We start from the raw sequence: 114371 nt of genomic DNA, 5'->3' as shown, positions 1-114371 counted from the left end.
GTTTCGACTGAAGGGCACGGAATAACAGGGTACAGAGGAATGATATTTTAGCTCTACAGAATAACAGTACATTAGGGGTATCATAGATACTATGATGATATGATGTTCGTGGTGCTGTTCGTATACCATATATGGGACGATTACCACTTACCATCTGGAGAGCCGCCAGCTTGTTTGCTATTCCAACGAATAGAATAGAATAGAAAATCATTTATTCAAATAAACTTAATTTAAGCACTTATGAATAGTCAAAAAAAAAGTGCTTAAATTAAGTTTCGAAAAATTTTTTTTCTTAATGTCATTGTAACAATGCGACATTATTCGTTGTCGTCCCTTTACCGTGTCTTTATATTTAAATACATATATAGTTCATTAGAAAATACCTACATTTTGGCAGCATTTAGGTTCATTTATATCATTACTACATTTTAGTATCGACATGTTTGTGAATGAAACCCAGAAAATTGTAATATATTATAAATAGCCCAACTTCTCATGACGTCTAAAAGTATGTATGAATACAGCTTCAATAGAAATTTATTACCCAAACATTAATGATTCAATGTGTGCGGACCTTAATTATGCACATCGAACGTTCCCCCGATCGGTTTTTATTTTTCCAACTCGAGAAAACATAAAAAGAAACCACTGCTTGTGAATTGTAGCTGTACCCATGCATTTTTTAGTCTATATCTAAACCTTAGATGTGGGCAGTAGAAGAAACAGTTATCGGTCTTACCGAGCATCCCATAAATTTGGATTGCCTTTTGTGTAGAACTTTCTTCCTTCGACGACATGAATGGACCGTTGCCACCCCACTCGTTTTAATTTCTATTTGTACCTATTACTTCTTGTTTTCATTCAAATAAAAGTCGAGAGAAAGTCTCGTTATAATCGTAGCGTGATAAGAGATAATAACACAATCGTGATCTCCTGGGAGAGGCCTTTTGTATCCGATAATATTTATGCTAAACTGTATCCAAGAAAGTATTCGTACATAAATAGATAATATCGATATCTTATATATTTTTATATACATATGCCTTATACACTTAACTAACTTTTTTAGGAAAATACTGTACATCTACTGTACACGCTCTGAGTAATTTATCTTAAACGTGTGAACTGACATTGCAAAGAAAAGTCTCCGGGGATATTTTATTCAATTGCTTTTATAGTAAGTATTGAATCGTAATGCTTGGGATCGAAGTATATTGGGAATATTGGTATTTCTTAACATCAGAGGTACCTAAAATACATCTATTAACATTATTCCATAGAAGTGTTTATAGCGGCATGATTTGAAAGAAATGTCGCCACTGAGTCGCAGTTATCGTGCCGTACCAACTCATAGAGTTACTTCAAGATGCGCGCTTGTGGACATTATCTACTTCATACAGGTTATAACTAAGACGACTAATTTATTTTCTCACCATCTCTATATTGTGCGTAAACTAAATTAAAGAATTATAATATTCTCATATTTAGCTACTAAATAAAGATCGTGCCTGATCCAAACTGACCGCGAAGCAAGTTTAGTTTTCTTAGCGGCTCTTTTCAAAGGAAACTTAAAAATATTAAGGCTCGACAAGAACTAACAGAAGTTGGATGCGAGAGTATAATGATACTGTGCATATGTGTGCGTGTGTGGGCCAGCTGGTCCCCGATGGGCGCAATAGTGGTTTGGGCGGGGTGTATCGATCTCCTTGGGGCGCGTGCGTCGAAACGGCGGGCGCGGGCGGCGTCGGCAGGCCTCGCGGCCACACTCTGTAGCACCCGCGCAGTCCGCAGCCGGCCGCCTGGCGAGCGACTGCCGACGAAGTCCTTGCGTATCCAATTCGCACTGTTTGACATTGAACACACGACAACATTCGAAACCTCAAACCGCCCCCCTCACAGGAATTGCTTTAGAGTTGTTCACTTAAACTGTAAGAAAGTTATTTGATATATTTTTCCTAAAGCTTTGACATTAAATTTATATAGAGTGATAACTTTATTTGAATAGACATTGATAATAAATATAATTAAATATTTTTTGAAGATTTCAAAAATAAAAAGGTGAGGGTGTATTTATTTAAATGAAATATGTGTTGTGTTAATATTTCTAAAATACGTTTAAGTGTATGATTTTTTTCTAAAGTGATCGTGTTTGTGACTGAAAAAAGACACTCGGAGGCTCGGTCACGAGTTCACGGGTCGTTAATTCGACGAAGGAGAGAATCCGAAAAAGGTCTTCGTTTGCGTCCGCTCATTGGAGTGATAAAATTTATGACAAACGGTAAGGAATCTGTGGTGATAGGGGTGGAGCGTATACTTATTGTAGTCTGGGTATATTATAAGCTTGTCGAATGCACCGCCTGTATTATTAACACGCAATTCTCGGGACGTATTTCATCTACAAGAACTTGTTATCCCCAGCAACACATTCGGGAAGTTACTTACAGTGATTGTTTGAAATTAATGTAATTCAAAGCTTTTGTGACCATCATAAAAACTATATTTATGTCATTGTTTAATGTATTTACTATAATAAGTAGTGGTTTAATTTCAGGAAAAAGGAACTATACTGCATACGCCAGCTGTTATCCGCGATTCGTTTGCTTTTTTGTATATAAAAGATAGACTACTCAGTGATACAATTTATCATCATATTAAATTTAATTAAAAACCGTTCAGCCATTTAGCCGTGAAAGGGTACTGACACGGTACTAACTGAAGTATATGGATTATAAGAAAAACTACAAACAAACTAAGTAAACACTTTTTAATAAAAATATGCATTGCCTAAAAGTTGCCTACTTCTTAATATGTTGTATAGTTCCTTATAATAAATATAGATGAATACGGGTGTAACCACAACTTCCAGAACTGGTCTGCAAGCTGGTTCATTTTTAATGTGTAAAGGTCTGCTTTGCATTCCAAAAACATACTCGTTAGCCTAAAATATTCTAACATCGGGTTTTCTGAAACGTAAGGTCCAAACTTGCGTGAAAATTTATGAGGACGTCGTATGTCTTTGGCAAATGTCTGTGAAGGGGTCTCTTTGCGGGAGTCCCGATGGTAACGGTTACCGAGGATCTAGAGATTATGTGTGTGAGAGTGTCAACCCACGCGTGTCATGAGTCCAACCCTTTTTTTATGCATTCTGAGGCGTGATTATAATTTTATATTCCGAGATGTTGCCTTTAAGTTATATATGAGGTGTCAGGTGTTCCGCATAATATGAATCGGATTTATACATTAGTATTTTGCCCTTATCTATGACATTGTGCAATGTTGTACATTTTATAGCAATTTGTGTTACAAATATAAGAAATATTACATACCTATTTTTAAATGGGGATAATTTAATGAGTCTTTGAATTGTGAACGATGAATTTATATTTTTACACGGAAATGGGCGTCCTTAATATCAGTTTTTAATTATAAGGTTGTTACGATATACATAATTATTACACCGAACATTTAATTAAAATTGGTGTATTTCTTAGTATATGAGTCCACTTCATATACCAAGAAGCATATCAATTTTACTGTAAAAATTGTCTGCATGGGTACCTCAGTCTCACCTATTTTAGACACGAAAACCATTTCCACACTAAGATTATTAATGCGAAAATATCTCTTTACGATAGATATACGACAGAACGGTTCTTAATAAGTTTTGACTTGAAGATAAAGTGTGTAATGAAATAAGCTTATTTTTTATTTAAAAATAAAACAGACTAAGCCATTGGTTTAGGCTAGTAATCAAATGTGTTTAACAAGAACACCCCTTGTGATTTTCTATTTCTGCTAGTTTAAATAATCAGTTTTAACTGTATTGTAGGAATCGCTTTTAAAATATATTTTACAATGACAGTTAAGAATTTACCATCTTAAAATAAAAATGATTCTTAAATAGGTTATCGGATGTCACATGTGTTCATCTTTTGAACGATATGACGAATATTATATGATAATAATATTTATACAATTTTGTTTATATAGTACTATAATAATGATTTTGTTAATGAAACTTGAATGAAGTTTATGAACGTTTTGTGTTTGTGTTAGTACTGAATTCAGGATTTAATGTTTCGGCATAACTTCAAATATAATTGTTGATTTCTTCCTATCTCAGGTAATGGTAAAATGCGTGATACTATAAAAGTAATCACGACAAAGTGATAAAGGTTCCATCGGCCGACTTTGAAAAAGGGGTGTGAAGTCACAATTAGTTCTTCTTGTTTATATAATAAAATGATCAACTACATATGCTATTAAATAATATTGAATTGACTTAGGTGTAATGTATTGGGATCAGTCAAAACGAAGGTGAATGATATTATATTAATTAACATCCACTTTTCTTCCATTTATCTGACATAATAACAGTTGCAATACTGCCCGAATTTTGTGACCGTAATAATACGAATAAAACGCGATAAGGTCCGTATTTCATTAATTTTACTATTAGTAAATAATGACAAAAATATTTAGAATTAAGTGTTATAAAGATTGTGGATAAAGTATTTCTATCTTTTTTCACTCGTTATATAAAGATATTGCGAGAAATAAAATTTTGATAGATTTCTAAAGCATATGATACTTGTGTCACACTGCATTTATGCTGAATCTAAACTTAATGGCTAATCCACCATATCCATCGCTATTTTGATAAGGTAGGATTATTATTAAATTTACGAATTTCATGTTTTAGAAACAAATAAATGCATTTGACGGCATCGGTGGTCTAGTGCTTTAATGTACTGCCTTACTTCTTATAGTCTCAGGTTCCCAACAAGATTCTAACAATTGTATTCATGTGTTATTATTGTTTATACTGTTTTGAGTATCTTTGCATTGCCGTTCTAGTATATACATATTGGATACAAGTTATGAATGTATTTACAAAAAAGTATGTTTAAGTATTACTATTAGAGCCTTATAGTACAAGCTTTGTTTGGTTTGAGTTTAGATATCCCTGTGTGAATATTTGACATAACGAAAACATTATACCTTATGCCAATTACATCAAAATGCGAAGCATTTTTCCTATTACAATTTGAGTATTAACGTATTAGAATATTATTATTAAAGTTGTTAAAATGAACTTACTAGGTACAATTTTACAAGCATTATATGGAAGAAGTTGCATTTAAAACATAAAACAATATTACAGATACATTGTAATATTCGTATATGTGCAGATATTATTTTTATTCCGGACTCTTAAACACAAATTTCAATTTGAGAAGCCCGTCTTGGTTGGAAAACTTCGAACAATAGAAAGCAGTAGCTATAGACATAAAATACCTCATTACTTTTTATAACTTTGAGAAATAAAGGAGAAGACGCCCCGGGGAATATGAAGTTTTCATCAGTCGTGTTCGATATCAATATGGAAACCTTATCTCCGAAAGAAAACCCTAGCATGTCCACAAAATAAATAGGTCAGCGATGCGGGAGGTTCAATTTCCTGTAAAAATTACAAGCATGTTTCTTATAAATGTTCAGTGGGTAGATAGCAAGACGAGGGTTGCCGTGATTCGCGTCACGTCGCATCGCCGGTGACCGCAGGGCAGTTTAAAAATTCTCCTCCGGCCTTAGTTGACCAATTCTGAAAGCTACAGCGCCTAACCTTTTTCATATAGTAAGCCATGACTCGGGGATTTGTGGCGAAACTAATTACTGTAGTCTGTAGATTGAATTGCTTAAAGAAATTAATGAGTACTCCATACCTATTACTAAGATTTCTGCACATTTCATTAGTGACATGTTAAACTTTTACAAAGTAGGTATTCATATTCATCCTCTCGCATAAAGGAACGATCATGTAGTTATTCTATCATGTTTTAGAAATTAAACTATCAGCCTATTTACGTACTACTTATATTGCAAAGACATAGAGGAGAAAAATAGCATTCAATAGGGATAGATAAGTTCAAAACACGTGCGAACATTCTCTTAATGCGTTTTTGTAAATCGTTTAGTTGTAGTAAAATACCCGGGTCTAAAAGATATTTAAACAAATATATCTAGAATACTAACATTAAAAAATATCAATAATTACCAAAGTAATTAGAGTTTATTAAATAGAAGTAATGTATTATACAACACGTCTACTCTACACAAAGTTTCATACATACCAGCGAAGAAACGTAATAGTTAAAAAATAAATAACAATTTTTGTAGTCGAATGATCCATTGATGGTGCTTTATAATTTCTATAAATTTTCATTATTTACATTTAGCTGTTGTTATAATATGGTTTGATGAGATTTCAAATCTTTTTTCATAAGGTTTATCTGTTATTTTATTCAGGTCATGAAGCGAGCTGTAAGAAGGTGTTAAAGAGTGAATTGGTAAGGAGCGAATGAATGGAATATGCGAATAGGTCGGCTCGTTTGCTCCGATCGGCATTCGCAACTGAATAATGAATGGGTCAGGCAGGAGCGATAATACTCAGTGGTCCAACCACGGTTTCAGTCTTACGACACATCTTGGTAAAGCGACCAGCTACAAAATATTACGTACTTAGTGTATACGAGTATATATAAGTGTATATAAGTGTATATAAGTAACTATATATATATTATATACTTATATATAATATACTGGTGGAATTGTCGTGGTTAGGATTTACACCATAAGGCATTAATGTGTCGGTGTTAGGTTGAATGTCACACTCGAGATGCCAAAATTTTTCTTCTAATAATGCGTGCTTATATACTTTCTTAGTATTATTATACTACTAAAGGTAATATTTATTATAAAATGATGCTTGGTTAAAGTCATAAAGGAAAGGATATTTAAAGAAATTTATTAATGTTACTTAGGAGACAATTCTATTTGCAGTAAGTAACTGATTATAAAATTGAACTCATTCTACATTTTTTTCTTGCTAAGAATTGTAATTTGTAACTTGTTAAATCATATGTCAGAATATGTATATTTTCTAGTAACAATTTTTACATTATTGTGGCCCAAACAGAGGGGCCACCGTTTTGTATTGAATAAAATATAAGTAATTTTTTGAGCGTACAAAAACTTTGCGAGAGGCGAGTCTCGTACATCGTGAATATTATGTAGCTATTCATTCCAGTCACGCATTCCGCCGCTGTTTATTCACATTCGCTTTGGTGTATGCAAATAATGGGGTAACTTCTTGAATTCATCCAACCACTGTACCACCGGTACAACTCTATTTTGTTCAAATCATGTAGTTTATTTATTGTTTATTAGCTGTTACCTACGACTCGTCCGCTGTTATAAAATAAAATATATGAGAACGCACGCAGTTTTAGCAATACAATCTACTCGTATATTGACAAAATATTAAATAGACATACAGATATAATTTTGTATTTATAATATTAGCGTGCCTTGTATATATACATTTGTAGGATACAATCTATTATTTATACACGCTGTCTATGATATTATTAATAGAAGAGTACTTATAATAACAGATTGTTTCTCGAATATAACAAAATTAATATTCGTCATTTGAAATCCGGCAACAAGTATTAAGTACATTTGTTGAGAATTACCTATCTGTACATGAATATATATTATAAATAAGAAATTAACCAAAATATTTGTTAATATTATAATTCTAAAATGATTAATGAATCTCGAGCACACCACTTAGAATATTAATACAAGTTAGTGAGTGGAACTTATAATTTATGGATATTGTAATATTTCTTGTATCTATAGTAATTTTACTTGCATAGATTAATATTTTTCAACCATATGCAATAATAATTAGAGTCATAAGGATACATGTTAATATATTCTAATACCATAAACTGAAAAGTGTGTTGTTGTTTTATCTTTTCACGACTAAACCTTAATGAAATTAGACGTTTTGTTCAATATACTAATATTGTTATTTTGGTTATACGTTTTTTTTCTGTTCACAATACTGTCGTGCCTCGGATCAGTATACCTTAAAATTGGGTCCATAAAGACAAGAATTTTAGCGACTTCTCTTCGCAAGTGTTAAGGTTCTCTAGAAATTTATGATCACATTTCACGACTTCGCGAGAGTTTTTGTTGGTTTTTCCAAATAAAATTTTAATATCAAGTATCTTCCTTTCTGTAATGCTTTAAAGTTTAGAAGAAATTCAATATCCAACTTGGTTTTCCTAATAACGGGGCAAACTAAACATGCTTATTTGTTATATCTCTACCTGATTTCCAAGGAAAAGGAAAGAGCTGAAGAGTTTTCTTAGGTGCATTGATTTCTCTGGTTTTTCTATGTCCATTTTCGCGATTTATTCTTACACAAGCGATTACTTTTAAATTAATACGCCATAATGAAATTAAAGAACTTATTTGTGTATTTTGTATTTTATTAGTAATAATTTATAATATCATAGTAAATTATGCTACGAATTATTAAGAAGTATTTACAATATTTATTATCGGTATTATTATTAGTTTATTATACTTAAATGAATTGTAAACAACCCTAATTTTACTTATATCTCTCTAGTATTTCAATTTCCATGGGAGACTAAATGTTTACGCTTCTTTCTCCTGTAATTTTACTGCATTATCTCACCGGTCAACCGAATTACAGTTTATAAAGCAGGTTGCATGGTAGCTGAAACAAGTAAAACAGAGGTGGCCACGGTATTGACTTTGTACAAATCTACCTCGGAAAAAATATTTTACAAGAATTGTCGACTAGTGTGTACGAAATGAATTAAGACGAACAATTCACCAAAATTTATTATTGTTATCACCGTATCAGCCACACGTTGTTTTTAATAGCAGAGGTTAAATATTTCATACAACACAAATATTACCTTCTTTTCTTCAGCTGTTGCGTAATAAAGGTTTCATGTTATATCGTTATTTATTTAAGGCGTGAGAGTCTTGAAGTTACTTGACTACCTTGTACAGTTCACGATCTCAATATAAGAGTAAAAATCGCCTATATTCACATCATGTCGTTTGTGTTTCTCATGTATTTCTCTTCCACAACTCTCTTTTATGCATATCTTTTTGTATCCTACATTTCGGACTTAATCTTATTAATTTAATATACATACATATATTAGTTCTACATTGCAGGTTGTTTCGTCAATGAATAGCTTCCAACCAATGACTCCTAATATAATTGTTTTAAGAGCTTCATATAAAACATGAAGTAAAATATACGTCGTTTCGAATATGCAGTGAACACAGTATCTGCTACAGAAATACATTTATGCAGTGAATCTGCTACGGTTTGCTACAATGCTACGAAAAATTACAATATTCGTAGCAAAACTATTAACGATAACTACGATGACGTTTATTTAAAGCTATATGTAGTTTGAAGATCGATTATAGGTATATCTACTCATCATTGTAGATCAACTTTCATTTCGTAAAGTGTACCCACGGAATTATAATTTGCAGTTTTTCAACAAAAACATAACCGCTTGAGTTATTTCTACTATTTGTGAGTATGTATTACTTGGTTTCAACTCAACATACATCTATAGCATTCAGCGAGGCAATCTATATGTCAATGGTAATAATACTGTCCTTGTTTACTACAATGCTGGTCATCATGTTGTAGTCGATGTGGTCTTACTCGTTTTGACAATTCGTTAACAACGATCACGACTGTTAGTTCGTTGATCTGGCTGCATTCAATAAACTAGTATAATCATTTTTTAGAGTCAATATTGACCAATTTTTTTCACATATTTAAATTAGTATTTCGATGTGAACAGCATAATTATTATATTACGTAAAGTCAGCATGCGTATGATGTAGGCATTGTTTTTGACGTTGCGAATGCTAAGATACTCGTACGTAGTGAAGTTTTTGCTATAGTGTAAGAAACAGTAACTAAATGTAAGTATGGGTTATCAATGTAGGTATGGTGTTATCTAAGCAACAGGTGGGGCAGTGTAGGCGCATGAATTATGGACGTGCTTTGCTGGCTGCTAATTGATTTCTGAACTTTGCACTCGCCCTTCGTCGTTAACCTTGTTCAACGTTGGTAACTAATTCTCTTTTAATTTATATTTTATCTTGCATAGCATGTACAATGGAAAATACGGGCTCAGTAATACATATATTTAAAGTTAACTAAAATGTCTTGAAATGTATTAGAGTGTTAGACAAATAATATCACACCAATTTCAATAATTTTACTATAACAATTTGTGTTTTAAATACTAAAATCACAACGCGTCACCGTTATGATTTTAGTATTCAACCAGATCTAAGATGATTTGATGTGTATTAAATTTCACTATAGATTTTGACGAAATTTGAGACTTTTCCTATCCGTTGTTATATATATATATATATATATATATATATATAATGTGACACTCTGTCCACCGCCTCCCTTAATACGTGATGACCTCTAATGTATAAGTTACATGAAAGTTTTTATTCAATAACAAAATAATTCGTTTCTTAATTTCTTTTTTAAAATAATATATGCTTTATCTTATAACAGATTATTATTTATAGACTATTTGAACCAGTAAGTTATATGATTATGTATCGCCTTTGCGGCTTTCTAATGGAGGCGTACTGCGGTGTGGCGCGTTTTCCCTAATCCTATTAAAATATTTGCTACCCAGCATCAATACAGTTGCAAACTTCCCACTGTTCGTTATTAAATTACCAACTCAACTATGTCAATAAAAACTTTGTGTGTAAGCGTAACATTAAATTGGATCTCTTACTTCGACCTACAGAACAATACATACATACTAAGGTTATGTGTAGTATGTTGTTGAATGTTGTCTTCGTTATAGTTTCATTGAATTTAAGCGTCTGCTGACGACACAATTTAGGACACGATCTGTAGAGCCAATTTGTTGGGTAACACAAACTTTATCTCTTAACATTTAGTTCAGATTAAAGGGTAAATAATACCATTCAGTAATATTATTGGGTCACGCTCCTGCCTTGCCAATCTCAATAGATTGTTTGATAACTACATTTTTTAGCACTATAGACTTAACTCGTATTTTTTTATTAAATTCGTCAGATCCTGTTTATTGCGGATGGTCAATTGCTGACGTATAGTACGTCTGGAATTTAATAAAAAAATACGAGTTAAGTCTATAATGCTAAAAAAATGTAGTGATCAAACAAATGTCATGTACATTAGTTTGATCACTACATTTTTTTAGCACTATATGTATGAATGATTTTTAACAAAACTAGTTGGTTTTTGTACTATTAGGAGCTAGTGGTTTGATGCAACAAATTGTGTGCTAAATCATATCAAAAGTCGAGTCTTCGAAAACGAAGCATTTCGTAATTGAGTTTCATTTGTTATGACAGTCATTAGACGAAATCTTATTGAAACAAATTTTCAGTAAAGTTTGTTCGTTAGACGAGCCTATATGCGGGGTTTACCTAATTACCCAAGAAAGTTTGTAATACGCATCCTGTAACCTATGTAATTAATTCACGGACAAATTATTGTACTCATTAGGTAGAGTTGTTAAAGAAATGTTTTATTTTAATATTGAAGCAAAGGAAATAAAAAAAATTGAATAACATATGTAGTGGATTTTTTACGTTTTTATTTTAATTGTATCAACATTTTAATGAAAGTTTAGTTTATGTGCTAGTATCGAAATCTTAAAATGTTTGTAAATATTAACAAAAGGTACTTTAAAATAACACAAACAATCATCAAATCCTACCCATGAATACAAACTGTTTGTTATGTGCACGAATCAAACCCAGGACCATCGGAATATAGGCGGTGTACTAAATAGCTAGTTTACAGATTGAGTTATATCTATATTTACTATCTATACATGCAATCACTAAGATACTTAATTTTTTAACAGATGTTAGGGCGTTGTATAACTATTGACTATGTCTATCTCTTTCTTATCAAGTTCTGCTAGTCGCAAAGTAGCTTTTCTATAAGCTGTTCCATTTTAGAGTGAGTAGAGTAGTGAAATTAATTAGGATACGAAGGAAAAAAATATCTTCATCTATCTGAATGGCAATTAATTAGTCATTAATATACCTACATATCGGACGTAAAAATAATAAGGGCTAGTTGTTCAGAGTGTTATACCGTTATACATATAGTTCAGAAATAAAACATAAATTATGTACGTGTGGTTAGCGCATACTCGAAACGGTGCGCTTGTTTATGACCTCATAAAGTAAATTTTCGTTCTTGCCTTGTCCGTATACATTTTATAGGTCATTCTTGTTGATCGTGCCCATGTGATTTTTACTTTACCTGCTTTTCTACGATACGACTACAGATAAGCCAAGTATATGGCTTTATAAGCCGTGTAGGCTATGTTATGGCATTATAATTCTGTATACAGTAGGCATATTCTTAAACAGGCTTCTTTTATCGACAAGTAAAGTAAACACTTATGAGTCGACAGCGACATACGTTGGTAAGGGAAGGACCCTAATGTGGTTTACTTTTGCAGACGCACGTTCGGTTCTTGTTACCTATTTGACCCGGTTATTTCTATTTAGATATATTTTTAGATAGATGTTTTTTTTAAATGATAAAATCTATTCAGATAAATTTAAAGTGCCCAATTAAACTTAAATTTGTGACGTTAATGCATGCATTGTTTTAATATAAATATTATTATTGATCTACTAAGCTACTTAATGTATAATTAAATAACCTACTTAAAGCTATACACCCGGCTGATTTCTCATCGGCACGTTCTCTTAAACGAGTAGAGAATTTTAATAAATTATACATTAAACGATTTATCTTAATGGAATGGGTAAATATTTGTCTGTTCAGAGAATAAAACAGAATTAACTCAAAATATGAACGAGTATATTTCTGATACTATTGGGTATATATTTTATATCCAATAGCCAGTCTATAGACAGACCTTTATTAGCTATTTGGGTACAACATGAATAAATAGTATTCAGCATAGAACAGGCACGGCAGGAAATATATAAAGAAGGTTTTTGTTTGGTAGTGGGAGAGCATAGTTTAATAATAGAATACACATAGTTAGAAAATATTGTGTCACTCCAAATTATATAATTTAGGGTACAAATTATATAATTTAGGATAAGTGTCTTTCTATCTTATAAATCCTCTATCGTAAACATAGCCACAATTACAATTTTAATAAATATAAGGTTAGATCTCTGCGGTGATGAAAAAAATAAACCAACATAATTAATCTGCAAGTCTGCGGATAGCTTTTTTTTTTTAATATTAAGATTACTCTTTGAAGCGAGAGTCTATGCTTTAGCAAAGCGGCGTTGAACGGATTAACGGGTCACCGCCCACGGTTTGTGTCCGCCCGGAAGACTATAGACTGAATATAAATGGATTTACAATAACATTGAATTACAAAAGAGATATGAAACCATTTTAAGACAGTTCTTTTCTAGGTATTCTTACTTAGTTACTTCTATACTAATTTGTAAATAAATAATAAACACTGGGCGATTTCCACGAGCATTAAAATAAATCTAAAATAAATCATACTTTCCGGAGAATTGTTTAAAAAAGATTTTTGAGAAGAATTAAAAAAAGACAAAAATTGTACGTGGAAGGAAGATACGTACGTAGTATGTAATAAAATAAACATATTACTTACGCTTTACACCGGTTGACAAAACAGCTATACTTGCTTATCACGTCTTTGTTGCTTCCAGATTAACATATGGATTGATTTATTTTTCTCTTTATTTTGGCAACAAACAGTCGTTATATAAACATATAAATATACAAAAAAACTTAAAAAATAAAAACAAAACAATACAACTACAAAGAAAATGAATAAGAAAAAAGAAATAAGAATATTACAACACAAACATTATGATGACAAAAATAAAAATTAAAGGGGTTACTTTAGTATTTCGAATAGTTTCTTTCCGTATGTAACTAAGGTGCAAAAAAACGGATCCAAGTCAACTTAGTGTTATACATATTGACGGAACGAGGTACAAAGCAATTACTGGTTTAGTTGTTTTTAAATCGTGGTGGTACCAACATATTACTGGAACGTCGAGACAGGCGTCCAGGTCTGCGTATTTGTACTTTAAAATTTATGGATGACAGGAGAAGGGGAGAATCAATTTGACTATTCAACAATTTACATAAGAAAACCCTATTAAACTGTTTACTGCGATTTTCTAGACTCATAATCTTATTATCTGATAAAGAGGACTCATAGTTCTTATCAACGAGAGATATTTTATGGGATAAGCCTATAGAAATTAACAGGGCATTTGTCTCCGAAAAAAAAACACCTAGAAGCTATTTGGGTACCTAGAATTAGTTGTAAACCATTGTTTCAAGATATATTGGCTTTGCTTTGTTATATTTATGAAATATGGCAATTTATAAGACTACAACCTGAAATGTTCAAACGGAAAGTAATTAGGTATAAATACTAAACTATTTAAATAAGAAAATAAGTACTTTAAAATTGTATATGAATTATAAAACAAATAAATGAATGTAGTCATTAGAGAAAATAAAAAAGTATTGCCATGGAAAAAGTCTTCTGGTGTAAAAAGAATAATAAAATCGTCTTAAGTTTGACAAAAAAAGTCTTATAACATACAAAGGACTAAAAATAAAGCTGAAATAAGAACCTTTTGCTTTTTGAAGAGTATCAATTAATTTCATGAGGAAGTTAAAACAAAAAATATTCTCGCTTACATTAAGTTCATAAAAGCCACATGCTGCTACCATTTCTATCTAGATAATAACAATAGCTCTGCTAGTATTAAGGCGACGAAGAAGGTAATTAACTTTAATATAACTTAAAAGCATTTTCTCTGAAATTCACTCTCGTAAAACCTTTAGATGTTATTATAAGACCTTAATAAATCCTTAATTATTACATGAAACATTCTTTAACAATTTTTATGGTTCCCTACCGAAAAGGTTAATGTGAATACACTGGTGAGCCTTCAGTAATTCGTCATTCTATACATTTATTATAGCTTTATTTTAACAATTACTATGAATTTTGTAAAATTTCACCGAGGTATACTCTGTATAACGTCCTCTGCGCGGGTACTCATGTTTCATTTATTTCAGCCGTCAAGCAGCTTGCTTTGTAAATTTGGTTTCCTTTCTAGGATGAGATAAATTACAAGTTACGGAGGTATGACACTCTAGTCCTCTGGAGGGGCAATACATGAGCAACCATTTATTATTACAAACTATTTTGTTTATATAAATGATAGTTCTGTTAGCCAATAAGTATGATAAATAAAATAAGTAATGCTTAAATGACATTACGTGACATACGATACTAATAAGTACATATAATTCTGCGGATGTTTTAGAAACATCCGCACAAGTATTATGTTTAAATTTTTCATTTATATATACGACGATATAAGTAGAGAAACATCGAACAGAATTAAAATTAGCTCAATCTTATTCAGGAGATTAAGTTGACCAAATAAAATGATATGAAACTATAGAATGTAGTAATTTTATTACTGCAATAAACGTTAAGTAAATTCCAGCCAGACCCTCGTAAATTTTTATGTATAAGGGTTACGAGTGTGTGTCACCAGCTTTTGCCTATAAGCATTATCAAATATCCCATTATTTGAATATTATTAACTCTGGAAATGACGGGCGTTACCTTACAATTACAATGTTAACGTTTTAAATTATTTTCATTACTTTACTCGTCTTTGGTTGGAGTCCACAAAAGTTTTATTTTTATGTAAAAGGTCGCCGCCAAACAGACGACGGGACGGGCCTTATGATAAATAACGGTGGCTGTGAAATACTGTCAGTGTCTTCTTCCCATTCTGCTAACTTTATTTAAGTAAAATGTATGTGAAAAATGAGGCATAAGTGTCTTTTGCGTACTTAAGTAGACAAACTTGCATTTGTAATAATATAGGTATATATATAATATATGTAATAATATATATATATAATATATGTAATAATATATATAATATATATATATATATATATAATAATATATATAATAGGTATATATATATACCTATTTTTCATTATCAATGAAGTGAAATTGTTTTATTTTCAACGGACTTAAAGAAGGAGGGAAATCTCTATTCAACATAACAAATTAATATATACAAAAATGCTTACACCGATATGCATGGTCTTATGACTGATTATAAATACTCTATTTATATCTTGGTTATAGATTATTCTCATACGACGCTCTCATAGTACTGATTTTCAATTATAGTTATATGTAAAATTACTTTATTATATTCTATTGCTATATTGTGACATTTATAATAACTAATATATTTTATTGTATGATATTTATTATACGTACAGATTTCCGATAGACTGGAACTATAAAGAGAAAAGTAGGTAATCGTTATTTTGATGTATACGACATATTGGTTTTGAAATGACATCGTACAGGACAGTTTATTGTTATGTGTTTGTCAATATGCTTTATTTGATACCCATATCAAGAACAGGATTGTGACTTTAAAGAGAACTTGCTATTTGTCATGTTTTTAGATATTTTCCTACTGAATTAATCTACCTACTATCCTGAATTAATCTCCTACTAATTCATGTTTAAGATTGCATATACGTATATGATATTTGTCGCCATCAGCGTCTTCATCAGCTTGATTGAGATTAAAAAGGCATATATACCTACTGTTATGATCTAATTTGACGTCGTATTTATTTAAGATCGGTAAAGGTAATACGAGTGAACAGGCAGACTGTTTTATATGGGTTTAATAAAAATGCGTCACATTATATTTTAATTTTAATCTCTGTAGCCATTATATACAGAACAGAAAAATACAATTCTTATGTTGATAAACCTTTTATTAGTCCTTATAAATTAATTAAATTATCAGTTTTACAGTTAATGACAAAAAGTCTTTAGTCACAGTTAAACTATAACAGTTAGACAACAGTCAAAATATAATGAAACCCGGACCCTATAATGTTGAAGGTTTCTTAGAAAACCTAATCTAGTCTAACCTACGTATACTTAGTATATGTATAGGGACTGGATAAAAGACTCAGTGGCCATCAGCTTAATTCAGGCTGAAAAGGCCGTCATGATAAAAATAATGAATGGTCTTTTCATTGGAAAAAGCTTTAAAAGATAATGCACATCCAAAAATAATTTTATAGACTTTTCGCATCTTATTTCGATGAGCGGATATCAAATACGGATTATTACAATGGGCAAGTATGGGCAAGTACTAGTGATGATATTGAAATCAAATGACACAAACAAATAACACATCTATGAGATAATCTATTGTTTTTGATTTAGAGGACCTCGGTGGTTTAACTGTTTAGTACATCATTGCTTTACTTCCGATTCCTCGCACAGTGTAAACATTTATATTCAGGAGTATGATTACCCAGACCAATAGGTCTGGGTATTTTCTATGCACATTATGTATGTATTTACAAAAAAAGCTATTTAAGGATTTATCATAGTTATATAACACAATTATGGATACTAGTTCTGCCTTGCTTGGGAATAAGGACGGTGTGTGAATTGGCCGATTTTATTATTATTATTGATTCATAAACTTAAATAATAAAATGGTAGGTGTTAAAAATGGTATTCAATCTATTCACGAATTTTATTATTTTATCTTTTTGATCTTTTTCTTGGCATTTTATAGCCTATTTTAATTCTTATTTTGTGACTTGATTCGTCTATTTCAATCTATTTTTATAATTTGAAAGAAAATTAAAGGCATCGGAACTGTTTCTGAGGTAATAAGGTAAAATAAGAACACATATGGTTCGAGTATATTCCAAGGTATGTCGGTATGTCACAACTTATTTTAACTCTGTTTATGGATAATCTAACGCTAGGGATAAAAAAGGAATACATAATGAAATTTTATTATTACTTTTCAATATTTAACACACTATGTAGTTATGCGATTGCATTTTATTTCAACTTTTGGCCAATACGTGTTTTAAAACTTGTTATAAAAGTTATTGTATTTCGATAAATATTCATAAATCTCATCTTTCGATTTGCAAACGAACAATGTAATATAAAGTACTATCAATTTGCGGGATACGCGTCTGACAGCCCTTGTGTGCGCTGCTACATTTGTCACGATGATTAAACGTCCATAATCTGTAACCGGCAATATACCGGCATATTGTTATAATACAATAAATTATGCATATGTATAATGCATTTGTATGTTCAGCTTTATCTACAAATAAGAGTACGAATGTTAAATCACATAGTTTACTCAAATTCTACCTTATTGACAATAGTAATTTCTTCAGAAAGACAAGGAAGGAAGTAGTTTTAATCCAAAATATCAATACATCAAGGTTGTAATTCAAATAATAAGTGATTTGTGGTATTAAATCTTCCTTCTAATATATTCCCGAAAATAGGGATTTTATTTCTTTCGGGAACGTGTTATATTCCTAGATAATTTGTTGCATACATTATTATTTAGTTTTTATACATAGTTTTTAACTGAAAAATGTATTTGTCTTTATTTTAATTTAAAGAGTATCTTGGAATTATGTTTCAACAATGACTAAATAGCACCTGAAAGTAGTCTAATTAATTTAAATTTATTCAAAGATTTTGCAAGTCATTATTAATATTGTATTGCGCTCAATTATTTGAAACTTGCAAAAGTTATGTGGTAAAGTCGTGTGCAGCTGACCTGTTGATGGAGTGGGAGTATGGACATAGATAACAACGTAATCTCATGATAAGGACATTTGATTTATCTAGATAATTACTTGCCAAGCATTAATCTCATCAAGGAGTTATTAGTTATTGAATATGTATTTATAGTTAATCGCAGTAGTAAATAACTACTTCTTTTCTAATGTACGTAGATTAGCGTGCTGAGATTGGACGTATTATAAATTTCTGTTTGTACTGTATATCGCCTGACACCAACCTTCACTTGTTATTGAACCTTCCAAAACTAACCTACGGAATTGGTATGGGTGGGTAATTACAAACCACTCGAGGAATTTTAAGTAATTATTACTTTACATACATTTTGCTATTTAAGTGAAATCTGAAAATCGTTAGTACATCGATAAAGAGCGTATGAACTATGTTATTCTTGATAAAGGTAGAAACAAACAAACCAAAATAGTTTTCTTAAAGTGTTTTGTTTGTGTCTGTATATGTTGATACAGTGTGCCGATATTTTTAGAGACTATTCAGTATACACATTTTTATGGCGGTTGTGACACTATCAAAATATCGTGAACTCAATAATACGAATAAAAGTGGTAAAATTATTTCTTCAATATTGCTTGTAAACAAGAAGTAGTAGTTTTTTACTATTTTTATATGTCGAACTAAAAAATTGTTTACAAATTCTGAAATAGAAAACTGTCGAAGGCTACGACTTCTATTGTTATTACATTTTTTTCATTTATATTTAATATAGGATGAGGAATTCGTTTTAGGTCCTCCAATTGTAAATAGGTTATTTGATAATAATGATATCTTATAAACATGAATTTCTCAATTATGAATGTGGGAGTAGAATTATCAATAATGACCATTAGAAAGTAGTTAATTAAATTTACTATAACATAAATACTATTTCTATATATTAGATTTCGATAAAAGTGGGACCCAATCTATCAGAATAAGCAAACTAAATTAGCATGAGTTGAAAGAAAATCCGCAACTGAATGTTGATGGACACGAAGAACAATGCCGCTTAGAATTTCAATTAAGAAGTTAGTAGATCTATTAAAATTCAAGGCAACGTTGTGGGTACAGGAGCGCAGTTAAAATGCGATTTTACCGAAATAAACGTTAGCATTTCATTACGAAACTTAAACTTCTAAATCAGCCGCCAATACCAAGCATCCAAAATGAACTCACCCACGAATTGAACTAATAAATTACAGTAGAAATTTACTATTATATTAACTTTTCACACGATTAAACTTATTTGATGAAGATCGTAGTTGTAGCCTATATACACTGTTTAAATATTATATAGATAACTCGATCTGTTAGTGATCCTCGTTCGTAGGGATTTCAATACTTCTAGAACACTTTGTAAAGCAACGCACATTGCTGCAGCATTTCGTACACTATTTTTCTAAGGTACTTATATTTTGGCACGGTAGAACTATTGTTGGAAAACTGACAAAGCCTTTTAAAGACCTTTAAGCTACTAGCACTTTCCATCAGGACAAGCCGTTTGCTTGTCTCCCATAAAAAAATATCATAGACGATGTAACTATTGTCTGTACAATGGCTGGAAATAATGAAAAATTAATACATGATTCTGGATTAGTGGTGTACTTATTTTGTAATTTCATACAGAAACCTCGACATGACCATAAATTATAATATTTAATGTATATACACTATAATATATGTATAAATAGATGGCTATAACAAATACTCTATTAAGATTATATTCAAGCATTATGTAGCCATATTCAATAAAGAGATAAATGAGGCAGCATTAAGTATTATTGTGGCAAAAGAACTAAGATGTTTATTATTTATGAAGCAGAACAATATTAGTATTAAGAGTATAAACGGTGCGGGGTTCCCTTTCAAAGAAAGAAGCATGAAAAAATTCATTCATTACCAAGACAAATGGCAGAAAGTTATTTAACAAATTCCGTTTCTACTGAGGAAATTTTCATTTTCTGTTTCATTAGTAAAATTTAATCTTATTAGGCGAGAGGAAAGAGTAGCAATATCTTGAAGGAATCCTTGTAGGGAGCGCGGGAAACATATCTTTTTTATATCCCTGTAAATTTCATTAAGGGTTTCATTAATTCTGAATTTAAATTTATTAAACATATATCTTGAGTAGTATAGCTTACATACTATATTCATTGTAGTGAATGTAGATTAATTAAAAGATCATATTTGTTTATAAGTGATGAGTGGCCTTTGCCCAACTTATATATATTATATCTTCTGCCTGTCTGAAACCTAATGGGCTAAAATATTTTGAGTAAAACCTATTAAAAATTACTTATTAGTATATTAAGTATCTTAAAATATTACATGAGTTCAAAATTGTTTAATAAAACATTTTTGACAAATCTGAATTATCTCTTTAATGCACATTCGACACATTCGATATTCATATTTCAGATTATATTGTTGTTTTATTTCTGCTTACAGGTAAGACAATCACCAAAAAAGTTTGAAGTTATTTGTGATAAATATAGTAAGTATCCTATTTTATACATTGTTGAAATAGAGTAAATTATACTACAATGTTAGTAACTTCTATCATTATCTACGTCTATAATAATAATAATAATAATAATCAGCACCTTAACGGAATCTCTCCCTCATCAGTGTGTTTCAATTCTTTGTGTAGTATTCTTTCAACTTGTGCTTGATTGTTATAAATAACAAATGAGGGAAAATTAAAGTATAATTTAAAACCTTGAGTATATTTGAACCTATAATTTAAAAGCAGTTGAGGGCGTATATCTGCCCTAACTGCTATTCCATAATAACTTTTATATGTTAGATGATACGTAGATTTATAAACCGTAGCCAAGGTTTTAAATTATACTTTAATTTTCCCTCATTTGTTATTTATAACAACTAATAACGTATTCCCTACTATATGTAAGACATTAGTGTCCAACTATCAGGTACGGTAGGATGAGGTACTCATAAAAGTGGATGTAGTTAGATAGTGGATGGAGCCTGTTATTAGGGTAAATTTTTTTGTTATCGTTTTCCTATAATATAATTACGATTTCTTCTAGTTGCCTTTACCCTGAGAGAGACTACTGATCAGGTTACTGTATAAGAAGTAAGCAATCGGTCCATGGACATGAACACCACCACATGTGACGCTCGTATTACCTTTTATGCGTTGCTATTCACGATGATTAAGGTCATGGCAAAGGTTAAAGACAAACAAATACAATTTGTATTTGTTTATCTTTAATATTTTACGTAATTTTTTGCTATATTGAAAACTTAGTAGAATGCATCGACAACATTAATATTCATTACTTTATTCTTTATTTTAAGTGAGTTGCACTTAACTAATTTTATTTTCTATTGCAAGTTAGAAGATGTAAATATCAAATATGTAATTGTCATATTTTATTGGTTATTATCGCCTATAGGCATATAACAAACTATTGTTGTTAGTAACAAAAACAGTATGAATGCATGTAGGTGGTCAAGGGAAGAGGATATTGTTTATTTAGTCATGGGAAATGGGGAAGGAAATAGATTAGTCGTTATTGCTTGCCCATAGATTAATCACAGGAATGTTTGGGGCATTTGTTTAATAGCAAATTAAATGCAATAACTTTATATTTCTTTAATGACTGACATAAATCTACAGTTAAATTATATTATTCTTGCTTTTATTATATTATCTGTTATCTTTTACGGGAACTGTTTAACAAAGTCTTTGTATTAAATCTTTTAATATGTCCTCAATTATCTTTGATGCCCGGGACCCATTTTACCTTTGACCCATGCTTATTCAAACGTCCAAACCCTTGAGTAACTTCAAAGCAAACTATCTCTATGCTTTGACCTTTATTGTTTCCAGCTGTTAGTATCAGTTTAGGCGTACCCGTTTAATATTTATTTTTTAAAGTGGTTATGGAATTTAAGTGGTCTATTTAATTAATCATTTCTAGTTTTTGTTCTATATTAATTGAATTTTTTTTTGTTATTACCAACAATTACATTTATCATATTAAGACAAATCAGATCATATATTAAATAAATGAATATATAGGAATAGCAATATAAAAATACTGCAAATAATCAATTAATGCCTTCTTTGGTCGTTTACTATAATAGCGTTCTTAGGTTTAATTTGATAATACTCTACATGCTAATAATACAATATTATTCTTATTGATACTTACGTTTTTGCATAAGACTTCCTAAAAAAAAAGTATATTTTAAGCATATATATTAAAGCTTTCCCCATTTTCAAATTGAGAATTTGTCTTGTAAGAAATATGAATTTACGGCATCATGTTACTGAATCGTTTATGTTATTACGGAATACTTGGTTTCAAAAGAAGAGAACATACCTAATCTAAATAAATTTATACTTACGTGTTTATAATGTTCTTTGTATACTTTACATAATAGACGTGTAAGTATGTAAATTACTTCAATAAATACATCAAATATTTATTATATCTAACATATAAGGCATTCAAAAGATATTTTTTTTATTTATTCCAGCTTGTTAAAGTAAAGTGTTTAGGTAAATTACAATTTATAATACAAATTCGTTGAATTTTCTATTCATTCCATTCCCATTCCCATTTTAGATATAAAATTACCATTACTAATACCCTCGTTAACATATAACGAGTTTTTATGAATTTTTCCTTCATATCGATAGCTACAAATTAATGTATTAACTTTTATCTTGAGTTATTCTTAGAAAAAATATTAAGCATTTTTATTGCTAAAGCTAGTACTTCATTGCGATGAAGAAAGGAATATCCCTATTACTTTCTTCTTCATCTTCATGTTTTTGAACAAAGTATATTTTAATAAAAATAACACATAATGTTATGTTAATTAAGGCGTTCTTGCATTAGTGAAAACACTACAAATAGAGTACACACAATTTGAATACAAATGGAACAGCGCAAATGCAGTATCGCCATGTGTTCAAAATGTATTAGTGCCAACTCATTATCCTGCTTGGTCGTGCGACTGAATAAATAGCGCTCTGTGTGAGGGTCGCGCAGCGCAACCTCCAACGCCGACCGCAAAGCGTGCATCGTTGGCACCCCTATCGTAACGCATAACGACCATTCCTAATTGCTTTCCCGGATTTATATTTCACAGATAATATAAAAAACATGGCATGGGAATATCACAGTAATTTGGTTATTACAGAATAAAAGATTATGTTCACAATCCCTTCATCGGAAAAATTGCTCGTTAATTGGCGATATAACGTCTATTTTACGACTTCTCTTTCGATGTTATTATTAAAATAAGAATGTATTTTTTTTGTGTCTACTATACAAGAGTATATTGCATTGTAATACTCTATGTTGTTAAATATATAATACGAGTAGGTGAATGATACAATATATATATATATATATATATATATATACGTAAAACAAAAACTTTGTACCTATTTTGACGATAAATACGCGGACAAGGGAGTATGAAATTTCGCATAGGTAGTTTAAGGTAAGAAATGCAGAAAGCTAATATTTTTTTAAGTGTGTATAAAAATACATTAATTTATTTAAAAAAAATACACTGACATAATGTACCAATTTGATACACACACGCATGACAACACTATTTTGTTTTATTGTTAATGTCTGTGGTCAGCATTTTTATATGGCGTGGTCTTTTCAGTAAAAAATAAATTAAAAGAAATTTTTATATATATTAATAATTTTTTGTATTTTTTATTTAAATGTCATAAAATTTGAAGAAAATAGAAGTATAATCTTGGCAATAGAAGCTAAATAATGTTCAAATTTATATTTTTAATTAATTACATTTCTAATTACAGTTACCTGTTCTTTATAAATGAAAACGTGTCTCGCTGTAAGACTGTTGATATTTGTGTTGATATATGATAGTATCTTGGTTTCTAGTATTTCTCATCCGTGACCTGATACGTGATAGTATTTTCTAACTCACAGTGATTCGCGAATATCTTGTTAAATTTATATCATCTGCAATTTCAAAGAAAATTTTGAAGTGATACAAAGTACAAGAAATACAGTGGAATATGTAACCTAAAGTATAGGTGAAGAACATAACTTTAATAAACAAAGGTTTCTTTTATGAAGAGATCCGATGAGAATGTAGTATCGAAATTTTTAAGTTAATGATACCCGCGTGCTGGGTTCGGACATAACTAGTTATAATTTATATAGATATATTTTTATACTCTTTACCAATTTATATTTAGTAAGAGATTGCTTAGTTATAACTAAGCAATCTCTTCGATACTTGAAATCAAAAGCGGGGATGTTTTCAACTGATAATAGGTCTATGATATACAGATGTCTATGTGGGCAAAATGCATAATAACCATTGTTCAACCAAAAAGTTAATTTTTTTGACAAGTTTCACTATAGTAATTACAATCATATTGTATTACACTTAGTATTAAATAATTATTTATATTAATAATATTGTTATGAATTCGTATTTGGTACCCCGATTTACTTCTTTAATAATAATTTAATATTCCTTTAGTAGATCTTTATGCCATATAATATAATATTTATTAGAAATACTTGTAAGATTACGCACCTTTTTTATGAAACAAGTTATTGCACTGCGAGTATCTGCAATGCGGAATCTACATTTATATATATTGAGTTGTAGAATTAATAATAGATACTTTATGAAGTATCGTCTCCTGTAATTCCAGGATTTCCACGCTTAAGTGAGAAACAAATATAAGTATAGATGTGAACGGTATTTAAATGTTAAGATCAACATACTTTTAACTTCGTACTTACGACAAATTATCTTTGAATTTGACGATTAATTCTGAAACATGACAAACATTTGTAATATATTATTGATTACATTGTACCTACACGTATATTAATAAATTGTGTTCAATATAGTATGATATGAATTGATATCAAGGGTGGTCTGTGGTCATTCTGACAAGTTACACTGAAAAACGATAACAATAAATAATGTTGATGATATCACGGCTTAAAACCTTAGGGTAATGATGTTCACAATATTTTCATATTCATAAAGTTTTTAATAAATCAATATACAATATTTTGAATAGTTTCTAGACTGAGTTAATGTTATAGCTTGCATTCTGTATAATCATACTGTTATAGTGATTTGCATTTGTTTTAGACATGTTAGTCTCATCTGATATGTATAATTTTATATGTTTAATATGTAGCACGCCAGTCAGGCTTTTCTGTTACATATAGTAGTGGTTTGGCTTGTAACAGAAACGGATAGCATATCAGATATATATACGATTACATATATACTTACCAATTTTCTAAGCTTCACTTAAGGGTCGTCCTGATTAGGTAGATTAGCTTAGTTACAGAATATCGGCTTAACTATCAATATATATATACATATAAGTGATATAATACACACACTTCATAATACCTTTTAAATATTTTATTTAAAATATACAATAAACACAAATAAGAAACTGTAAAAAATATTAAAGATACAATACAATGTTTGAATAGTTATGGTTTAGTATATGACAAGTATAATAATATTATATTTTTACATCCATATTTACGTATTATCGAAAATAGAATTTATCACAAGGACAAACATGCGTTATAAAGATAATATACAAACATAAATGATAAAGATAAAAGTATCTCAAAAAAGTGAACGAATCACCGGTAACGGGTAGTAACAATATAAAACAATATTGAATAAAATAGATTGTAATAAATTTGATTAACCATCCTAATAATACATCAACATATTTACCATCTATTCGCTCATTTACTGTTGTAAAACGTGCCTAAGCATGTATAGATGTGATATTTATACATATAATTGTCAAGTAAGGAGCGCATTACTTGATATCTACTCGACCCTACTTCGTACAAAGGAAACGCTTCTTTACAGCCTTCCTAAATGAAATGGGTTGTACTTACTAAGTCGGTGTGCCTACTTACTTGTGACATAAATATAGCTCACGTTATGTTTACGGTGTTGAATATATTCAAAGTGTACCTTAATGAGGTGAGGGTAATTATAATAAAGAAACCTTTGTATACCATGTCTGTCTACATTTGTAATTATTTATTTATTAAAGTCAAAGTCAAAATAATTTCATCACATAATATATTTTTACCTGCTATGCACGTCATACTGTTTATGACTGTAGGTACTTACCCTCCATTTCGTTCGTTACAAAGATATCTTCAAATTCCCATAAAACTAGCATGGTATATTCCCATAATTCGTTTTATATTCTTTTGCTGTTGATTATAAAACAAAATATTGATACGATGAATATACCCGATGAGGCATGATGCATGCAGTCAGAGGCACACAAAGGCCGTGCCGTATTATAAATTATATATCTACCTAGTCTTCAAGACATTTGCATATAGCAATAAAATTACTAAGTATTGCTAAGTAAGTAGTCGTACCGTAGTACTCGCTGCTCTTTAATTCTACTAAAGGTCGAAGCAGTACAGTATCTCTCGTCTTAATAATAATTCGTCCGTTTATTCAATGAATTACAAATTCAGTCCTATTCCTTGTCTGAGTAAGAAGCAAAAATACAGCGTATCGAAGTGGTGTATTTGGAGTGAATGAAGAAGGAAGAAATGGTTGTGATGGATAATTTGCTGCTATCCGTGAAACTGCGACTACGGAGTTGTACAGTGATCAACATGGTAGAAAACCTTATTAATATTTAAAAAATAATAATCAATATCTAGGGTTTAGTTTAATATAGTCAAATTAAGATTTATTCCGTTATTGAAGTTCGTTGAAACATAAAGGTAGGTTAAGTTGGTTTAATTCTACATATTCTGTATAAATATAAAAATCCATGACAATATTTTTATTTTTTACTAAGTAGGTAATAACTTATGATTTAAAAAGATGCCTAAACTCGTTTTTCACATGATAGTTCCTTTAAAATCATTGATAAATTTATAAATCACCTATACAATTGTCATTAAGTAATTATTGTTAGCATCACTAAAAGCGATAGCTGTATATTACGCAATAAATATTAAAATTTAACATAGTTATTTCAGATATCACTCAGTTGTTCCTTATAAACAAGTTTGAGATTCTGGGGTCCGTTACTTAGTACCGTAGTATAGTGATTATATAACGTTCTGCGTCACTGAAGATTGCTATTGTAATTACCTTGGCTTCCAAAACATGTCTAGAGAGACGATAATATTCTTACCACAAATTGTTAAGTTTATACGGGCTATTAAATTTATGACAAAATTACTGCAGTTGTGTGGGCGTTGATTAATTGAAAATTTATTTTGACCGCCTTCTACAATCGCTATTTATTCATCTCACAAACGCTTTCTATAGGTACAAACTTTGCACACTGTTTAATAGTTAGATTGTAGGCAATTAACTATCCGTGTGCCAAAGGGTTTAACTAAATAACATTACATTGTATTGAGTAGACTCTGCGGCCTATTTTGATTGAGAAACATTACAAGTTCAATCTGACCTTGATAGGATTATGCCGTTTATCCGTTGTTTCATCAATGTTACATGGATTAGTTTAGACATTGTGTCTCCTTATTTCGCTACCAAAATATTCGAACTTGATTTCCACAAAGTTTAGAAATTTGGGGATTAAACACACTGTTTTGTTGGCGTGTGTTCTATCTTGAAAAGCCTACGTTTGTGTATCATTTTTTATTGAGAAAACAGTGGAATTTATCTTGCACATATTATTATATTGAGTTTAGTATTATATTTTGTACATTTAGATTTAATCGGTATGAACTGAAAAATAAAAATTATTCGTATCTATTGACAATATATTTGAAACTGTTGGAAGTAAGTAGGTAGGTTCATGATTGTCTGATATACCGTACTCGTAAAAAATTGAATCCATTCATTTTATTTTCGAATTCGACTAATTCACATCCATTAGAATTTAATTTGAAACTGTCTGAAATGATTGGTCAAGTGTAGAAGACTGTGAAGTTAAAAATAATGATTTTATTTATCAATTTGTCATCCCAGTTCGAGCTAATTTCTTTTTTCTGACATTCTTTCTTCCTAAGTAAGAAGGTGGCCGTAAACTGTAATTAATACTATTTAATTAAAATACAAATACTTGAAATAATTTATTACAATATATTATATAAAATAAGAATAAATCTATTATTTACAAGTCTTAATTTTATAAATAATTAAATTTGGTAATTTATATTATTGATTACTCAAAAAATTATGATATGTAATCAAAGTCATAAACTTAATCAATTAAATAGACGAAACTTGTATTTTTCTTAATCTCAACATTTCCTGCGCCTTAGGTACTTTATTTTTAATTTCACTTGTGTAAAGATATTAGAATATAACAATGACATAGGAAGTAGATAAATGATCAGCGTAAATGTAATAAAATAACCTCACTATTATCCATGTGTCATGGTGTTGTCCTTTTGTTTCTGGGTGTCGGGTATTGTGCAAATATTTGTATGTGCAGAGTAAGCATTTGTTTTGAGTTTGGGTGTTGTGACGTCATTATTATAGTGGGGAAGGATAATACAGCCCCTGGTAGTTTTGTACATGCTATTGTATACATAAGATGATACAAATGTGACATTATTACTATGAATTAATCCAGCTCAAGTTATTTTTGTTTGTGTAATAATCTATAAAATGTGAACATATTATTTATATATATTTTACGCAATGTATCAAAATTAACTACCATACTTAAATATATCATTTGTAGTCTGTGACTTCGTCAGTTTATTTTTGTAATAAAAATTGGCATACAATGGCCTTTGTGATACAATCTATTTTTAAATAAAATCCACAAAGAACCGTTCAGAAATGGCAAGGAAACAAACACTTTCCCATTTATAATATTATTTACTCGTGTTTGTAAATGCTCAGCACGTTTAGTTATTATAAGGGAAACATTGCTCTTAATTTACAGCTGATAAATTATCAAATTAATCGTTATTTTATTAACCGCCATAAATCACCTACTTCAAAATATAGTGACTGTTAAATGTTTGGTTATACTTGATAGAAATAAATTCTAATTAAATTTATTTAATGAGCTGTAAGTTTTATAATCGGATACCTCATTAAGTAAATGTATAGAGCCATATTGCATGTGTCACCTAAAACGTGGTATATTACATTGTGACGATGATTGTTTGCCGTCATAATGCTGAATCCTGTCATATACAGATTTACAAAGTTGGTCACATACCAATTCACAAAGTTGAGAATTACATCATTTTAGCATTAATTTTCCAGGTTGCTTTGATGTTACGGGAAGTTGATTTACCGTGAATTTGCTATCTTGAACGGTCATGCTTAGTTACTCATCTATTCAAATCCAGAAGTTTATTTCAATACAAAATTACCTACATCTTTTAAAATATATTTGTATAACATATGATTTTTTTATGCCGAAAGGTCATTTTAAATGAATTCATCAATGTATTTTGTATACACATATATTGGCGGATTTATACTAAACATGTGTTTACAGAAACGTGATGACATTACTGAAAGTACTACAAGTAATAAAGTAGAAAGTGACTTACAAGAAAAAATATGTTATTAAATTAATAGGAACTAAAGGAATTTTCTTTATCTTACTATTTTTTTAAATTTTGTTTTACCCATAGTTTTTGTTTTATAATATAGCAGTGAATAAAAATAGTAAGCAGTTGCATAAAGATGTTTGTAATTTACTGTAGGTAATAGATGTCATATGCATTTGCTCTTGGTGAAATCCTGGACATGCAAAGTACATTACCACACACAAAAATGGTCAAAATAATGTGAAATATAGCATTAAAGTCTTATTGACTTTGTCACGTTAACTTGTTACGACAATGGTACGATTTTTGTAATACTGTATGTATAAAAACTGTTGTGATAAATGTACCCCAGAATGATTAGACAGAAGCGACACTGATAAATGAGATTGTGAGGACGTTGAACATCTGTTATTCACAAGAATAAGATAAATACGAGATGTTTTTGTGACATAGAATTTGCCATACTTTGGGGACACATTCAATAAATGAAATACTCCTGCCCTTAACTTTGATTAAATTCTAGTTCTGTATATTAATATTTGTGTATATATTGTTGTTGTACGTCAATATTTACACTTTCATAATGTTTGTTTTTCATGAACACCGTATAAGTACATATACTATTCAATTATGGATAATAAAGTAAACTTACAAATTATATATGTAATATATATATATAATATATATATTAATAAGTTAGAACATCACAAACCATTCATATAATTGATTACATTAATATGATTTTATGTGACCTCAAGGAGTCAGAGATTCAATTTCTGACAGAAATAAGATAACATGCTTGGACACGCGGAAACATCAATTACCATAGAACCAATCCTCGTAGCTTATTCTTTCTTTGCTCTGAGAATGGATGAGTAACAGTTTTTTTATTATGTAAAGTCGAGTAGGTTAGTGAAAGTGCCAATGATTGTGATGTGGTTTGGCATTGTCAATTAATAGAGCAAGAACCTACGATGGCCAGACATACGTCTTATTAGTAAATGTGAAAGTTCTTGTATTTGTGTCCCCAACACAGGTAACAACGATCCCCAAACATGAAACCTGGATCGTGGATCCTTTGTCAGGTAATTTTTTCATATATTGTTAGTATGGTTCCTACCCCATCGCCGGACCTCCCTTAACTGTATTATTTTATGAATAAACTTACGTTATTTTAATAAAGCTGAAATTTATATATATAATAAAAGGTGGCAGATAAATTATAATCTTTAACTGGGAATTTTCTCAACATTTCACGACGGCTTCGGTAGTCTAGCGGTTTAGCACAACGTTTTACTTCCGATTCCTCACACGGGCTATAAGTTATTGCCATTGAGATTTATTTTATGTAAATGGAATGGGAAACAAGCTGATGGCCCACCTAATGAATGCGTAACCGTCGCCCACTTATGCGTTACCAACGTATAACTGTTCTAGAAGACTAAAATATCAATCCTTACACTTATTCTGTAATTTCACTGCCTTATCTCCCACTGTAATAGATAGATATCTTAAATAGCAAGCTACTTAGCGACTGAAATAGGTGAGAGTGAAAGACGAAGGTTACCTATTTAGTTTATATGAAATTAAGGCTTTTACATATTTATTATGTAGATATAATATATATTTCTATATAATAAATATATTTATTTTTTATTGTGACGAACCGTTTTATGGTTGTATTCTAAGATTTGATATGTATTATTATTATATATTTTTTAACAAATCTATTATATTTATTATATTACATATCATATTATATTACATACATTGATCAATATATATTAATGTCTCTTGTACACATAAGAGATATAAGGAGAGTTATAATAATTTATATTTCTATTTTATTTCCAATCATATCTGAAATTAACAAAGGGCTGTGTCATTTTTAAAATATGGGACTATATGGAAGGTACTATACAGTAGACGGTGCACCGTATATAGTCCATTTTACCTTTTTGGGTTGGTACCTTGAAATGTGTTTAATGAAATATCAACGAAGGTAAATCGTAACTATTATAATCACTGTATCGATAATAAATTATTAGAAAGTTTTGTGAAAGTTTTAAGAGGGTAGATTATGTTAATAAATCACATTCTATGTGAAGAAAATATTTAAGGAGATCGTGTCATGGTATGGTATAATAAATCAGGAAAAGGTTACTATTATTTCGTTGTATCGAGTAAAAGGAGTTGTGAAATGAATACGAATTACTCGTGGTTGCTCTGTATTTATAGACAATTATAGCCTCGTTGTTCGGGGAAAATTTATTTCATTTATAAATTTAATTTAGAATCCTAAATTCGCTGTGAACGAGATATCTATAAGTAATTCTCTATTGTGTATGTTGCATAAATACAGAGTATTTGGCATATTAATGAATATAAATTCAATCCGAATATAGTTAATATATTTGTATGAATTCAATATATGCTTAAACATTGACTATCAATAGATATTGGATTGGAGTCAGCAATGATTAACAGTTATATAAGTATAAAAATAATATTTAAATGCACTCACATTAAAATTATCTGTAAACTCTTGATATCCCCTAACTGCTGTGATGATAATAATTTCTAATGAAGACTGCTATTTTTTGTAAGACATAATATTCATTTTCCGTAATGATTTTGACAACAATAGTTATTATTATTAACAATAGTTATATTACTATCAATAAAATACCTGAATGATAACTAAGTTCTAATAACACTTGACATAAGTCTTTCTGTATTGGTTTACAGGTTGAGAACTATCAACCGTTGGGACGAAAGACTGGCAATGAAATAAATAAAATGAAGCTTAAACGATTTAAAGCTTTTAGTTCGTTTGTGAATAAACCTGTAAGGGTCAGTGCGGCTCAATGTGGCTTTACCAAATTGATTTTACGTGTATTGCGGACTTTGTGCTTGCGCTGTATTGATGTGTTGCAAAAAAACAAAAAACTTGGATTTATTCTATGGTATTCCTTGTTTTCTTATAACGATAAGAACTAAACTAATAAATAGTATGCCAACTAATCTTAAAACAGAATTATATATAAAAACATAAAATGGAAATTAAAGCAATATTATATACCAACTTATTAAATTATAATATGAATAACTAATAATATACACTTTACATCTTTTTTATGAATTGTGATATAAGTATTTGAAACATGCTATATACGAAGTGAGTAAATCCAGACGTACACGACCGGTACTAATACCTAACCTCAATTATTTTACCTCAACTGAACTCACCACATACCCACTCAATTACTAATAATTGTTCAAATATTATTCTAGATTGTATTGCTTGTTTACTAATCATAAAAGCATTTGTTGGCAGGTTTAAAAAGTAGTAAAGTAAGTTGTAATAAGATTTGTATACCTGTCATAAATCTAGCAGATAATTGTATTATATACGGCCCTGTGTGCGCACAAAGCATTCATGCTTTTTTAGTACACAGTCATAATTTTGTAAGTCATTGTTATTTTTAAATTAAATAAATAAACTGAGTCTATTCTGATTATTTAATCAGATATGAAAGTATTTTTGAATGGTCATATTTTGTTTTAATTAATGAGATTTTTCCCTATCGAAAAGAAAACTAAGAAATCTAAGAAATGCAATCGTTATCAATTCTTTTTATTACAAGTGTTAGTATCAAATAAAAAAAAATACAATTATGATAACATTAAATACATAAGGAATCATTGGAATCGGTATAAACAATCATCTAATACAGAGCATATTTCACTAATGTAGGAATATTAAATATATTATATTATAATTATTAGGGGAAAAATGAAATAATATTTATATTATTCATATATATAATTGAATTTAATCTGTCAGACAGCGGTTGGCTCGCCTTTCGTTACGGTGAATTAATATATTTTACGTGAAATGTGGCCATATCAAGTGTTTCGCTGACCACACTCGACTGTCAATGCTTGTGACTATTCCATTTCAACTGGGATGACTTAAATAGTCATCCCGGATTCTAGTCAGTAATCGGATACCAAATTATATTATTTAAAACGACAATATGGGTCATACATTGACGAGGCTGAGAGGTCAACCCGTTTGTTCCGTGAAGCAGCTATAGCGAAGTGTACTCGACTTGTAGAGACGACCCAGCACAAATAGCCTCACATTTCTTGTTATAGCTACTCAAGCCGACAGATATCGACCGACCGTATCATAGCTTTATGAAACAAGCATCTTTCCACAACTTCTTACACTGAGTTAGGCGTCTCTTCGTACTTTTTCAGTTATTTATTGTGTTTGTACAAGTTTGCAATATGCCATAACGAGCTCTTCCAGTTTTAAAATTTCTTGATATTAATGTAGACATTCTTGTTAACAGTGCTCAAGATTTGAATGAACTTCTTTGTTTTATTTGACAATAATTAATTGCTGCGTCTTCATGGCGTTCTCCTGAAAATTTAGTTTAACTCTGTCAGAGAATGTTTCAAGTTAGACAGTATTCATTGATTTGAAATAAAGGAAATAAATCATATTTCAACATTTTGGTATAGTTACAGAGAAATAATGAAATACGTTCAAGTTAAACAATATATAATGTTACTTATTTTGAAAAGGATTTCCGTTATAATATATTCAGTATCTGATATATAAACTTTTGTTCAGATGATGGTCTCCAATTTTAACAATAACACGGTTCATCTCTCAATGTCTCTATTCAATATTGTTGAACCAGCTTATCAAACGGTACAAACGAGACAAATGCTTTATTCATTTTTATTTTAAGAAATGAAAAGATCAATCAGTAGGACAATTTTATGTTCTAAATAACTTGGTATCAATTTGATATTGAAGGAAGACTGTGAACTTTTAATTAAAAGTGTTTTGAGCAAAATATATTGAAATTATTTAGTATCATTTTATTAGTAGGTATATCTATTCAAGCATTTTATATATAGAAGCCACGAAAATTGTGACGTATAATTATTAATACCCAAAATTTTAATGAGAAATATTGTGATCACGTAAAAAAATCGGATCAAATGAAGCGGCATTAACTAGCTGTGCCTACGACTTCATCCTCATAACCATTATGGACAAATAAATTACTTGGATGCTGTAAATCGTTGTAAAGATATTTAGAATTTGGACATTCCTGAATGATACTGGACGTACTGATTGAACGGTTTTATAGTATAGTAATGCACTGTTCCAGGGATAAGCGTTTATATTTGAGGAAACATAAAGTTTTTCTACATATATATATATATATATATATATCCATTAGCTATTCCGTGCATATGCTAATTCACAATAAAATGAGGATGCAGACCTCATTTTATTGTGAATTAGCATCATGCATAAATGTAGCAATATTAATATGTGCAATGTCATGCCATTGAAAATCCTAAAAGAGCATGATATTTATAAAATAATATATAATACAATAATAATAAACCATAACAAGTTTTGAACATTTATTTATTTCTGAAATATTATTATATATAGTAAAAAATACTGTCTGTCAGTTAGGTATTTGTTAAAGACAAATACACTTACATTGTAGTTTCGGTCCAAGATTAATATCGTTATAGGATTAATGTTGGTAGTAAACGGCGCATAGTTGAAGACGGCTCCTATAAACGGCACTGACATTTTGAGTTTTGATTAATGGACATTAGTTTGCTATATTTACATAACACATCAGTATCTTGAAAATATATTCTAACGTTTTTTTTCTAATCGTTTCTCAATAGAAATTTTCCTATCCACATATACTTACTTAGTAGTTTTAGGGTTATGGTGAAGATTGAGGTAATTTGGAGATTTATTCACTAATGTATACAGTAGCAACCTTTGAGTATCATAGCAAATATTAATTAGTAAGAAATTCTCCATCTTCCTAAAATAATAATGTCTAATGGTCAATATTTTTTACTATTAGTAAATAATTTGTCAATTTATGTATTTTATAGTAACGAACAGGATGGCTCAACGAACATTATCAAAAATTATTATATGATGTTAATAAAAAAAATAATGAATTATTTTGTGTAAAGAAACAATGAAAGTTAAGCTTTTAGAAGGAATGATTTATGAGTCGCTAGTAACTGATCATTTATTATATAGGATAGTCGAGGAAAACGTTCGTTACTTTTTGGTGTTCATTTTAAATGAATTTATAACACTATAACTTAATTTTTTTAGACAATCAAATCTATTATTAAGTTATTATCTCATAATAACAAAATAAGGATAAACGGTTCAATAGCCGGTATATTTCCCACGTATTTTTTTGCACTGACTTCACAACTCCTCTCTAATGAGAAAATTTAAATGCTCATTTATAAGTTTATTTTTAGCTTTGCTATAGCCACGTTTTTCGTACATCAAAGTTTCTGAGGAAATTTTCAGATTTACAAGTAGCGTAGAGGTTTTGGGAATTGCGTTTTTTTTTGTCTGTTTGAAATTACTGCTAACTACTATAATACAGTTAATAGGGTCTTAATAACAATATATATCTTATAAATAATTTCTTGATGTTTTGTGTGGTTGATTAATGTTTTGGTTGTACTAACTTATACTGTTGTACTGTTATTGTCGGTTTTTAGGTAACACCGCTAGACTATCCGTATACTTATAGACTGATGCTAACGAACTTTGTTTACAATTTTAGTATAATATAAAGTAAATTAAATGCAAAAGACGTCTGTAAATTACAAAATCACAATATTAGTCCAAAAGGTGATTTCTTATATATTTTTTTATAAATATAATTGTAGGTATTACAAAAACTATTTTTAAAAATGACTGATTTGGTTTCTAATTTTCATTACTATTGTTTTTAGGAAACTTTTATTAAAAATCATTGCAGATTGTGCAGGGGGCTGAGAGCAAAATTATACAGAAGCAACAGAACTTGATAATTGTAATAAACAAACCAGTACATACTAGTTGTTAGTTAGGTTTAATGGCGACCAAAACGAATTCAGATAACGAATATTTTCTATTAAATCAAAATTAGAATCTGGGACGTAAAATCTCGAATATGCATATATTAATAATTAACGTGTTTTGTTTCAAAACAAAAACAAAGTACTTGATTAATAAAAAAATCAAATAGACATATTCTAATAATTAGCATGTTTTTCTCTTAAAGAAAAAAAAAACATATTAATAAAGAAAATTGAAATCTAAAAGATATACAAGCTAATGAAGTATTTCTAATTGTACTTTATACAATTTAACCACACAGATAAGTTAATGATAAGGAGTAACCGATTTGGATGTTGCGGGCAAAGCTTAAACCGCCGAGATTTAGTGCGTTGGTGACCATTAAGATTGCTACATTGAAACTAAGACCAGCGAATGCCAGGGCTTTTATAACTATTTACCATGCAAATGTCTAGTGATACAATCTTAAATTTTTCCTGTTTAAATTGCACAATTTGCTTTTTTATTTTCAGCGTTTTATGAGGCAAATTAACATAATTTCAGAGTACACAATCCGAGTAAATTTTGTTATTTCACTTGGAGTTACTGATACAATATAAAGTGCCTACTTTGATACAGGTATTTTATTTAAAAAAAAAAGTGATATATTTCAAATTATATAAGAAATATAAAGGCTAGAGTAATACTTATCGCAAGAAGTAATCTTTTTATTTATTTATTAATCTTCTCGTCAGACAACCGAACTATTGTGTAATTTCTTGTTACTTTTGATTATTAATGGTACAAATGCATATATATACAAAGGGGAATATAATTGCAACGAATGTTATTTTATAATAAATATTTATTACAGCACATGTAAGGATTCCCTGTCATAATTGTTTGTGATTATTTTTAGCATTAATAAATTTATACTATCATTGAGAAAGATATTATATAAATCTTAACGTCTTGACTATCTGGCTCATTGTATATGAGTCAAATTTGCTTAAAAATATAAGTATATTTTTTTTATAAATGTTAAAAGACGAGCGGTAAGTCAGGGTTTTCGAAAATTCGTCCCTTTAAGAAGTAAAAAGGGGTGAAAGTTTGTATCAAAATTAGAACTTTGAAATTTGAAACTTCGTGTTTAAGCTCCTAGTTAGGTATGAAATTACCTTTTGACTTTGTTAACTAATAATAAATTGAGTCTCTCGAATAGTCTAGGTAACACTGACTTTAGAAAGTTTCCCTTAGTTAATTGGTCGAAACTTGGCAGTGGAAGTAATGGCAAACGACGGGAAGACGATCGTACGCCATAAAAGCTTTGCGGCGGACGGGCGGCTGGTGATTGATGGCGTCAGCTCGCCACATGCCAGCGAGCTTAGTTCTACTGCCGCACCTCACCAAAACTTGTCAGTGCTCGGTCGAAATGGCTCGTTTCTCAATCGCTGACATCCGTTTCCAAATACATTAATTTATTAGTTTCCTGGCAAATTATTCTCTATTCTAATCAATAACTATTCACCGATTTACTAGTTAAGCAGTTGTTTTCAATATTTCTACTAAAAAAGGAAATTTTAAAATATTTTTATAGGTAGTATACTGGGAAAAGGGAATACGTGATAGGAAATAGCTTGTAAAACGTACACTGAACAATTAAATGTATAAACTACTACATAATTCACAAGTCACTATTGTCAATTATGTTATTATAGCTGTCAGATTATTTTCTATTCTCAGTAATGGAGGGAAAATAATTCCTTTTTGTTCTATCGGTTATATTATTAAAAATCGGCGTTGTCATACTGCCTAAGTAAGTAACTTCTGATGACTGCTGTCGCGCTAGTACGCTACCAAACCCTACAAATTTATTTTGAGAGAGTCGATATTGTATTTACTATTTTGTATTAGATTTGTAGTAAAGGGGGGGTGTTGCGAACTATTTTTATTATCTATGTTTTTTTATAATATTATATTGTTATTATATGACATAAGTCATTATTACACAATATTTTACGACTATACCGGGGCCGACTTCTTTGGTCGTCGTCTTGGTCTCCATCCTTCAAAGGGGGACTCAACGATATTACACCAATACCTCAAATAGGAAGATGTAATCGGTTCATAATTAGACAATGTAAATAAACATTAGACAAACTTAATTATGATTAGATTAGTTATGAATATACATATATTTAGAATAATATATGCATATACAAAAACATGTTAACACTATTTTTATTTTATTGCAATTTACTGCAACTTCTATTAATTAAGTAAGTCACACAATTCATTAATATAATTAAATACTTCCTTAGTAATGAATGTCTAATGTCACTGTATCAGTTAAGGTAAAAATTTGTCAGACATTGCGACTACTTGTAGATATACCTTTGCTTGTGAAGTCATGGGATATAATGAGATTAACATTTCAATGGAGGTTTTCAATAGATGCTATGCTTTCAGACCTCGATGTTGCCACAAAATCCTTTAGATTATCCGACATCTTAGGAAGTTTCTGTGGGTTTTACCTTTATAATTTATCACTTATTATACATAACCATAGCTTTCTATCATTACTGAATTTTGTTGAATTTATGTTATATTTAATAATCTAGTACCAAGTAAAGGTTGTGTTATGAATAGTAGACCATTGATATAAATATTTGTTTTGTATGTATTATATACTATATATAGAAAACACCAAAACTAACATACTCATGAATACAATTAATTATACTGTGCGAGGATATTTAAAATGGCTAATAATGTCACTTCGGCTCTCTCAAGATAAATAGTATTTTTTAAACATATGTTATGTAGGTATCAAAAAATAATTTATGTAGGTACATAAATTATTTTTTGATCTTTTTCGTAGTTAAATTATTTGTTTAATGTACATTAGGATTAAAACTAATCAATAATATAATATAAATTTACTTTCTTGGCTCTTTCATTACAGGCTTAAGGGTTTCTCTTTTTAATTTGTTTGTATAGGAATATTTTTTATATGATGTTAAAAGAATATTTTATTAGGTAATAATAAATATTACTTAATGTATATATTAAAAACCATTTTGATTCATGTGTCTATGTTGTGTTGTGTTACATCTACATGAAAAGTCCCCTTTGATGTACTAGGCTAAGTAAATTATGCAACACCATCATCAGAATAAATGCTTTTATATCATATTTACTTAATTATCGAGTTTATATTGTAATAATGTCTGGTTGGAAGTATTGAATTACAAATGGAAATTAGGAGCTGATTCAAAAGTGATTTACGAGATTTAAACCCAATAAATACCTAACGACAAGTGAACTTAAGTAACAAACAAGCGATGAAAATTAATGAAATCTCCTTGTACAAGTAATTGCTACGGTAGCGTATTGATATTTAGTACTAAGACATTACTTTACGGCATACTGCGTGTGTAATGAAACCGATTCATCGCCACACCGTCACCGTTACTTTTGGTGTTTATCCATTATGTGTAACACGATATAAATTTCCCCTGTACATACATTAATTAACACTTGGTGAACACCTGTGCGACGAGTTACAAGAGTTAGGTAATTCAACTTCGCACATTTGGGAGAGAGACAGAAACTTTTGTAAATAAATTGGTACATCAATTACATGTGTGTTGTATGCTCGTTATCATGCACTAGATGAAACTTCCTTGATAAATTACATCTTCATTTCCATGTTAATTTTGTATTATAATGTGTAATATTTTAGTTTACCATTAACCATGTTTCCACACTAATATTATAAATGCGAAATTGTGTTTGTATGTCTGTATGTTCATTACCTGTTCTATGACTAACTAAACATCTGAATGGAAGATGTGAATATAGATTATATTATGAGGATAGACACATAATATCTCCTATAAATATATATATATCTCCTATCTTAACATTGGTTTGTGTCTATGAATTTTTTTGGTACATTCTAAAATACAATGATTAAATAAATACATCTATAATATAATATTTTAGTGTACCTATATGAAATCACCCCTAATTATTCAATGCTTGAAAATTTTTATTTATCAATATCTACTATATTTGGAAACATTACGTATAAATACATATAATAATAAAATAACAAACACTAATTATAATATATAATGTTACAAACATAATATTTTATAGTCTCTAAAATTCATTAAAAAATGTCATTACATTATGAAATAATACTGTGTTGATAGATAACCCTATTCTACCTGATAGCAAATAGTGGCTATCTAGGAATGCTTACAAGACTTATTACAGGCTACCTAATCTAATTTTTATCTTAACTAAAATTAAACAACAATTCTCCATGGGAAATCTTATTTACTGCAGAAATACGGCACTACAATATTTATTCGATCCCAGTCGATAAATTTTACCCTCTTCACAAATTTAAAACAAATGGTCTCATTATAGTAAACCGTGACTTTATTGGCATTGCTGAACTAAGTCTCCTTTAAAGACGTATTTATACAATATAAGAAGATTTTTATATTAACTAATGAACTATGATATAACTATAAACTACTAATTTTAAGTAAACGATGCCACCCGACGTCGTAAAGGTCAAATTATGTTAAATACTTTACTAATTAAAACAAAAAATAGTTAGGCCGGAATATTTTTTTAAGTCAATTAAGTATTTTTGCAATCTATCTGTTAGAATTAAAAAATAGAGTCTTAACTCTTTATAATATTAGACAAGCATTTTATTAGACCTGTTATCGAACTGCCTACCAACTTGAAAAGTACCTGAGTATCGACGGTAACACCTGTTTGAACCATCATTAGAAATTCACGTAACATTTCTACATCGTTTTGCGAGTGGAATATGGTACCATAACCTGCCACGTTAAGCACATTATCGTGTCAATGTTGTACATAAAGTTTAAGATGGTAATAACGTTTATAGGTTGCGGTAGAGCGGGCACGCGATCGATCACAACTAAAGACATAGACGAGATAAACGCTGCAAAAAGGTATTTAATGTACTTAAAAACTAAACGGGCCACTACTTAACTAATTGCAGTGATTTTAAACGGAAATAAAACTAAGTGAGTTATATTTTAGTTTATCGTTTAGACGTTTTTCGTTATAAACAGCAACAAAGTAGACATGTAAAGTAGTAATTGGTATAGAACCATATATTTAAATTCATACACGTAATCACAATTTGACCTGAACGCTATGTCTAGGTAATCTCCGCCTTATCTTCAACGATACGCGACATCCGCTGCTCGATCATGCTTAAAAAATTAACATGTTAACGTCGTCTTCATTTCAGGCCTTATTATTTTCCTAGTTGAAATTTTAACAATGTATAAAATAACTAGCTACAATTTTATCTGGCAAATTACAAAGTATAGTGGTGTTATAAATTGCTGCCAGCCAGTTCGGAAAATAGAGTGGTAACTTGCTGCACAGTGATGCAATTAGTCTTCGTTATCTGCTCAATAATAGATTGAGCTGGTTGAGTCTTTAAAATTGGCAATTATTTATGACATAAGCACGTTTCAGGCTCTATTACAAAATAAAGTTGCTATAGCATCGCTTCGATTGTAGAATAGTGCCGTATAACATACATTATTGCTATGTATTTGAAATCAAGAATTATTTAGAAATATAATCATTTTGTTTATTGTTAAAATACATATGTATTTTATATGATCTTTAATATATGAGATATGACATGACCTTTACCAATAGTTAACAATCAGTTATATATATATTATATATAAAAATATTAATAATTATTAAATATACTAGTAATTCATAATTTAGACAGTACATGAAATGATACAGTACATACATGTAACAGTACAGTACAGTACATGATGAAAATTAACTTGCACTTTGTATATAGTGGATTAACATTAGCAACTATACTTTGATATTGAAACCTAAGCAGTGAAAAATTGAGAACTGATACTTTAACGATAATATTTTGTTCTCCAGCAGCATTGTATTTTAAGCCGGTGTCTTAAAATATTGTAGATTTCATTTTTAGACTTATACTTTTTACAGCCCTCTTTCCCTCTACTGATTTTCCTGTGAATAATGGCGATAATTAAGACGGTTTGTGCAGAATTATTTCCTTCCAGTAACATTTTCTTAGATCACGCTAAAAGTAATGGTCAGCCATTTGAAAAATATTTATTAATTAAATACTGAGATTAATTTCTCTAAAGTAAATTTTTAGTACAGTAGTAGTAGTAGTAGTACTATATAAAATATTTATAGCCTTAACGCGTCTCTTGCCCAATAAATTAGTAAATTAATGTGCAGTGTTTGTTTCATTGAGAGCGTCATGGCCATGTGGTTTACTGCCTTGAATTACGATTAAGAAGTCAAATAAATTCAAATCTGGCCGACACCAAAAAGAAACATTGTATTTTATTTATATTTCTGACTGACTCGCCGGTGAAGGAAACATCGATATCAAATCAAAAATTCATCCGAAAGACGGCGGCGAGCTGGCCACCTACCACGTTCGATTCAAAATCTCAAGTGTAGCGTTTACTATAGCATAGATAGCTCTGACTAACACAGCTGAGATATCAGTCTTGGCGGTATGTGTGTGTTTATTTGATATTGTATATATTACAAAATACGTTCCACTGAAGGTATGTTATGTGACGCAATCAAAAGTGCGTGTACCATAATGGCGAAGTATTACAATGCTTCTGCTTGTCACGCGAATGATTGATGATGGCTTTCGGCTCTGCCACTTCTTTGTGGTCCGCTTGCACAACCAAATGTGCCTGTAAATACCTAAATACCGCTGTCAACAACAAAAATCCTTTTAATATATCTGACACCTGTCAAATTTTTGCCTTGCTCCAAATATCAATACAGAGGATCAGGATCAATGCCTATCACTTCCATTAAATATGTTTTATTTCTTAGTGTTTTATACTTTAACATATTTGGAACTGCTTTAACCTATATTTTTGTTTCATAATTTATAAGTGGGTATTTGACTAAACTGTTATGATAGGTATTTTACAATAAATATAAGTTTTGCACAGTAAATTTCGTACTTGTCTCTGTCGACAATTACAAATTTAGTAATTAGGATTCTCAGACTCGATTAATTAGAATGAAAATCAGTCTTGGTGTAACAGCGGTGCCTGGGTGTCTTTCTTCACAAGTACCGCAGGCGATGCTTTACTAAATGAAGCTCGCTGTGAAAACGGCAAATTTCGTTTAGAAATGCGATGTTGTTGTCGTGTTTGTGTTACATTAAATTATACAAACGTCGAGTTAGGTCTGTTAGGTAAACATTTTCCGTTACCTACCTACTCCATTGTCCGTATCCCGGCTTATTCTGTTAATATTTGATTAAAATGGAAATTTGAAGAAAAATTGCCGTTCATATATTGTAGTTGTGTGCGAGCCAACCGATCCAATTATTTTATTTTCCTTTTGTTTGTTGATAAATGTTTTTAATTTGTTTCAGGTTAACCCTACGGTTGATTTGTGTACAAAATTATTCGGCGCTCCGGAAACATGATTCGGGTAAGTATTGTTTTAGGTGATTTTATATAGTATCGACAGTAGAATAATAGGGACATTAGTTTGATTTCTTTGAGTGCATAAATGTGTAGGTATTATGACAGTGGCGGAGTGTGCGCGAGAAGGAAGTGTCGGGATGAAGTGGAGGCGTGCGGGGCGGCGAGCGTGCACGAGCGTGTGGCGGGCCGCGTGATGCGCAGGAGCGCGCGCGTGGCTGGCGGCGCGCCGCCTGCGACCGCGACCGCGCCCGCGCTCACCCCTGGCTGGTGCGCGTGATGCGCGCGGACCGCGCCGCGCTCTACGCGTGGCTCCTGTGCTGCGCCGCCGCGTTGCCTACGCACAAATACAGCACGCGAGTGGTGCGCACTAAGTACGGGCCTCTACGCGGAATTGTTGTTCACTCCCATCCGCAGGTCGAGGCGTACCTCGGTGTACCGTATGCTACGCCGCCACTTGGCAGTCTCAGGTTAGTATAATTATTTTAAATACTAAATAATGAGTAACTATACAATAATGATACAATATAAGCATAATAACAATGAGAATATAACTAAGCAGAATATTGATAAAATTAGATAATACAGTTAATCAGAAAAGTGACAGTGTCGTAGACGATATAAACGTACATTTTTAATATTCCTGAGTAAGTTGAACTGAGTGAAAAATAATGGGTAGTATAAGTTATGATATACTCTTGATTAAATAATTTTTAACATAACGCCACGACCAATAGGAGCTAAACTATAATGAAAAATATTATAGAAACGGAAAATGTTACGTAGATGAAGTTGCGCGAGTCAGTTATTATAAATATGGAAGTAAAGTTATTTTTTACCTATTCTTGTTCTATAAAACACAATACTATTACATGGACGTAAAAATAGTGTAATGAGAAAATTCCAGTATGATGATTACAGCTGAGTGCACATATTACGCATTGGCGATATCCTTGTAGGGACTGGTCCGAATTTGTAGGAACGGTGGCTTAATGGAGCGTCATAAAACAGATACATGCCGCCGGTGACACCGTCGCAGTGGCGTGAGACGCGGCTAGCGGACGCTCCCAGGCCAGCCTGTCCGCAGGCGCCTCCAGCCGCCACACCGCGCGATGATGCACTCCTGGTGCATCCACGCGCGCGTATCCGTCAACTCGAACGGCTGTTACCTGTGCTCGCCAACCAGAGTGAAGACTGTCTATACGTTAATCTCTACGTGCCAATTAACGGTAAATATATTTATTTATGCCACCTTGTTAAACTTTGTCATTTCTGATATGTTATTTAAAGTAGATATTATTGGTTTTGACATTTTGCTGTATATTATAGCAGTAATATATCATATCAGGTCTCACCTGGAAAATATGTTGGTTAATTTCTAGTGAATTCGACTATGGGCTAACTGACTTTTAAGTCATGCTATTATCCACCACTTGTGTCCCGCCATATACTGTACTATGCATATAGCGCATCCCGATGTACTATTTCATCAACATCCACTAAAAAAACATTACAATAATCTTCGCGTTACAGTATGTGGAGTACAGACTGAAACGAAAGGTGATACAATTTTCAGACCTAGGGCACTTACTGGATATTCCAAATTAAATAAACCTAAGGCAAACTTAGCCCTGTGCTTAAAAAAATTGCATATTTTGTCAAATTGAAGAGAAAATGCCACTACACATCTATACTATCACTTATGTGTGGATATAACTCATTCATGGACAAACGAATTGTCTCCTTTGGGAAGTACACATTAAATCCTGAGGAGATAAATACCATAGCTCCTAAGAATATCTTTCAATTCTTGTCCCTGACGACCTAGGTTGCGAACTGAACTAAATAAAAAAAATGACTATAGACTATTTACCGGGGTGTGTATGTAAACGATAATTATTAATATTTAGTTTGACTATGACTGTGATTTTTATTAAAATTAGTTTTTTTTTATTATATTATGATATTATGTTTTGAATTATAAATTTGCATAAATGTCCGTAATAAGTGTCATATTCAAAACGCGGATTAGCGTATCTGGTCTTAACTTTAAATTCGCGAGTTTTAGCTATAATAATGTATATATTATATTTAATAGAGAAACGAAAATTTTAGTTTCCATATAAGTATGTTATTACAATATAAAATAAGTTTGAAAGTATAATGAATGGTAGACAATTTCTTGATCCACAGATATAAAGAAATGTTTTCTTACACTCGACTTGTTTGATGTCATGAAGCTGATTGTTGTAACAGTCAAGTAACTTACAAAGAACAAAGTGTACTTTATATAAGTTACGAGTTGAAATCTATTTCTTATGTTCGTTCTCATCTGTTAGTACCTACCTGTAGTAGTTGTGCTGACCATTGTTAAGAAGCGCTACGAATTTCAGAAGACTTTGGAAGACGTGATTTTTTGGTAGACGTGTTTTAGTTTATGAACTTTTTATCTAAATTATTCTTAGGTTGTTATTTATATTTTGGGTAGGTATGAAGAGGAAATATTTTCCGGTGACTTTTAAGTCGGGAGTAATAGTTGAAAATATATGGGTATTATATATATTTGTTTCTTAATCGCTGTTACAATCGGCATGATTAAAAAAAATATGGGCTTGTTTAACGTATGCACATCAGTTAACGACTTAGTCGTTTAAAATTTCCAATGATGTAGAAATGTTTGAAACGATAGTTTAGAACTTCTTGGGAAATAGATGGAAATGACATTATCACTCCTTTTTACATTACCGTCGAAAATACTATAGATATATTATTTGTTTAGATATGACTTCTCTCATTCAATTAATTTTGTTCTGCTAAAATTGTCTCCTTAATTAAAGTATTTATTCAAACACGGTATTCCTATTAAAATAACATCTGATAGAATAGAACAATAATATCAACATAATGGAGTGCCTATTGGGGCGGTGATTCGCGGTAAGGTCTCGCGGCGCTCGTTAATCCTTGCCAGCCGGTTTATTCATAATTTATTCACGTCATTTCACCGCTAATTCACTGTCCGTTAAATAAGCCGCTGTTCAAATATGCACAGTTTCACTCTTACCAATGAAAATTATGACGTTCGTAAGGCTGAGTTTCAGAAATAAAATTGATGTCGATATAGTAATGGTGTTTTCGTTTAATGGAAATATTCGGCTGCTCTGACAGCATACTATAGTGGGATACTAGTGGTGGTTGATACTATGATCATAAAGCTATGATTAACAATGTTATTTCTTTGATATCAAGATTTAGTTAGTTAATAAAAATGTAAATTCTACATTTATGTATATAGTTTTAATTTCTTAGGTTTAGTTACTGTGTTAACAGTAGTTGAATCTGTATAATTAAATCTAAACATGTTTTCCATTAAAATTGTTAGAAGATATATATTTGAATACTAAGAACTTAATGTAAATTTATTTCAGTGAACTTATTCTTAGCACCTCGTTTGTCATCACTTGCATTTGTAGTACTTAGTTTATTACATTAATTTGTAATAATCTGCACGAGTTTTAATTAAAAAAGCAAGTATTTTTCAACAAAGTTCAGGAGGACATTAATCAAATGAAAGGGGCCGAAGTGGGTCACAGGGTGTCGAGGCCTCAATTCCGTAGTGCATTGCAGTGCATAGTGTCCCCTGCAAGCAGTGCGGAAGTGAGGTTGAGATATTCCACAACAACACCTCAACGGTCAAGAGAGATATTAACAAGATTCACAAGCATTGGTAACACGACTACGGGTTCTGTATCTACATTTTTTGTCTTTAGCTTTATTGTTTAATTGTTATTAAATTGTATTTTAATCAGTGGACGATTGAACCAGAATTTAATTATGTTGATGTTTGTATGTACATACCTGTTGTATATTATTAGTATTTTCTTAACTATGCGTAGCAATATTTCTTGGTTTGGTTATCATTTTTAATCCACTGTTAAAAATTGAATTCTGATGTTTATTATGTGTATGATATTGTATGGGATATATTTGACAAAACTGAACTCATTTTGATTTTTATAATTGAGTCAGTTTTTAGTGTAGGTTGGATTCGGTCTTACAATGTATCAGGTCTTTAAATCGTCGTAGTTTATACCACAAAATCATAAACATAAAAAAATAATCAAACAAAAAGCAAATCGATCTATTATAATTATATCTATCTATATCTCTCACAATTTATCCAACAAAAAATTATCCAATGCCGATCCTATAGATCAGATAGTTATTAATACTTTGAAATACTAAGAATGGATAAAGTTTATTTCGTCTAAGTTTTAACTCGTTTACATTTTGGCACCAAAATAGAACAATTTTCGTATAATTCTATTATGTTCCGTTGAACTTCAACTAATATTACGTTTATCGTATACCACCATTTAAACGGCAATTAAACATGTAACATTATTATAAAGAAAATTATAGAGTTAAATACATTATATACATATTTAAATTTATATGTTTCTTACCAAACTATTTCAATTATGAAATGTGAATTCATATATAAATAGATTTACACTAACAATCTTTATAGGATGTTATTGGATAATTATGAAACAGATATTAAGAGCTGTCGAGCAATTAGAAGCGATTGTGATTGTTTGTAAGCACAGTAGGCATTTACATGTTGCTATGAACAACGTGTATAGAACGTTAATGTTAACTATAATATTCCTGCTTAATATCTAATCGAATAATTTTTGATTACCAACTTAGCATAAAAGGAAAATGTTACATTCTAGAATACATACGTCATGAATTAAAGCAATTTTTTTTCTAAAGTAAGTCATATTAAAGTAATAATATTTATTAGTAATACAATACGAACGAAAATCCCGTTACTACTTAATATTCATTATGTTAATAATATCAGTTTCTAAATTTGTTTATTTTAGATGTATACTAATAAACTTGTCCTAACACATTTTAATGTTAAGGTTTCGTATTTTTATAGAATGTACTAATAGTAATATTCGTAACGGAAAATTTACCAGTTTAATCAGTTACTATAGGAATTTTATTATCAATAAAGATTAGGCATTACATTATTTAAATTATGTGAGAAAAGGCTTAAATGTGGCTAACAAATGCTTACGGAATAAATTACGATACGAATAAATCCTCGACAATGTCAACATAACGAAACTAATTGTATCCAAGGATTTAATTGGAAATATATTACATTTATAATTTAATCCTTCAATTTTGTTGAATGAAATTGGAATTGTATTTTCTTGTCATTACTCATTAATTTATCAAGTATTTCATAACTTTTTAATATTATGTACTGTCAATTGTACTCAAGTTCTTTTAGTATTGGGGTTACTAATTTTCTGATAGATTTGCTATAATGAATAATAAATTGAATAAGTCCATACATTAAATCCGTATTTCAATCGTTCTTGAAATTAGCACGCTTAAGCTAATCACGAGGGCTGCTTATAAATAAAAAAAAACGCATAGATAAAATATTTATAGCTCATAAAAATTAATTAAAATCTCCACTTAAACGTTGTTAGACAATATTATTCAATTATTATTGATTTATATGTACTTAACCACAATTGTTGTTATAATCACTACAATTTGATTACTAATTACCGAACATTAAACTTGATTATATACATAACTGTAATTGATTAGTGAGTTTTGAAACAATATGTTATGTTTAGATGTTTACTGTAAATGTATAGAAGTGTAATTAACTTGAATTGAACAGTGATAATGACAATTATTAATGAATAATATTTCAAATACTATTCTAACCCAATTATTACTAAATAAACATTAAAACTTCACGGAGTATTTCTATTTTATACGAACTTTATAAAGCTTTAGTTTATATCTTATTTACTTTTATTGAAAGAACTAAGACTTGTTTTAATTATACTGCTATTTAATAATAATTATTAATGTAAATTAGGAGGGGATGTGGAAAGCGACGCGATGGGTTTGCCATGCCTTGTCTTCGTCCATGGAGAATCTTACGAGTGGAGTTCGGGTAATGCGTATGATGGCACTACCCTGGCGGCGCATGGCAACATAATTGTAGTTACTATCAACTTTAGATTAGGTGTATTGGGTAAGTTTTTTTATATAACTTTTTTTCATGTCTTTGGTATTAACACAAGCTGACGGCCCACCTGATGGTAAGTGGTAGCCGCCGCCTGTTAGCAGTACAAAAATCACGTTATCATGTGACTCTCGTGTTAACGTTCATACGTTGCCATTTCGGAGGACTAAGACCCTATGTCTCTTATCCTGTAATGTCTCTTTTGATATCTATAGATATATAACTAAAAGGTGACTGACATAGTGATCTGTCAACGCACAGCCCAAACCACTGGACGGATCGGGCTGAAATTTGGCATGCAGGTAGACATAGGCATCCGCTAAGAAAGGATTTTGATTAATTCTACCCCCAAGGGTATAAAATAGGGGATGAAAGTTTGTATGAAACTTGTCGATTTTAAACCGATCAGGCTGAGACTTTGCAGGCATAAATCTACTATGACGTAGGCATCTCCTAAGAAAGGATTTTGGTAAATTCCAACCTTAAGGGGATAAATTAACGCGAGCGAAGCCGCGGGCAAAAGCTAAAGCGTTAAAACCCATGTAAATAACTTTTAGGTTAAATTTAATACATATCTATAGTCTTCATATTTCAGAATATGAAATGTGTTATTAAGGTGATCTTAGTGCTAAATTACTTTACGAAATCGTATCGATCGTTTTAAATTAGAAAAAGCAGTAAATATTGTTTTGAACATATAAAACTATATCCTTTTTTTATTGTTTGAAAATATTTATTACGAGTTTAAGTTTAGTAACTTAGCATAATAACATCATTGAAAATTTGGTGAAATATATATATATATATATAAATAAGGAAATATATATATATAAGGAAGTTATTATGACAAGGTCTGGAACCTTGTGACTCTGCTGTATATTCATAATATAGTCAACTTGATTTGCTATTCCAGATATTATATGTCTACAAAAATAACCTAACCTTACTGAGAACCTCTATATTATTTATGCTCTATGCCAATGTTATTTTCGTCGAAAGGTCTATGTCGGAAGTACAGTTTATTGATTTTACATCTTTTATAGACATTGTAATATAATCAAATCTTAACTTTCCTTTGAATAACATAACTCTGCCGCAAAGTTTCAAATATACCTGAGAGTTTCAGAATGGAGTTTATGAAGTCATATCGTGATAATAAGACTCATAAGTACCTGCTACTTCTGAACTTATATCATCAATGTCGGAATGATGACCTTGGTGGTGTGTCTGACATACTGCTTCATCTTTATAGCCACCGATTTGACTTCCATAGGATATAAAAATTTGTTTCATGAGTATGGGTGTAATGTATTGGTCTGGATCTTATTACATGTATTATTTGTCCGTCCTTAATGATTATTGTTTAAATATTATTCGTTTAAATCGAAAATCAGTGATGGTAATAAAGTAGCTAGTAATAAAGTGGAAATTATTTAAAAACTTTAATACTGAATTAATCAGCTCGTATGAATACTCCACTTTATTGTATTATATCTACTATGTATTTATTTTAATAAAACAATTACTTGCAAGAGACACCTTTCACAATAAGATGTTCTTGAGTAGTTACTGTGTATAACCAATCGTGGGCGATCAATCTTTACCGTAATTTTCCGATATGACACGAGTGACACAACAGACCCAGCCTGACCCGCATCACGCGTCCTCTGTTTTATTCTGTAAAATAAATATAGCATAGGTTGGTGGTTAAATGTATTGATTTGTAAAAATAAAGTACTTAGTGCTACTCACAGTGATATTCACTCAGTGCTGCACGTTTTTAAAATGTTTTGTAGGTACTGATATTTTAACTAAGTCTGTTATTAAACAAAAGTTAACGTAATTAATATATAAAAATATATTTTTTATATATTATTTCTACTAATCTTTTATGACTACACATACATAATAATTTTCCAAACTGCAGTTAGAAGTTAAGTACAATACATGGTTTAGTAAGCACTTATATTATAAAATCGGTCATTTGACAGGGTTTGTTTATGTATAAAAATTACATTGACTTTGTGGGATTAAAAATTAGAAATCAAATCCAATAAATAATTTTTATTAAGGTTATGGTCTATAACGTTTTAAGATATTAAGTAGTTATTTTTTACGGACTCATTTTAACCTGAAGATTAATGCGAAAGTACCCGGCATATAATTTAGTCCAAGTACAGGAACGACATTCTTGAATATGTATTGGCACATATCCAACAGTAGTAGTACATTATACAACATTCTCGTCCTATCTCCTAATACCTATTAAAATAATAATGTATAGCATATCATTAGGTTCGTCAGCACTGTTGAGTAAGCAATCATTAATATATACGAAAGACGATCAAAAACCTTTCCTAGAAATATGTAATTGCATATTACTAGTGTTTACTTTTGATAGCTTTTTCTGATAATATAGGAACTTATATAAAAAAATCTAAAGTAACATTGAGTTGCACCAATTATTTGAATACTATGTGACTGTATCATTTCTACGAGTAGAAAGCAAGCGGCCGTTTATTTCTTTACCATACTAATATTAGAATATGATTTTCATATTATAAGATTAATTTTCTTTATAATTAATATATTCCCACTTTTATGATTATCATCTTTGTGAGGTACTCATTTGCATTGTCTACTTTCTATTGTATTGAATATATAACGTTTGCTGAGCATAATAGAATATAATGTAGTAGGGACCGATTCTGTTGCTGTCCAAATAAGTTTGTTTACGAATACCGGACATTTCGTTATATTAAATTAACAGATTAATTTTGGAGGTACCGAGGATAATTTGATTATATATATGTATATATATGTCTCTCTTTTAGTTACTGTCGTACTTGGTACCATTAGTCAGTATTCAGATTATATGGGTCCAAACTTAAACGACAAGGTTTTTACATTAAAACTGATTTAGTAGTCTGTTATCGTGTTTAAAAATAACTAGTATTGCTATTTAGATTAAACTAACAGTCCATACGGATAAAAATTTTAGGACCATATTTCGTTGTAATGTTTAATAACATTTCTTCTGCTCTTTATGTTGGTAATATTTTCAGGGTTGAAAATTGGAAGTATTTCGTTTACATGTATTAAATTTAATTATTTTATCCAATTATTATTATGTATAATAAATTCAGATAGAATTTTTTAAATAGAATATATTATCAAAATTCTATCAATTGTGACATTAATAATCAATTAAAATGTTATAATAATTAATATAACGTTAAGTACGTTTAACTACCTGTATTATTATTTAGTGTTTTTATTAAAGTCAGTAGAACTGTAATATTTTATGATTACAGGTTTTTTAAAGACTGGTGCTAAGGGGTCGGCGCAGGGTAACTTTGGACTTATGGATTTAGTGGCGGGGTTACACTGGTTGAGAGAGAATTTACCGGCATTCGGAGGTGATCCTGAGAGGGTGACCATTATGGGGCATGGAACTGGGGCTGCTCTTGCCAACTTTTTAGCAGTATCGCCTGTAGCGAGAGGTTTGTTATTTATTTTATGAATGTGTACTTGTTTATATAAGCTAATATTATATACATATTTAAATTATTTATTTGAGTATATTGTTACTTTTCTTAAAAAATATAATTTTAAAATTAAGCAGATCGATAAAAAAGGACAATATGGTTCAGCTAAGTTAGTATAAAAGGTTTTTGCAAAATATACACGTGAATACGCGTTTTAGGTCTTTACCTTAAAAGAGATTTTAATTATGAATATTTTGTTATTTGGATTAAATAATTCCAAATAGTTCCGTGGGAAAAGTAGCTTTTCGAACTATCGACAAAATATATATAGTTTTGGATTATTATACTGAGCCTATAACTTTCTATCCGTGATACTCGCAACAATTTTAGTTTATAACTTTTTTGTTTGTATACTCATTAGAATAAAAAAATCATAATACATAACTGAAAATCGTACCCAAATTATAAAATCCGCTTTAGAGATTAGCGAATAGGCATAAATACTAATAAATTATCATTGTTATGTTTTCTATTGCACTATAAAAGCTCCCCAATTATGAAGTTCCTGTATAATATTTATAGGACACAGTTACCTAGATACTGTATTATATTAGAAAACTGTATTATAACAGTTAATTAAGACCAGTAAAACAAACTGAATATTGTTTACTAAGCACTGCACTAACCATATCACCCCTTCTAACATTTTACTATTATTATTTTGCATATAATATCAATATTATAATGTACATTAAGTCAGTTCACTTTCATCTATCAATATATGTTGAACTACAAAGTCATTACTATGCCGTCACAATATTTATTCTTATATATTTTACATGTGCAGATAGCGATTAATAAATGTTTGTTATGTGCGTACACTTAGGTTATGATTTGTTCATTTATATTATACATTACATCAAAACGTTTAGATGAAAAAATTAATTAGCACGCAGCCCGTTAAATGGGGTGTCATAGAAAAGGTCCTCGGAAATACAAAACGCATTTATTTTAATAAGAATAATTTCTGTGATGTATGAGTGAGTTTACCAACCCACATTAATGGGGTTCATAACCCTATTAATACAGGTTGACTGAGATTTTTTTTACTCTACTCGATTTTTGTGTTGGCAATTCTATTTCAATAACTCCTACAGAAATTAAAAGGTATAAAAATCTAAGGGCCACTAAAATTAGATATTGTTTATTCCTACAGGATATTTCTTGTCATTTATTAGAATTTATGCCTGTCAACATTTTGTTCATTACTGAGAAAATAGTTGCAGCCGATAAAAACAACTTATTAAATAAATATGACACTTTTTTATTATACTATAATTATCATACAATATTCGCAGAGTAAAATTTAACAGTAAAGCTCTGAAGGTGAGCAGTCTTTAATTAATAGAAAACATGTGGTTAACGTTATATGCGGATTTACTTTACAAGTATATGTTGCTATATGTTGGTAAATGAGGTTCTTTAAAAGATTATAATTATAAATGATTGCGATGGACCTGAAAATATTCAACTAGTATAGTATGCAATACTAGTAGTAGTAGTAACCATTTTTCTACTAAATTATTATATTAAAGAAACTTAAAGTTTAAAATAACTTTAAGTTATAATTTTTACGAATAACTTTTTTCGCTTTTTTTTGAGATAAAATCTAGTCTATGTCCATCCTCGTAATACAATCTAATTACATTAGGATCCACTTAGCTATTTAGTCTTAAAAAGGTTACAAACAGGCCAACACATTGATATACGTTTAAATTTATGATATTAGTATTACGGATATACATATGTGTTTATATCTATATGCTAATAAACGTAAAATGTAAATATCAGTTATACGTGTCGACATATAAAACAATAATTTAATTAAGTACCACCACAGTCATGAAACAAGACCGCCGTCCCCGCAAACAGTGCCCGTTCACAAGCATGAGGCATAGCCGCCTATTGTTCGTAATTAGACCGGTCCAGGCAGATTTCATTATTTCGTGTCAGCATCCCGTTTAGATCCTCCGTCACTTAATGCGATTAAAAGGGTCACATCAGGCATACACAAGAGGGAGAGTTTTCTCGACACGATTTTAGAATAAGGCCAAAATTCCGACGGATTTTTCTCTTTAAAAATCGTGTAATAAAAAACACCGGAAAAGAAGGATGAAATACAAATGTTTTTCTTTAGAAGAGATTTCATTATCTCCGTGATCTTTCTTCGAAATGACGAAATTAAATTAAGATATCTGTTTCAGAACTACTGAAGCGTGTCATCTTGTTAAGCGGGTCGGGGCTGAGTTCTTGGGCTCTGCAGAGGGAACCGCTTACGATAAAAAGAAAGGTGGGTAATTCCGCATTTCGAACAAGTTTCAACTGAGTGTGAGTTTTACGTAAACGGAGTGGGTGGATGTGATCTTAAAAACTGGCGATATTATTACCCAGTCAATTTGAAGGAAGGCCCAAGAAAAATCTTTTTATGTTCGCTCTCTGAATTAGCTCGGGTTACGATTGTACCTAAATATCTTTAAACGTATGAGGCAAGATAAATTGTAATTGCTCCCGTAAATGTGTTGGGATTTATTGATGCTGAAGAAAATCGTGATTTATAAACTAGGTAATTTCCAGCTTTTGAAAATGGGAGAGTCTTTTTATAAAGAGTATATCTTTGTAAATACTCTTTCTAAAAATATTCGCCCAACTATATGTTTGTAGGTGTTAGCAAATTACCTATATATACAAATAGTTGGTAACATTATTGGGGATGAGATGAACGAAGCAAATAATATCTCCATATTTTTATATTGGGACGTTTATATATTGAAATAAAAATAACTTTATAATTAACAACAACATTTTATTTCATATGTTGCCCGTTTATTATAAATACAATAGTAGTAAATTTAAATTTACCATTACTAATTGATTTTTGCTGAAATTAAAAAAAAACTTTATTTAGAAATAATTTGCAGAATTTTCAATCATGTAATACCTACTTATATACGCATAATGCAAATTTACGAAGATAGACTATAAAAATGTGAATTGTATGCATTTTGTAGGGCCAATGAAATTATTAAGCATTGCATTCAGTTGCAGAAGTTATTATCTTTACAGTTCTCTATCTTTATAGTTATTATCTGTATAGTTATTATCTTTATAAAATAATACTTATTTTTTAAATACATTTTACTAGGTAGCAGAACAAACAGGATGCCACGGAGATCTGTTGGAAGACGACTTGGCGCCTTGCTTGCGCAACAAGCCACTGGCTGAGCTGCTCGCCGTGAAACTAGATCCCCCGCGGTTTCTGCCTGGCTTTGCGCCATTTGTTGATGGCACTGTCATTGTGAATCCGTCCTCCGTAAGTTTAAACACATTTACGTTACTAAAATAGTTTTATCTGCTGAAGAAAAAAAATAATTCATGTTTCTGATTGACTCTCTGATGAAGGAAACATCAATATCAAACTAATAATCCGAGAAACCTAGAGTATTGCGTTCACCGCAGCATCGACAGTTGACCATGTGTCTAACTACTTACTACCCCACCTGTGGTTTCTCTCATATTAGTTTTTTTTTGTAAAAACAACTATTAAATTAATGAACAAACATTCTATTTACCAAACACTATACATAAATATAAAAAAAAACTTTTCGCTAATAATAAAATGGATATTTATATTAGAATTATTGATATTATGAGTGTTGTCATTGAACTATGATCTATGGCATTAAATGAACATCTAGAATACCTCGAATAAATTGTTACAATGTAAGCTATGTTTCTTAGCAGCTGTAATCCTTACTACGTGTCGACCTCCATCTACCCATAGCGACATAAATTAATCCACCTAATATATGAACCCTAGTACCTATATATTATCCCAGCACTTGAAGTGTGTAATAGCAACGTATTTGTAAAGTACAAACATTAAACAATTTTTTAACTCTGAAGAACTTAATTTCGAATATTCGGAATGTTATTTATTAACTCATCTCAAACTGATGTATAAAGTTTAATAGAATTCGATACGAGTAGTATCAAAATAATATTTTTATATAAAAGTAACCTTTAAGTAAATATCTATTTAGATCTTTACAAGTTACAATTGGAGTAAGTTATGAACATTATTCGTATAAGTTAGCTATTTTCTGTTTAAAAAAACATTCAAAAAGATGATTCGGTATATGTAAGAAGGTCAATCTACAGATCTCCACATTCCTATAGTTTCTTTATGTCACACAGGTGATCGATCTTTCTGGAATACAGAAAATTTGTTACGACAAATTTTTGTAGTGGCATTTCTCATTTCTTTACTATTATTAAGAATATGTATAATTATTTCATGTTCAGGGTTAATATTTAAGTATACAATTAAAGTGTAAGCCTTATTGTGAGACTTTAATTACTGTAAATAGGAAATTAATCTACCGTTTCTTAAGGAGTTGTCGAAATGACGTAGCATTTAATTACAGAGCATACGTACTCGTGTTATGTTTTTATTGTTATTTCAAACATTTCTAATTTCATTCCATGGATTATGTTTTAATAACATATAATTAAGAGTAATTAATAAGTTAATAAATTGTTATACCTTTTAAAGTAATTTATTTCTATTGAATATAGATTTAATAGAAATAGTTTATTAAAGCTTGTTATAATTTCCTTCATTTATTGCTCTATCGTCTAATGTAATGAACGAGTAATGTTTAAGGAATTTTATAATTATAGTGTTATGTTTATAAAGGCTCCTCCGCCGACGGATAGCTCGCGATTGGGCGCGGGAGCTGCTGCTGTAGCAAATGCGGCGGGCCATGAATTGGCAGACTTCTCCCATAGAGAACTGCTATTTGGACTTACTACTACTGGTAAGATAATCGCGGTTTAATTAGCTGTATGAAGATGACCACGCCACGGTTGTGCACATTATCTTGGTCTAACTTATATGTTGGACTTGTTTTATCATTAGGACATAATAGGTATATATGGGTATATATACTACGTTCATTTTACTAGTATACGAATGTGAGTATAACATAATAATATCTTTTATAAAGGTGTGAGTTACTCTGTAGTAGTGTGCTTTTGTGTTTACATCGTCCCCCACGAGAATTGGAAGAAAAATTGTAATACTATTTGGAGCGGAAGGCACATCCCTCTTAAATAATCAAAGGATTGTGCCATAAAGGGTAATGTTTTTCGGGTGTCTGTATGCAATATGTGTGTGGTTCTTTTACTAAGCCTGTGGTTTTAATAACGTGATAACATTTGTATATATCGGTAGATTTATATTAGTTGTGATTGTTATAATATTCACATAGGAATTAAAATATATTATGTGAATAAGAATTGGACGACAAAATTAAAATTTCTCCCTTTCTTTTAAAATTTATTTTTACTACCAATCACACAAGGTAGCCTACTTACGAAGAGATGTAACAATATGAAAATCTATCAAAATTGAGATTGTTTAGTATATTGCCTATAAATAAATATGTCTTTAAAATCTACATCCTGATTAAGGTCAAGACTCTTATAATAACGATTATGTTATTGAGTATGCATGTATCTGTGTGAATAATTATATAATATATGTGTTAAGGTAAGGTTAAGGTAAATATTACTATTAGGTTATTGAAAGTAGTATGCACGTATTTGTTTGGATATATATTACATACATATGTGTAGAAGTTAAGGTAAATATATATGTATGTTCATGACTACGAAATCCTAATCGTTTGATCATTGATCTGTTACTGGTCATAGTTTTTGATAATCTGAACAGTCATATATATATTTCATAATTGTTTTTATTGTATCCTATATATAATATAAATATGATACCAGACTAATGATTGATATACTTAAATAAAAATTATACGTTTAAAATGCTCAGTTAAACATTAACAATAAACTTACCAATATAAACTTTGTTTTATCCAGAGCTTGAAATCACGATCATCGGAAGTTTTCTTCATAACAATATCTTTAAATTAATGTTTAAAGTAACTCAAATGATTATTGTATCAAAGTAAAGTACGTAAGCTGCTGTTATCGTCGAAAGAGGAACACAAATTGAATTAGAATGCATTTAAATAGTGAATTTATGCTAATGAGGACATGTCACTGCTTGCAGAATCGTACTTGGAATTCAACGCACAAGACTTGGAGTTTGGTTTTAACGAGAGCCGCCGGGACCGCATTCTGCGTACATTCGTCCGTAATGCTTACTACTATCACTTGAATGAGATCTATTCAACCCTGAAGAACGAATACACGGATTGGGATAAACCAGTTCAAAATCCACTTAGCGTTCGGGATGCTACACTCGAGGTATTTAATTACAATATCTATCCTTGTATTGTGAACGGTTAATGTGTGAAAATGCAACTGAATTTTGTGATTATTTTTATCACGTAAGTAAAATTTAAAATGGGTAATATAAAGGATAAAAGGAGAACCCACAATTTTTCATGTTAGTTACGTCTACTATTTGTATAGTTGTTATTGGCAATCATTTGCTTACAAAACTAACGTTAGTTTTCTAAGCAAAAGCTAACAAGAACAATTATGACTTCTCTCTACTATGAAATATGAATATGAAATGATTGCCAATGATAACTATACAAATAGTAGACGTATTTATAAATAAAACCTTCTAATAATAAAGTCAATGTATAATAAATAAAGCTACTTTAGAAAACTATAGGATAACCACTTGTTTTTCTTTTGAATGAAGATCCTAATTAGATATTTATGTAGAATTTTAGGTATCACTGTACACGTGGATTGTAATGACTAATCTAATAACAGGCTAATGGTTATAATACATCCAGTAATTTGCATGATACAAAAAGTCATATAGAAATGAATAAACATACATAATGAACCCTGAAAACATTACACTCTTTTGTTTGGGCAGTCATATAAAAAATGTCGTCCTACAGTCGACGCTCAGTAGCACATGACAAAAGTCGTTAAAGCAAAAATCATAAAAAAACAATAATACCGTAACATTAAAAATGGAAATTTTAATGACGCTTTTCGTTGCGATTCCACGGTAGGTGTTAAGGCTCATATTATTTGAATTTCAACTTTAATATCATGTTATTATGGTTCTATTATAATCCGTTTCCGATTATTTATTTTGTTACGTTAGAACCTTTACGGAAGAATGCAAAAGATTCTACTATTCACTTGTAGTATATTTTGGTCACTTATTCAAGAAAATTTTTATATTCTACATTAATTTTTTTTTGCATTTATTCCATGAATTTTTATTAGTTTAATACCTCGGCTAGTTTTTGTAATAACTTGTTCAGAAGAAACTATTGAATTCTCCCTCGTACAATAACATATCTGATCGCAGGAGTTTTTTCATTCGGAACCTTCATTTATACTATTAGATTTATTAGAAATTAAATCAGTTCAAATTGTTATTACAGTATAGAAAAGTATCGGGTTTTTATGACAAAGAGTTAAGACAGACACACTACACACAGTACAGACATTTTACATATAATTAAGTTCTTCGCTATAATAAATTGCCCTTCGCAGTGATATTAAACAATAGAAGAGAAAGTACTTAAATTACAGTCACTTAACTAGTTATAATAGGCACACGACCCTCCTCGCATCGCCCACTTGCTTGATATTGAATTAGATCTCAATTTAAGCTTCAAGTGGTTTTCGCAACTCACCACTGCTTCTGCCATGTACAAAGGAAGTTAATGACGCTGGCGTACTCTCAGTACATATTGGGTGCGAAAAAGGTTTTATTGGAAAAATACTTGCATCATCAAACACTAAACAAGAACCTTATTGATATTGACTATTCACTATATATAGACATTGACTGTTCACAAAACGAAGGAAAATGCTTTAATAATGTATTTACGTACATTCTTGGAGCACACTAAATGGTATGTTAAAATAATAATGACACTGATTTATTTTCCTTTTCATAAACGGCGGAATAATGTTAATAAAATTTACCATGAAGACACTGAATGACACATACCGAATGAAATTGCAATAAAATATAGTCGTATCATGAACAATAATCTGGGTGGGGGTGAAATAGGGGATCAAAGTTTGTGCAGATTATGTTATTACATATATTATATCGAGAATATAATTTTCATATTATGTAAATTCTATGTTTTTTGATCTAAACTATTATTTTTTTGTAGGTTTTAAGCGACGGCCGCACAGCAGCGCCATTAATCAGACTTGGTTATCTACACGCCTTACGTGGCGGTACCACTTATTTTACACATTTTCACCATCTTTCACAAGATAAAGATTATCCGCAGGTAAACTTCCAATGACTATTAATATATTATTCATAGGTGTATTCTATTGGCAGTGTACACGTTGACCCTTGTTACTTAAAGGGCTGAAAGTAGGGAAAAGCACCGCAAAAGGTCACTTACATTGAAGTGGGACAAACTTTGGTTGTGTGTTGGGTCTTTATATTATTCCGGTTATTTCAATATTTACTGGTGGCCTTGTTGTTAACTATATTATTTGTTTATAATGTTATATAAAGTACTTCAATTATTTCTTTCAGTACTGGTATTAAGTTGCGTCTGTTCCGATAACAATTTGGTTCTAAAATTGTTAGTTATTTGAACAACATAAGACAGCCAGATATTTGGCTCTAAGGCACTCGCTGTTACAAGTCAAGCCAGCTTAAAGGATTTGTTGTCGTAGCCTCTTACTCTAGTAGAGGATAATTGAACTAGCGGAATAAGACTTAACCCTAACTAACATGCTTATTTTGTTCGTAAGCATATTCACCAATGTAATGTGCTTTATATTTCAAATAGAGATTATGTCAGAATTTTTTTAATTTAATTAATATCAAAATAATTCAAACACCGTAGACCATAACGTTTTCATCTTATGATACAGATCTTCTCGTCATCATTACATAGTATAAAACAAAGTCGGTGTCGCTGTCTGTCCATAGGGACAGACATAGATTTAAGATTTAAGATTTAAGATTTAAGCATACATAGGTATGCTTAAATCTTTAAAAATACGCAACGGATTTTGAAGCGGCTTTTCAATATATAGAGTGATTCTAGAGTAAGGTTTCTATGTATAATACATGTACACCCGTGCGGAGCCGGGGTGGGTAGCTAGTAATAAATATATAATAAAAAGAAATAATACAAGAAATAGTCATTGATCAGATAAGCATCTAGTCCAAAAGTGGTAATAGAGAGTACTTTAACTTTCACTTCCATTTTTGTTGTATTATTTTTAAAACCTTAAGTACAACTATAATCATTATTAATTTTTAATAATATATGATTAATACAAGTACATAGTACTGGTTATTCTCATTACAGCATTTTGAGGCTTATATGGAAAAATATGAGATATTTAAGGAAATTGATGTAAGTCGTAAGTAATATAATTGTTTTGTTGATAGCGTCCTGGCTCCGTCCATGGTGAAGAGATGCCTTACTATCTGGGGGTGCCACTGTCCCAGGCCCATCATCAGCAAAACTTTACACAGCAGGAACAGCGTGTGTCTCGACTTTGTATGCACTACGTCGCTAACTTTGTTAGATACGGGTAAGTCCAACTTCATTTTAATTCATGAATTAAAGCGTAACTAGATCGTGCTGATACATATAAACCTTGCGAATTTCAGATTGAGTAATATTATGTTGAGTGAAGTCTTAAAAGTTTATACACACATATGTAAATTAGATTTCAGCTTCATGTATCAGTCTTTATGGATTTGCATCCAGATTCTAGATACATAATTTTAAAGATAACTTCTTTCATGGCTATTTACGTACACATTATGTAAAAGGAATACTTATCGCGAATGTATTATTTATCAGCTCCATCAGTCGAGTCGTGACCAGGGCACTGATAATACCGTCGTAATATTAAGATAGGATAAATAATACAATGATGGCAAATATCACGTACATATAATTAAGTACAGTTCAATGTATATATTATAATCTTTATTTTAAAATAATTTTAACATTAATTGGATTATAAACTAAGTACCTACAGCAATATTATTATAATTTAATGTTTACATATAACAAATTCCTAATTCAAATATCCACACAATTTAATTGCGAAACAAATCTTTGATGTGCAGTACTTTCTTAGTGAATTCTTAGAAAACCAATATCCTCTTCTGGTGAAGTAATTAAGATATTCGATCTATTACAACATTAATTGGAGAAGTTAAATTAAAACATTTTGATTTGTTGCAGAAATCCTAATGATCCGTCAGCAACGCCACCGCCAAGCCCTATGTTAGGTGATACTCCACGTCTTGGGCCCGATCAAACACCGTATTGGGACACATACGATACTATCAATCAACTCTATATGGAGATCAGTGCGTAACTGTCTTATAATAAATTCATGTAATCATCCAAGAATTAATGAATTATTACAAAAATTATTTAGTGACTAGCTGAGCTCGCGACATCGTACTCATGGTATTCGCTAACCAATAGATTAAAATAAGCAAATATATATTATATTTGCTTATTTTAATTTAATTCATAAAATTCCCAATAATAGCTTTTCTTATATATCTTCTATGCACAGTCACATTTTTTATATGTAACTATATCTATAATAAATAATATATACAAGTATGACATAATATATTTCTTGAAATAATAGTATAATTAGCCATAATTAATGGTGTGATAATAAGGCAAATAATTTTAAAGTCGATTAATTATCCTGGAGACAATTACTACAAAACTAAGTTGTTCATACAAAGTTTGGGGTCACAGCGTTTCCATTGTATTCCCAGTTTCCCAAATTCATTTATTTCAATTTGTGATTATTATCTGGGGTCACAGGTAGTAAACCGGAAATGCGAAGTCACTATCGTGGCCACAAAATGTCTTTGTGGCTTTCTCTTATACCTCAACTGCATCGACCCGGCTCCGACATGCCTGACGCAGCGATGCGCCATCACCATTTTCAAGAAGACAATGCGAACTATTATGAAGGTCACATTATTTTCCTTTTATAGTTTTAGTCAAATTACTGTAGTCCTCTGAGATATCAAGAGTCAGTATTCGGAAATGTATGAAATACTACTATCTATTTATTATTCAGTCTTAGGTAAAAAAAATACAAATTTATATTCAGAGAATATTAATAATTTCATGAAGCTATATATTTCTGAGATTTTTTCCATTCTGTTGAATAATTTCAACTTTAGTAAAAAAGAGCTTAATGTAAATGGAAAAATTGTAATTATCATATAAGTTAGTATCACAAACTGACCCACTGCTTGCGAGGACTGCGGTGTTTTTCTTTATAATCTACATATGTACTTCTCATATGTCTATGAATGTTAATAATGTTTAATATAATAGGTGCGGTGAGGCCACAGTCGATGTCAAGATCGCATGTCCCACATGTCGTTAATATTGACAATGCCCGAGGTTCTGATGGTAATCGCAGTACGCCACCACCTCGGTCATCTGTACCTCGACCATCTCCTGTGCCACCGGTCCCGTCAACGGAATGTCCCCCGAATACTACTGCAACACCTGTACAAGCAGACGATGCTCTTCTGCGACGATTGGCATCGTCACATTACCAATCATATACTGCAGCGCTTACTGTTACTATTGCAGTAGGTTGCTTTCTGCTACTTCTAAATGTGTTAATATTTGCCGGTATTTACCATCAAAGAGGGACTCGTCCTCGACGGTCAAAAGATGATCTCGCTGAAGCAGGGAGTTCATCTTCATCAGACAACTACGATGGGAAATTAGATTATGAAGTGCGTGCATTCGACGGTAAAGGATTTGGTTTTGAGTGCAAATCGGCTCACGTACCGCGCGGTTCTGGTTCCAAGTTCGATTTACGGACGTTGTCGGATTGTGGGGAACCTACGTTTGGGGAATATAGTTGTTATGATGAGAAACATCGTGCGGCACGTAGCTCGTTGCCGGACGTTAGTGTGGGTAGTGCGATTGAGGCCGGTAGTGTGGTGTGTATAGATACCCAAAAGCCAGACATTCAAAAAGTAGATGGGCGGCCACAGGACCCGGTGGGACGTACCAGTACCTTTGAGCCTCGAGTTGTAGATAGTTCGACGCAAGTGAAATTTGGGCCTGCCTCAGAATGTGAAACAGCTTCTGATTGTAATGGTGATTCAGAGTCAGGCGGTGCGAGCGGATCAGGAATCCTTCGCGTTCCGCCGGCTGCCACTGCGCCTGCGCCACCAGGCATTATGAAGAAGAGAGTGCAAATACAAGAGATATCCGTATGAGGGTTCCTGGACGCCGCAGAAATAGTTGTGAATAAACGGACAAAATTGTGATCTTTAAAAAACCTAATGTATATAAATCAGTATCTTAGATTTAAGCAGAATAATATTATATGTACATATAAAATAATGCGAACAGTGCGTACAGCGAACTTTAAGGCGTATCTGACGTCTCGGTCTTATATGATATTCAATCTATGGCTGTAATAGGACTGAATGTAAACACGTCTTCACTTTTCCGCTCTATTTGCTATGAGTTCGAAGTTGTTGGAATATATTAATAAGGGATAACGCAATAGCTTGCTTATTATATATTTGGTTATGTCCTTAGGGTTGTAGTATTGTGAAGTATAGCCATATTCACTAGTTCTATAAGGACGACCATTACATATAATTGGTAATTCAGTTATGAATATTTATATATTCTCAGATAAACAAATTTTAAAGTAGTTATTAATAAATTAATTATTTATAAAAAAAATTGCTGGGATTATTTCGGATGTTTTGTTATAAATATCCTTAGATATGCAGGCAGTAAAACCCGATGTTCACATAAATTATAATTACATGTGAGTATTAATTATCTAATAATGATATGGAATCGTGGTCAAATTTAAATGAGGCATTTAGCATGGCACAATTTGCTCATGTACATTTTAGTGTAGCCGTTATGTGTCGCCGGCGGCATGTTGCTCCCGTGGGATGTTGTTGCGATTACGTCATAATCTGACACACTTCGAGGTTGGGAAGCGTGAGTCTTGCATACTTTTTTTATAATTAATTACAAATATTTTTTTTATTAAAAATACAAATGTTAATAGATACTAAGTATATAGTCTTTGAAGTTTCATAAAATAAATAAAACTTCCATGCATATTGTATAAACTAACGTGAATGCTGTAATTCACATGATAATTAGTATTATTATTAATTGGCTAAAACTCACGTCTTTGTACTGTACTCAACTATAAATTATCCGGGAACACTTAACGAACCGGATAGTCTAATTGTGTGCCAAATGTGTAGCATCCATACATCATACACATGTATTTGAATAACAAACATCCATACGTCTTCATTTACAAATTCTTATACAAATGTACAGATAATATAAGTAGTATAAACTAAATGACCACAAAATTGTACATTAGACCAACCAATATTATTATATTCCAACCTTCAACGTAGAATGAAGGAATTGTAGGTTCATGTGAACGTATTTAATAAATGTGAATATAACAATAATTTAGTGAAAAAGACTAAGTACAGATGTATGTTAGTTGTACATAATTTTATCAAAACGAACGTTTCAGGTACGTAAGTACATATTACTCATGTATGTTGTAATTATTTGTATAGTTAATTTAAGTGAGTTGTATTATTTTGAGTAGTTTTTGATAAGTAAATAATAAAGATTAATTACTAAATGGACGAGTACTTATTTGAAAGTGATTTATTATATTCTTATATCAATAAAAAAAGCAATTAATGATTAAATGTTGAGTATTTATTGCATTAAATGACTATATATTTTTAATTAAAAGGTAATCAGGGTAATAGACCAAGAATTTTGTATATATTTAACGCAATTGTTTTCATGTTATATCATAACTTGATTACAATTCCAGAATAAATCATTATTATTTTAATGTACCTAAATATCTCATGTAATAAGATAATATTACATATTTGATTTTCGAAAGGGCACAGGTCACTTTATTACTCGTTTTAGATATATGTAGGTACTTACATCTCATTTAAAAATATTATCCTGTATTACATTAAGTTTTTTCTATTACTGTGAATAACTAATAAACTTTAATTAAAAAGACAGATATTTTCATAAGTAAAATCAATAGTATACAAACATCAACTGGATTGGCACACAAGCTCATTAGCTTAGTCTAGCCTAAACCAGGACTAGCTGAGAGAAATTAGTAACCGCATATAAATAACATCGTGATAGTCTCATATATTCTTAGAGAAAATAATTGTTGATCATTTCATAAAAAATACAACTAATAATATAAAGTAGTAAATCTGTGGAAGGATTGTGAAAACTTTGTTTGAATGTATTCATATTGTAGTAATATTTTAAACGGACCTAATGTGTACCTATGTACTAAAGTGTAAAAATTAATAAATTGCTGAAACAACTATTATAATAAAATTGTTTTTATTAAATAGTTTCGCTTCGTTACGTACTCGTCCATATTTTATCTTCACAGGAATTGATGATGATTAAAATAATGGAGAGTGAATTAATATTAAATAATAATACCATTATATCCATTTTGTGACAAAATGTTATCTGTCTAACAATTTGCAGCAGATATAATCTTGAATGTATTGTGAACCCAGTAGAATTGAATATTGATTATTTTACATTGTTCTTCAGTTAATTCTATTAAATGAAATAATATAGAAGTAATTGGTAATACCATTTTAGGTATTACCAATTACTTCTATATATAAAACGCTAAATATTAATAACTGAAATTAAATGGGTTCTTTAAACCTCGAATACAATTCTTTCAGTTGCCTATACGTTATTTATATGGCTAGATGTGATTAGAGTTTACGTAATTTAGCCATCTAAATAAGTATACTATGTTTTTTTGTAATAATTACTGTTAAACTATTTCCTGTATTTGTATGCTATTAGTGTTATTTACTTGTTGATATTTATGTCCATTTATATTGTGTGTTAAACCTGAGAATCTTATGCATTGTTAATATTTTTTTTATTTTTGAATTATGGTTAGGTACTTAATTTGAAGAATATCTTGTTATATGTGAAAAAAAACTAAAAGGTATTTCATAAATTTTATTTAGAGAACCTACAACATTTATTTTTCTCAAGGATCGATATATTCATAAATAGTTAACCCTTAATATGGGCTATTCTGTGTCCTCATAATAAATATGTCTAGAGTTTTATATAAGTTATAGCCTTAAATTTATCTTCCTCAGAGGAATTGTTAACATAACATATAATTTATTGTAGTTAATTGTAACAATATTTATTACACACCGTTAAAATTGTTTTAATTATATACAGTTGCTCTTTATTGTTAATATTTGTGGTGATATTATATGTATAAATTCAGTTAATTTATGTATTAGATTATTTAAAAATAACATATCTTATTTTTTAAATTATAAATAATTTGTAGATACAAATGATATTTTTCTTTAATGAAATTGATGAATTTGGTTCATAGTTATGGATTTTATAGTACCTACAATATATAGGAAAATAATTTTCCTTTTATACAGTCTGTTACATTATCATAATTTTAATTTACATTTTATAAATACCCAGCACTTTCTAAAAATGAAAGCATATTTAGTTAATTTGTTATTAATTAATTTTATGTTTGAAAAATAATAATAAAAGAGAAATATATTAATTTAAAAAACATATACTTCTAAATGCCAGTAAAAGGATCATTGTATACTCGTTGGAATATTTAAGAACAGTAATATAATAAATGATCGAAACCAACATTTTGTTACAATTTGGTATTTAAATGGAATGCATAAAATATGGTGTCGAATAAAGAATTGAAATTAAAAGATTTTATTATTTACCAAGCCATCAAAGCCCATTTCTGATTTAGGTATGACGGGAAAAGTACCATTAAAATGTCTGAACTTCATTTATAATTAAACATATGTCAAGTACTACTTATCTTACGTAGATCTTTACCTGCCTACTGTTGAAAATGTCGTACTTTTTTATTTTTTCCTTATATTTATACAGAAACAATAAAAATACTTTACTTAGAAATGTGCTCAGTAAAATATGAAAACAATGTCTTTGTCATAAATAGATGAGTGATCAAAGTAAAATTGGAGGAATGGCATTAGTAAATTATACACATATATATATATATTATAGTAGATAATGTTGAGAACAAACATTCTTTTTATAGAATAACTTAATCTAACAATTTAAGAGTATTGTTTTCTTTTAACTTTGTATAGCTAATTGTACTCGTAGAATAATAGGGTCAAATGTCTGCCCTCTAAAGGATACACTATATCTATCTCAAATACAGTAAATGTTGATAATTACCTCACGACTGTATTTGCAATTAGAGTAGATACATGAGTTGCAATCAATCGATGTTGTGGTGAATGATAAAAGTTCTTCTCTTCTTTGAATCTGTAGACTGAACTGGGTAATAGAGTGAAAATATGAATTAACAGAAATACTTATATAGTAACGAACCTACCTTGAACTCGTTTCACTAATTGCCTTGATATATTTCGCTAACATAAAACGAGAAAGAAAGTACCTATATAAATATTAAAGTAATATATAGTTTTTTGGATATACTATATAATATATAGTTTTTTGATATGCAGAAACTCGCCTATCGAATCATATTGACCGGAAAACTGGGATTAGTTAATCACTAAGTTACGACTATTTCTACTCAATCGGCTATACTATCAAATCTTACTTATATCTTAGATATCTTATGTGTAACCATGCACCGTCATTTAGAGTTGTCACAAATAGCTATTATTTTATCCGTCACCCGAGTATCAATCGTTATTTATTTTCCTCTTACACATATCGCTTTTTATACAATCCAGCTATCTACTTTTCTATTTTCTTTTATTTTCAAAACCATCTATGTTCTTATTCTGGTTGATTTAATTTACGTATTCAAACGAAATACCTATTAAAATGGTTATGGAAATAAAAAGAGTAAACTGTAGTAAGCATAATATTTTACAACGTATATTTTTAGTTAATACTGTGTAACAAAGAGTAAATATAGGCTAAATTTATACTGAGCTTAACGGGCTGAATAGATAGTAGTGAATAGGCGGTTAATTTGCTACGAAACTAAATTCAGTCGTAACATAAAAAGACAGAGTTGAATAACTGATACTTACGTCAGAAAATATTACCCATTTACGGAGATGAATAAAGTAATACCGTAATAAAAATATAATAATAATAATGGTCACCATATAAACACTCATTTCTAGCGAGAGAAATTTGCGACCTTTCTTATTATGACCACTCTAATCGAAAGTTGCTCCGACAACAGAAATTACTGATAATAACAATTGAAAAAATGTGATAAAAGAAAAACACATTGAAATTAAATAGACAATATTTTCCAATATAATCTAATTCTATTAAATGAATGTCTATTGTTCAAAATTTCGGACAAAGTGTAAGATAATAACGGGACAAGTATTGGTTTTCAGGTGTATTCTAAGCTGCCTGATTGTATTACGAATAACGCAGATGATATCGACAGTTCCATTTTTGTTCATATAAGTACTGACCTATAAACCGTGGCTTTCATAAATCGAAAGAACTATTTTTTTCAGTTTAATTACTGATTAGACTGGTGTGTTATCTATACACAAAATTCTCATTTCATTGACGCTATATAGGTACACGTATTTAATGCTCGCATCCAAATATACAATTATATGTTAATATATATCACATCATAGTAGTTGTACAACATATTACTACATTATAGGTATTAATTAGTAATTTATTTCATAAAGAATATGTAATTTTAGGTCAGTCCCCGAATACGGGCACAGCTAAGTCTAATACATGTAGGGGCTTTAATTAAGCTTTTCTTAAAAAAATAGGGGCTCTTATAAAAATATGAATAAATTAGTTAATCTTATGAAAAGTTTGTAGTCTCTGGTGCTTCGTTGTTGTCGGATTAGGTCGCATGTAAGCTTGTTATGTTCACAATATTGGAAAAGTTTACGAAAGAATACAGGATTAGAAAACTTCCACTCAGCACTGTAAGAGGGAACATCAACTACATAGTTTAAGCTTATATCTACGGTAAAACTCTTTCTTAACTTTCCCTTCATACACCTTTTATTATGGCCAATACAAATGTAATTTTATTTACGGTATAAAGTAAAACAGCTCACGAAAATAAAATGAAAATTCTTATTTCAGTAGTAAAACTATCCAGATAATTTACATAGGTAAATAGATAGAATAATATGTTGAGGTTTATACGTGTAGTCTGTTGTAATGTAAATTAAATAATTCTGAAATTCATGGTAATACTCATCAATTTTCAGCATGAGAAAACTTAAATTTATTCGTAAAAGTTTCGTCAGCCTGAAGATGGAAAACTTTGTCCACTAGTTATTTCAACTTCAAATTCTTCCTCACGGAACAACTTCGCAATCTTTGGTTTATATTAAGCACTTACGGCGTTATTTATAATTCGCATATAAAACAGTGAAATACATAGTTTGAATTTCGCTGTTTTAGTACCTACGGCCACTATATATAATTATTATTTATAACTGTAACAAACTGTTAAATATATATGATATGATTATAAATAATAATTACTCGCAATGCTCAGGTATAGGTATAGCATATATAAAAGCATTACATTTCAAAATTCATTGTGATGCAAATAAACCAACTTCCATTACACAAACAAGTGCTGCGTTTGCCAACCATAAACATTTAAACATTTCCAAGTTACGGCAAAATAATTGCGTTTCCGTTTGGATATGTGAAAGTCCAGCTTGTAACGAACGGGTCCAGCGAATGAAGCGGACCGCGAAACCTTCAAATTGAATTTTAAGCATCCAATTTGTTTGCGCTACACCGCCGCCTGTGGCGGGTTATATCAACGGGGAATCGCGTCGTCCACGAGTTTCCGCACCCGTAAAGCGATTTTTGCTTTTTGCTTTGTAAGCTCGGTCCGGATTTAGATGAATTATTTATAGATTCTACACTCATACAAATGTGTTCCCGTTATGCGGACATATTAATTAATTTTATTTGCAAATTAGCAATTATTTATACCCATTGGTCAGATGAAAGTAGTAAACGTTTCTGGTAGACCTGAACAGTGATACAAACCTTAGCCGTTCACTATGCATATGTTACAACATTAAATAATTTCAAAAAGAAGTGAATGTGTACTTACTGTGTAAGTACTCATTCACTTCTTTCATATCCACTTTATTAATAAAAACTACAACGTTTTATAAACGCATTAGTGTTCCACATTAAGAAAAGACCACTTAGAAATTTCAATAATAAAAAATAGATTATTGGACATTTATACAGTTTTCTATACGACTATTTCAGCCTGCAAGCATCTTGCTTTGTAAACTGTGTTCCGGTAATATTTGAGAATCCGGTATTGAGAATAGAGGGAATGGTGGCATGATAGTATCTGATTAGTCCTTGGGAATGGTAACGCATAGGTAATATAACGGGCGTCACATGATAACGTGATGGTCATGTTTCTATTTATTCACATTTAGTCAGCTTTTTTATGTAACAGAAATGGCTAACAAGCTGAGAAGAACCAGTTACAAACAACAGTTTATCGTCAGCAAAACGAAGCTGGAATCTACTACAATAATAGGATGGGAACATTTGACGTGCAGTAAGGGTTTACGGTTTGTTGGGTCATGGTATGCAGCAAAGGGTATTTATTCCGCACGAATGTTTTAGTTAGAGTTACAGTCTATTTTCAGTAACTTACAACAGTGTATATATATAGTTTTGATATATTACCAAAGATATAGTTTCAATCAAAGTGTTCGGTTTCTGAATATTAAAGATTTGTAATTTTGTCTATGAGTCTGTATTGAAGATTACAGGTAAACAGTTAACTTGGAAAGCATTATTTGGATAAAATCTAAGGTAGACCCTTCCTTACTTGTAAGTACCCTTACTTTTTATCTTACCTCGACCTTAGATTTTTATCGATTGTATAAGTGTCGAGCCAAAATGTGTACTCACATTTTGGCTCGACATTTTGGAGTTATGAATGTTATTATTAATATAAGTGATTTTAGTTGTATACTCAGACGATATTACGAAACTTTTCTTATACGTTCTCATTATATTATTGCTCAAAACTTAAAATTATACTTCTCATACTTTTTATGCTATCTCTGGCTCAAAACCAATTTTTAGTAGCTGGATAAAATTTTAATTCAAGGCAATGTCAAACGTATATTTTACAGAAAATATAGATTATTTATACCATTACCATAGATTGTTTATATTACGTATATACTGTTTAAGTTTATGAAACTGTATAATATGGTTTAAATAATTTGTAAGGAAAGATGCAAACTAGGAAAGGTCGAGTTAATGAATTTGTAATGATGAAACGATGATTACAAATTAGTACTAATATAATAAAAGTCTTTGTCTGCTTGTGCAGGCATACATTACATACATCGTTTATCTCAAGAAAAGTAGACGATAGTAGTAGACGTCGTCGGTAGCAGCTAGCTTTCTCTTATTATTCGCAGAAGCAATGTTAGATTTCGGTTATAATAAAAATAGAATAAAAAAAAACGTTTAATTTCGGTTACCAAAAACGATTAAATAGATTTTAAGCTGTGATTGAATTTGAGTGATTTGTATTCACGGGAGATTTATTCATATTCTTCGCCGGATTACAATTATCAACTCCTCTTCTCCCCAATCGGTTTCTTTTTTAACTAAAAGTCAAAAGGATTGATCCACTACCTACATACTATTTTGATCTAAATTTAAAAGTTTAAACCACAGATAATATTAAATTGTTTAAATGAATAATTAATTATATATACATATTTCTGTAGTTCCTTATTTCTATATTTAATTTCCATAGAGATATTATTTATTTTATATAAATTAATATTGCATATCAGCTAAACATACGACGACTTGATCCACCAACATAGTTGGAAATGCCGTTTTAGCTCAATTTCGGTTCAAATTCTTCAATTCAAGGTTTAAACTTTAAAATACAATAAGGAGCTATTATTGAGATTATTCAATAACATAATCAAAAGATGGAAGTTAAAATTTTGATTATGTTATTGAAAAAAGATTATTCAATGATATAATGAAAAGATGGAAGTTATTTGTATCAATATGTTTTCAATTATTATACGAAGGCATGTCTACACTATACCAAATATAATAAATTTAATTAAAATTAATTACATAGGCAACATTTAAGTAAAAATATAAAATAATAGATGGCTAGAAAAACACATTGTCAGTTATTAATCCCATGCAAATTGGAATATATTAAATATTTATCATTTTTATACAATAAATGTGGCTATCAAGCATACGTCCCATTTGATGGTAAATGGTTACCGTAGCTCATCAATTGTATGAGACTTGCTTGTATGACTATAATTTTAGAACAGCCTATGAAGAAAATAACATTATTATTTTCTTTCCAGGCGTTGGCATTCGGTAAATTACGATAGGAAACTGTACTGTTAATAAGCATAACTTATCATTTTTATCAATATTCTCTCCATTATAAAGTACAGTGAATATATAGCCTATTACCAAATAGTATAACCTATTTGTATAGAGATTGCATTAGTTTTTTTATTATCATACACTCAAAATATAGTTTAGTAAATAACTTAACATATAACACAAGTGATAAATAAATCCATCGAAAGAAACTCCATTGCTGCCAATTGCTTAAGAAAGACCAATATATCGTTATTTCTTTCTTGTTAATTCTTTATACCTATTGCTCATTTTTCAAATCGGTTAAAAACTCTACTACAACTAAATGTTTCAAACAATTTTAAATTTTCGTAGTTTGATCAACTTTTGTTTAACCGTTTCAATTTGTATTGGATAAAATGCTTCGGGTAGAATGTTGTGACTATGTTTAAAAGTTTTAACTAGACGTTGGATTTGAGATTTTAATTTGTCAAAAACATCATATGTTGTACATATTCAATAGCTGTTCAAAACAGCCTAATACTTTTTAAATTTCCATAATATTAATAAATTTATTATTTTAATGGATTAGATATATTATATATATAAGTTTCATCAATATGTACATACATAGGCTCAGTATTGACCGTATTGGTTTTTGAATATGATTCAAAATAAGGTTTTCAAACATAATTTAGTAAAAGGAAAAAAAACTATGTAATAAATTTCTATTTATGTACAACAGATAATGTTTGAAAGTATATAATTAACAAAAGCAGCCAAACTAATTCACCCACACCGAGAATAAAGAGCGGAAGTATAAAGGAAGCACAAAGGGCTATTGGTGAGCGTAAATGAGCCTCTGCACAAGTAAGCCCTCCAGCGTAGACGTGTGCTCATCTCACATAATTTATACCCCCTCAAACGTTCACTTTTATATTATACGCGACGCATTCCACGTGCTCTTGTGAGAGACAAATTTTTGATTTACCAGTATAAAAATCTTATTGTGTGAATAATAATTATAAATAATGTTAGATCTTATTTTACTTGAGATTAACCATCTCATTTACAATCTTTTAATAAATTCCTCCTTATCTCTCATATTTCATTAAAATTATTAAGTCTATTTCTGTTCTATTCTATTCTAATGATATCTATAATTTTATACATTTCGTCTGCATTCGAATTCCTTGAAGTTTACACAGATACACATTTTATAGTAGGTGTTTTCTTATAATCTAGCAAAGGTACAAATAATAACCACAGAACGATATTACATTCAGTTTCCACAATGTTGTTTCAGGATATCTTTCAATACATTATTCGTTGACAAAGCCCCGAGGATATTGTAATACGCTTCGAGTTTTCCTGTTAGCATTAAAAAAATATATTCACATCAAAATAGCTCAGCTTTTTACACTCTCTAGAGAGTCGCCGATTTCAGTACTTTATAAAAAGAATAATTGGTAGCGTTACGAAGAACTATTACTTAGATATATTGCAAGTACAGACATTTCTACCAAGAATCGCAATTCTCCTTTTTTATTTTCACACCTTCATTATATTCTCATGTATGTCCATATGCATATATATGTATATATTCGTGCTTTGATATATTTGATAAATAATAATATTGTAAATAATCAGCAGATTTCTCAGTGGTGAGTCGAGGTTCTAATTACAGATACCTACCTGAATTAATATTTATTTATATAGCATTTATTTCTTCAATTTATCTTGGAGGTTAAAAATACCGATTTATATTTTACATACTATAATAGGTTTCCTTTTGGTATAACCCATCGATAAACTGTAATGGTCCGTCAAGTATAATTACTTACAACGCCGGAATTTTGTACTCGTCGGGCTATACAAATCTTGTTAATTTCTTTGTAAGTTTAACTTTTATAGATTATAGGATATAACATTCTTCAAAGGATATGAAGTTTTAATATGATTAACTTAACTGAATATATGTGACTAGTTGAAGTTTATACTGACAAGGAAACGTTTATACGAAATTCGCCGTAATGAAACAAGAAATATAATACTAAAAGTTGGCATGGCACCATATTATATTGTCAAACTTTATTGGTTATGTGTTAATTATAATATTTTAATTTAAAACAACATACTTATTACCACCAAGCATTCATTACCTACTTACATTTAGAGAAAATAAAGTCATGTGTTAGCTTAATCACGTATTATCACTATTTTCCGCCGATTAGTATGCAAGATGTGATACGGAACGTTAAACATCCTACTCTCCTGATAGTGTAACAAACAGGTAGGAATGAATAAGCTTAATAAAATACTGGTATTTATTATGAGCCAGATTATGCGTTACTAATATGTTCCAGTTTTTATGATAAACTTTTTGAAAATAAATAATTAAAATTCTCATTATAAACAAAACATAAAATCATACTTTTTCTTCCAAAAACAATTTTATATCATACAACATGGGAATTCAAGTTTCTATGTAATTAATTACATATTAAGTAGATTTCTCGAGCCGATATAACTCTGAGTGAGGGATCGTGTTTTCTGGTATTTGGTTCAATGTTTCAAAAAATAGCTCATTTCTATACATTATTATTCATTCACAGTTTTATATGATACTGGTATGTACATAATATTTGTACATACGAGCTATTAATATAGTTCCGTATTATATATTCGGGGTAATTTCATTGGTTAACATAATTGCCTAGCTAATGTACATAATTTACATGATAGAGTTTGTTCATTGAATATATTATTGGAATTTAATTGAATGCTCAATATAAATCCTTTTAGACGAGGGAGTTTTCGAGACCAATTTCTTAGAACATTACTTTTAGAAAATAATTTATTCATGTACAAGATTAAAAGTTATTGTTTTCATTAATACAAAGAAAGAAACAGAGTTAATGCCATTCTTAGCTTATACTCATCCAATTTCTAAAATATAACTATTTATGAAGTTTTATTAAAGAACTTACAAAACTTTGAATTTAGAATTTATCTGTATCTATAGGATTTTATGTTGATATTATCCTTATTTCATTAGTGTACTTAAAATGAAATGTTAAACCGTTGTTTGATAATGTGATGAAAACATTCTTTAGACAACTTCTAAAGCATTGCAGTAGACGTGAATTTTGACGACGCAGTGAATAAATAGAAAGATTACGGAATATGCGTCTAAGAATAATTTAATTAATTATACTGAAAGTTACTACCTATTACCTGCTTAAGCTTATCACCATCAACATGATTTATGTTGGGCGTGGTTATCTTCCCTTAGTGGAGGATATTAGTGTACTAGGAAAAAGGTATGGGGTTTTATTTCGAGTTTTCCTTTTATTGCACTTGTGTATTGTGCTTTGTTCCTATAGTCGCCCCATCGCCTGTTAACGACATTATATATGGAGAAAAGAAATGGCTCTTACTTTCTTTGTCATTATACGAACAAACAGGCTTAGAAAAGAGAAAAATGAAATCGTAGTAACAGTAAAGAAAAGACAGTATTTAGATTTCTGTATCTCTGAAGATATAGAAATCTTAATAAATTGCGTGTGTGTCATTAAAAGACACGCAATTGGTCATATTAATTGTAAAATGGACAATAACTGTAAAAACTACAAGGTATATTTTTTATTAAAATTAAATACATTTACTTTAAATTATCTCATATTTATAGCATTTAAGAATATAGTATGTAAGAAAATAGGCATATTAAAATAGTAACATTCACTAAAGCTATTGTCAATATTTTTTAAAACTTCTTTGTCAATATTCCTATTGATATTACTTTTGTTTTATAATTAAGCATAAGTAAATCAATCTCTATTGACCCTATTGTTTTTGCCCGTTACATTTAAATTTATGTATTTAAATATACGCTTAGCTACAGTGATGTAAACTTTTAAATAATGAAATTACCATTTATGGAGGACAGAGGACTATTGGGGCCTGCTGTTAAAATTATTGATAATATTTGTCCGAGTTACTGTTCATAGGCCGCCAACTCGTACCCCCTTACTCTAAAAAATCGCAAGTGATATGGTATGTTATTTTGGGGTTAACAAAAGCTCTACTTAGCTTGAGACTAGATGGCGATGTGATAGAATTCTCCAGGATTATTATTATATAAGTATAATAGGAAACATATATATAATCGTAACAAACTTTTTTTGTTTTGTTAATTAAATTTCCACTACGGTATGCTATAGTTTGTTTCTTCTCAAATGATTAGATATTAATATACTATAATATTCATGCTTGCCAATCTGTTTAGTATAGGATTCTATATAGAATTTGTCTTCACATATATTTATATATTATAAGTTCTTTTCCTAACGTTCTTAGGTAACTTTCATTTAACGTCCTGAGGATGAAAGTGTACCTGCTTATACTTACTTAGTTGACACATAGTAAAAAGTGATGTTTAATTAACTAATATTAAAAGTATGTCAACAAGCACAAAAAAGTAGTGTTAATATCCTTATACCTAATAACTAATATTCACAAGAGAGTAAGAACTCTATAACAAATTTTTATGTGTAATATATTCCCAATGTAATAAATGCGGTCAAACCCATTCTGTCCGGATATCTTGTTAGATGAACGTATACATTTATTTATACTAATAACAAGCTGTTAATTACAGTGTCTAACCCATGATCATTATGCTATAAATATAATGTATATACGAGTATTACGTCTATTAATATAATTTTGTAATGGGATACCATCTCGAAAAGTCGATGAATGTGTGGATTTGAAATTTCTAATTGACGGCAAAGTTCGTCTACATTTTGATAACTCCTCTCTCTGTTTTATACGCATTTAGGACTAGCAGAGTTACTCATGACGGTATCCATTTTAATTTAAAAATTTGTAGTAAGTCTTATCCTCTGTGTTGGTGCATACTTCTACATCTTTTGTGTGTAATTTTAATTAAAGATATCTTTACATGACCCGGATATATATAAGCATACGTTTTCTCTTAACATTTTGGCTTTACGATCCCGTTGTAACATTTTACGGGCATCGATTTCACTTGTCAATTACGCAATAAACTTCAGCCCGGTGCCTTATATTTGTATTTGATTTAAGCTGACTGCCGACCAAATTGTCTTCCTTTTTCTTTATTACTTAATAAAAAATACTATCCTTTGCTCAACAGGAATACACAAGGGCTTTTTTTACCCAACTCTCTTATATGACACGCCCTTATATCGTCTATATGGATACTGTAAAAGTTCAAATATGGGGATGCAATGTGTATTAACTATTTAGGGTTAAATACTCAGTAATTTAAATTGTAATTTCAGTAACACATTTTATCAATAAATGTGGTTTTGTAAATACCCCTTATTATGTACCTAACAATTAAAAATGGTTTTCTAACAGGTAAGGAGTGCCAATCATTAGTACATAAAAACTACCTTAAATTACTCAACACAGGTATAATGTATTATAGTGTAAGTGCAATTTAAAAGCCATTATGAAACTAATGACCATTAGGTAATTAATAATTAATCACGTCTGTTGGGCACGTCACGTGTATTCTCCATACATGCATACTTAAAGTCCCAGATTAATAATTCCCGGTCGGCTCATTCTACGAGACGAACTTTTTCTGCGCTACATATACATGTTTCATGACCTCTCTAAATGTGTCGTTTCTTTAATGAACATTCAAATAAAGGTGTTATTTTTTTAATCGTTCATTTGTTAACTTTAAATGAACTATTCAGTAAATTATATTACATGAAATATTTACTTCGTTTTATTATGTTCTTTAGTTATCCATTGTTTTTAACAGAGATTGGTTGTGTTTTTATTTAATCAGAAATATTGATTTTACTGAATTTGTTATTTAGCATGTTTAAATTGTTAAAACCATGTACATGTACATTATATACCTGAAAAGTGAGTTCAGCTGAGGAATTTAGTATGAATTATAAAAAAAAAAATTATATAATGTTACACTAGAACGTTATAATATGTTATTAATTCTGTGTACGTCTTCATATATTTGCACGATTTAGGACAAGTCATTGTCATAAAGCATTTTATGGGGGTTTTGTAATGTGTCCCTACTTTCTTTTAGAATCTATTACACAGGAAAGTTATATGATTCGATCCTGGAGCAACGTCATCCTCGTTTACTATCACTTAACTCATTTTTATACTGCCCGTTTTGGCTTGCTCGTCCCGACGCTATGAATACAGATAGGAATTCCATAATACGATACATGGCCTACTTTTAGAGGACTTATAAAGAGTTCGTTTTAGTTGTTTACATTGCAATTTATTTGTTACAGATTATTTATATTATATTTTATACATTTTGGATGCAGGCAGCGTATTTATAATTCTGAATGTTTTGATATATAAATTAAACATATTTTAAAATAAAAAATTAGTAATAAGAATTTTTCACTTAAATTTCCCTAGTGACCTGGGTATATTTATGAGTATTATCACTATTTCAAATAAAAATTACGCAGAAATAAAAATATATATTATAATTAACTTGACAGAAATGTAATATGGTCGATAAACATTGGTGCGGTATACTTATCTCAGTAATTCGAATACGACCCTTATCTTATCGTCGTAATCAGATATCTAGATGGAAAATCTAGGTCAATTATTATTCGAAATTGCAAGGTTCGGAAACAGTAGTTGGACCCCTCTAAATCTATATACTTTATTGAATAGTGAATATTTGAAATCCAGCTTAGGGAGCCAGTAGGCGACCACAGGCAGAGCAATAAGGCGCGTGAAGCGGTTGGGCCTTGTCTTAATTGTCAATAAACGTGAGTCCCGGCGTGCCCGAGCCTGCTCTCGTCGAATAATTAACGAACTTCCGCGATTTTGCGAGTTTGTAAATTGCCTCATGGTCTCGTCGACCCGCGTCCTGGTTTGCTGATATAAATTATGTGCGCAGAAAATTAATCTTAGTGATTTAAGTACACCCTTTCTTTGCAGCCCACTTTAGTCCTTTTCTTACGACTCCGTGGTTACAGTAAAGGATCATGTTTCAAATTAGAACACTGTGACTGCCATCGTTACCGTGACATTGAAAAATATCTAGAGACAGCGATACTTGACACGCGTGACACTTGATACGCATAATAACGTAATATCTACATAATTATTACGGAAATGAAGTGCGTATAAATTCAAGTGGATTAAATTAATTATTAAAGTAGTTTTATCCTTTCCTTGTTTTAGTAAGGTTAAGATAAGGTTCTAAATATTACTGATACATTCAATTTTTTTTCATATTGTTGTAAAAGTCGACCTAGAACTATAAAATTGAAAATTTAATTTCTTAGGATTGATGACGTTCACTCTGTCTTTTCAAGACCATCTTTTATTTCTTATCACTATCGTGTCTAATGCAAGAAAACTCGTATGAACCCGCACCGTGGCTCCGTAAATCCAAAATATGACAAACAGTCCCATAATATAAGAATTTTTACAAATGTTTGTCAGCTTGATTCAAAAGAAAAACTTATGATAATTGAACATGTTGACACTAAAAACATTCCTGAGATATTTGAGCATAAACGGGTGATGAAATACAACACAACTTTTACTGACGTTTCATATATTCTTTCCATTTTCGTTGACAATACAATAAGTCTCTGTAGCCCGCCTTTCAGCTTTTGCTTGCGTAACAATTTGTTACGGCGCGAACGCTAGCGTAAACCAAATTTTCCATTTGATTATAAGTATGTTTGTCATAAGTGAACTTATTGTGCATAATTAGTGCTTCATTTGGTCGATATAATGTTCGGTAATAAGCGGTTCAGTGAAATTGCGGGGGTGTGGACGAAAATACAGAAATACGAACGTTCATTTCATTTAAATATAAACAAGCTTTCATATTATTACTCATGGTACGTAATTATACATATAAGAATGTATTACGTTATTGGAAAGTGTAGGCAAAGGCTCGGCAGAAAATAATTCTGTTTATGGTCAACATTATCTGGAAATGAATATAACCGTTATATCGTTCTCTAAACCTTTAAACTTAACCTAAAATTTGTTTAGGTTGTGATCTACTTTCTCAGGTAAATAATTAGACACGACTCCTAAGCTCAAGATTCGATAATTCCGCTTAATGTAGGACAAGTTAGTATCATGATTTATAAAATTACCTACACATACCAATGTCTTATTCCAATCTAGGGTTAACCAGATTTTCAGTCTTGTATTTTAGTAATATTTGAATGACAACACACGTTATCTATGAATGCATAAATATAAAAAATACAAAACCACAAAACTGAAGTACCGCTCTATTCTACCTGAGGTCTTTAGTATCAACAAAGATCGATCGCAACCGCGGATGAATCAGTGGAACCTGCGGTCACGCAGTATCTGCAACAGGTGGCTTAAATACAGGGCTACTTTTACCCTCCTCTCCTTATTTTTCGAATACTTCGTAGAATACAAGAAGTTACCAGCCATTCAGTTTAAGATTATTTACTAATTTCTTATATATATATATAAAAATTATTTGTTTCTTTATTTCTGTTTCATATAGTCTGTAGTGTCTATTGTTACTTTCCTTATTATTTCATTGAATAAATGTGGTAGATATTAATAAAAAATAGCTAACGCAATCTCTCGAAGACTGCTCTACTTTATAAATATAAAAAAAAATAGCTAGCATGAACACAGTCAAAAGGCTAATAGAATTTATTATTTTTATTTAATATTCAATAATATGTCTAATGTGCAGTATGTAATGAAATAATAAAACCATGAAATCATGAATCAAGAATCAAACATGAAGTGACATGTTCTATCAAAGTTTAATAGGTATATAAAAACTTTAAAAATCTGATTGTAGGTACCAATATTATAGGCTACTTTAGGCTTATTATAGCAATTAATCCTGATAACTAATAATAAATAACTTGAATTTTCGACTAAAAAATCTAAATGTAATTAATTAATAGATGTAGGTACCTAGTCTTCAACGAAATGAATATTATTTACAAAATGAGATTTGAATAGTCTGATTACAATATTTATAATTTAGAAATTTGTATTATATTAGCATCATACCATCATAATGTAATATAATCCTCATCTCATTAAACAAGCGTGTTTATGTATAATTACTGAATATTTATTTATTTATTGTTAATCATTGAAACGTAGGTACTAAACGTAGTACTAATAAACATTACATATAATTTACAAAATATATGCAAATTTGAAATGTGTTTTACAATATGATTTTTTTAATATTTTTGGAATAAAGAATTTTGTTGTGCTCAATTATAGTATATTGTATATGAAAATCCTCTTTCTATGACTAATATAGGTAAAGTTATATAATTGTAATTGAAACAATAAAATGATAAGATAACATACAAAAATGAAATGTAATATTTTTCTATATGTGAGCACAATAAAAATTAAATTATGCTTACTATTCTTGTGCAAAATTCGCAGGTATATATTATCATAAGATTAAATGAATCAATAATGCTTCATTATATATCTGTCATGATTCCGATATTCGATTCATGAAACGACGTTGAAAAATACCTATTCCTTAATCTAGGGAAAATACACTCAGTCTTCCCTTTCTTATTATGACAATTAGATCTGTTAGAGACATTCCCAATAACAAATGGCAATAGGCGGAGTTCTAAAATAAGGAAAAGTCGTGTCCGTTTATTTATTTGTTTGTGATAAAATGCATAAATTTTCGGGCTTTTAGCGGCCTGTCTTCGTAAAATTATGTAGATTTATTTTATGAGCGGGATAAGAGAATAAATGTGATAATGGAAAAAAATACTGGTTGCACGAAAAATATTGATTCCTGAAAGGAATTTAATATTACAACTACTTAGGCATCAGAAGTAATAGTATTTTTAATTTAGACTACATTTCGAATGCTGTATACTTTGCGACACAGATAGATTTTTTCCTAATGAGATGAAACAGTATATAGTGTATCAAAGAGTGTAAAGTTCTACCAGGGAAAGATATATAGATTGTTATTAATAAGAAATAAGAATTAAAATATAGACAAATAACAATAGGAAATGCACCGACTTTTTTTTTTTTTTTTTCGTAAATACATACATATTATACATAGAAAACACCCAAACAATCATACTCATGAATACAAATGTTTGTGCCGTGCGAGGAATCGAACCCGCGACCATCGGACGTAAAGCGGTGTGCTAAACCACTAGACCACCGAGGTCGTCAATTATTTTGTTTCTTTTGTTATTTTGTTTCTACTATATAATTTATATTAATAGTATTGAAAATATTCACGTTATTTTTGTTACGGCTAATAAACTAATGCAATAAATTGTTTAAATATAAACTATTTGATAATATTCTGATATATCTATTAACTTAAATCTAGACAATAGTGATAGACTAGAAATAAAAAATTCTTTTTTCTGTTCTCTTTATTTTATAACAAAATTACAAACAGTAAAGGACAAACAGCTAAATTGTTAGAAAAGAGTAAATTTACTAACCCTTGTTCCGATCGTATCAGTATAATGTGTTTGTTTTTACAATAAAGTTTACAGGTACACATGATTATGTATAGAACGTGAACTGGGCATTATTTAATATTGTTTACCTTCTGGCCGTGCTCAGTGGGCTAGTATTATCTCGTAATGAGGGTCGTCTATGTAACACGTATGGGGCGTGTAAGAGTATGGTAAACCGAGTAATTCTTACAGCGGGTCACGTGCTAAGATAATGCTAACCTACCTCGTTGTTATGGGTGAACTACGGAGACCATTGTTGAGCATGTTATCAACTTATCACTGAGATAGCTTTTTAGGGCACGACGACGTGGTACAGTTAAATGGAGTCACTATAGCACTATAGCTAGTAGTGCAATCTGAGTACTTATAAATAGCTATGATAATATAAAAATGGTATATGGACGTATATACAGGTACAAACGTATATTATTTTTAAGGACTTTAGCCTTTTGAGCTTTGGAATGTTTGTACTATGAATTGTAATAGGGATTCGGAACCACAACTACGAGTACTAGAAGGTGAGGCAGTGTCTAGTGTACTATAAACTACGAAGATCATCCCATTTTTCATTTAGCTTATTTAAGCGGATAGAAGTTTTAGTTCTAGATTTATAATTACTAATATAATTGTACATGAATTCTCAGTTGTCTTAGATGTCTGTGGTTTTGAGTGTAGGTAAAGAGCCCGCATGATTGTTATATTTGACAGACTGATAAAGCGACATGACGGTTCATTCCAGTTTTACTTTGTCCACTTCACAAAGGCATCTATATTCAAATTATATGATAAACACACGACGTAATAGAAAAGCTCAAAGTAGACAAGATATTACCAATAAATAATAATATAATTATAAAATATTAATTTAATAGCTTCGAATGGTTGGCTCCCGTAGCGTGACATGACGGTTGCGATTACGTCTTGAATTCTAGGTTTAAGTTTTTCCTTAATGTAACAAACGAACAAGCAAATTAGGAAGTATACGTAAAAATGTGGATTCAAATCTACAGTTTCATGTAGGAAAATATTAAAGTAAGGTAGTATTCATAAAGTGTTCCTTGCCACTAACAATGGTCGAGCTCAGTTTTAAAATTTACAAAATGTGAGACAATTTATGTTATTATGTTAAAAACTGTGTCGTCCTTTAAAATGTTAAGATGCGGTTAACTTCTAAAACCTTGGAAGTTGTTGTTGGATAAGACTTTCGTAGTCGTTACAACTCGAAATTAACTCACTTGGCAAATTGTTTTACACACTTGTCGACCCTCGTCAGCAAACAATAAATTGTATCTGATATAAATTTCATTATCGCATAACAATCGGTCAGGGCTGTCAGTGAGGTGGGCATGAATGGCCTGAATTTTATACACGAACGATTATAATCATTTTATGTTGAAAAAATTGAATAAAATGTATTCAACTTTTATTAAAAATAAATAAATGGTGAAATACTATTTTATTATGCATATTTCCTAAGTAAAATAATAAATTATTACCATAAAAGAAAATTATTAAGCGAATCTATTCAGATATTTATGAGTTTTGTAAACTCGTTAATACGAAAAACATGTTTTATGTACCTATTGTTTCAAACTCATATATTATTCTTTTTGTTTATAAAATATGCTGACAGGTTACATACAATACTACTACATACAATATAGTTATATATATTTAAAGAGCAAACAGTAAATAAAATATTTATTTTCTAACGACATATTTCTAAGGAACTGTCAGCCCTGATATTGGTTAAAATTTAAGTATGATTCAATCAGAAGTATACCGTCGCATTGATTTTTAGGCATTACCATTTTACTTAACATTGATAGGTACTAAAACGGCATCATATTTCGTACTTTTATCGATCTATGGATTTATAAGGATTAACGGGTTATTGCAAACAAAAGAACAAATCACAATAATTTGATTTATGTCTGTGTTTCATTTATATCGGAGATAAAAACATGTATAATGTATTGTTTTTTTAAGAATTATTACAATGTTTCTTTATTAAATTAAATTTAGTAATTTTATCTTTAATACAGTAGTATATTATAATACATTATAAGTATATGATATATGGGCTACCATGTACTAGCATAAAATGTTGCTACTAAATAAGTTAGTGATCTATATAGAAAGTGATTTTACGGAAGTAATATAAGATAAAGATTTTATTTTATTTACTTATGTATATAAACAGCAATCATATACATAGTAATATAAACCCACTAGGTAGAAGGTGGTGATTCTCGTCCATACCTAAGAATAATTTAAAATAAAAATATATTATAACATTTAAATATTAATTATTAACATTACGTAAGCTGTTATAAAACGTTAGTAATTTATATGATTACTTGAAATACTGTTTATAACTGTTTTGTAAGTGAAATTATGAGATATTTTGTTTACATTGTTGTTAATTAATTATCTAATTATAATAATGGTATCAAAACGTAGTAACTATAATGTTAATTTAGAACATCAATAAAGCCTCTTATTTTCAATTGTTATGATACACGAATACGATTAAATGTTAGACAAAGGGGCTTTATGCTTAAATTCTCATGTGGTAAGGCCTCAGTCACTTAATCTGGGCAAGGCTTAGCGGCCGCTCTTCTACTGACTCACATTAATTTATTGTCTTTGTGCTTTGCTGTATAAGTGTAAGCTAAACTTATAAAAGCTTTTGTCTCATAAGAGCTCTCTGTAGAATAGGAGATTACGCTCATATAGGTCCGGGCCTTTTTGCTTAGCTTAGTGTGTTCGATTTCTTTATAAATAATCTAATTACGCTTCTCCAAACAAATTGTTCAGTTATTCGGTCGACAAATGAAGCAATCAATCAATTAAAAGTTTGGCTCACTCGCGCTCATACATGATAGAGTTCTGAAGAACAGAGACGATTGTATTTCCTCAAAGTTCTTGATTAGTGACACCCCGAAATATTCGCCGACTTGACATTGTATTGTTATGATATTAAGGATAAATTACACCGACACGATTGATGTGTTTGTTCTATAAAACAACACATACATAGAACATTTATTGATTAGTCGTTTAAAACGAGCAAATATTAAATATTTTGCATTTTCATGTTATAGTTATACCACTTCAAGCACAGTACACTACCGGTCTAGTTGTTTAGCACAGCACCCTAACGCGGATTCGATCCTAGCATGAGTCAAATATAGGTATTCAAACTGCTACTTTTCTGTGCTGTCTGGATTTTTTATATACATATATTTGTTAGTATATATTAAAAAAAAAAGTAATTTAGTTGTTTTGTATAAGTCTTATATTCATAGTATAGAAGTTCTGATTTGCTTGGTAGTAGATAATGGTCACTGATGTTTCTTGTGTTATTCTTACCTTCGCTATAGAAAAAATAGCCTGGTTAGCTCTTATTTCATTTATTTTCCAATCTAATATAATTTTATGCAAAATCAATGATAGTACAAATCAAAGTTTGTAATAGACAAGTTTTTATGCGTGTAACCGAATCTGTATCTGAACAATCGAGTTGAGACTTCAAATTCGCCACGAGTAAAGTACATGCCACTTAGGAAATATGAGAAGGCTATAACTTCCTTAAATGAAGGACGGTCGGATCAGAATGGCCGCCCGTGCCCCCGTCGGGGAACGTAATGGAAGTGACAAGGGTTTCTCAAAATGATGGAAGGAATGCCAAGGGTTTCACTGGAGAGTCCCATTTTATGACTCCCCACTGGAGATAGGTATCACTCACTCGTTTACTTCGACTTTGTGTATATCTCAAATGTTTATAGCTTTCGCAATCGACTACGAACGTACTAGTAACTTGGCGACACGCAGCTGATAGCTTACGAGTAATCCCAACATGTCGTCCCAAGATAGCTCAACCTTCGTGAAATTTATTTGTCCCAGTTGTAGTACATATAAAACCATGCATTCATAAGGTAAAACTTTTCCAAGAATATTGCTTCTTCAAATAATATGGAAATGTTACGTACTACCTATGCAACGTAGTAGAATAGGTGACAGGTTTGTACTTATGATGCGTCGCAATTTTCAGCTTGTATTACTTACAGTTGTCGTATATTTTCTCTTTGTAGTTAAACTTAATTATGAAACGACTTCGGGAATAAGGATGTTATAATTGTTTTCTGTAGATCACGTGATATTGTAGTTATCATCTGTGCTAATACTGAACCTATTTTCGTTTAACAAGCTTTAAGTTATTCAAAATTCTAATAAAAAAAATCAATATGATAATTTTCTCTACTGTATTTGGATGGCCGAATGTTTTTTGTATTAGTTGCTCTTACGTTACTGAAATGACTTTATAACTTTTGAAAAGGAAATTATGTATTTAAACAAAAATAATACTAATAGTATACCATGATACAAATATTTTAAGATATAAATCCTTACTAATATTATTAATGCAAAAGTAACTCTATCTGACTGTTTCGCTTCACGCCATAACTACTAGACCGATCTAAATGAAATTTGGTACAAAGATATTCTAGACCCTGAGAAAAGACATATTTTAATATTTAAATAAAGGAATCCAATTCTAATTTCGTGAAAAAAATCAGAACAGTCAGTTTTATCTAGGGAACCGCAGTCTCGACGCTTTGTGTCGGGGACTTATTTATGGATTACGACTACGATATATGGAGATAACCCACTGTGGACCTGAACACAAACTAATATATTTCCTGTATTTATGCACATAGAAATATATTTTTACACATGTTACATAGCTTATTAATACGTGTAAACACGTATAAAATTTATATCATATAATACATTATAGAAAAAATATTATATAATAGAACTATTCTTTTTTATTGTTTGTTTAATAGTTAGAGTTGTTCATATAAATAATTATTGAAGTATAGATGAAGTAGTGTATACTCGTGTAAATCAAGTTTATTAATGAGATATAACTTTTTCATACAAATTGATATAAAACGTCATTTCTCTCTCTCCATCCTTCTATGCATCTGTGACGCAAAAAAAATGTAAAAAAAATATTCATCTATTTTTTATTCTTCCACATTTTTAATAAACAGTAATTGATCGTGTCTTATAATTGTCTACCATATAAAATATGAGTTTAATATAAAATTTCTCAAACTGATACTCAACGATAGAAAGAAAAGTAATTATTTCGTTGTTTTCAACCCGTTAATCCTATGGTCGTAGTTTGCGTCTACGCCTTAGGCAAGGAGTAAATGAGCCCATTGTCCTCCGCTCGAGCCCAACCCGGTTAGACAATCCCCATTGTCGTACTCACGTAATCCTAATTTTTTTGTGATTTCTTTCCTCGTTTAATTTTATTTATATGGATGATAATGTTTCAATTTCAGTTAACAATATATGTTGATGGGCTACCAGTAGCGGACGATACGATAAGTATGAGATAGGATTAGTTAGCTCATTGTGATAAATTTAGCGAGAATTAAACACGACGTTTTCTCCAGGACCGCGTGGTGTTCTCCTGACATAAAAGGTTGCATAATACGTAACGATAGGGTTACTAGCTCCTAATACTTAATAATAGACCCCCATTCCCCATTTTGCTGGTTACATACACTTCGATCAATGAACTGTATAACTCTAATAAGTCGGTAAAAATTTATAGTATGTTATTGACAATACAAGGGTCTAAGAGGGTGTAATAGAGTGCAATGGTGCGATGACCTTTTTCGGTAGGAAGTAGGGATAAATCTATTAAAATATCCCTTTGCCTATCGCAGTGAATGACCCAACTTTTAGATATCCCTGGCATTTAATAGTTCGGTATAAGTAAATCACCCTCGAGCGACGTAATGATATTTTTTTGCTTATAGTGTATAATGGAACAAATAATAAATAGCTCCGGACATATTACACAATTCAATAAAGTAAGATAGATTTTTTAAGAACACGGAAAAATATCCTAACTAGGTGCTTATAAAAACAAATATTTGTATTTAAGGGGATTTGAAACTGACATCATTAATCGAAAAAGAAACACAGTGTAGAACCCCTACACAACTAAGGTTTTTAAGTAATTAACGTAAAAGTAATTCTAGACAATTCATATAGCACTATAGTAGTAACAAAAGTTAAACAGGGTTTATGGGTACTATATAACTGATATAAATATTTATTTTTGTAAATACATACATAAATGTTCGTAGAAAACTCCTAGACAGATATAAACAATAATACTGATAATTTTTGTACCGTGCGAGAATTCGAACCCGCGGAACTAGTGGTGTGCTAAACCTTTAAACCATCGAGGACGTTTATTAATTTGTGTTTAGATCATTATATAATACATAATCTACATATAGTATGGAAGTAAACACAGCCATAAAGATAGACGACACAAGTTAGTACCTGAATTTATATAAATTATAGAGAAACAAAATTATCGTCATATAGATAAATTAGCTTTGGTGTTATTTTATTTATTTATTTAATTCAGGCTACATGGCCCATATTATAAATACCTTATAGACTAACATACATAAGAAATAATAATAAAATATGTAAAATAAAATTGTCTCTATGGTCACGGCACTGACGACGGCAATCTGCCACGGTAGCGCCGATAGACCACCCCCTTCGGCCAGTAGTCCTCCTTCATGAAGGTGGGCAGCATATTGGTGGGGACCAGGGCCACGAACGCTTTGAAGCTCGCGTTGTGGCTCGATTCCAACTACGTCACCCTCAATGTTATGACAGTGTTTCTAATAATCTTATATGTTTCGAGACAAATATATGGATAGAACTCTAAATTGACATTTAATCAGAATCAATTGCCTCACATAGCTTAATTTCGGGTCATTGGCACGTACCGTAGATCTTAACCATATACATATAAAATAAAACTAGAACAAAATAACTGTCGATTTATTTATTTTATTATAGTTTTATTTTATATGTATATAGATAAAAGTAAGTAATAGAAGAAAAAGACTAGGAATACGAAGATTTATGTATCAACGAATGTCAAGAAGTTGGAGTATGTACAACATATACAATAACAACAACTATAAATTTAAATACAAATTTAGATTATAAATACTTTTGTGATTGGCCAGTGAAACATTTTTAAATTCATGTCTTTCAGTACTTGTAAAATATGGTTTTAAATAGTAACACATTTTATGTGATACTTCTATTTCTTTCTGTATACTATTTTATTCGAGAATTTTATCCACGCCTTTATGTGGAAAGTTTTTCAGTTTCAAGCTTAAGCTTTCCGTGTTCTGTCTTTCCGGTTCATTTGTCATCCATTTTTCAAGCACTTACTATTCTCCGATCGAACTGAAACTTTGTATATGTATGTAAGTTTATAGTGACAACCAGCTGGTCATTTAATAGAAATGAAGAATACCCATAGGAACATTGTAATAAAACCACTTCGAGTACATTGCTTTCAATACATGAAGTTACAAGACACAGTATGAAAAAACATAATACTGCCTTTGTTATAAATAAATTCTTTATATTATATCATAGATAAGAGAATATTACATGATTATAAAGAACTGATAGAGCACGCGTTACACGAATGGTGTTTGAGGCCATTTATTGGATACTTAAGCTAGTCTGCCACTATTGTAATTAAAAAAAAATCCTAGCATGCAACCTCATTGGCGTTTCAATTTTTATACAATACGGAGGAGGTACCATCAAAAAGTCACATAAAAAGTGTGAATTGCCTGAGATTGCTGTGACACTATGAACTAACACATAAAGTCGATTTTATAGCAACACGAAAACTGTACTCGTAAAGTTGAACACTTGAAGATGCGCAAACACTTGTCTAGAAAGTGAATTTTTAACCAGCAAACATGGACATATCGTTTAAAACTCAAATGAAAAGCTTTTCCCTTAATACGACACAACAAGAAGATAATAATTTGTACATAGGTAATACTACAGAAATAGACATCAATTTTACGAAATAAAATCATTATTATATATATATATATATATATATATATACTTCTATATATAATATATAAAAATACTTCTACTAAACTAGCGTAAGTTTAGTAGAAGTAATTTTATCTATTCATATAAATAAAATTGGAGTGTCTGTTTGTAATATTCAAAATCAAGTAATATCAAGTAGCTGATGTAATAAGGAGTAACTTAGGCTACTTTTATTTTAGAAAATATAGTTAAATTTCACGCGGACGAAGTCGCAGGTACAGCTACTTGATAAATATAGAGACAGATATTGTATGAAATGTTTATTAGGATTAGGTATATAAAATTGTGTACTCATGAATTATCCGCTATGATATAGATTCACTCTAAAGGTTATATACCTTATTATTTATTTATTGGGTATGGAATCCAAAAGATGTTCAAATTCCTTTGTAAAAAGGAGAAAAAATTGATTGTAACTACTATATATCATTACCGACAAGAATCTTTGAACCCGAGTTAACCGTTTTCGTCTATTTATATATACGGCATTTTTATGTTACATATTTTATAAATAAATATATTACCCATAGTAAACTGGGACACTAGGGTAATAAAAAATAATGCCCCATGAAGTGTTTATAAAAAAGAAAAATACAATATTGTTTTATAAAATGCTAAATAGATACCTATCTATAGTACCTATAGTACCTACTATATACGCGATTGAAAATGATAAGGGTGTTCATAAATTTACTGAAATACCAGATGTACAATCGACTTCCTGGATGTATTATAAACAGCATTAACAACAGAAAAATAGGTATTGATCTTTTAATCGATTTAACATTTTTATGTTGTGTAATATATATATATATTACTTATATATATTATTTATAAATAAAAGTAGATAAAACCCATCAGAATCCAAGCGCTGGTTTTTACGACTACTGTTTAAACAAGTACCAACTCGTTTAAACAGCCAGACAATATTTTTAAATAATATATAGTTTAAATATGTTTAAATATGTACCGATATTCTAAGGTATGCAATGTACAACCTGTCTCTGAAGTTTTATTAGTATTATAAGTAGGTGTTATTAGATTATTAATCTGTGCATACCTACCTATAAATACAATTGGAGTGTTTGTTCTAATATTGAAATAACCGTTTTTACTACATGCATATGAATATAAATACGGTACATACAACAAAATAACATTTTTTACAATTTTTGTCTGTCTGTCTGTCGGTCTGTTTGTTCTGGCTAATCTTTAAAATGGCTGGACCGATTTTGACGGGACTTTTTTTGGCAGTTAGTTGATATAATAAGAAGTAACTGAGACTACTTTTATTTTAGAAAAATAAAGTTAAATTTCACGCGGACGAAGTCGTGGGAACAGCTAGTTACAAATAAAATACTAATTCCTTACTTTACTATTTACTAATAAATAACTAATTCCTGTTTGATTTAATTGAATATTTACTCAGACTTTTACTGTTACTCACTCATTGCCACACATAGATCGTGTTCGTTTAACGTAGGTGGTAGATTTACTTTACTATTATTTCCATGAAAATCCTATCTTCAACATTATATTACTATAACAATGGAGATCCACTCTATTACGTAAGTATCTATAGACTCGAGGTCCAAGCAATGTTCTGCTAACAATGTTTATCTTGCATAGATATATAATATATCAAGTAAGCTTCAAGATTTTACGTATTATAGTACAATATTTTAGTTCTTAGGTACAAATTGAATAGGAAGTTCCTGTATAGAATGTAGTTAATTGCATAAATCTATATTTCATAAAAAAATAATACATTTATGTACTAAGAACGTCTCGGATATGCAGTGATTAAAAAAATCGAAAATATATTTATGTCTGTATCCGCATCACGTTACTGCTCAAAGTCTATGCTGCCAATTAAGTTATGGCTTCATTATGTAATGTTTTCCATATTTTCAATAAAGTTAACCCATAAATTAATAATATAATTGCCAATTAATTGTTTTATTATAGGGTTTCTAAGAATAAGTTAAGTAAGAATGTACAAAAGTTATGTAGTTAAGTAAGATATGTACAATGCTAAGTTGCGTATTTTGGAGTATATCTTTCAACTAAATATAAATATAGTTACAGTGAATCAGATATTAAAAATATATAAAGATAATAAGCTTCTGTCATAATCGTCCATAAGATATATCACTATTCTTGAATCAACAATGAAGAATTCGTTCCGTTTGTTCTTAAGATGTTTGTGGAAAATCGTTATATTTCAAGCAAAAGCGTAACGGGTAGCTAGACACAATTTTACGAAATTCTTTAGGCCGACGGCATTCTCATTTTAGAAAGTACACAACAGATTGGACGTCAACTTTTCCTCTTTTTCTAGTGACAAACAGTACGATACAAAGAACTCGCATCTCTCTGGATGAAGAAATTTTTTCTACCTGCAACACTTTGATATTAAAAATACTCTTGCTGTGACAAATCCATGTTATCTTGTTAATATCTTGGTTACTACCTATTACCCGAGACTCCGTCTACATTTTTGAGATAGATAATTCAATATATGCCCACCCACGTAACCTATATTAAGTGTGGATGTATGAATGTGTAAGGATAAATATTCAGATACTTCATTCTATATATAATCACATAATAACACCTATCAATTAGTCATATATATATATATATATATATATACATGTATATATAGAATACAGAATTGACTTTAAAAAAAAACAGCATCGTCACGTATCTCTTCTACTTATAATTGTTTTGTTTGTTTACAACTCAATTATATGCCCCTGAACAAAAAGAGAGATAAATTGAAATTGTTTCATTTAATGCAAATTGGATTGATTGTTACAGTCAATTTGAACAGTCGCACAAATCGTTGTCTATTAGTTAATTATTCGATGGTGAAATAAACCCCAATAAATAACATTTAAATTTTTTATCCAAATTACCGTTTGTGGACGCAAGCGAGAGGTAGGCAATAATAAGATAAAATTGTCGTTCTCCGGCGAATTGCCTATAAAATGTGGACAAAATGTACGCTTGATGATCATTTTATAACAATTTTTGATTGTTTTCGGACAATTAATGTAATAAAAGTGCGTTTATATAAATAATTTAAAAAATTACTTCATTATGTTGTTTATTATAATCTAGTAATGTCCAGTGCTGTACAGTAGAATTATAGGATGTATCACTAAACATCTTCATGTAATGTAACGGCGATCAGACCAGACCACCCAACATATAAGGCAAGAAGGTATCAGGAAATATACCTGCATCAAGTGAGCACTCCAATTCATGGCACTATGTACTCATTACCTTTACTTTAAAAATCATATACAAGAATTTATTTAACTAACATCTACAATAAAAGATATGTATGTCTTGTGCGATTACAAGACACATTAATAATTAATTCTTAAGTTAAGAATAGTTATCTTTACAAAATTGTTTTTTGGGTCTTCCGCCAGCGACTTAACAACGCCAAGATTTGACAAACAATTAAAGAATAATAACAAATAGAACATTTGTACAGTGCTAAAGCATTTATAATAAAGCAGTTAAATATATTAAGTGCATGGAGTACTCCAGCGATTTTTCTTTCATTTCCAAAAACACTTTAATTATTCAATATTTTTATATAAAACGTTAGGAGACAAATATGCAAGATTTTAATATGTACAAGAATAAAGATTATTGCCCATACCTGAATTTTAGTATTATAAAGTATACATTCAAACACATATGTGATTGTGTATATTAGATTTTATACAAGTGAAACCACATTGACATGTTTCATAGAAAAATAGTGATTTTAATTGAAACTGCGAGATTTATTTTTTATATCGGATATACCGCCATTATACACACAAGTCCGGATTTCCTTAGCGTATACAACTTAGTTGAACTAAGTTATGGAGGTACTTATTATATAAAAACAAGTCGAGTGGATGTGGATTGCAGTGAGACGCGGCGCGTGCAGTGGCATAAGGTAGGATCGTGACGCCCAGCTCCGTTTCGTGCTATCCACAACCATCTCTCGCTGACACGCGACATGTCTACGTGACTGCGCAGACAGCACCACTAATCTTGCTTCCGAGATATGAGTTGGTACATGATAATATATCAGTCTGCCAACTTAATGGATTATAGTTCATTTTTGTTCAAAGTACATGTCCCGCTTTAGGTATTATGTAGGCACTAAATTTATGAAGGGTCAAATAGTTTAGTTATTCGATCCAAGTCACGTCCACCATACTAAATCTCTAATTCAACTGTTTTCGTGTCGTCTTTATATCGATGACGAAAAGACTAGGATAAAGTGAGAAATAAATGGTGTCGAAATGTCGAACCGGGCCGTTTTTGTATTCAAACTTTGGCACTAAATCAAAAACTACTTTCACAACTGCGCATATAACTACGCCCGAGACATGTTGTGTTATGGCCATAAATATTTTTTTGTTATGTTACCAATCCATAGACCAAACACCATTAAACATTCTACCATAAACAATTTATTTCATCTTAGATCCAATCAACCTCATCCCAAAGATGGCGGCACTCTTCAATAAAAGCTAGTGAATGTAGTTTTGTATTTTGATTTGGACACAAATCCTCAGAACGGCGAGGTCGCTCCGTGAAGCCTGTGAAGGTACCAGAAACCTTCTTCACTTCTAGGAAGAAATTGGCTTGGCTCTATACGCACAACGGCCCAAACAAGAGGTTAAAAGCGGATACAACTCAACGTAAAACAAAACAAAACCATACAATATATACATGTGTAACATGTGTATATCCATACAACGTCATCAATATCTGTGTATATTCTTCTGATTTACTTAAGTTGAATCAATAAAAAAAACTAAACAGAGCTTGTAATGTAGACATTGTAATCAGCAGAGTTTTTTATATAAGATTGCATATATACTTACATATGTATTTGTAATATATACAGAAATACGACAATTAACATAAATAATCGCCTATAATCATGAATGCAACTGGTTGAATTATGTATTTGAATAAGGAACGTAGACAATCTGTTACTTTAAACGTATAAATGCAAGTGTTAGTAACATCAATCGTTCGTGATGTCGAATCTATCAATAATATTGGTAACTTAAGGATATTTCTCTCGTTAACTAAGTTTAGACAGTTAGCAGAAGGAAGTGGTGGCCTCCAAACTTCAAGTCAACCGTCCGAAATGAGTTATTTGCTTAACGGATATTGAATTACATCTTACACTTATAAATAAATTATATAGTCGTAATATTTACAAAAAAGCTATCTTTTTAAACCAATCTCTTTATATAAAATATTTGGATTTCATGTATGTATGTGACATTTAAAAGTACTTAATGCATTGACTTACACATTATACGATTAGATATAGTTAAACAAAATAGAAATAGAAGAAAATAGTTTATTGATGAGACTGCTTTCTAAAGGACCGTTAAAAAAAAGATTATATGATTATTCAAAAGTGCTCATATTTAGTTGATGTCTAATGCATTTGACATTATTCATCTCTCCGTACGGATACCGCGAATTAAAGAGCAAAGCAAGTATACCAGAGGAAGTATGCCGTGAATGCTGTGTGACGATTTTTCGTTGGACAGTCTATTGACGGTAGTTGAACAAACTGCTGACACCTATCGACATTGAAATCACTGTACTACGGTCAGCTCGTGACCACGGGCTAGTGCAACTGGCAAGACCTTACATTGCATGTACTGGATGTCGTACAACTATGTGAGTGTGTTAGACATATGCATGTACATACATACCTGACAGAAATTATATTGATATAGTTTAATAAAATCAATTTCGTGGTCTAGTGATAAGACAAAAAATATTGAAGTGGATACTTTGTCTTGTATTAACTTCAGTAAAGCTAGGAAATAAATCCAAAAAATTTAAGTGATATTTACATTGTTAAATTAATAAAATATATCAAAGATTACAACGAACAACTAGTTGGCTAAATACAAAATCAAATGCTACGAATAATTTGAAAACGTTTTTCTACGATTCCAAGACTTTGTGCAATCACCTCAAATGACTCAGAAGGAATTTTACCATTCAATGTGGGAAAAAGCGAGAATATTAATACCTATCTGTGTCAGGGAATTTAATATTTGACGGAAAACAAGAAAGAGGGAAAAATTCCGCATTTGAATTTCATGTGTGATATGAAATACATATTCTGAACATTTGGATTACGGGTTATTAAGTAGATATTCGATAAAAATATGTCCACAAATATACATGAATAAATATCTGTAGGTAAACCGAATTAAGAGCTTATGAAGAACTACGCTATATTAAGTAGAAATAATCTTTATTCAAATAAACTTAATATAATTTTCTACAAAAACATTAGTATTATTTATAAATTCTTTAAAGGTTTATTTTATAATTTATTGTAGTCTTTAGTATCACAGAACTTAAAGTTTAACCAGATGTCAAATCGGGGTTTTCATTGACTGTATGGTAGTAAATATAAACAATGTTCAATCAATTGTCTAATTTTGTCGCTTGGAAGTTTTACTCTAGGAAGACGAACAAAGTCACTTGTAACAACTATAAAAACATTTAAGTTTTGTATTTTAGGGAATAAAAATAGAACATAAATTTTGAAATAATCTTTTTTAAAAGATTATTTCAAAATCAAGAGTTACTTTTTAATATTGTTTATTTAGTAATACAATAGTATGTAGTTGACTTTTCTTTAGTATAAAAAATATTTTGTGATGTGAGTTTATAATTACTAAATTAATGTAAATATTCGAGTATGAGTTCGAGATGTGAAGAAAATCGTAAAAATTACTGTTCATATTAAACTTTAGCCTTACATATTTTTAATCTTACTCAACGTACTTAAACTACTGTTTTGCAAATATAAAGTCACTAGTCTTGGTATAAAAATATTGTAAGTACGATTTCGTAAAATTAATTAAAACTTAAAAAAAAATATTTTTGAACAAAGCGCAGTTTTTATGTAGTTTACGATCTTCAATTGTCTTACCTAATTTCTTTAGTATACTAGGTAAGTACATATATATAATGGATACGTAAAGTCATGTTTATGTCAGTTTATTGCCCAGCTTGAAATAGCTATTGTGACAGAAGCTTCATTATTTAAACAGGGCAACATTATCGTATCTCAAGGCATTAGCAGGGACATTAACACGCTAACAAGCAATACTTGTGTGTCTCCTCCAAATCGCTTACTAATTTATGTTCTAACTTTAGACACACGTGTGGTCTATTGATTTTGTTTAATATTGATGTAATAGTAATGTTTATAAAGTAGGCAGGTGTGTTCAAACTAAAAACAACTCTAAATAAGTTAAAAATGTTTAATCGAGATAATTAATTTTTTTTACTTTTACTATCTATAATTTTTGACTTAATAACAAATAATATTTATATTACTATTAACATTGAAAATAAGGGTAGATTTTAATAAGATATTTTCAATAATATCTATGATTTAATATTCTTAAGTTTAACTATAGGTTAACGTACAGTATTGTAGTTCGATACGTTTTTGTTAATTATAAATTAAAAAAAAAAGATTAGTACAATGCGGACTTTTCCTAATTGAGAGATTTCAGCCTGTCAACTTTTAGAATTCCTGAAAGGTAACAAAAGTTTGTTAATGGAAAATCGATTTAAAGATAAGATGCTACATCGATGAGTGTAGGTAACCGGTACAGAGACCCTAATATAATGTATTAAATTCTAAGAGCTACAAAATTTTGTGCAAAGAATATGTGAAATAAATTTTTGAAAATTAAAAGATAAGTCTTCAATGATAATTGTGAAATATGTCATAGAATATGAGATAAATATTTTACATAGTTCTAAAATCGCATATAGAACCATTTCGATTAATATTAATAATTGACTTCAACCTCAAAATAGATCAGACTCTTAAAAGCTCTTTCTATTAAAAGCTATTTCATCACCAAAAACAAAATTTTTGAAATCAATCGATTTTATTACGTAAAATTTAACTTCATAATTTAACTTTAAACTACGGTAATTATGTACCACCTAAATAACAATTATAGTGAGAGGTAATATAAACTTTGCGAATCTGGTCCTGCAAAAATGACAAAAGAAATATTTTTATTGGCAAGAAAATACGCAACTACTTCTACTTAAACTAACTACAATTTCCAGATTAAAAAATTATATTATTTTGTTGCCAAAATAGCCAGTACTTTTGTACATTTCTTTGCCAGCACTGACCATATTGTCAATTTTTATTATTTGTTACAATCAATTCGACTTAGTAAATGTGGCCAATACAAATAACTTATCCCTTCATTGAATCTTTCATAGTAGAATGTGTACTATTAAACCAAAACCCTGTTTCTAGTTGATATGAAATAACATGTTACGCTTCAATTTGGAATTATCGCGCCGTAGCAGCCGACTCGTTGCTTTCGCTCGCTTATTTGCATTTTATTCCTAGGAAATTAAGATTCGCCAAGCGCGCACACCACTTCCAGTAGGTACTCTGTGCAATTTCCATCCGTTTCAAATAAGCAGAGATATTTCCCATTACATATGACGTAATTTATTTCAAGAAACATCCCTGCTAAATTTAATATACGAGTTCTCAATTGTGTAGGTTTTTAAATAAAACCTAAATAATTACGAAAGCCAGATATTGTGCAAAGAAAATGTAAGTTATTTTTAAGGTATTGGCTTAATACATAGATACATAGCTCTACCTACAACTTATATTTACTTCTGTGGCCTAAATATTTACTTCTGTGGCCTAATTTTGTCTTACATCATGTTTCATTTGTTCTATTCTTACTAGTCAAAACTAAACATTAATAATATATATTTAACAAGTAGTATTAATATTATTTAAGCAAAGATATGTCAACTATATAACAGCAGAGGAAGTATATGATTATTGAGTTAATTAATGATGATTTCAGTAAGAGTGATATTATGTCCGCGTATTTAATATTCGAAATGTAAATATTGTTTTTTATCTGCTCATTATGTGCCTACATTGAGTCATTATATGTTTGTGAGAATTAATATAAAAGTAACGTAACTTTTATTCCATTCTATTTGTATCTATCTAATAGAAATTCGAATTCATGTACTATTTCGTACACGTTTAGTTATCTAAGCGTGGATCACATTGCCAAGTATTATCATATATCTTCATTAAAAATTCTCAACATAAATGTGTTCATTTATAAAATTCGATTAAATTTGTTTTTTTTAGGATCAAGGATTTTATTTTCGTTTAGTATGTGGAAGAATTTATATAACAGTTTAATATTCATTGTGAGTAAACAAATTATACTGACATAAATTATGCATCTTATAGAACAACCTATCTGCGACTGCTTTAACTCGGACTTTTATAATAGAAACGGAAGCGTTCAACTAAACGGTCAACTAAGTGAATTAATTTTCAGTTCGTTTGAAAACTTCTACGTATAAAGTGAATGTTTTAAACGTAGCTAACGCAGCAAACTGGGCATACACAACGTGGATTAATGCCGTGTCAATTACACTTCGCTCCCTGAACGAAATGTGAAAGTTATTGGGTAATGGACCAAACTAAAAAATATTACGGTAAAATTATATAATCATTTATTTTAGGCGCCACACTTTATGATAAAGTTATTTCAAATCACTATTTGATGTACTCCACTTTATATTTATTCCATACACTATCCAGATATAAATATGTTTATACGTATCTATCATGTTATTATATTTTAATAGACACAATAAAATTGAATAGCTTTATAATAATATGCTAGACTGCTAGATATTTCAAACTTATATCTAATATTTATATATTATGAAATTTACTTTATAGAACTCTCATTATGAAGTTAACTAATAGTCATAGCGATGTTTATAACATGGCTAACATTATATTTATTATTTATAACTTAACATATTTCTATAGATACACTCTTATAACTGAAGTTATACTAAAATAGCCAATATTTTCTCCCATCAAAATGCCTTCGAGTACAAGAGTTAATGGGTTTGCGTGGGCGAAACCATGGTATATAGCTACCAAATAAAGAAACAGTAACTAAATTAGAAACTAATTGTAAAGGCTTTTGTTCGGAACAACATAACACAGTGTGACACAGATTTTATTTTAGTATCTATTTGCGGTAATTTATTGATCGCTCAGAAGCACTAGAACTGTCTGTGTAAATATAGGAATCGAATAGAATATGTTAATTCTTAAAATCTCTAACTCGAGAAAAATAACAATCAATAATATTTATAATAAGTATCTATTAATTTATAGAATTAGGGCGTAGACTTTGCACAATGTCATCTATATGAGTTCCTTTGTCTCATCTGTTAACTGTCCATATAGGCTGTCGTTATAAGCTATGTACTGATTGAAGGTTACGATATATCGATAGGGTTTTTTATAACCTCTATATATATTTGTTGTTTTTAATTTTTTTACTTATAATTGCTCGGTTACTGTATATATTTACGTTTGATTTGCGATTGCTTTCGAACACAAATAGATACAGAATGGTAAAAGAAAGAAGAAAGAGAAGAGAAGAAAAAATAAACAATAATTAGATTGGATGCAACGTAATTTCACTAAAATGGTTGAAACGTAGTGCAAGTTCATGTAGGTATATATGTAGTTGACAATTGCTATATACCATTAGCTGAAGTCGTCATCTTCAACATCATCAACCCAAAACACTGAATTGATGAATATAATATTTTTGGTATTATTATTATGGAGTAATATATTATGTTTTAAAAACTGGAGTACAGTATTACAAGTAAATCACGAATAAGCACTTCCCAAAGGGACTCTGCGGTTTTTCCCTGGGGCAAGGCCTATTTACTTGCGAAATTTCAACTTCCCACGCTTTGTGATGCTGAGTTTAGTCTTAAAATAAAATAGTTTATTTTATGTAACCGAAAATGCTTGTATTAATTATATATCAAAGTAGAATTCTAAACATACAACATGCAATTAAAATAATACTTTTTATGTTATGATAAATAATTATAATTAGCTTAATTATGTTATATGCTTATATGAAGCGTTTGTCTATGCGTCGCAGAATTAAATGTTATTAATGTCATTCAATTGTATGCAGCGATAATTTTATATACTTGATTATATTTAAGTTTTTTATATAGACATCATTGATTAAATTATTATAAGTTTAAAAAGAAAAATTATGTTATGTGGTATATTTTTGACATACCTAATAGTCCAAGAAAATTTAAACCATGATGTGCCCAGTTTTGGCGCAATATATAAAAATAAGCCCGCAAATATACCTATCAATTATAATATTCAGAAAGATTTTGATTTAAGTTGATGGGAAAGGTATGAAAAAATTAAAAAAAGGGTCGGAAACCCACATTTTTCAATATAACTCGATAATGATAAGAAATATGACAAAATGTTTCAAAAATGTTTAAAAGTTGTAAAGTAAAACAATCGGCACAAAACAGGTACTTTTAATTTTTTTCATTATCTGTCCATTTTTAGTCCAGTAAATTTTAAATTAAAACATTATTAAATTATTTTTTATCACTTATTTATATATTTCGCCAAAACTGGTCACATTATGGTTTGATCAATATTTTCTTGGACTATAAGAAAGGCTTTAACAATATTAAATACGACAAGTGAAAACCAAAAATTTAATAATGAATTCTTTTATAAACACTTTTATCAAGATTAGTAGAATTTACAGCATTAATGGAAGCGATAAAAGTTACCCGGCACGTGCTGATGGCTCCAGAAGTATTGATGTGACCGTCTTATCACTCTCTCAAAGCCTATTTACTACCAGCCCGTCTTTTAGCACCATAAGATCTTTTTTATCTTTAGTGCCCGCCATAAATGCATATATAAGGAATAGTTTTATTATTCTACAGCAGACCATAACTCCTTAGTGATAAAGAGTTCCCCCTCATCTATGTTATTTACACGGCTTGATTGATAAAGATTAATATTCAGGCGGGTGGGGTCGACAAATCCCGCAATGTTTCGTCTGTAATGTTCCCTTTCCCTTTACCTTCTGGAATTGCAGCATAAATCTCTGTCTAAGATGGATACTTTGCTTCACATTACGTTTCAGGTCTAAATTACGAGATTCGTTAATAGAAACACATTATTTTTTTAATTGCGATTTTTATTCTATATATAATTAATATTTGGAATTGACATTGTACAAGTATGTTATAAATATAGTGTTTTCATTGCATAAATCGTATTGTGTTCCGAAATTTTCTACAATTCTAATGTAAGTCTACTAGTTTAAAAACAATATAATAATATTATTCTCTGGTAAGACGTACTGGTTAGACTTTTGACATCATAACATTGATCTTTATACTATAAAAAATAAAATAAATAAATTTAAAAAATCCTGTCATGTCCATTTTGTTATTACAAATATCCACATTAAAAGTGATTATAAAGTTTAACTATACGAATACGAATAACTTTGCACTAAAACTTGATTATATGAATATAAGAATCGCAACGTCTTCAAAGTTATACAAATTTATTCCCAACACGAATATTTTTCGTAGACGATTCATTTTAGAATACCCTAAAGGAGTCATTTAGATTTATTTTTCCACAAAACTCCCATAGGAAATTGGTTCACGAATAATAATGGTTACTGTAAAAAATAATTATTGGGAGTTATAGAAAGCAAACTATGAATGTTAGTAAAATAAGAATAAAGTGGAAGCAATTTAGTTATCCCCGAAAATGACTGTTATTCTTAGTGTTAATAGTAGATGGTACTTCTATAAAAATCCGATCCGATTTAGTCATTGATGTAATATTTAATATGCATTTTCTATTATTTTTATGGAAGAATCAAACATATTGTTTGAGGTTTTTGAGAAAGAGATGTCGATGTTTGCAATATTAAGTTCAGACAAACTGCATAAATATTATAATTTAATGTCAATAGAAAAATAAATGAAGAAATCATATATTTGCTACATTATATTTGTGACATCATCTTAGTACTTTTATCTTTTAAATTTTGCAAGAAATTTAAATTTCTATTCTAATTACCACTTTGTTATTTGGTTGAAGAGGTTCAGTTTGCAGATTTTTCTACCTGGCCTTTGATTTGTTATACCTTTTACTATCCTTTTATTGTCCTTGTAAATACTAGAATTTAACGAATTTGACGACCTCGGTGGTCCAGCGCTGCAGCGGTCTAGTACACCGCTTTACGACCGATGGTCGCGGGTTCGATTCCTCGCACGGCACAAACATTTGTATTCATGAGTATGATTGTTTGTATCGGTCTGGGTGTTTTCTATATATAATATGTATGTATTTACAAAAAAAAAAAAATATCTATGTATTTGTATCAGTTGTCTAGTACCCACAACACAAGCTTTAGCTAGCTTAACTTGGGTCTAGATGGCGCTGTGGGAATTGTCTTAAAATTATTATTATTATTATTATTTAAATATTTCAATGCCGGTAGATAATGATACTAAAAGGTGATCTTTAGTACCGTCAATAAATCATAAGTAATTAGAATAAGAGGTGTAATTATGTTATAAGTACTCGAACTAATTACTTCGCCTATTAAAAATTAGAAATTATCTAGAAATTAATAGATTTAATAGCCCTCCAAGTTGAATGCATGTAGGAGTGGAAGAATCGATCACAGTTTTTGTCTATGACAGTCGGCTCTTGCATTATTTCCCGACCGTTTATATCTCTGTTCGCAGAGATCATAAATCCATTCAAGAACGTTGGCAAGAACTCCGTTTGGAATTCTACCAAATTTAAATATATCCTTTTTGAAGCTGTAAAGATCAAGTTCCATGTGACTAAATTACTATTGAGTTTATGATCTATGTTCAAACTTAGAAAAGATTATTAATTCATTTTGAACTATTAGTATTGTCTATTTGTGTAATCAAGCTTTATTATATGTATATATGTATAAATGAATGTATATTGTTAATATTTATAATACTAAAATATAAAAGTATTTGTTATATGAACTTGAAATGATACTAAAACGTATTTTTTATGAAGAGCTAATTTTATACATAAAGATAAACTGAAAGTTAGCTTATACCATTAACTTTTCGTATTATAAACTGTTAAAAAAATAAAAACTCTTCTAAATTTTGGTTTAAAACTACTTAATCTTGCATAAGTAATGCTAGAAACAACTTATTTCAATATTTGTTTTGTATATACAAAAGCTCAGTTTAAGATAAGCTATACGGTAGATTTACTTAAATGGTCATTCTGTGCAGACAATATCGTGTCTCGGGACCCGAAACTCGGTTTACGAGTAGAAGTATATACTCCAGATGCAAAATACGGCAACAACAGAATGAGGCAGCCTCGTGCGGTGTAAGACGTTTTCTCATAACGGTTTATGTCGACAATTTACTGAGGTTTAGCCGAAGGATCTGCACAACAATTTGTTTTGAATTCTACATTCCAAATTTAATGCATTGCTATTTATTTCACGTTATTATTTAATACAATAACATTGGTCAAATGATTTTCTTTACTATAGTTGCTGTTATAAATACGTTTATATTTTCTCTAAAAGAATTATGAGAAAGAACAATTATATTTTTATAATTTAATGTTTCTGAAATCTATTGTCTCTGTGTGACTATTACGAATTTCATAATGAACCACATATTGTACCGTCTGCTAAAATAATAAGGCCATAGATTCTAATAATCTTATAGATCTGGATAATTTGAAGTATTGTAGGTACTATCCTACAATACTTCAAATCACCCAGATCCATAAGGTTTCAATGTTCATAATTTCGTAAAACTTTTATAAATTTGTGCCCAAGTTGCCGCATTTCCGTCTAACTCAGCCTATATTTTGAGACATCGCTGAGGGCAGTTTCAACTTCGATCTTATAATGGTATGACTAGAGTACCAAACACTTTTTCAAAACTTTGAGATTAGTCAGTCAAGTAAATCAATCCAATACGTAAAAAGTCATAAACCTTTCGTAATAAAATAAATATACATCATGACAGTCGTGGGTGGGTCTGATCTCAGGTGGGTAGTCATAGGCGTTGTCAATTTTGGATGTCGTGGTGAGCACAAGATTTAATATGCTCACATTTAACTGGTTATACCCGCTAGTGCTATACAATATAAGAATAATTTATATTGATATTTAATCACATAAGTACATAATATGAATCTGACAAACTATTGCTGTGTTTTTTAAATAGATAAGATAGGATATCTTATTTATTCAAACTTAAAGCTACTTACAGTGTAAACAAAGTTGTTTCAGGAGCATTTGCTGAAGATATAACCGTTTTCCGTCTTCGTTTTGCGGTCCAAATGCACCGCAGGGAGCGGACGTATATTTCTATCCGAGCAGAGTCAATCCAATTTGTGGTGACAGCGCAGTGGCTGGTACAGCGGTTTTATTTGTTCAACATGGTCACGCTTCTGCGCCTTCCAATAAACCATTGTGTCTCAAATGTTATATTATGTTTTGTCACTTTATTAATGACTGACAACAAAGCACAAGACATGTATGTGTAGTCTAAAGCTAATAAATACCATATAGTTTATTTGTTATAATTTCAGAACTAAACCGCATAATCGATTATGATGATGATGAAATGTGGTTCTGTGATAGATGACCCTGGAGACTGCTATATATAGGCTACTTTTTCAAGTTAAATACTTACAGAAAGTGGTTTGAATTATGAAATAATTAAAAATCCAAATCTTAAATTGCTAGCAGAAGACATACTATAAGACGACTAAACCGTCTAATGGACCATGATGAAATTTGATATAAAGATAGAAGACCGTGCTCATAGGGTAATTTTACAGGCTAAAAACCTACAGGAAGTAGGTTAAAATATGAATTAATTAAAAATACCAAATGTTAAATTACTCTTAAATAACTAGAATTAGTAGATAATATTAACATTAACATAAACTAAGGCGCGGGTAAAGGCTAATATAACTTATAAAATCTAATTGTCAGTGTTGTTGTGCAAGCATTTAGAAGATGTATTTACTTAGGTATATAAAAGCTATGCCAATTATGTTGTTATAATCAGTAGCGTAATTTATTTTGTTATTCACTTATAAAGTCATTGTATTTTATACGTGAAGTATTGAAGTGAATTCTAAACAGTCATTACAACAATAATCACGTAGAGACGACTAACACTGAACTTCTTTGTTCTTATCGTAATTTTGTTAATGTTGAAACCCCTCTAAATTGGCGTTATTAGTTGATTGTTGTAACACTATGTAATTTTACTAGAAAAAAGTATTTTTTTACTTACTATATACCTACTCTAGGTATATATAAAATAATAGCTATGTGTAATAATTTGAAATTAAAATATAACAAAAACGTTGAAAATATTAAAATTTTATTTTAATTACTCTTGTTTAATTTATTATGACATTATAAATATTTAACATTCTTATTTGTTCTTATACAAATTGAATAACCGTGTAATATATTTTTATGCAATATTTGCACATGTTTTACGTGATACTTTAACGTAATTTTCTTGAAAGAAATCGAGTTTCATGCTCAGCTTACCTAATATGCGATCAATCTCTATCATGTCCAATATACTTGTAGTATTTTACTTAGCGTTTATATGATCAAGAAATAATTCGACAGTTATAGTATATGTATTAAATTATCGTACCTACTTGAAACATAATTTATAGCAATAGGCTGTACCAAACCCAATTACCTTTTATAAGACGTTTGACAATTATAAATACATGTACATTATTTAGAATGCGAGAGAAATGAATTTAATGTAGGCAATTTATGATTCAAGAGATGTTAACAACATATAAATTCTAATATAAGTTTTCTATAACTATCCATTAGCAATTAAAAAATATATGTTTGGCTCAAGATGCATTGAAACATAGATTGTTTTGCCATAAAGTCACTTCCTGTATTAGTAGAAGTATGCTTCTACAAATTATTTTTGTCTTTTGTTCTAGTAAATAAATAATAGTATAATAAAGTATATTTAGTAGTCTTTTTAATAGTCTTATAAATTTTTATTTTTTAATTTATCCGTCTTAATAATTATACATATTATGAAAAAAAATTTACATAATGTAGTCTGTACCTTAATCTAAGACACAAATATGTTATATCTGTATTGGTAACAAAAATTTTGAATAATATAATGCTTATTAACTTATCGTAGAATCATTAATAAAATTGTTTTACTTTTCCATTAACAAGATTTACCTTCTAACGCCACTATGTAATTATTTATTAGTTGCCTGAGTTAATGTAATATTATTTTGTACCTAACTTATTTTATATAGACTGCTTTGTATATTTCATACGAACTTCGTGTTCTTGTTTATTTTACGTCACAATAGGGAAGGCGTATAATCCGTACCTACTATGGGTGAATTGTTTTTATTAACAAAGCCCCAACAATGATGTTTAATTAAAGAACTAAGGTAGTTGTTTACGGTAAATCTACATTCAACAGAGATGTGAATATTACTAATCGTCTTTAACTTTTATACCTAACCTTTTTTATATCATGAACTAAAACAGCTTATAAGTAGGATATTATAATATATATTGGTATGAATATATTTTATGTAATATACAAGCATACTAAAATTAATAAATTTTAAATATTAATAATATCTTAGGACAATTCACATAGAGCTGGTTACCACAATCGTGGTATAAAAACTCATTACTATTAGCATTATTTTATATATGCAATACGTTTCCCTTTGATGGTGTGATAGACTTGTTATTATTATTAATCAAATACCAAAAATAAGACATTATTTTATTACTCAATGGCATTACTTTTACAGAAAGTTAGAAAGTTTAGAGATTAGCTGTTAGTCGGTAGGTATTTGTGTTTTGACTTACAGAATTATTTATTATTAACACTTATGGAACTTCGGAATCTTATAGGTATTGATTTTATTAATTATATAATCCTTTATACCCATTCTACATATAACTAAACTAAAAGAAATCTACACCTAGGTACTAAAATTAATTCTAGTTTTGATGTAGACAGAATAGAAATTTTACAATAATTTCGTCTGAAAATGTACTCATAATAAGTAATAGGTAAATTTAAAATTTTATGGTTAAATACACAACAATTGTCATTATTGTAATTTAAATCAATTTCATAAAAATAATATAGGTATAAAATTTTCACAAATATTATTAATAGTAAACAATATTTCAACAGATTTAAATAGATGTTTTATTATGTATCTATTTTTGCATAACTTTCTACAATATTTGAATATTGATGAGTAATTTCAATACATCAAAGTGTGTTTTTTAATTGTATTCAAAAATACAAATAGTGGTACTTAGTGGTACTTGGTTACAATAACGAAATGCCATAACACTGTGTTTATTACATTCTATGTTCGCAAAACAGTCTCTGAATATTGGAAGGACTGTGTGCTGATAGGATTGTCTCGTATTTACATAAATTGCAAGTTGCAATAGGGGATATGCATATGAGATCATCCCAGAATACATTAACAAATAGAGTTCTCGTAGCCATAAACTCTATATTACCTACATTTCGAGTATGACTATATCCTTTTCCGAATTATTTCGACTTATAAACCTGTGAGTTTATTATGCTAAAGTACAATCGCGTTATTTAACAAACACTACTCATAAAAACTAAAATCCATTTGACCATCTTTACCAAGCTCTACCGTCAAATCTCATGATCACTACTGATGAGTTAACGATATACCAGCCAGGCATGAATCTATATTATAAATTAATAACTAGTTCACATGAATCTATGGCGTCAATTTATGACGTCTGTATACTATATACAGACGCCATAAATTGTACTATAGTGTATTGTCTATATTAGTTGTAAAGTATCTAGATATACATGCATCAAAATTGGTTAAAATATACCCAAAAAATAATAAGTATCGAAATCGTTATTATGTAAAAAAACTGATTATATACGTATGAATATGTTTATGAAGTAAACTCAGTTGATTGATTATTCCGAAAGATTACCTGTAAAATATAATAAAAGAATAGAAATCAAAGTCTAATTTTCTATTTTTGGAAATAATAGGTGAAAATATTTTACATTTAAAGTCGCATCAATACACAATTTCAAATTGACTATTATACGAAAATAACTTTTGCACTTAATTAAACACAGTCCATAAACGCTCAAATCATAATTGTAACGACTTATAATAAGCTAAAGATGAATCTCATTATATAGAATTATAAATAACGACTGCTGTCACAACTTTATCTATTATTTAACTTCCACTCGGTGAAATTAATTGAGAAAATTTTCACTAAATTAGTGGAAGGGGACATAGATATGGTAGAGAAGTCGTAACACCTATTTCCAACAAATAGTCGCTCGTTAGTACGTGCCTGTATCCGGCAACAGCTTGCTGAAGCAATTATAACTGCTCGTAGTTATGTACTGACTGTTTACCATCTTCACGTCAAGTCTGCTACAGTCACAAAGCCCATTAATGTAGGTAATGATATCTATTTGTATTGTGTATCTCAGGTACATGCATTTTAGTTAGTTACAATTGCATGTCATTTGTCTTCAGTTACTACATTGTAGACTACATTTAATCATAGTGACTATACAAAATTAATTACAAATACAGATAGCAAATGTTATAGGCGAATGTACTTAGTTTAAGTAAATAGCGTAAAGAGAATCACAGCTCTCAATCTCTTTGAAAAAGTATCTTCTTACTTTATTCGTACATTATTGCATATAATAGTAATAACCTTGAAGAATTCACACCATCTTCTGCCGTCTAACCCCAAGATAAGAAAAGCGTGTGTTATGAGCACAACACAAGTGATAGAAATACAATGATACATACTTTTTGTATAAATACTTAACTAATATACATAGAAGACACCGACAGCATACAAACAGTCATAGTCATGAATACAAATATGCATCGTACTAGAATCTAACCCGCGAACATCCGAAGTAAAACGGTGTATTAAGCCGCTAGACCACCGAGGCCGTCATGTGAACGAACGAGGATTATACAAATAT

General features: G+C 30.1%; 1 protein-coding gene and 1 long non-coding RNA gene across 2 annotated transcripts; both read left to right on the top strand.

The window, feature by feature from the left end:
- The first annotated feature begins 1839 nt into the window (after positions 1 to 1839).
- On the top strand, positions 1840 to 44828 carry LOC131852709 (uncharacterized). Its single transcript, XR_009357951.1, has 3 exons — positions 1840 to 2278; positions 44599 to 44657; positions 44759 to 44828. It is a non-coding gene; the product is annotated as an uncharacterized LOC131852709 (long non-coding RNA).
- Positions 44829 to 44929: 101 nt separating this feature from the next.
- On the top strand, positions 44930 to 66930 carry LOC131852625 (neuroligin-1). The gene is made up of 13 exons (XM_059203317.1): positions 44930 to 45120; positions 45662 to 45879; positions 50568 to 50726; positions 54032 to 54220; positions 56470 to 56555; positions 57408 to 57575; positions 58962 to 59082; positions 60351 to 60547; positions 62407 to 62529; positions 63657 to 63802; positions 64468 to 64595; positions 65074 to 65226; positions 65599 to 66930. Exons 1-13 carry the CDS (start codon positions 44930 to 44932, stop codon positions 66501 to 66503), a joined length of 2784 nt encoding a protein of 927 aa, XP_059059300.1. The 3' UTR covers positions 66504 to 66930.
- Positions 66931 to 114371: the final 47441 nt, after the last annotated feature.

This window comes from Achroia grisella, unplaced genomic scaffold (assembly GCF_030625045.1).
Source record: "Achroia grisella isolate CSIRO2021 unplaced genomic scaffold, CSIRO_AGI_Agris_v1 utg856, whole genome shotgun sequence".
Taxonomy (NCBI): domain Eukaryota; kingdom Metazoa; phylum Arthropoda; class Insecta; order Lepidoptera; family Pyralidae; genus Achroia; species Achroia grisella.
The sequence above is the reverse complement of the archived record's forward strand: the minus strand, read 5'-3'. Positions and strand labels throughout refer to the sequence as shown.

What these genes read in the sequence shown, in the direction of transcription:
- LOC131852625 (XM_059203317.1), top strand. Translation starts at nt 44,930, where the DNA reads ATGCGCGCGGACCGCGCCGCGCTCTACGCGTGGCTCCTGTGCTGCGCC. An exon ending in AAGATAAAGATTATCCGCAG is followed by an intron (nt 62,530 to 63,656) that starts GTAAACTTCCAA and finishes TTTTGTTGATAG; the next exon opens with CGTCCTGGCTCCGTCCATGG. An exon ending in TCAACTCTATATGGAGATCA is followed by an intron (nt 64,596 to 65,073) that starts GTGCGTAACTGT and finishes CTGGGGTCACAG; the next exon opens with GTAGTAAACCGGAAATGCGA.